The 142,703-nt window shown below is 49.6% G+C and overlaps 1 non-coding gene across 1 annotated transcript; it reads right to left on the bottom strand.

The window, feature by feature from the left end:
* Positions 1–3,886: 3,886 nt before the first annotated feature.
* TRNAK-UUU (transfer RNA lysine (anticodon UUU)) lies at positions 3,887–3,959 on the bottom strand. The gene has a single exon. It is a non-coding gene; the product is annotated as a tRNA-Lys (tRNA).
* Positions 3,960–142,703: the final 138,744 nt, after the last annotated feature.

Here is a 142,703-nt window from a genome sequence, read left to right as displayed (position 1 = left end):
TGTCAGGAACTCGCTCGTGTTGCCCCAGGGAAGTCAGGTCTCTTTTCCTGTTGGAAAGGTTACTTCAGGATTTCTCTCGAGGCGTAAAATGTGAATTGGGCCTCACCTGGAGATGAGTCCGTTAATTGTGTGCTCCTCTCCAGTGGGAACGGCTTCGTAAGGGTCGTTTTTGTGGCACAGAAATGGTATCAAGTACCTGTTCGAATTTAAAAGGCACTGTGGGATTTCTTGAGACTCTGCAAAGGAAATTTTCCTCATTTCACCTTGAGTGCAAAATCTTGTGGTTTTTCTCGAGTTGACCCGGGAAGCTTGGAGTCCTTCTCGAGTTGTGACAGGGACCTAGGAACTCGCTTGTGTTGTCCCTGGGAAGTCAGGTCTCCTTTCGTTTTGGTAGGGGAACATCTGGATTACTCACACGGCATGGAATGTGAATAGGGCCTCATCTAAAGTTGAGTCCATAATTTCTGTTCTTCTCTCAAGTGGGGAGAGCTATGTCAGGGAATGTCTTGAGTTGCATAAAGGGTGTCAAGTACCCGTTCGCGTTTCAAGCGGGAATGTGGGATTTCTCTTGAGACAATGAAGGGGAAATTTTCCTCATCTCACCTTCAGTGCGGAATCTTGTGGTTTTTCTCGAGTTTCGGCGAGAAGCTTGGGTCTTTCTCAAGTTGTGACAGGGACCTCAGGAACTTGCTCATGTTGTCCCAGGGAAGTCAGGTCTCCTTTCGTGTTGGAAAGGGTACTTCGGGATTTCTCTTGAAGCATGGAATATGAATTGGGCCTCATCTAGAGATGAGTCCGTTAACTGTGTGCTCCTCTCCAGTGGGGACAGCTTAATAAGGGTCATTTTTGTGTCACAGAGATGGTGTCAAGTACCCGTTCGAGTTTAAGCGGGAATGTGGGATTTCTCTTGAGACTCTGTAGGGGAAATTTTCCTCATCTCACCTTGAGTGCAGAATCTTGTGGTTTCTCTTCCGTTGCAGCAGGAAGCTTAGGGTCCTTCTCGAGTTGCGACGGGGACCTCAATGATTCGCTCTCATTGACACATAGAAGTCAGGTCTCCATTCATGTTAGAAGGAAACTTCGGTATTATTCTCGAAGCGGGGAATGGGAATAGGGCCTCATCTAAAGTTGAGTCCATAAATTGTGTTCTCCTCTCAAGTGGGGACACCTACGTCAAGGAATGTCTTCGGTCGCCTACAGTGTGTCAAGTCCCGGTTCTAGTTTCAAGTGGGAATGTGAGATTTCTCTTTAGACTCTGTATGGGAAATTTTCCTTATCACACCTTGAGTGCAGTATCTTGTGGTTTTTCTCGAGTTGCGGCGGTAAGCTTGGGCTCCAACTCGAGTTGCGACAGGGAGCTCAGGAACTCGCTGGTGTTGTCCCAGGGAACTCAGGTCTCAAATCGAGTGGAGAGGGGAACCGCGGGATTCTGCTTAAGGCATGGAATGTGAATTGGGACTCATCTAGAGATGAGTCCTTTAATTGTGTGCTCCTCTCCAGTGGGGACGGCTTAGTAAGGGTCCTTTTCTGTCGCAGAAATGGTGTCAAGTACCCGTTCCATTTTAAGAGGGAATGTGGGATTTCTCTTGAGACTCTGCAGGGGAAAGTTTCCTCATCTCACCTTGGGTGCTGAAAATTGTGGTTTTTCTCCAGTTGCGGCGGGAAGCTTGGGGTCCTTTTCGAGTTGCGATGGGGAACTCAGGAACTGGCTCGTGTTGTGTCTGGGAAGTCAGGTCTCCTTCGTTTTGATAGGGGAACTTCGGGATTACTATTGTGGCCTGGAATGGGAATAGGGCCTCTTCGAAAGTTGAGTCCATAAATGGTGTTCTCCTCTGAATTGTGGACAGCTATGTCAGGGAATATCTTGAGTCGCATAAAGGGTGTCAAGTACCCGTTCGAGTTTCAAGCTGGAATGTGGGATTTCTCTTGAGATTCTGCAGTTAAAATTTTCCTCATCTCGCCTTGAGTGCACAGTCTTGTGGTTTTTCTCGAGTTGTGGCGGGAAGCTTGGGCTCCTTCTCGAGTTGGGACCGGGACCTCCGGTATTTGCTCGTGTTGTCCCAGGGGCGTCAGGTCTCCAAATGTGTTGAAAGGGGAAATTAGGCATTCTGCTCGTGGCGAGGCATGTGATTTGGGTCTCATCTTTTGTTGAGTCCATTAATTGTTTGCTCCTCTCCTTGGGAACGGCTTAGTCAGGGAACTTTTATTGTTTCAGAAACGGTGTCAAGGACCCGTTCGAATTTCAAGTGGGAATGTGGTATTTCCCTTGAGACTCTGCAGCAGAAAATTCCTCATCTCGCGTTGATTGGGGAATCTTGTGGTTTTTATCGTGTTAAGGTGGGAACCCTGTAGTCCCTCTCTAGTTGCAACAGTGATTTCAGAACCGAGCTCTTTTTACGTAAGGGAGGTCATATCACATTTCTTTTTTCAAGGAGAGCTTTGGAATTATACTAGAGGAGTAGAATGGGAATAGGGCCTCATCTAATATTGAGTCCATAAATTGTGTTCTCCTGTCCAGTGGGAACAGCTATGTCAAGGAATGTCTTGGGTCGCATATAGTGTGTCAAGACCCGGTTTGAGTTTCAAGCGGTAATGTGTGATTTGTCTTGTGACTATGCACCAAAAATATTCCTCATCTCGCATTGACGGGAGAATCTTGTGGTTTTTCTTGAGTTGCGACTAGAAGCTTGGGGTCCTTCTCTAGTTTCAACGGGGACCTCAGGAACTCTCTGTGTAGCCCCAGGGAAGTCAGGTCTCCTTTACTCTTGGAAAGAGTACTTCTGAATTTCTCTCGAGGCGTGAAATGTGAATTGGGGATCATCTAGAGAAGAGTCCGTTAATTGTGTGCTCCTCTCCATTAGGGACGGCTTAGTAAGGGTCCTTTTTGTGTCGCACAAATCATGCCAAGGACCCGTTCGAGTTTAAGCGGGAATATGGGATTTCTGTTGAAACTCTGCAGGGAAAATTTTACTCATCTCAACTTGAGTGCAGAATCTTGTGGTGCTTCTCAAGTTGCGGCGGGAAGATTGGAGTCTTTCTCGAGTTGCCACGGTAACTTCAGGAACTCAATCGTGTAGTCCCTGGGTAGTCAGGTCTTCTTTCATTTTGGTAGGGAAACTTCGGGATTACTCTCAGGCATGGAATGGTAATAGGGCCTCATTTAAGTTGAGTACATAAATTGTGTTATACTCTCAAGTGGGGACAGCTATGTAGGGAATGTCTTCAGTGGCATAAAGGTTGTCAAATACCCGTTCGCGTTTCAAGCGGGAATGTGGGATTTCTCTTGAGACTCTCCAGGGGAAATTTTCCTCATCTCATCTTGAGGGCAGAATCTTATTTTTTTCTCGAGTTACGGCGGGAAGCTTTGGCTACTTCTCTACTGTCACGGGGATCTCTGAAATTCGCTCATGTTGCCGCAAGCACGTCAGGTCCCCAATCGTATTGGAAGGGGATCTTCGGGATTCCCCTTGTGGCGTGGAATGTGATTTGGGTCTCATCTTGTGTTGAGTCCGTTAATTGTGTGCTCCTCTCAAGTGGGGACGGCTTAGTCAGGGATCTTTTTGTGTTGCAGAAAGGGTTTCAAGGACCCTTTCGAGTTTCAAGCGGGAATGTGTGATTTCTCTTGAGACTCTGCAGCAGAAATATTCCTCATCTCGCATTGAGGGCAGAATCTTGTGGTTTTTCTCGAGTTGAGGCTGGAAACATGGGGTACATCTCGAGTTGTGATGGGGACCTCAGGAAATCGCTATCGTGGACACAGGGAGGTCAGGCATCCTTTTGTTTTGGAAGGGAAACTTCGGGATTATTCTCGAGGTGTGCAATGGCAATTGGAAGTCATCTAGAGATGAGTCCGTTAATTGTGTGCTCCTATCCACTGGGGACCACAGGCCTGAACAGGGACTTGAACCCTGGACCCTCAGATTAAAAGTCTGATGCTCTACCAACTGAACTATCCAGGCTTCTATGCGACGGCCCCAGTGGCGCAGACGCGACGCGAGAGACGCCGGCACCGGCGCAATCAACCACACAAAGAGGTGCGGCCGTGACGAGCTACCTCACGCCTGAGGCCAGGGCCGGCGGCCGAGAGGAACTACCCCACACCCAACAGGCGGTGGCTGCGCAGGCGCAGGAGGGCCGAGAGGAGCTACTCCACGTTCAAGGTCAGGAGGGGCAGCCTTGAGGAGATACCCCTCGTCCAAGGTAAGGTACAGCAGCTGCACTTTGCTGGGGCGGCTGTGAAGAGATTTTCCACGACCAAGGTAAGAGAAACCCAAATAAGACGGTAGGTATTGCTAGGGGGCACCAGAGGGCAGACAAACTGAAATCATAATCACAGGAAACTAGCCGATCTGATCACATGGACCACAGCCGAATGTGGTCCATTGGAGAAGGGAATGGCAAACCACTTCAGTGTACTTGCCTTGAGAACCCCATGAACAGTGACAAAGGGCAAAATGATAGGATAATGAATGAGGAATTCCCCAGGTCGGTAGGTGCCCAGTATGCTACTGGAGCTCAGTGGAGAAATAACTATAGAAGGAATAAAGGGATGGAGCAAAAGCAAAACCAATACCCAGTTGTGGATGTGACCAGTGATAGAAGCAAGATCCCGTGCTGTAAAGAGCAAGATTGCATAGGAACCTGGATTGTTAGGTCCATGAATCAAGGCAAATTGGAAGTGGTCAAACAGGAGATGGCAAGAGTGAACGTCGACATTCTAGGAATCAGTGAATTAAAATGGACTGGAATGGGTGAATTTAACTCAGATGACCATTATATCTACTACTGTGGCAGGAATCCCTTCGAAGAAATGGAGTAGCCATCATGGTCAACAAAAGAGTCCGAAATGCAGTACTTGGATGCAATCTTAAAAATGACAGGATGATTTCTGTTCGTTTCCAAGGCAAACCATTCAATATTACAGTAATCCAGGCCTATGTCCCAACCAGTAATGCTGAAGAAGCTGAAGTTAATCGGTTCTATGAAGACCTACAAGACCTTTTAGAACTAACACCCAAAAAAGATGTCCTTTTCATTCTAGGGGACTGGAATGCAAAAGTAGGAAGTCAAGAAACACCTGGAGTAACTGGCAAATTTGGCCTTGGAGCACGGAATGAAGCAGGGCAAAGGCTAATAGAGTTTTGTCAAGAGAATTCACTGGTCATAGCAAACACCCTCTTCCAACAACACAAGAGAAGACTCTACACATGGACATCACCAGATGGTCAACACCGAAATCAGATTGATTATATTCTTTGTAGCCAAAGATGGAGAAGCTCTATACAGTTAGCAAAAACAAGACCAGGAACTGACTGTGGCTCAGATCATGAACTCCTTATTGTGAAGTTCAGACTTAAATTGAAGAAAGTAGGGAAAACCACTAGACCATTCAGATATGACCTCAATCAAATCCCTTATGATTATACAGTGGAAGTGAGAAATAGATTTATGGGACTAGATCTGATTGATAGAGTGCCTGATGAACTCTGGACGGAGGTTCGTGACATTGTACAGGAGACAGGGACCAAGACCATCCCCATGGAAAAGAAATGCAAAATAGCAAAATGGCTGTCTGAGGAGGCCTTACAAATAGCTGTGAAAAGAAGAGAAGCGAAAAGCAAAGGAGAAAAGGTAAGATATAAGCATCTGAATGCAGAGTTCCAAAGAATAGCAAGGAGAGATAAGAAAGACTTCCTCAGTGATCAATGCAAAGAAATAGAAGAAAACAACAGAATAGGAAAAACAAGAGACCTCTTCAAGAAAATTAGAGATTCCAAGGGAACATTTCATGCAAAGATGGGCTCGATAAAGGACAGAAATGGTATGGACCTAACAGAAGCAGAAGAAATTAAGAAGAGGTGGCAAGAATACACAGAAGAACTGTACAAAAAAGATCTTCAAAACCAAGATAGTCACGATAACGTGATCACTGACCTAGAGCCAGACATCTTGGAATGTGAAGTCAAGTGGGCCTTAGAAAGCATCACTACTAACAAAGCTAGTGGAGGTGATGGAATTCCAGTTGAGCTATTACAAGTCTTGAAAGATGATGCTGTGAAAGTGCTGCACTCAATATGCCAGCAGATATGTAAAACTCAGCAGTGGCCACAGGACTGGAAGAGGTCAGTCTTCATTCCAATCCCAACGAAAGGCAATGCCAAAGAATGCTCAAACTACCGGACATTTGCCCTCATCTCACACGCTAGCAAAGTCATGCTCAAAGTTCTCCAAGCCAGGCTTCAGCAGTATGTAAACCGTGAACTCCCAGATGTTCAAGCAGGTTTTAGAAAAGGCAGAGGCACCAGAGATCAAATTGCCAACATCCGCTGGATCATGGAGAAAGCAAGAGAGTTTCAGAAAAACATCTATTTCTGCTTCATTGACTATGCCAAAGCCTTTGACTGTGTCGATCACAATAAACTGTGGAATATTCTGAAAGAGATGGGAATCCCAGACCACCTGACCTGCCTCTTGAGAAACCTGTATGCAGGTCAGGAAGCAACAGTTAGAACTGGACATGGAACAACAGACTGGTTCCAAATAGGAAAAGGTGTACGTCAAGGTTGTATATTGTCACCTTGCTTATTTAACTTATATGCAGAGTACATCATGAGGAACGCTGGGCTGGAAGAAGCACAAGCTGGAATCAAGATTGCTTGGAGAAATATCAATAACCTCAGATATGCAGATGACACTACCCTTATGGCAGAAAGTGAAGAGGAACTCAAAAGCCTCTTGATGAAAGTGAAAGAGGAGAGTGAAAAGGTTGGTTTGAACTCAACATTCAGAAAACAAAGTTCATGGCATCTGGTCCCATCACTTCATGGGAAATAGATGGAAAAACAGTGGAAACAGTGTCAGACTTTGTTTTTTTTGAGCTCCAAAATCACTGCAGATGCTGATTGCAGCCTTGAAATTAAAAGACGCTTGCTCCTTGGAAGGAAAGTTATGACCAACCTGATAGTATATTAAAAAGCAGAGACATTACTTTGCCAACCAAGGTCCATCTAGTCAAGGCAATGGTTTTTCCCGTGGTCATGTATGGATGTGAGAGTTGGACTGTGAAGAAGGCTGATCGCCGAAGAATCGATGCTTTTGAACTGTGGTGTTGGAGAAGACTCTTGAGAGTCCCTTATACTGCAAGGAGATCCAACCAGTCCATTCTAAAGGAGATCAATCCTGGATGTTCATTGGAGGGACTGATGCTAAAGCTGAAACTGCAATACTTTGGCCACCTCATGCGACGAGTTGACTCACTGGAAAAGACTCTCATGCTGGGAAAGGTTGGGGGCGGGAGGAGAAGGGGACGACGGAGAATGAGATGGCTGGATGGCATCACCGACTCTGTGGACATGAGTTTGAGTGTACTCCGGGAGTTGGTGATGGACAGGGAGGCCTGGCGTGCTGTGATTCATGGGGTCGCGGAGAGTCGGACACGACTGAGCGAAAGAACTGACTGACTGACTGATCCACTGGGGACGGCTTCCAAGGGTCGTTTTAATGTCCGAGAAGTGGTGTCAAGTACCCGTTCGAGATTCAAGTGGGAATGTGTGATTTCTCTTGAGACTCTGCAGCAGAAATATTCCTCATCTCGCATTGAGGGTAGAACTTGTGATTTTTCTCGAGTTGTGGCTGGAATCATGGGTTCCTTTTTGGGGTGCATCAGGGATCTCAAGAACTTGCTCCTGTTACCCCAGGGATGTCAGGTCTCCTTTCCTGTTGGATAGGGTATTTTGGGATTTTTCTCGAAGCGTTGAATGTGAATTGGGCCTAATCTAGAGATGAGTCCGTTAATTCTGTGCGGCTTTCCAGGGGGGATGGCTTGGTAAGGGTCATTTTTGGGTCGCAGAAATGGTGTCAAGTACCCATTCGAGTATAAGCTGAATATGTGATTTCTCTTGAGACTCTTCAGGGGAAATTTTCCTCATCTCACCTTGAGTGCAGAATCTTGTGGTTGTTCTCGAGTTGCGGCTGGAAATTGGGGTCCCTTTTGGGTTGCGCCAGGGACCTCAGGAACTCGCTCGTGTAGTCCCTGGGAAATCAGGTCTCATTTCATTTTGGTAAGGGAACTTTAGGATTACTCTCCAGGCTTGGAATGGGAATAGGGCTTCATCTATAGATGAGTCCATAAATTGTGTTTTCCTCTCCAGTGGGGACAGCTATGTCAGGGAATGTCTTGAGTCGCGTAAAGGGTGTCAAGTACCAGTTCGAGTTTCAAGCGGGAATGTGAGTTTTCTTTTGAGACTCTGCTGGGAATTTTACCTCATCTCGCCCTGAATGAAGAATCTTGTGGTTTTCCTCGATTTGCGGCGGAAAGCTTGGGGTCATTCTGGAGTTCCGATGGGAACCTAGTACCTCGCTCCTGTTGCCCCAGGGAAGTCATGTCGACTTTCTTGTTGGAAGGGAAACTTCGGGATTATTCTCGAGGTATGGAATCGGAATTGGAAGTCATCTAGAGATGAATCCGTAAAGTGTGTGCTCCTCTCCACGAGGGATGGCTTAGTCAGGGAACTTTTTTTGTTGCAGAAAGGGTGTCAAATACCCGTTCAAATTTCAAGCGGGAATGTGGGATTTCCCTTGAGATTCTGTAGCAGAAAATTCCTCATCTCGCATTGCAGGGGGAATCTCGTGATTATTATCGAGTTGCGGCGGGAAGCTTGTAGTCCCTCTCGAGTTGCAACAGTGACCTCAGAACCTAGATCTTTTTACTTCTGGGAGGTCATGTCACCTTTCTGGTTGCAAGGAGAGCTTCAGGATTGCACTCGAAGCGTAGCATGGGAACAGGGCCTCATCTAAAATTGAGTCCATAAATTGTGTTCTACTCTCCAGTGGGGACAGGTATGTCAAGGAATGTCTTGGGTGGTATATAGTGTGTCAAGTCCCGGTTCGTGATTCAAGCGGGTATGTGGAATTTCTCTTGAGACTCTGCAGGGGAAATTTTTCTCATCTCACCTTGAATGGAGAATCTTGTGGTTTTTCTCGAATTGCAGCGGGAAGATTGGGGTCCATCTCGAGTTGTGACGGTGACTTCAGGAACTCGCTCTTGTTACCCCAGGGAAGTAAGGTCTCCTTTCGTGTTGGAAGGGAAACTTTGTTATTATTCTTGAGGCGTGGAATGCCAATTGGAAGTCATCTAGAGATTAGTCCGTAATGTGTTTGCTCCTCTCCAGTAGGGAGAGCTTAGTCAGGGAACTTTTAGGGTTGCCAAAAGTGTTTCGAGTACCCGTTCAAATTTCAAGTGGGAATGTGGGATTTCCCTTGAGAATCTGAAGCAGAAAATTCCTCATCTCGCGTTGAAGGGGGAATCTCATGTTTTTTATCGAGTTGAGGCAGGTAGATTCTAGTCCCTCTCGAGTTGCGACAGTGACCTCAGAACCGACCTCTTTTTACTTCAGGGAGGTCAGGTCACCTTTCTTGTTGCAAGGAGAGCTTCGGGATTACACACTACGCATAGAATGGGATAGGGCCTCATCTAAATTTGAGTCCATAAATTGTTTTCTCCTCTCCAGTGGGGACAGCTATGTCAAGGAATGTCTTGGGTCGCATATAGTGTGTCAAGTCCCTGTTCGAGTTTCAAGTGGGATGTGGTATTTCTCTTGAGATTCGGTATGGGAAATTTTCGTCATCTCACCTTGATTGCAGAATCTTGTGGTTTATCTCGTGTTGTGGCGGGAAGCTTGGGCTCCTTCTCGAGTTGCGAGAGGGAACTCAGGAACTCGCTCGTTTTGTCCCAGGGACGTCAGTTCTCCAATCGTGTTGGAAAGGGAACCTCGGGATTCCACTCATGGAGTGGAATGGGATGGGTCTCATCTTGTGTTGAGTCTGTTTATTGCGTGCTCCTTTCCAGTGGGGACAACTTATTCAGGGATCTTTTTCTGTCTTAGAAAGGTTTTCAAGTACCCTTCCGAGTTTCAAGCAGGAATTTGTGATTTCCCTTGAGATTCTGCAGCAGAACTGTTCCTCATCTCGCATTGAGGGGGGAATCTTGTGATTTTTTTCGAGTTGCGGCTGGAAGCTTGGGGTCCCTTTCGGTTTGAGAAGGGGATCTCAGAAAGTCGCTTGTGTTGCCCCAGGTAAGTCAGGTCTCCTTTCCTGTTGGAAAGGGTAATTCGGGATATCTCTCGAGGCGTGAAATGTGAATTGGGCCTGATCTAGAGATTAGCCCGTTAATGGTGTGCTCCTTTCCAGTGGGGACGTCTTATTCAGGGATCTTTTTGTGTCGTAGAAAGGTTTAAAGTACCCTTCCGAGTTTAAAGCGGGAATGTGGGATTTCTCTTGAGATTCTGCAGGGGAAGTTTTCCTCATCTCACCTGGAGTGCGGAATCTTGTGGTTTTTTCCTCGAGTTGCGGCGGGCAACTTGGGGTCCTTCTCCTGTTGTGATGAGGACCTCAGTAATTCACTCGTGTACTCCCTGGGAAGTCATGTCTCCTTTCAATTTTGTAGGGGAACTTCGGGATTATTCTTGAGGCGTGGAATTGGAATTGGAAGTAATCTAGTGATGAGTCTGTGAATTGTGTGCTCCTCCAGTAGGGATGGCTTATTCAGGGAACTTCTATGCTTGCAGAAAGGTTTTCACGTACCCATTTGAATTTCAAGCGGGAATGTGGGATGTCCCTTGAATCTCTGCAGCAGAAAATTCCTCATCTCGCATTGATGGGGGAATCTCGTGGTTTTTCTCGATTGCGTCGGGCAGCATGTAGTCGCTCTCGCGTTGTTACAGTGACCTCAGAACCTAGCTCTTTTTACTTCTGGGAATTCAAATCACCTTTTTTGTTGCAAAGAGAGCTTCGGGATTACACTCGAGGCATAGAATGGGAATAGGGCCTGAACTAAATTGAGTCCAAAAATTGTTTCTCCCCTCCATTGGGGACAGATATGTCAAGGAATGTCTTGGTTCGCACATAATGTGCCAAGTCCCGTTTCAAGTTTCAAGCGGGAATGTGGGATTTCTCTCAAGATTCTGCATGGGAAACTTTCCTCATCTCACCTTGAGTGCAGAATCTTCTGGTTTTTCTCGAGTTGTATCGGGAAGCTTGGGCTCCTTCACGAGTTTCAATGGGGACCTCAAGAGCTCGCTCGTGTGGTCCCAGGGACGTCAGGTTTCCAAACTTCTTGGAAGGGGAACATCGGGATTCCGCTCGTGGAGTGGAATGGGATTTGGGTCTCATCTTGTGTTGTGTCCTTTAATTGTGTGCTGCTCTCCAGTGGGGACGGCTTATTCAGGGAACTTTTTGTTTTTCAGGAAGGTTTTCAAGTACCCTTCTGAGTTTCAAGCAGGAATGTGTGATTTACCTTGAGACCCTACAGCAGAAATATTCCTCATCTGGCTTTGTGGGGGGAATCTTTTAATTTTTTCGAGTTGCAGCTGGAAGCTTGGGGTCACTTTCGGGTTGTGACAGCGATCTCAGGAAGATGCTCGTGTTTCCCCAGGTAAGTCAGGTCTCCATTCCTGTAGGAATGGGTATTTCGGGATTTCTCTCGAGGCGTGGAAAATGAATAGGGCCTCATCTAGAGATGAGTCCGTTAATTGTGAGCTCCTTTGCATTGGGGATGGTTTAGTAAGGGTCCTTTTTGTCGCAGTAATGGTGTCAAGTACCCATTTGAGTTTCAAGCGGGAATATGAGATTTCTCTTGAGATTCTTCGGGGAATTTTACCTCATCTCGTCCTGAATGCAGAACCTTGTGGTTTTTCTCGATTTGCGGCAGAAAGCTTGGGGTCATTCTGGAGTTGAGATGGGAACCTCAGTACCTCACTCGTGTTGGCCCAAGGAAGTCAGGTCGCCTTTCGTGTTGGAAGGGAAACTTCTGGATTATTCTCGAGGCGTGAAATCGGAGTTGGAAGTCATCGAGAGATGAGTCAGGTAAGGGGTGTGCTCCTCTCCAGTAGGGATGGCTTAGTCAGGGAACCTTTTTTTTGTAGAAAGGGTTTCAAATACCCATTCAAATTTCAAGTGGGAATGTAGGATTTCCCTTGAAAATCTGAAGCAGAAAATTGCTCATCTCTCATTGCTGGGGGAATCTCGTGGTTTTGATTGAGTGGCGGCGGGAAGTTTGTAGTCCCTCTCGAGTTGCGACAGTGACCTCAGAACCTAGCTCTTTTTACTTCTGGGAGGTCATGTCACCTTTATTGTTGCAAGGACAGCTTCAGGATTGCACTCGAGGATTAGAATGGGTATAGGGCCTCATCTAAAATTGAGTCCATAAATTGTGTTCTCCTCTCCAGTGGGGACAGATATGTCAAGGAATGTCTTGGGCCTTATATAGGGTGTCAAGTTCCGGTTCGAGTTTCAAGTGGGAATGTGGGATTTCTCTTGAAACTCTACAGCAGAAAATTCCTCATCTCGCATTGAGGGGAGAAACTTGTGGTTATTCTCAAGTTGCGGCGGGAAACTTGGGTTCCTCCTCGGGTTGTGACGGGGATCTCAGTAACTCGCTCGTGTTGCCCCAGGGAAGTCAGGTCTCCTTTCGTGTTGGAAAGGAAACTTGGGGATTATTCTTGAGGCATGGAATGGCAATTGGAAGTCATCTAGAGTTGAGACTGAAAATTTTGTGCTCCTCTCCTGTAGGGAGGGCTTAGTCAGGGAACTTTTATGGTTGAAGAAAGGGCGTCAAGTACCCGTTTGAGTTTCAAGTGGGAATGTGGGATTTCCCTTGAGACTCTGCAGCAGAAAATTCCTCATGTCGCATTGCTGGGGAATCTCGTGATTTTTATCGAGTTGCGGCGGGAAGCTTGTAGTCCCTCTCGAGTTGCGACAGTGACCTCAGAATCTAGGTCTTTTTACTTCAGGGAGGTCAGATCACCTTTCTTGTTGCAAGGAGAGCTTCGGGATTACACTCAAGGTGCAGAATGGGAATTTGGCCTCATCTAAAATTGAGTCAATAATTTGTGTTCTCCTCAGGAACATGCTCGTGTTGTCCCAGGCACATCTGGTCTCCAATCATATTGGAAGGGGAACCTCGGGATTCCCCTGGCCTGGAATGTGATTTGGGTCTCAGCTTGTGTTGAGTCCGTTGATTGTGTGCTCCTCTCCAGTGGGGAGCATTTATCAGGGACCTTTTTGTGTTGCACAAAAGTTTTCAAGTACCCTTTCGAGTTTCAAGCGGGAATGTGTGATTTCTCTTGAGAGTCTGCAGCAAAAATGTTCCTCATCTCCCACTGAGGGGAAAATCTTGTGGTTTTTCTCAAGTTGTGGCTGGATGCTTGGGGTCCCTTTGGGTGGCGACGGGGATCTCAGGAATGCACTCGTGTTGCCCCAGGGATGCCAGGTCTCCTTTCCTCTTGGAAAGGGTACTTTGGGATTTCTGTCGAGATGTTGAATTTGAGTTGGGCCTCATCCAGAAATGAGTCCGTTCATTGTATGCTCCTCTCCAGTGGGGACGGCTTTGTAAGGGTCCTTTTTGTGTGGCAGAAATGGTGTCAATTACCCGTTTGAGTTTAAGGGGGAATGTGGGATTTCTAATGAGACTCTACAGGGGAAATTTTCCTCATCTCACCTTGAGGTCAGAATCTTGTGTTTTTTCTCGAGTTGCAGCGGGAAGCCTGGAATCCTTCTTGAGTTTCATAGGGGACATCAAGAACTCACTCTTGTAGTTCCTGGGAAGTCAGGTATCCTTTCCTTTTGGTAGGGGAACTTGGGGATTATTGTCGAGGCATGGAAAGGGAATAGGGCCTCATCAAATGTTGAGTCTATAAATTGTGTTCTCTCAAGTGGGGACAGCTATGTCAGGGAATGACTTATGTCAGGAAGGCTTATGACACCCTTGGCATAAAGGGTGTCAAGTACCCTTTCGAGTTTCAAGCGGGAATGTTGCATTTCTCTTGAGACTCTGCAGGGGAAATTTTCCTCATCTCTCCTTGAGTGCATAATCTTGTGGTTTTTCTCGAGTTGCGGCGGGAAGCTTGGAGTCCTTCTCGAGTTGTGACGGGGACCTCAATCCTTGCCCCAGGGAAGTCAGTTCTCCTTTTGTGTTGGAAGGGAAACTTTAGGGTTATTCTCGAGGCTTGGAATGGGAATTGGATTCTATCTAGAGACAATTCCGTAAATTGTGTGCTCCTCTCCAGTAGGGACGGTGTAGTAAGGGATATTTTGTGGTTTCAGAAAGGGTGTCAAATTCTCTTTCGAATTTCAAGTGGGAATGTGGGATTTCCCTTGAGACACTGTGGCAGAAAATTCTTCATCTGGCATTAATGGGGGTATTTCGTTGTTTTTCTCGAGTTGCAGCAGGAAGCTTGTATTCCATCTCGAGTTGCAACAGTGACCTCAGAACATAGCTCTTTTTACTTCAGGGAGGTCAGGTCACCTTTCTTGTTGCAAGGAGAGCTTCGGGATTACACTCGAGGCATAGAATGTCAATTGGGCCTCATCTAAAATTGAGCCCATAAAGTGTGTTCTCCTCTCCAGGGGGAAAGCTATGTCAAGGCATATCTTGGGTCGCATATATTGTGTCAAGTCCCGGTTCGAGGTTCAAGTGGGAATGTGGGATTTCTCTTGAGACTTTGCATGGGATTTTGCCTCATCTCACCTTGAGTGCATAATCTTGTGGTTTTTATCGATTTTCAGCGGGAAGCTTGTAGTCCCTCTTGAGTTGGGACAGTGACTTCAGAACCGAGCTCTTTTTACTTCAGGGAAATCAGGTCACCTTTCTTGTTGCAAGGAGAGCTTCGGGATTACACTCGATGAGTAGAATGGGAATAGGGCATCATCTAAAATTGAGTCCATAAATTGTATTCTCCTCAGGAACACGCTTGTGTTGTCCCAGGGACATCTGGTCTCCAATTGTGTTGGACTGGGAACCTCGGGATTCTGCTCGTGGCCTGGACTGTGATTTGGGTCTCATCTTGTGTTGAGTCCGTTAATTGTGTGCTCCTCTCCAGTGGGGACGGCTTAGTCAGGGACCTTTTTGTGTTACACAAAGGGTTTCAAGTACCCTTTCGAGTTTCAAGAGGGAATGTGTGATTTCTCTTGAGAGTCTGCAGCAGCAATGTTCCACATCTCACATTGAGGGGAGAATCTTTTGGTTTTTCTCAAGTTGTGGCTGGATGCTTGGGGTCTCTTTTGGGTGGCGACGGGGATCTCAGGAATGCACTCATGTTGCCCCAGGGATGTCATATCTCCTTTCCTGATGGAAAGGGTACTTCGGGATATCTCTCGAGGCGTGGAATGTGAATTGGGCCTCATCAAGAAATGAGTCCATTCATTGTGTCCTGTCTCCAGTGGGGACGGCTTAGTAAGGGTCATTTTTGTGTCGTAGAAATGGTGTTAAGAACCCATTCGAGTTTAAGCGGGAATATGTGATTTCTCTTGAGTTTCTGCAGGGGAAATTTTCCTCATCTCACCTTGAGTGCAGTATCTTGTGACTTTTCTCGAGTTGTGGCGGGAAGCTTTGGGTCCTCGAGTTGCTACAGGGATATCAGGAATTAATTCATGTAGTCCCTGCGAAATCAGGTCTCCTTTCGTATTTGAAGGGAAACTTCGAAATTATTCTCGAGTCAGTAATGGTAATTGGAAATCATCAAGAGATGAGTTGGTAAATTATGTGCTCCTCTCCAGTACGGATGGCTTAGTCAGGGAACTTTTATGATTGCAGAAAGGATGTCGAGTACCCGTTCGAATTTCAAGTGAGAATGTGGGATTTCCCTAGAGACTTGCAGAAGAAAATTCCTCATTGCGCATTGCTGGGGGAATCTCGCCGTTTTTATCGAGTCGCGGCGGGAAGCTTGTAGTCCCTCTCGAGATGCTACATTGAACTCACAACCAACTCTTCTTACTTCAGGGAGGTGAGGTCACCTTTCTTGTTGCAAGGAGAGCTTGGGTTTACACTCTAGGCGTAGAATGGGAATAGGGCCTCATCTAAAATTGAGTGTATGAATTGTGTTCTACTCTCCAGTGCGGACAGTTATGTCAAGGAATGTCTTGGGTCGCATATAGTTTCTCAAGTCCCGGTTCGAGTTTCAAGCGATAATGTTGGAATTCTCTTGAGACTCTGCTTGGGAAATTTTCCTCATCTCACCTTGAGTGCAGAATTTGTCTTTTTTCTCAATTTGCCACGGGAAGCTTGGGCTCCTTCTCGAGTTGCCACGGGCAACTCAGGAACTCACTCGTGTTGTCCCAGGGATGTCAGGTCTCCAATCGTTTTGGAAGGGGAACCTCGTGATTCCGCTCGTGGCGTGGAATGTGACTTGGGTCTCATCTTGTGTTGATTCCGTTAATTGTGTGTTCCTCTCCAGTGCGGACGGGTTAGTCAGGGATCTTTTGGTGGTGCAGAAAGGGTTTCAAGTACCCTTCCGAGTTTCAAGCCGGAATGTGTGATTTCTCTTGAGACTCTGCAGGAGAAATGCTCCTCATCTGGCATTGAGGGGAAAATCTTGTGGTTTTTCTCAAGTTGTGGCGGGAAGCTGGGTTTCCTCCTCAAGTTGCGACGGGGACCTCAGTAACTCGCTCGTGTTGCCCCAGGGAAGTCAGGTCTCCTTTCGTGTTGGAAAGGAAACTTCGGGATTATTCTCGAGGCATGGAATGGCAATTGGAAGTCATCTAGAGATGAGTACGAACATTGTGTGCTCCTCTCCAGTAGGCACGGCTTAGTCAGGAAACTTTTATGGTTGCAGAAAATGTTTCAATTACCCTTTCGAATTTCAAGCGGGAATGAGGGATTTCCCTAGAGACTCTGCAGCAGAAAATTCCTCATTACACATTGCTGGAGAAATCTCATCGTTTTTATCGAGTTGCGGCGGGAAGCTTGTAGTCCCTCTCGAGTTGGGACAGTGACCTCAACCTAGCTCTTTTTACTTCAGGGAGATCAGGTCACCTTTCTTGTTGCAAGGAGAGCTTCGGGATTACACTCGAGGCATAGAATGGGAATAGGGCCTCATCTAAAATTTAGTCAAACAATTGTGTTCTCCTCAGGAACATGCTCGTGTTGTCCCAGGGACGTCAGGTCTCCAAACGTTTTTGAAGGGGAACCTCGGGATTCCGCTCATGGCGTGGAATGTGATTTGGGACTCATCTTGTGTTGTATCATTAATTGTGTGTTCTGCTCCAGTGTGGACGGGTTAATCAGGGAACTTTTTGTGTTGCAGAAATGTTTTCAAGTACGCTTTCTAGTTTCAAGCGGGAATGTGTCTCTTGAGACTGCAACAGAAATGTTCCTCATCTCACATTGAGGGGAGAATCTTGTGGTTTTACTCGAGTTGCGGCTGGAAGCTTGGGGTCCATTTCGGGTTGCGACGGGGTTCTCAGGAACTCTCACGTGTTGCCCCAGAGAAGTCAGGTCTCCTTTCCTGTTGGAAAGGGTACTTCGGGATTTCACTCGAGGCGTGGAATGTGAATTGGGCCTCATCTAGTTGTTAGTCCATTAATTGTGTGCTCCTCTCCAGCGGGGATGGCTTAGTAAGGGTCGATTTTGTATGGCAGGAATGGTGTCAAGTACCCGTTGGAGTTTAAGCAGGAATGTGGGATTTTTCTTGAGACTCTGCAGGGGAAATTTTCCTCATCTCACCTTGAGTGCATAATCTTGTGGTTTTCCTCGAGTTGCAGCAGAAAGTTTGAGGTCGTTCTCCAGTTGCGACGGGGACCTCAGCACCTCCCTCTTGCAGTCCCTGGGAAGTCAGGGCTCCTTTCATTTTGGTAGGGGAACTTCATTATTACTCTCGAGGCATGGAATGGGAAGAGGGCCTCATCTAAAGTTGAATCCATAAATTGTGTTATCCTCTCAAGTGGGGACACCTATGTCTGGGAATGTCTTGAGTCTCATAAAGGGTGTCAAGTCCCCCTTCGAATTTCATGTGGGAATGTGGGATTTATCCTGAGACTCTGCAGGGTAAATTGTCCTCAACTCGCCTTGAGTGCTGAATCTTGTGTTTTTTTTCGAGTTGTGGTGGGAAGCTTGGGGTCCTTCTCGGGTTGCGACGGGGAACACAGTCCTTGCCTCTGGAAGTCAGTTCTCCTTTCGTGTTGGAAGGGAAAATTCGGGATTATTCTCGAGGTGTGGAATGGGAATTGGAAGTCATCTAGAAATGAGTCCATAAAGTGTGTGGTCCTATCCAGTAGGGAAGGCTTAATCAGAAAAATTTTTTTTGCAGAAAGGGTTTCATGTACCCATTCGAATTTAGACGGGAATATGGGATTTCCATTGAGACACTGCAGCAAAAAGTTCCTCATCTGGCATTGAGGGGGAATCTCGTGATTGTAAGTTGCGGTAGGAATATTGTAGTCCCTCTTGAGCTGCGACAGTGACCTCACAATCTAGCTCTTTTAACTTCAGGGAGTTCAGGTCACCTTTCTTTTTGCAAGGAGACCTTTGGGATTACACTCGAGGCGTAGAATGTTAATAGGGTCTCATCTAAAATTGAGTCCATAAAATGTGTTCTCCTCTCAAGTGAGGATAGCTATGTAATGGAATGTCTTGTGTCGCATAGAGTGTGTCAAATTCCAGTTCGAGTTTAAAGCGGGAATGTGGGATTTCTTTTGAGAGTCTGTAGCGAAAATTTTCCTCATCTCACCTTGAGTGCAGAATTTTGTGGTGTTTCTCGAGTTGTGGCGGGAAGCTTGAGCTCCTTCTCGAGTTGTGACGGGGACCTCAGGAACTCACCCGTGTTGTCCCAGGGACGTCAGGTCTCCAATCGTGTTGGAAGGGAAACCTTGGGATTCCGTTCGGGCGTGGAATGTGATTTGGGTCTCATCTTAAGTTGAGTCCATTAATTGTGTGCTCCTCTCCAGTGGGGGCGGCTTATTTAGGGATCTTTTTGTGTCGCAGAAAGGGTTTCAAGTAGCCTTTCGAGTTTCAAGTGGGAATGTGTGATTTCTCTTGAGACTCTGCAGCAGAAATGTTCCCCATCTCGCATTGAAGGGAGAATCTTGTTGTTTTTCTCGATTTGCGGCTGGAAGCTTGGGGTACCTTTCGGGTTGTGACGGGGATCGCAGGAACTCTCTCCGGTTGCCCCAGGGAAGTCAGATCTCCTTTCATGTTGGAAAGGGTACTTCGGGGTTTCTCTCGAGGCATGGAATGAAAATTGGGCCTCATCAGGAGATGAGTCCGTTAATTGTGTTCTCCTCTCCAGTGGGGACAGCTATGTTAAGGAAAGTCTTGGGTCGCATATAGTGTGACCAATCCCGGTTCGAGTTTCAAGTGGTAACGTGGAATTACTCTTGAGACTCTGCAGGGGATATTTTCCTCATCTCACCGTGAGTGCAGAATCTTGTGGTTTTTCTCGAGTTGCGGCACAAAACTTGGGGTCCTTTTCGAGTTGCAACGGGGAGCTCAAGAATGCGCTGATGTAGGACCTGGGAAGTAAAAGTCTCCTTTTGTTTTTGTAGGCAAATTCGGGATTACTCTCTTGGCGTGGAATGGGAATAGGGCCTCTTCAAATTTGAGTCCATAAATTGTGTTCTCCTCTCAAGTGGGGACAGCTATGTCAGGGAATGTCTTGAGTCGCATAAGAGTGTCAAGCACCTGTTCGAGTTTCAAGTGCGAATGTCGGATTTCTCTTGAGACTCTGCATGGGAAATATTCCTCATCTCACCTTGAGTGCAGAATCTTCTGGAATTTCTCGAGTTGCGGCGGGAAGCTTGGGCTCCTTCTTGAGTAGCGAAGGGGACCTCAGTAACTCGCTCGATTTTATCCAGGGAAGTCAGGTCTCCTTTCGAGTTGGAAGGCAAAAGTCGGTATTATTCTCAAGACGTGGAATGGGAATTGGAAGTCAACTAGAGATGAGTCCGTAAATTGTATGCTCCTCTCCAGTAGAGACGGCTTAGTCAGGGAACTTTTTTTGTTGCAGAAATGGTTTCAAGTTCCCATTCGAATTTCAAGCGGTAATGTGGGATTTCCTTTGAGTCTCTGCAGCAGAAAAGTCCTCATCTCGCATTGATAGAGGAATCTCTTGATTTTTATCGAATTCTGGCGGGAAGCTTGTTGTCCCTCGCGAGTTGCAACAGTGACTCAGAACCTAGCTCTTTTTACTTCAGGAAGGTCAGGTGACGTTTCTTGTTGCAAGTTGAGCTTCGGGATTATGCTCGAAGCGTAGAATGGGAATAGGGCCTCATCTAAAATGGAGTCCATAAATTGTGATCTCCTCTCCAGTGGTGACAGTTATGTCAAGGAATGTCTTGGGTCACATATACTGTGTCAAGTCCCGGTTCGAGTTTCAAGCGGGAATGTGGGATTTCTCTTGAGACTCTGCATGGTAAATTTTCCTCATCTCACCTTGAGTGCAGAATCTTGTGGTTTTTCTCAAGTTGCGGCGAGAAGATTGGGCTCCTTCTCGAGGTGCGACTTGGACCTCAGGAAGTCTCTCGTGTTGTTCCAGGGACATCAGGTCTCCAAACGTGTTGGATGGGGAACCTCAATAGTCCGCTCGTGGCATGGAATGTGATTTGGGACTCATCTTGTGTTGAGTCTGTTAATTGTGTGCTCCTCTCCTGTGTGGACCAATTTGTCAGGGAACATTTTGTGTCCCAGAAAGGGTTTCAAGTACCCTTTCGAGTTTAAGCGGAAAGTGGGATTTCTCTTGAGACTCTGCAGCAGAAATATTCCTCATCTCGCACTGAGGGGAGAATCATGTGGTTTTTCTCGACTTGCATCTGGAAGTTTCGTGTCCCTTTCGGGTTGAGACATGGATTGCAGGAACTCTCTCGTGTTTCCCAGGGAATTCAGTTCTTCTTTCCTGTTGGAAAGGGTACTTTGGGATTTCTCTCGAGGTGTGGAATGTGAATCGGGCCTCATCTAGTGATGAGTCCATTAATTGTGTACTCCTGGCAACCCACTCCAGTGTTCTTTCCTGGAGAATCCCAGGGATGAGGGAGCCTGGTGGGCTTCCGTCTATGGGGTCACACAGAATCCGACACGACTGACGTGACCTAGCAGCAACAGCAGCAAATCCAGTGGGGACGGCTTAGTAAGGGTCCTTTTTGTGTCCAGAAATGGTGTCAATTACCCATTCGAGTTTGAAACGGGAATATGGGATTTCTTTTGAGACTCTGTAGCAGAAATGTTCCTCATCTCACTTTGAGAGCAGAAAATTGTTGTTTTTCTCGATTTGCGGCTGGAAGTTTGGGGTCCTTCTCGAGTTGCATTGGGGATATCAGGAACTCGCTCATGTAGTCCCCGGGAAGTCAGGTCTCCTTTCGTTTTGGTAGGAGAACTTCGTGATTACTCTCGAGGCGTGGGATGGGAAGAGGGCCTCATCTAAAATTGAATCCATAAATTGTGTTCTCCTCTCAAGGGGGGGCAGCTATGTCAGGGAATGTTGAGTCGCATGAAAGGTGTCAAGCCCCTGTTCGAGTTTCAAGTGGGAATGTGGGATTTCTCTTGTGACTCTGCAGAGGAAATTTTCCCCATCTCACCTTGAGTGCATAATCTTGTGGTTTTTCTCGAGTTGCGACAGGAAGCTTGGGGTCCTTTTCGAGTTGCGACGGGGACCTGAGGACCTCGCTTGTGTTGTCCCAGTTTCGTCAATTCTCCTCTCTTGTTGGATGGGGAACCTTGGGATTCCGCTCGAAGGGCAGCAGAAGAATCGTGCCGCATCCAGCGTTATTTATGTAAATTTTGTGCTCTTCTTCAGTGTGGCCGGCAAGGATGGGGAATTTTTAGAGTCCCATAAAGATTGTCAAGTACCCATTCCAGTTTCAAGCGGGAATGTTGGATTTCTCTTGAGACTCTTCAGAGGAAATTTTCCTCATCTCACCTTGAGTGCAGAATCTTGTGTTTTTTTCTCGAGTTGCGGTAGGGAGCTTGTGGTCCTTCTCGAGTTGCTAAAGGGACCTCATGAACTCGGTCGTCTTGCCCCAGGGAAGTAAGGTCTCCTTTCGTGTTGGAAGGCAAACTTCAGGATTATTCTCGAGGCGTAGACTGGCAATTGGAAGTCATCTAGAGAGGAGTCCGTTAATTGTGTGTTCCTCTCCAGTGGGGATGGCTTAGTCACGGATCATTTTGTGTTGCAGAAAGGATTTCAAGTACCCTTTCGAGTTTCAACCTGCATTGTGTGATTTCTCTTGAGACTATGCAGCGGAAAATTTCCTTACCTTGCATTGAGGGGAAAATCTTGTGATTTTTCTCAAGATGTGGCTGGAAGTTTGGGGTCCTTTTCCGGTTGCAATGAGTACCTCAGAAACTGGTTCATGTTGCCCCAGGGAAATCAGGTCTCCTTTCCTGTTGGAAAGGGAACTTCGGGATTACTCTCGAGGAGTGGAATGTGAATTGGGCCTCATCTAGAGATGAATCTGTTAATTCTGTGCTCCTCTCCAGTGGGGACAGTTTAGTAAGGGACCTTTTTATGTCGGAGAAATGGTGTCAAGTACCCCTTCGAGTTTAAGGGGGAATGTGGGATTTCTCTTGAGACTCTGACAGGGAAAATTTCCTCATCTCACCTTTACTGCAGAATCTTGTGTTTTTTCTGGATTTGCAGCGGGAAGCTTCAGGTCCTGCTCGAGTTGCGATGGGGACCTCAGGAACTAGCTCGTGTAGTACCTGGGAAGTCAGTTCTCCTTTCGTTTTGGTAGGGGAACTTCGGGATTACTCTGGAGGCGTAGAATGGGAATCGAGCCTCATCTAATGATGAGTCTATAAATTGTGTTCTCCTCTCAAGTGTGAAAGCTTTGTCAGGGAATGTCTTGAGTCACATAAAGGGTGTAAAGTATCCATTCGAGTTTAAGCAGGAATGTGGGATTTCTCTTGAGACTCTGCATGGGAAATTTTCCTCATCTCACCTTGAGTGCAGCATCTTGTGGTTTTTCTCGAGTTACTGCGGGAAGTTTGGGCTCCTGCTCGAGTTGCGACTTGGACCTCAGGAACTCACTAGTTTTGTCCCAGGGATGTCAGGTCTCCAATCGTGTCGGAAGGAGAACCTCGAGTTTCGTCTCATGGCGTGGAATGTGATGTGGGTCTCATCTTGTGTTGAGTCTGTTAATTGTGTGCTCCTCTCCAGTGGGGACGGCTTAGTCACGGATCTTTTTGTATCACAGAAAGGATTTCAAGTACCCTTTCGAGTTTCAACAGGGATTGTGTGATTTCTCTTGAGACTATGCAGCGAAAATGATCCTTATCTCACACTGAGGGGAGAATCTTGTGGTTTTTCTCGAGTTACTGCTGGAGGCTTGTGGTCCTTTTCACATGGCAATGTGGACCTCAGAAAGTGGTTTGTGTTGCCCCAGGGAAATCAGGTCTCCTGTCCTGTTGGAAAGGGAACTTCGGGATTACTCTCAAGGAGTGGAATGTGAATTGGGCTTCATCTAGAGATGAGTCCGTTAATTGTGTGCTCCTCTCCAGGGTGGACGGCTTATTAAGGGACCTTTTTATGTCGCAGAAATTGTGTCAAGTACCCGTTTGAGTTTAAGGATGAATGTGGGATTTCTCTTGAGACTCGGCAGGGGAAATTTTCCTCATCTCACCCTGAGTGCAGAATCTTGTGGTTTTTCTCGATTTGCATCAGGAAGCTTCAGGTCCTCCTCAAGTTGCTACGGGGACCTCAGGAACTCGCTCGTGTAGTACCTGGGAAGTCAGGTCTCCTTTCGTTTTGGTAGGGGAACTTCGGGATTACTCTGGAGGCGTAGAATGGGAATAGGGCCTCATCTAATGATGAGTCCATAAATTGTGTTCTCCTCTAAAGTTGGACAGATTTGTCTGGGAATATCTTGAGTCGCATAAAGGGTGTCAGGTACCCATTCGAGTTTAAGCAGGAATGTGGGATTTCTCTTGAGACTCTGCATGGGAAATTTTCCTCATCTCACCTTGAGTGCAGCATCTTGTGGTTTTTCCCGAGATACGACGGGAAACTTGGGCTCCTGCTCGAGTTGCGACTTGGACCTCAGGAACTCGCTAGTTTTGTCCCAGGGACGTCCGGTCTCCAATCGTGTTGGAAGGAGAACCTCCAGTTTCGTCTTGTGGTGTGGAATGTGATGTCGGCCTCATCTTGTGTTGAGTCCATTAACTGTGTGCTCCTCTCCAGTGGGGACGGCTTATTCAGGGACGATTTGGTTTGTGGAAAGGGTTTGAAGTACCCGTTCGAGTTTCAAGCGGGAATGTGTGATTGCTCTTGAGACTCTCCAGCAGAAATGTTCCTTATCTCGCACTGACAGCAGAATCTAGTGTTTATTCTCGAGTTTTGGCGGGACACTTAGGGTCCTTCTCGAGTTGGACGGGGACCCCAGGAACTCGCTCGTTTAGTCCCTGGGAAGTCAGGTCTCTTTTCGTGTTTCAAGGAGAGCTTCGGGATTACAATCGAGGCGTAGAAAGGGAATTGGGCCTCATCTAATATTGAGTCCATAAATTGTGTTCTCCTCTCCATTGGGGACAGCTGAGTCAGGGAACTTTTTGTGTCACAGAAAGGGTTTCAAGTACTCTTTCGAGTTTCAAATGGGAAGGTGTGATTTCACTTGAACCTACGCAGCAGAAACGTGCCTCATCTCGCATTGAGGCGAGAATCTTGTGGTTTTTCTTGAGTTGTGGCGGGAAGCTTGGGTCCTTCTCGAGTTACAACGTGGACATCAGGAACTCACTCGTGATGTCCCAGTTTCGTCAATTCTCCTATTGTGCTGGATGGGGAACTGTTGGAGCTCGAGGGTCAGCAGAGGAATAGTGCCGCATCTAGAGCTATTTACGTAAATTTTGTGCTCTTCTTCAGTGGGGCCGGCTACGATGGTGAATTTTTAGAGTCCTGTAAAGTGTTTCCCTGGTGGCTCAGAGGTTAAAGCATCTGCCTCCAATGCGGGAGACCCAGGTTCGATCCCTGGGTCGGGAAGATCCCCTGGAGAAGGAAACGGTAACCCACTCCAGTATTCTTGCCTGGAGAATCCCATGGACGGAGAAGCCTAGTAGGCTACAGTCCACGGGGTCGCAAAGAGTCGGACACGACTGAGCGACGGAACGGAACGGAACGGATAAAGTGTTTCAAGTACCCGTTAGAGTTTCAAGCGGAAATGTGGGATTTCTCTTGATCCTCTGCAGCAGAAATGTTCCTCATCTCGCATTGTGGGGAGAATCTTGTGGTTTTTCTCGAGTTGTGGTGGGAAGGCTGGGGTCCTTCTCGAGTTGTGACCGGGATATCAGTAACTCGCTCGTGTTTTCCCTGTTTTGTCAATTCTCCTATTGTGTTGGAATGTGAACTTCGGGATCCGCTCGAGGGGCAGCAGTAGAACAGTGCCACATCTAGCGTTATTTACGTAAATTTTGTGTTCTTCTTTAGTGGTTTTGGCTAAGTTGGGGAATTTTTAGAGTCCCATAAAGGGTGTCAATTACCCGTTCGATTTTCAAGCAGGAATGTGGGATTTCTCTTGAGACTCTGCAGCAGAAAACTTCATCATCTCTCATTGGTGGGGAATCTTGTGGTTTTTCCCGAGTGTTGATGGGAAGCTTGGTGTCCTCTAGATTAGTGCCGGGTCCTCTGGATCACACTCATGTTGTCCCAGGGAAGTCAGGTCTCCTTTCCTGTTGGAAAGCGAACCTCGGTATTCCTCCGAGGCACACCAAAGGAATAGGGCCTCATCTAGCGTTGTGTACATAAATTTTCTGCTCTTCTTCAGTTAGGCTGGCTATTTTGGGGAATTTTTCGCATCGCATAAAGGTTGTCAAGTCCCCTTTCGGGTTTCATGAGGGAATGTGGGATTACTCTGAAACTCTGCATGGGAAAACTTCCTCAGTTCGCCATGAGTGCAGAATCTTGTAATTTTTCTTGAGTTGCGGTGGGAATCTTGAGATCCTTCTCCAAGTATGACGGGGACCTCAGGAACTTGTTTGTGTTCCTTCACCAAAGTCAGGTCTCCGTTCTTTTTGGAAGAGAAATTTCGGGATTGCTCTTGAGGCATGGAATGGGAATAGGGCCTCATCCATAATGATTCTTAAATTGTATACTCCTCTCCAGTGTGGACTGCTATGTCAGGGAACTGTTTGAGTTGCAGAAAGGGTGTCAAGTACCCATTCGTGTTTCAAGCCGGAATGTGGGATCTCTGAGACTCTTTAGGGGAAAATTTCCTCATATCGCCCTGAGTGCAGAATATTGTGGATTTTCTCGAGTTGCAGTGGGAATCTTGAGGTCATTCTCCAGTTGTGACAGCGACCTCAGGTACTGGTTCGTGATACTTCTGGGAAGTCAGGTCTCCTTTTGGTTTGGTAGCGGAAATTCGGGATTATGCTCAAGGCGTGGAATGGGAATAGGTCCACATCCATATTTTATTCATAAATTGAATGCTCCTCTCAAGTGCGGACGGCCATGTCAGTGAACTTTTTGAGTCACAGAAAGGGTGTCAAGTGTGCATTCAAAGTTCAAGCGGAAATGTGTGATTTCTCTTGACACTCTATAGGGTAAATTTTTCTCATCTCGCCTTGAGTGCAGAATCTTTTGGTTTTTCTCCAGTTGCAATGGGATGTTTGGGATCCTACCACAGTTTCAACGGGGACCTCAGTAAATCGATCGTGTTGCCCCAGGGAATTCAGGTCTCCTTTCGTGTTGGAAGGGAGACTTCGGGATTATTCTCAAGGCGTGGAATGGGAATTTGAAGTCATCTAAATATGAGTCCGTTAATTCTGTGCTCCTCTCCAGTTGGGAATGCTAGGTCAGGGAATTTTTGTGCTGCAGAAAGGGTGTCCAGTACCCATTCGAACTTCAAGCGAGAATGTGAGATTTCTCTTGAGACTCTGCAGCAGAAAATTCCTCATCTCGCATTGATGGGGGAATCTCGTGGATTTTCTCGAGTTGTGGCGGGATGCTTGTAGTCCCTCTCGAGTTGCGACAGTGACCTCAGAACCTTCACTCATGTTACTTCAGGGACGTTAGGTCTCCTTTCGTGTTGCAAGGGGATCTTCAGAATTACTCTCGAGGCGTGAAATGGGAATAGGGCCTCATCTAAATTTGAGTCCATAAATTGTGTTCTCCTCTCCTGTGGGGACAGCTATGTCATGGAATGTCTTGAGTCGCATCAAGTGTGCCAAGTACCCTTTCAAGTTTCAAGCGGGAATGTGGGATTGCTCTTGAGACTCTGCATGTAAATTTTCTTCATCTCACCTTTAGGGCAGAATCCTGTGGTTTTTCTCGAGTTGCGTCTGGAAGCTTGGGATCCCTTTTGGGTTGCGTCAGGGACCTCAGGAAGTCGCTCGTGTTGCCCAAGGCAAGTCAGGTTTTCTTTCCTATTGAAAAGGGAACTTCGGGATTATACTGGATATCTGGAATCGAAATTGGAAGTCATCTAGAGATGAGTCCGATAATTGTGTGCTGCTCTCCAGTGGGGACGGCTTAGTCAGGGTCCTTTTTGTGTCACAGAAATGGTGTCACGTACCCGTTCGAGTTTCAAGGGGGAATGTGGGATTTCCCTTGACACTTTTCAGCGGAAAACTTCATCATCTTTCATTGATGGCAGAATCTGGTGGATTTTCTCGAGTTCAGGCGGGAAGCTTGAGATACTTCCTCAGTTGAGACGGGGACCTCAAGAACTCACTCATGTTCCATCAGGGAAGTAAGGTCTCCTTTGATTTTGGTAGGGGAAATTCGGGACTACTGTCGAGGCATGGAATGGGAATAGGGCCTCATCCGTATTTGATCCGTATATTGTATGCTCCTCTCCAGTGGGGACGGCTATGTCAGGGAACTATTTGAGTCGCAGAAAGGAGGTCAAGTACCCATTCGAGGTTCAAGCGGGATTGTGGGATTTCTCTTGCGACTCTGCAGGGGAATTTTTCCTCATCTTGCCTTGAGTGCACAATCTTGTGGTTTTTCTCCAGTTGCGCTGGAAAGTTTGGGGTCCTGCTCAAGTTGCAACGGGGACCTCAGTAACTCCCCCGTGTTACCATAATGATGTCAGGCCTCCTTTCCTGTTGGAAAGGAAACTTCGGGATTATTCTTGAGGCGTGGAATGGGAATTGGAAATCGTCTAGAGATGAGTCCTTTAATTGTGTGCTCCTCTCCAGTAGGGACGGCTTAGTCAGGGAACTTTTATGGTTGCAGAAATGGTGTCAAGTACCCGTTCGAATTTCAAGCAGCAATGTGGGATTTCTCTTGAGACTCTGGGCAGAAAATTTCTCATCTCGCATTGATTGGGGAATCTCGTGGTTTTTCTCGAGTTGTGGCGGGAAGCTTGTAGTCCCTCTTGAGTTGCCACAGTGACCTCAGAACCTCGCTCATGTTACTTCAGGGAGGTCAGTTCTCCTTTCGTGTTGCAAGGAGAGCTTCGGAATTTCTCTCGAGGCATGGGATGGGAATAGGGCCTCATCTAAATTTGAGTCCATAAATTGTGTACTCCACTCAGGTGGGGACAGTTATGTATGGAAATGTGTTGAGTCGCATTAAGTGTGTCAAATACCCCTTCCAGTTTCAAGCGGGAATGTGGGATTTCTCTTGAGACTCTCCATCAGAAATATTCCTCATCTCGCATTGAGGGGAGAATCTTGAGGTTTTTCTCGAGTTGCGGCTGGAAGCTTGGGGTCCCTTTCAGGTTGCGACGGGGAAATCAGGAACTCACTCATGTTGCCTCAAGGAAGTCAGGTCTCCTATCATGTTGGAAGGGGAACCTCGGGATTCCTCTGGAGGCACAGCAGAGGAATAGGGCCGTATCTAGCGTTCAGTCGGACAAATGTGCGTTCCTTTTCAGTGGCGACAGGGATCTCGGCGTGGCTCTCATTATTCACCAGGGGAGTCAGGCCTCATCTCTTGTTCAGACATGGAACTACACATTCTTCTCGAGTTGTAAAACGGGTGTTAGGTGACATTAGAGTTGAATTTGTACCTGGAGTTTGTATAGAGTATGCTCGGGGAGTAAGGTCTCGACTCGTCTTAGGAGTTGATACTCGAGGATACATTTGAATCTGTGCAGTAGAATCAGAAAATATCTCGAGTGGGTGGTGACATTCGTACCTTTTCCATTTGTGCTTTGAAAACCTGGGGATCCTCCCGAGTATCAAGGTGGTACCCACCTCCTCGAACTGTGCGACCAGTACTTCCAGATTTCATTCCTGAGAAAGCAGAGGAATCGACTCTCATCTGGAAAAGAGGACTTGAAAATGGAGCAATTTGTCAGTGTGGCAGGAAACTCGATGTTCTTCTGGATTGGTGGTGTGTATATTGGTTTAATTTTTGAGTCGCATCAATCAGTTCAGTTCAGTCATTCTCAGTCGTGTCTGACTCTCCGTGACCCCATGAATCACAGCACGCCAGGCCTCCTTGTCCATCACCAACTCCCGGAGTTCACTCAAACTCATGTCCACAGAGTCAGTGATGCCATCCAGTCATCTCATTCTCTGTCGTCCCCTTCTCCTCCCGCCCCCAACCTTTCCCAGCATCAGAGTCTTTTCCAGTGAGTCAACTCGTCGCATGAGGTGGCAAAAATATTGCAGTTTCAGCTTTAGCATCAGTCCTTCCAATGAATACCCAGGATTGATCTCCTTGAGAAAGGACTGGTTGGATCTCCTTCCAGTGCAAGAGACTCTCAAGAGTCTCCTCCAACACCACAGTTCAAAAGCATCAATTCTTCGGCGATCAGCTTTCTTCACAGTCCAACATTCACATCCATACATGACCACGGGAAAAATCATAGCCTTGACTAGACGGACATTTGTTGGCAAAGTAATGTCTCTGCTTTTTAATATACTATCAAGGTTGGTCATAACTTTCCTTCCAAGGAGTAAGCCTCTTTTAATTTCATGGCTGCAATCAGCATCTGCAGTGATTTTGGAGTCCCAAAAAATAAAATCTGCACCGTTTCCACTGTTTTTCCATCTATTTCCCATGAAGTGATGGGACCAGATGCCATGATCTTTGCTTTCTGAATGTTGGGCTTCAAGCCAACCTTTTCACTCTCCTCTTTAACTTTCATCAAGAGGCTTTTTAGTTCCTCTTCACTTTCTGCCATAAAGGTAGTTTCATCTGCATATCTGAGGTTATTGATATTTCTCCCAGCAATCTTGATTCCAGCTTGTGCTTCTTCCAGCCCAGCGTCAATCATAATGTACACTGCATAAAAGTTAAATAAGCAAGGTGACAATATACAGCCTTGACCTACTCCTTTTACTATTTGCAACCAGTCTGTTGTTCCATGTCCAGTTCTGACTGTTGCTTCCTGACATGCATACAGGTTTCTCAAGAGGCAGGTCAGGTCGTCTGGTATTCACATCTCTTTCAGAATTTTCCACAGTTTATTGTGATCGACACAGTCAAAGGCTTTGGCATAGTCAATGAAGCAGAAACAGATATTTTCTGGAACTCTCTTGCTTTCTCCATGATCCAGCGGATGTTGGCAACTTGATCTCTGGTGCCTCTGCCTTTACTAAAACCTGCTTGAACATCTGGGAGTTCATGGTTCACATATTTCTGAAGCCTGGCTAGGAGAATTTTGAGCATGACTTTACTAGCGTGTGAGATGTGTGCAATTGTGCGGTAGTTGGAACAATTTTTGGTGTTGCGTTTCTTTGGCATTGGAATGAAGACTGACATTTTCCAGTCCTGTGGCCACTGCTGAGTTTTCCAAATTTGTTGGCATATTGAGTGCAGCACTTTCACAGCATCATCTTTCAAGATTTGAAATAGCTCAACTGGAATTCCATTACCTCCACTAGCTGTGTTCCTAGTGATGCTTTTTAAGGCCCACTTGACTTCACATTCCAAGATGTCTGGCACTAGGTGAGTGATCACACCATCGTGATTATCTTGGTCATGAGGCATCTTTTTTGTACAGTACTTTTGTGTATTCTTGCCACCTCTTCTTAATATCTTCTGCTTTTGTTAGGTCCATATCATTTCTGTCCTTTACCGAGCCCATCTTTGCATGAAATGTTCCCTTGGTATCTCTAATTTTCTTGAAGACATCCCTTGTTTTTCCTATTCTGTTGTTTTCCTCTATTTCTTTGCATTGATCACTGAGGAAGGCTTTCTTATCTCTCCTTGGTATTCTTTGGAACTCTGCATTCAGATGCTTATATCTTTCCTTTTCTCCTTTCCTTTTTGCTTCTCTTCTTTTCACAGCTATTTGTAAGGCCTCCACAGAGAGCCATTTTGCTTTTCTGCATTTCATTTCCATGGGGATAGTCTTGGTCCCTGTCTTCTGTACAATGTCACGAACCTCCGTCCAGAGTTCATCAGGCACTCTATCTATCAAATCTAGTCCCTTCAATCTATTTCTCACTTCTACTGTATAATCATAAGGGGTTTGATTTAGGTCATATCTGAATGGTCTAGTGGTTTTCTCCACTCTCTTCATTTCCGTCTGAATTTGGCAATAAGGAGCTCATGATCCAAGCCACAGTCAGCTCCCAGTCTTGTTTTTGCTAACTGTATACTTTTTTTCCATCTTTGGCTGCAAACAATGTAATCAGTATGATTTCGGAGTTGACCATCTGGTGATGTCCATGTGTAGAGTCTTCTGTTGTGTTGTTGGAAAAGGGTGTTTGCTATGACCAGTGCGTTCTCTTAACAAAACTCTATTAGCCTTGGCCCTGCTTCATTCCGTGCTCCAAGGACAAATTTGCCTGTTTTTCCAGGTGTTTCTTGACTGCCTACTTTTGCATTCCAGTCCCCTATAATGAAAAGTACATCTTATTTGTGTGTTAGTTCTAAAAGTTCTTGTAGGTCTTCATAGAACCGTTCAACTTCGGCTTCTTCAGCGTTACTGCTTGGGGCATAGGCCTGGATTAATGTAATATTGAATGGTTTGCCTTGGAAACGAACAGAAATCATTCTGTCGTTTTTAAGATTGCATCCAAGTACTGCATTTCGGAGTCTTTTGTTGACCATGATGGCTACTCCATTTCTTCTAAGGGATTCCTGCCTACAGTAGTAGATATAATGGTCATCTGAGTTAAACTCACACATTCCAGTCCATTTTAATTCACTGATTCCTAGAATGTATATGTTCATTCTTGCCATCTCCTGTTTGACCACTTCCAATTTGCCTTGATCATGGACCTAACATTCCAGGTTCCTACACAATATTGCTCTTTACAGCACCGGACCTTGCTTCTATCACCAGTCACATCCATAAATGGGTATTGGTTTTGCTTTTGCTCCATCCCTTCATTCCTTCTAGAGTTATTTCTCCACTGATCTCCAGTAGCATACTGGGCACCTACCGACCTGGGGAATTCCTCATTCAGTATCCTGTCATTTTGCCCTTTGATACTGTTCATGGGGTTTTCAAGGCAAGTATACTGAAGTGGTTTGCCATTCCCTTCTCCAGTGGACCACATTCGGCTGTGGTCCATGTGAACAGTTCGACCAGCTTTCTGTGATTATGATTTCATTGTGTCTGCTTTCTGATGCCCCCTGGCAATTTCTACCGTCTTATTTGGGTTTCTCTTACCTTAGACGTAGGATATCTCTTCACAGCTGCTCCAAGAAAGCGCAGCCGCTGCACCTTCCTTTGGATAAGGGGTATCTCCTCAAGGCTTCCCCTCCTGACCTTGAACGTAGAGTAGATCCTCTCGGCCCTCCTATGCCCACGCAGCCACCGCCTCTTGGACGTGGGGTAGCTCCTCTCGGCTGCCGGCCCTGGCGTCAGGCGTAGGGTAGCTCCTCTCCGTCGCACCTCTTTGCGTGGTCGGTTGCGCAGGGGCCAGCTTCTCTCGCAGCTGTGTCACCAGGGCCGGCGTCTCTTGCCAATCTGCAACGAAATTATTCCTCATCTTGCCTTGAGGGCAGAATCTTGTGGTTTTTCTCGAGTTGCAGCAGGCAATTTGGGCTCCCTCTCGAGTTGCTGTGGGACCTCAGGAACTCACTCGTGTTACTTCAGGGAAGTCAGGTCCCCTTTTGTGTTGGATGGGGAACTTCGGGATTACTCTCAACCGTTAAATGGTAATAGGGCCTCACCTCGAGTTGAGTCCATAAATTGTGTGCTCCTCTCCAGTGGGGCCGGCTATGTTAGGGAACTTTTTGAGTCGCATAAATGGTGTCAAGTACTGGTTCAAGTTTCAAGAAGGAATGTTGGATTTCTCTTGAGATTCTGCAACAGAAAAGTCCCTCATCTTGCATTGATGGGGGAACATTATGGTTTTCCTCAACTCGTGGTGGAAAGCTTGTGGTTCCTATCGAGCTGCGACGGGGACCTCAGGAACTCTCTTGCATTGTCCCAGGAAAGTTAGGTCTCCTTTCCTGTTGGAAGGGGAACCTCGGGATTCTTCTCGAGGCGCAGTAGAGGAATAGGGCCGCATCTAGTGTTGTGTACGTAAATTGTGTGCTCCTCTTCAATGTGGACGGCTATGTCGGGGAAGTTTTGGGGTCGCATAAAGTGTGTCAAGTACCAGTTCGAGTTTCAAGTGGGAATGTGGGATTTCTCTTGAGACACTGCATTAGAAAAATTTCTCATTTCGCATTGAGGGGATAATTTTGTGGTGTTTCTCGAGTTGCAGCAGGAAGCTTGAGGTTCTTCTCGAGTTGTATCGGGGACCTCAGGAAATCGCTCGCATTGCCCCAGGGAAGTCAGGTATCCTATCATGTTGGAAGGGGAACCTCGGGATTCCTCTCGAGGCGAGGCAGAGGAACAGGGCCGCATCTAGCGTTTAGTCGGTCAATTGTGTGTTCCTTGACAGGGACAACAGGGATCTCGGGGTTGCTCTCATTATTCACCTGGGGAGTCAGGAATGGTCTCTTGTTCAGACATGGAACTGCTCATTCTTCTCGAGTTGTAAAACGGGTGTTAGGCGACATTAGAGTTGAATTTGTACCTGGAGTTTGTATCGAGTATGCTCCAGGAGTCAGGTCTCCACTCGTCTTGTGAGTTGATACTCGAGGATACATTTGAATGTGTGCAGTAGAATCAGACAAAATCTCGAGTGGGTGGTTATATCCATACCTTTTCTACTTGTGTTTTGAAAATCTGCAGATCATCACTAGTTTCAAGGTGGTTCCCGCCTCCTAGTACTGTACGACCGGAACATCCGGATTCCATTCCAGAGTAAAGGGATGAATCGACTCTCATCTGGAAAAGAGGACTGGAAAATGGGGCAATTTGTCAGTGTGGCAGGAACATCGGTGTTCCTCTAAATTGGGGCTGTGTATGTCGGTTCAATTTTTGAGTCGCATAAAAGATGTTAAGTAACCTGTCGAGTTTTGAGCGGGAAGGTGGAATTTCTCTTGCGAATCTGCAAAGGAAATTTTACTCATCTCGCCTTGAGGGCAGAATCATTTTATTTTTCCCGAGTTTCAGCATGAAGCTTGTGCTCCCTCTCGAGTTGTGCTGGGGCCTTCAGAAAATCCTCGTGTTTCTTCAGGGAACTCGGGACCCCTTTTGTTTTGGAAGGGGAACTTGGGATTACTTTTGAGCCGTTAAATGGTAATAGGTCATCATCTGGTGTTCAGTCCCTAAATGGTGTGCTCCTCTCCAGTGGGGAAGGCTATGTTAGGGAACTTTTGGTGTCGCATAAAGGGTGTCAAGTACCCGTTCGAGTTTCAAGCAGGAATGTCGGATTTCTTTTGAGATTCTGCAGCAGTAAATTTCTTCATCTCGCATTGGTGGGGGAACGTTACCGTTTTTCTCCAGTAGTGGCGAAAGGATGGGGTTATATCGAGTTGCGATGGGGTCCTCTGGAACTCACTCGCGTTGTCCCAGGGAAGTTAGGTCTCCTTTCGCGTTGGAAGGGAAACCTCGGGATTCCTCTCGAGGCTCGGGAGAGGAATAGGGCCGCATCTAGTGTTGTGTACGTAAATTGTGTGCTCCTCTTCAATGTGGACATCTGTGTCGGGGAAGTTTTTGGGTCGCATAAAGGGTGTCAAGTACCCGTTCGAGTTTCAAGCGGGAATGTGGGATTTCTCTTGAGGCTCTGCAGCGGAAATATTTCTCATTTCACATTGAGAGGGTAATTATGTGGTGTTTCTCTACTTACGACGGGAAGCTTGGGGTTCTTCTCGAATTGTGACGGGGATGTCAGGAACTCGCTCGTGTTGTCCCAGGGACGTCAGGTCTCCTATACTGTTGGAAGGGGATCCTGGAAATTCCACTCGAGGAGCAGCAGAAAAATAGGGCCCATCTAGCATTGAATGGTCAACTGTGTTCCTTGCCAGTAGGGACAGCGATCATGTGGTTGCTCTCAAAATCACCTGGGGAGTCGGGATTCGTCTCTTGTTCAGACATGGAACTACTCTTTCTTCTCGAGTTGTAAAACGGGTGTTAGGCCACATCAGAGTTGAATTTTTACCTGGGGATTTTATCGAATATGCGGGGGAGTCAGGTCTCCACTGATCTTGTGAGTTGATATTCGAAGATACATTTGAATCTGTGCAGTATAATCAGACAATATCTCGAGTGGGCGGTGACCTCTGTGCTTTGTTCATTTGTGTATTGAAAACATGGGCATCCTCCCGAGTTTCAAGGTGGTACCATCCTCCTCGTACTGTGCGACCGGAACGTCAGGATTCCATTCCAGAGAAAGCAGAGGAATCGAATCTCATCTGGAAAAGAGGACTGGAAAATGGGGCAATTTGTCAGTGTGGCAGGAAACTCGGTGTTCATCTCCACTTGGGCTGTATATGTGTTTAATTTTTGAGTCGCCTAAATGGTGATGGACAGGGAGGCCTGGCGTGCTGTGATTCATGGGGTCACGGAGAGTCGGACACGACTGAGCGACTGAACTGAACTGAACTGAACTGAAAGGATGTTAATAAACTTGTCAAGTTACAAGCGGGAATGTGGAATTTCTCTTGCGAATCTGCAACGGAAATGTTCCTCATCTCACCTTGAGAGAAGAATCTTGTGGTTTTTCTCGAGTTGCAGTGTGAAGCTTGTGCTCCCTCTCGAGTTGCAACGGGGACTTCAGGAATTCGATCGTGTTGCTTCAGAGAAGTGAGGTCCCCTTTTTTGTTGGAAGGGGAATTCGGGATTGCTCTCCAGCCGTTAAATGGGAATAGGGCCTCATCTCGAGGTGAGTCTGTAAATTGTGTGCTCCTCTCCAGTGGGGATGGCTATGTTAGGGAACGTTTTGAGTCGTATAAAGGGTGTCAAGAACCTCTTCGAGTTTCAAGAGGGAGTGTGGGATTTCTCTTGAGATTCTGCAGCAGAAAAATTCCTCAGCTCGCATTGATGGGGGAACGTTATCATTTTACTTGTGTTGTGGCTGAAAGATTGGGGTTCCTCTCGAGTTCCGACGGGGACCTCAGGAACTCTCTTGCATTGTCCCAGGGAAGTCAGGTCTCCTTTCGTGTTGGAAGGGGAATCTAGGGATTCCACTCAAGGCACGGTAGAGGAATAGGACCGTATCTAGTGTTTGGTACCTATATTGTGAGCTCTTCTTCAATGTGGACGGCTGTGTTGGGGAAGTTTTTGGGTCGCTTGAAGTATGTCAAGTACCCGTTCGAGTTTCAAGCGCGAACGTGGGATTTTTCTTGAGACTCTGCAGCGGAAATATTCCTCATCTGGTGTTGAGGGCAGAATCTTGTGGTTTTTCTTGATTTGTGTCGGGAAGCTTGGGGTTCTTCTCCAGTTGCAACTATGACCTCAGGAAATCGCGCGTGTTGTTTCAGGGAAGTCAGGTCCCCTTTTGTATTGGAAGGGAACCTCAAGATTTCGTTCGAGGTGTGCTAGAGTAATAGGGCCCCATCTAGTGTTGTGTATGTAAATTGTGTGCTCCACTTCAATGTGGACAGTTATTTAAGGGAACTTTTTGGTCGTATTAATTGTGTCAGGTACACGTTCATTTTAAAAGCGGGAATGAGGTATTTCTCTTGCGAACCTGCAACGAAATTTTTCCTCATCTTGCCTTAAAGGCAGAATTTCGTGGGTTTTTTCGAGTTGCGGCGGGAAGCTTGGGCTCCCTCTTGAGTTGTGCCGCGTACCACAGGAACTCGCTCTTGTTGCTTCAGGGAAGTCAGGTCCCCTTTTGTGTTGCAAGGGGAATTTTAGGATTCCTCTCGAGGCACAAAAGAGTAATCAGGCCTCATCTAACACTGAGTCGGTCAAAAGTGTGTTCCTTGCTATTGGCGACAGAAATTTCGGGTTGCTCTCAAAATTCACCTGGGGTGTCAGGCCTCGTCTCTTGTTCAGACATGGAACTGCGCTTCCTTCTTGAGTTTGTAAAACGGGTGTTAGGCCACATTAGAGTTGAATTTGTACCTGGAGATTGTACCTAGTATGCTCGTGGAGACAGGTCTCCACTCGTCTGTGAGTTGATACTCGAGGATACATTTGAATCTGTGCAGTAGAATCAGACAATATCTCGAGTGGGTGCTGACATCCGTACCTTTTCCATTTGTGTTTTGAAAACCTGGGGATCCTCCCGAGTTTAACGGTGATAGGCACCTCCTTGTACTTTGTGACCAGAACGTCCATATTCCATTCCAGAGAAATCAGAGGAATCGACTCAAATCTGGGCAAGAGTACTGGAAAACGGGGCAATTTGTCAGTGTGGCAGGATACTCGGTGTTCCTCTCGATCTGGGATGTGTATATCAGTTTAGTTTTTGAGTCGATTAAAGGATGTTAAGTTACCTGTCTAGTTTCAAGCGGGAATATGGGATATCTCTTGTGAATCTGCAACGGAAATGTTCCTCATATCTCCTTGAGGGCAGAATCTTGTGGTTTTTCTCAAGTTGTGGCGGGAAGCTTGGGCTCCGTCTCGAGTTGTGACAGGGACCTCAGGAACTGGCTCGTGTTGCTTCAGGTAAGTCATATCCCCTTTTGTGTTGGTAGGGGATCGTCGGGATTACTTTGGAGCCGTTAAATTGGAATAGGATCTCATCTCGATTTGAGTCAGCAAATTGTATGCTCCTCTAGAGTGGGGATGGCTGTGTTAGGAAACATTTAGAGTCGCATAAAGGGTGTCAAGTATGCTTTCGAGTTTCAAGGGGAATGTGGGATTTCTCTTGAGATTCTGCAGCAGAAATATTCCTCTTCTCGCATTGATGGGGGAAACGTTTTCGTTTTTCTAGAGTTGCGGTGGAAGGCTTGCCGTTCCACAAGAGTTACGGTGGGGACCTCAGGAACTCGCTTGCGTTGTCCCAGAGAAGATAGATCTCCTTTCGTGTTGGAAGGGGAACTTCGAGATTCCTCTCGAGGCAAGGCAGAAGAATAGGGCCCCATTTATTGTTGTGTATGGAAACTGTGTGTTCCACTTCAATGTGGACAGCTATAAAGGGGAAGAATTTGGGTCGTATAAAGGGTGTCAAGTACCCATTCGAGTTTAAGTGGGAATGTGGGATTTCTCTTGAGACTCTGCAGGGGAAATTTTCCTCATCTCACCTTGAGTGCACAATCCTGTGGTTTTATTTGAGTTGCGGCAGGAAGGTTTGGCTCCATCTCGAGTTGCAAAGGGGACCTCAGGAACTCGCTCGTGTAGACCCTGGGAAGTCAGTTCTCTTTTCGTTTTGGTAGGGGAACTTGGGGATTACTCTCGAGGTGTGGAATGGGAGTAGGGCCTCATCAAAGTTGAGTATATAAATTGTGATCTCCTCTCCAGTGGTGACAGCTATGTCAAGGAATGTCTTCGGTCACATAGAGTGTTTCAAGTTCCGGTTCGTGTTTCAAGCGGGAATGTGAGATTTCTCTTGAGACTCTGCAGGGGAAATTTTCCACATCTTACCTTGAGTATAGAATCTTTTGATTTTTCTCAAATTGCAGAGGGAAGCTTGGTCTCCTTCTCGAGTTGCGACGGGGACCTCAGGAACTCGCTCGTGTTGTCCAAGAGACGTCAGATCTCCAATCATGTTGAAAGGGGAACCTCAAGATTCCTCTCGTGCCGTGGAATGTGATTTGGGTTTCATCTTGTTTTGAGTCCGTTAATTGTGTGCTCATCTCCAGTGCGGATGATTTAGTCAGGGACCTTTATGTGTCGCAGAAAGGGTTTCAAGTACCATTTCGAGTTTCAAGTGAGAATGTGTGATTTCTCTAGAGATTCTGCAGCAGAAATATTCCTCATCTCGCATTGAGGGGAGAATCTTGTGGTTTTCCTCTAGTTGTGGCTGGAAGCTTGGGGTCCATTTCGGGTTGTGACGGGGATCTCAGGAACTCGCGCGTGTTGCCTCAGGGAAGTCAGGTCTCCTTTCCTATTGGAAAGGGTAATTTCGGATTTCTCTCGAGGCATGGAAAGTGAATTCGGCCTCATCTAGAGATGAGTCCATTAATTGTGTGCTCCTCTCCAGTGGGGATGCCTTAGTAAGTGCCCTTTTTGTTTCACAGCAATGTGTCAAGTACCCGTTCGAATCTAACCAGGAATGTGAGATTTCTCTAGCAACTATGAAAGGGAAATTTTCCTCATCTCACTTTGAGTGCAGAATTTTGTGGTTTTTCAGGATTTGCCGGCTGGAAGCTTGGGATCCTTTTTGAGTTGCGAAGGGGACCTCAGGAACTCGCTAGTTTAGTCCTGGAAAGTCAGGTCTCCTTTCGATTTGCAATGGGAAATACGGGATTACCCTCGAGGCGTGCAATGGGAATTGGAAATCATCTAGAGATGAGTCGGTAAATTGTGTGCTCCTCTCCAGTAGGGACGGCTTAGTCAGGGATCTTTTATGATTGCAGAAAGGGTGTCAAGTACCCCTTCGAGTTTCAATCGGGATGAGGGATTTCTCCTGAGACTCTGCGGGTTAAATTTTCCTCATCTCACCTTGAGTGCAGAATCTTGTTGTTTTTCTCCAGTTGCAGTGGGAAGTTTGGGGTCCTTCTCGAGCTGCGACAGGGACCTCAGGAACTGACACATGTAGCCATGGGTAGTCACGTCTACTTTCGTTTTGGTAGGAGAATTTTCGGATTACTCTTGAGGCATGGAATGGGAATAGGGCCTCATTTAAAGATGAGTCCATAAATTGTGTTCTCCTCTCAATTGAGGACAGCTATGTCAGGGAATGTCTTGAGTCGCATTAAGGGTGTCAAGTACCCGTTCGCCTTTCAAGCGGGAATGTGGGTTTTGCCTTGAGACTCTGCATGGGAAATTTTCCTCATACCTGCTTGAGTGCAGAATCTTGTGGAATTATACGAGTTTTGGCGGGAAACTTGGGCTCCGTCTCGACATGCAAAAGGGACCCCAGGAACTCGCCAGTGTTGTCCCAAGGACGTGAGTTCTCCAATGATGTTGGAAGGGGAATCTCGGTATTCCACTCGTGGCGTGGAATGAGATTTGGTTCTCATCAAGTTTTGAGTCCATAAATTGTGTTCTCCTCTCAAGTGGGGACAGCTATGTCAAGGAATGTCTTGGGTCGCATATAGTGTGTCAAGTCCCGGTTCGAGTTTCAAGCAGAATGTGGGATTTCTCTTGAGACTATGCAGGGGAAATTTTCCTCATCTCACCTTGAGGGCAGAATCTTGTGGTTTTTCTCTAGGTGTGGCGGGAAGCTTGGGGTTATACTCGAGTTGCGACGGGGACATCCGTAACTCGCTCGTGTTGCCCCAGGGAAGTCAGATCTCCTTTCCTGTTGGAAGGGAAACTTCGGGATTATTCTTGAGGCATGGAATGGGAATTGGAAGTCATATAGAGATGAGCCTGTAAATTGTTTTCTCCTCTCCAGGAGGGACGGCTTATTCTGGGAAATTTTATGGTTGCAGAAAGGGTGTCAAGGACGCGTTCGAATTTTAAGCGGGAATGGGGTATTTCCCTTGAGACTCTGCAGCAGAAATTTCCTCCTCTCTCATTGATGGCATAATCTCGTGGTTTTTATCGAGTTGCGGCGGGAAGCTTGTAGTCCTTCTCGAGTTGCGACAAGGACCTCAGGAACTGCTCGTGCAATCCCTAGGAAGTCAGGTCTCCTTTCATTTTGTTAGGGAACATCGGGATTACTCTCAAGGCGTGGAATGGAAATAGGGCATCATCTAAATTTGAGTCCATAATTGTGTTCTCCTCTCAAGTGAGGACAGCTATGTCAGGGAATGTCTTGAGTCGCATAAAGGGTGTCACATACCCGTTCACCTTTCAAGCAGGGATGTGGGATTTCTCTTGAGACTATGCAGGGGAAATATTGCTCATCTCACCTTGATTGCAGAATCTTGTGGTTTTTCTCTAGGTGCGGCGGGAAGCTTGGGTTCCTTCTCGAGTTGCGACAGGGACCTCAGGAACTCACTCGTGTAGTCCCTGGGAAGTCAGTTCTCCTTTCGTTTTGGTAGGGGAACATCGGGATTACTCTCGAGGCGTGGAATGTGAATAGGACTTCATCTCAAGTGGAGACCATAAATTGGGTTCTCCTCTCAAGTGAGGACAGCTATGTCAGCGAAAGTCTTGAGTCGCATACAGTGTGTCAAGTACCCGTTCGCATTACAAGCGGGAATGTGGGATTTCTTTTAACACTCTCCTGGGGAAATTTTCCTCATCCCACCTTGAGTTCAGAATCTTCTGCTTTTTCTCGAGTTGCGGCTAGAAGCTTGGGGGTCCTTCTCAAGTTGCGACTGGTTCCTGAGGAACTCGCCCGTGTAGTCCCTGGGAAGTCATGTGTCCTTTCGTTTTGGTAGGGTAACATAGGATTACACTCAAGGCGTGAATGGCAATAGGGCCTCATCTAAAGTGAGTCCATCAAATGTGTTCTGCTCTCAAGTCGGGACATCTATGTAAGGGAATGTCTTGAGTCGCATAAAGGGTGTCAGTACACGTTCGCATTTCAAGTGGGAATGTGGGATTTCTCTTGAGACTCTGCAGGGGAAATTTTCTTCATCTCACCTTGAGTGCAGAAACTTGTGGTTTTTCTCGAGTTGCGGCAGGAAGCTTGGGGTCCTTCTCGAGTTGCGACAGGGACCTCAGGAACTCGCTCGTGTAGTCCCTGGGAAGTCAGGTCTACTTTCGTTTTGGTAGGGGCACATCGGGATTACTCTCGAGGTGTGGAATGGGAATAGGGCCTCATCTAAAGTTGAGCCCATAAATTGGATTCTCCTCTCAAGTCTGGACAGCTATGTTAGGGAATGTCTTGAGTCGCATAAAGGGTGTCAAGTGCCCATTTGCGTTTTAAGTAGCAATGTGGAATTTCTCTTGAGACTCTGCAGGGGAAATTTTCCTCATCTCCCCTTGAGTGCAGAATATTGTTGTTTGTCTCCATTTGCCGCGGGAAGCTTGGGGTCCTTCTCGAGTTGCGACAGGTACCTCAGGAACTCGCTCATGTAGTCCCTGGGAAGTCAGTCTCCTTTCGTTTTGGTAGGGGAATATGGGAATTACTCTCGAGGTGTGGAATGGAAATAGGTCCTCATGTAAAGTTGAGTCCATAAACTGTGTTTTCCTCTCAAGTGCGGAAAACTATGTCAGGGTAAGTCTTGAGTCGCATAAAGGGTGTCAAGTACCGGTTCGCTTGCCCAGCGGGAATGTGGGATTTCTCTTGAGACTCTGCAGGGGAAATTTTCCTCATCTCACCTTGAGTACAGAATCTTGTGGTTTTTCTCCAGTTGTGGAGGGAAAATGGGGGTCCATCTCGAGTTGCGACAGAGAACTCAGGAACTCGCTCGTGTAGTCCCTGGGAAGTCAGGTCTCTTTTCCTTTTGGTCGGGGAACATCGGTTTACTCTCGAGGTGTGGAATGGCAATAGGGCCTCAACTAAGTTGAGTCCATCAATTGTGTTCTCCTCTCAAGTGGGGATAGCTATGTCAGGGAATGGCTTGAGTCTCGTAAAGGGTGTCAAGCACCCGTTCGCATTTCAAGCGGGAATATGTGATTTCTCTTGAGACACTGCAGGGGAAATATTCCTCATCCCACCTGAGTGCAGAATCTTGTCGTTTTTCTCGTGTTGCGGCGGGAAGCTTGGGGTCCTTCTCGAGTTGCTTAAGGTACCTCAGGAACTCTCTTGTGTATTCGCAGGGAAGTCAGTTTCCCTTTCATTTTTGTAGGGGAGTATCAGAATTACCCTCGAGGCATGGAATGGGAATAGGGCCTCATCTAAAGTTGAGTCCATATAAGTGTTCTCCTCTCAACTGGGGACAGCTATGTCGGAGAATGTCTTGATTCGTGTAAAGGGTGTAAAGTACACATTCGCGTTTCAAGCGGGAATGTGGGATTTCTCTTGAGATTCTGCAGGAGAAATTTTCCTCATCTCACCTTGAGTTCAGAAACTTGTGGTTTTTCCCGAGTTACAGCAGGAAGCTTGGGGTCCTTCTCAAGTTGCGACATGGACCTCAGGAACTCGGTCGTGTAGCATCTGGGAAGTCAGGTCTCCTTTCGTTTTGGTAGGGGCACATCGGGATTACTCTCGAGGCATGGAATGGGAATAGGGACTCATCTAAAGTTGAGTCCATAATTTCTGTTCTCCTCTCTAGTGGGGATAGCTATGTCAGGGAATGTCTTGAGTCATATAAAGTGTGTCAAATTCTCGTTCGCGTTTCAAGTGGGAATGTGGGATTTCTCTTGAGACTCTGCAGGGGAAATTTTCCTCATCTCACCTTGCCTACAGAATCTTGTGGTTTTTCTCAAGTTGAGGCAGGAAGGTTGGAGTCCCTTTTGAGTTGCGACTGGCACCTCAGTAACTCGCTCCTGTAGTCCCTGGGAAGTCAGGTCTCCTTTCGCTTTGGTCTGGGAACATTGGGATGACTCTTGAGATGTGGAATTGGAATAGGGCCTCATCTAAATTTGAGTCCATCAATTGTGTTCTCTTCTCAAGTTAGGACAGCTATATCAGGGAATGTCTTGAGTCGAATAAAGGGTGTCAATGACCCATTGGTATTTCATGCGGCAATGTGGGATTTCTCTTGAGAATGTACAGGGGAAATTTTCCTCATCTCAACTTGAGTGCTTAATCTTGTGGTTTTTCTCGAGTTGCGAAAGGGACCTCAGGAACTCGCTCGTGCAGTCCCTGGGAAGTCAGGTCTTCTTTCATTTTTTTAGGGGAACATTGGGATTGCTCTCGAGGCGTGGAATGGGAATAGGGCCTCATCCAAAGTTGAGTCCATAAATTGTGTTCTCCTCTAAAGCAGGGACAGCTATGTCAGTGAATGTCTTGAGTCGCATAAAGGTTTTTAAGTACCCGTTGGCATTTCAACGGGAATATCGGATTTCTCTTGAGACTCTGCAGGGAAAATTTTCCTCATCTCACAATGAGTGCAGAATTTTGTGGTTTTTCTCGTGTTGCGGAGGGAAATTGGGGTCCTTCTCGAGTTGTGAAAGGGATCTCAGGAACTCGCTCGTGTATTCACAGGGAAGTCAGTTTTCCTTTCTTTTGGGTAGGGGAATATCGGAATTAACCACTAGGCGTGGAATCGGAATAGGGCTTCATCTAAAGTTGATTCCACATAATGTGTTATCCTGTCAAGTGGGGACATCTATGTCAAGAATGTCTTGATTTGCACAAAGGTTGTCAAGTACCCGTTCGCGTTTCAAGCTGTACTGAGGGATTTCTCTTGAGACTCTGCAGGGGAAATTTTCCTCATCGCACCTGGAGTGCAGAAACTTGTGCTTTTTCTAGAGTTGAAGCGAGAAGCTTGGTGTCCTTCTCGAGTTGCGACAGGGACCTCAGGAACCCGCTCGTGTAGTCCCTGGGGAGTCAGGTCTCCTTTCGTTTTGGTAGGGGAACATCAGCATTACTATCCAGGTGTGGAATGGGAATAAGGCCCCATCTAAAGTTGAGTCAATAAATTGTGTTCTCCTCTCAAGTGGGGACTGCTATGTCATGGAATGTCTTGAGTGGCATAAAGGGTGTCAAGTAACCGTTCCAGTTTCAAGCAGGAATGAGGGATTTCTCTTGTGATTCTGCAGTACAAAATTTCCTCATCTCGCATTGAGGGCATAATTTTGTGGTGTTTCTCGAGTTGCACCGGGAAGCTGGGGGTGCTTCTCGAGTTGCGAGGGCGACTTTAAGAACTCACTCGGGTTGCTTCAGGTAAGTCAGGTCCCCTTTTGTGTTGGAAGGGGAACTTCAGGATTTCTCTCGGGCGGTTAAATGGGAATAGGACCTCTTCTTGAGTTTAGTCCTTAAAGTGTGTTCTTCTCTCCAATGGGGACGGCTGTGTGAGGGTACATTCTGAGTCGCCTGAAGGGTGTCAACTACACTTCTGCCTTTCAAGTGGAAATGTGGGATTCCTCTTGAGATTATGCAGCAAAAAATTTCCTCATCTCGCATTGATGGGATAATTTTGTGGTGTTTCTCCAGTTACAGCGGAAAGCTGGGTATAGTTCTCGAGTTCCGACGGGAACATTGGGAACTCGCTCGGTCTGCTTCAGGGAAGTCAGGTCCACTTTTGTGTTGAAAGGGGAAATTCGGGATTACTCTCGAGTAAATAAATGGGAATAGGGCCTTTTCTCGAGTAGAGTCCATAAAGTGAGTTCTCCTCTCCATTTGGGACGGCTGTGTGAGGGACATTTCTGAGTCGCATAAAGGGTGTCAAGTATCCTCTTTCCTCAAGCAGGAATGTGGGATTTCTCTTGAAATTCTGCAGCGCAAATTTACCTCATCTCGCATTGAGGGGATAATTTTGTGGTGTTACTCTAGTTGCGGCGGGAGCAGGTGGTACTTCTCGAGTTACGACGGGGGCCTGAGGAACTCGCTCTGGTTGCTTCAGGGAAGTCAAGTCCCCTTTTGTGTTGGAAGGGGTACTTCCGGATTAATCTAGAGCAGTTAAATGGGAATATTGCCTCTTCTCGATTTGAGTGCTTAAAGTGAGTCTCCTCCAAACTGAGAACGGATGTTAGGGAAGATTCTGAGTCGCATAAAAGGAGTCAAGTACACTTTTGCCTTACAAGTGCGATTTCTCTAGAGAATCTGCAGCGCAAAATTATCTCATGGAGCATTAAGGGGATAATTTTCTGGTGTTTCTCGAGTTTCGGTGGGAAGCAGTGCGTACTTCTCGAGTTGGGACGGGTACCTCAGGAACTCACTCGAGTTACTTCAGGGAAGTCAGGTCTCCTTTTGTGCTGGAAGGTTAACTTCTGGATTACTCTCCAGGCTTTAATGGGAATAGGGCCTGTTCTCGAGTTGAGTCATAATAGTGTGTTCTCCTCTCCAATGGGGAAGGATGTTAGGGAACTTTCTGAGTGGCATAAAGTGTGTCAGGTACCCTTTTGCCTTTCAAGCAGGAATGTGGGAGTTCTCTAAAGATTCTGCAGCGCAAATTTACCTTATCTCGCATTGAGCGGTTTAATTTTGTGATATTTCTCTAGTTGGGCCGGAAAGGAGCGGGTATTTCTCGATTTGCAACGGGGACAACAGGAACTCTCTCAGGATGCTTCAGGGAAGTCAAATCCACTTTTGTTTTGGAAGGGGAACTTCCGGATTACTCTGGAGCCTTTAAGTGGGAAAATTGCCTCTTCTTGATTTGAGTCCATAAAGTGTGTTCTCCTCTCCACTGAGGACGGATGTTGGGAACATTCTGAGTCGCATAAAGGGAGTCAAGTACCCTTTTGCCTTTCCAGCGGGAATGTGGGTTTTCTCTTGAGATTTTGCAGCACAAAATGACCTCATCTCGCATTGAGAGGATAATTTTGTGGTGTTTCTCGATTTCCGGCGGGAAGCAGGGGGTACTACTCGAGTTGCGACTGGGACCTCAGGAACTCGCTCGATTTGCTACCGGGAAGTCATATCCCCTTTGTGTTTGATGGGAACCTTCCGGATTACTATGGAGCCGTTAAGTGGGAATATTGCCTCTTCTCGATTTGAGTCCATAAAGTATGTTCTCCTCTCCAATGAGGACGGATGTTAGGGAACATTCTGAGTCCCATAAAGGGAGTCAAGTACACTTTTGCCTTTCAAGCATGAATGTGGGATTTCTCTTGAGATTCTGCAGCGCAAAATTTCCTCATCTCGCATTGAGGGGATAATTTTGTGATGTTTCTTGAATTACGGCGGTAAGCTGGGGGTACTTCTCGAGTTGTGTCGGGGACCTCAGGAACTCACCCAAGTTACTTCACGGAAGTCAGGTCCCCTTCTGTGCTCGAAGAGGAACTTCCAGATTATTCATGAGCCCTTTAATGGGAATAGGGCCTCTTCTCGAGTTAAGTCAATAAAGTGTGTTCTTCTCTCCAATAGGGACAGTTGTTACAGAATTTTCTGAGTGGCATAAAGTGTGTCAAGTACCCTTTTGCCTTTCAAGCGGTAATGTGGGATTTCTCTTGAGATTCTGCAGCGCAAAATTATCTCATCTCGTATTGAGGGGATAATTTTGTGGTGTTTCTCGTGTTGCGGCGGGAAGCAGGGGGTATTTTACTTCTCAAATTGCGACGGGGACCTCGGGAAATTGCTCGGGTTGCTTCAGGGAAGTCAAGTCCCCTTTTGTGTTGGAAGGGGAACTTCCGGATTACTCTCTAGCCGTTAAATGAGAATATTGCCTCTTCTCGTTTTGAGTCCATAAAGTGTGTTTTCCTCTCCAATGGGGACGGATGTTAGGGAAATTTCTTAGTGGCATAAAGTGTGTCAAGTACCCATTTGTCTTTCTAGCGGGAATGTGGGATTTCTCTTGATATTCTACTACGCAAAATTACCTCATCTCGCATTGAGGGGATCCTTTTGTGGTGTTTCTCCAGTTGCGGCGGAAAGCAGGGGGTAGTTCTCCAGTTTCGACGGGGACATCAGGAGTCCCTTGGGTTGCTTCAGGGAAGTCAAGTCAACTTTTGGGTTGGAAGGGGAACTTCCGGATTACTCTCGAGCCCTTAAACGGGAATATTGCCTCTTCTTGATTTGAGTCCATAATGTGTGTTCTCCTCTCCAATGAGGACGGATATTAGGCAATATTATGAGTCGCCTGAATGGAGTCAAGTCCCTTTTGCCTTTCAAGCGGGAATGTGGGATTTCTCTTGAGATTCTGCTTCACAAATTTCCTCATCTCGCATTCTTGGATTAATTTTGTGTTGTTTCTCCAATTGCAGCGGGAAGCTGGGGGTACTTTTCGAGTTGCGACAGGGAACTAAAAATTCACTCGAGTTACTTCAGGGAAGTCGGGTCCCCTTTTGTACTAGAATGGGAACTTCCGGAATACTTTCTAGCAGTTCAATGGGAATAGGGCCTCTTCTCGAGTTGAGTCCGTAAAGTGTGTTCTCCTCTCTACTGAGGACGGATGTTAGGGAACATTCTGAGTCGCCCTAAGGGCATCAAGTACCCTTTTGCCTTTCAAGCGGGAATGTGGGATTTCTCTGGAGATTCTGCAGCGCAAAATTTCCTAATTTTTCATTCAGAGGATAATTTGTGTTGTTTCTCGAATTGCGGTGGGAAGCTGGGGGTATTTCTCGAGTTGCGACGGGGACCTCAGGAACTCACTCGAGTTACTTCAGGGAAGTCAGTTTCCCTTTTGTGCTGGAAGGGGAACTTCCGGATTTCTCTCGAGCCCTTTAATGGGAATAGGGCCTGTTCTCGAGTTAAGTCCATTAAGTGTGTTCTCCTCTCCAATGGAGACGGATGTTAGGGAAATTTCTGAGTGGCAAAAAGTGTGTCAAGTACACTTTTGCCTTTCAAGCGGGAATGTGGGATTTCTCCTGAGATTCTGCAGCGCAAAATTTCCTCATGTCGCATTGACGGATTAATTTTGTGGTATTTCCCGAATTGCGGCGGGAAGCTGGGGGTACATCTCGAGTTGCGATGGGGACCTCAGGAACTTACTCGAGTTACTACAGGGAATTCAAGTTCCCTTTTGTGTTGGAAGGGGAACTTCTGGATTACTCTCGAGCCACAAAATGGGACTGTTGCCTCTTCTCGATTTGAGTCCATAAAGTTTGTTCTCATCTCCACTGAGGACGGATGTTAGGGAACATTCTGAGTCGCATAAAGGGAGTCAGGTACCCTTTTGCCTTTCAAGTGGGAATGTGGAATATCGCTTGAGATTCTGCAGCGCAAAATTAACTCATCTCGCATTGAGGGGATAATTTTTTGGTGTTTCTCAAATTGCTCCGGGAAGCTGGGGGTACTTCTCGAGTTGCGACGGGGACATCAGGAACTCACTCAAGTTACTTCAAGGAAGTCAGTTCCCCTTTTCTGTTGGAAGGGGAACTTCAGGATTACTTTCGAGCCTTTAATGTGAATAGGTCTGCTTCTCGAGTTGAGTCAATAAAGTGTGTTCTCCTCTCCAATGAGGACGGATGTTAGGGAACATTCTGAGTCGCCTAAAAGGAGTCATGTACCCTTTGCCTTTCACGCGAGAATGTGGGATTTCTCTTGAGTCTGCCGCGCAAAATTTTCTCATCTCGCATTGAGGGGATAATTTTGTGTTGCTTCTCGATTTGCAGCGGGACACTGGGGGTACTTCTCGAGTTGCGACGGGTACCTCAGGAACTCACTCGAGTTACTTCAGGGAAGTTAGGTCCACTTTTGTGCTGGAAGGGGAACTTCCGGATTACTCTCGAAGCTTTAATGGGAATAGGGCCTCTTCTCGAGTTGAGTCCATACACTGTGTTCTCCTCTCCAATGGCGACGGATGTTAGAGAACTTTATGAGTGGCAAAAAGTGTGTCAAGTACCATTTTGCCTTTCAAGCAGGAATGTGCGAGTTCTCTAGAGATTCTGCAGCGCAAAATTTCCTCATCTTGCATTCAGGGGATAATTTTATGTAGTTTCTAGAATTGCGGTGGGAAGCTGGGGGTACTTCTCGAGTTGCTACGGAGACCTCAGGAACTCACTCGAGTTACGTCAGGGAAGTCAGGACCCGTTTTGTGCTGAATGGGGAACTTCCGGATTGCTCTCGAGCCCTTTAATGGAAATAGGGCCTCTTCCGGATTTGAGTCCATAAAGTGAGTTCTCCTCCTCAATGGGGAGGGATGATAGGGAAATTTCTGAATGGCATAGAGTGTTTCAAGTAAAATTTTGCCTTTCAAGCTGGAATGTGGGATTTCTCCTGAGATTCTGCAGCGCAAATTTACCTCATCTCACATTGAGGGGTTAATTTTGTGGTGTTTCTCGAGTTGCGGCCAGAAGCAGGGGGTAATTCTCTAATTGCGATGGGGACCTCAGGAACTCGCTAGGTTTGCTATGGGGAAGTCAAGTCCCCTTTTGTTTTGGAAGGGAAATTTCCGGATTACTCTCGAGCTGTTAAATGGGAATTATTGCCTCTTCTAGATTTGAGTCAATAAAGTGATTTCTACACTCCACTGAGGACAGATGTTAGGGAACATTCTGAGTCTCCTAAAGGGAGGCAAGTACCCTTTTGCTTTTCCAGTGGGAATGTGGGATTTCTCTTGAGATTCTGCAGCACAAAATTATCTCATCTCGCATTGAGGGGATAATTTTGTGGTGTTTCTCGTGTTGCGGCGGGAAGCAGGGGGTACTTCTCCAGTTGCGATGGCGACCTCAGGAACTCACTCGGGTTACTTCAGGGAAGTCAGGTTCCCTTTTGTGCTGAAAGGGGAACTTCCGGATTACTCTCGAGCCCTCTATAGGGAATACGGCCTCATTTCGAGTTGAGTCCATTAAGTGTGTTCTCCTCTCCAATGGGGACGGAAGTTAGGGAACTTTCTGAGTGGCCTAAAATGTGGAAAGTACCCTTTTGCCTTTCAAGTGGGAATGTGGGATTTTTCCTGAGATTCTGCAGCACAAAATTTCTTCATGTCGCTTTGAGGGATTAATTTTGTGGTGTTTCTCGAATGCCGGCGGGAAGCTGGGTGTACCTCTCGAGTAGCGATGGGGACCTCAGGAACTCACTCGAGTTACTTCAGGGAAGTCAAGTCCCCTTTCGTTTTGGAAGGGGGACTTCCGGATTACTCTCAAGCCATTAAATGGGAATAATGCCTCTTCTCGATTTGAGTCCATAAAGTGTGTTCTCCTCTCCACTGAGGACAGATGTAAGGGAACAATCTGAGTCGCATAAAGGGATTCAAGTACCTTTTTGCCTTTCAAGCGGGAATGTGGGATTTCTCTTGAGATTCTGCAGTGCAAAATTTCCTCATCTCGCATTGAGGGGATAATTTTGCGGTGTTTCTCGAATTGCGGCAGGAAGCTGGGGGTATTTCTCGAGTTGCTACAGGGACCTCAGGAACACACTCGAGTTACTTCAGGGAAGTCAGGTCCCCTTTTGTGCTGGAAGGGGAACTTCCAAATTACTCTCGAGCATTTTAATTAGAATAGGCCTCTTCTTGAGTTGAGTCCATGAAGTGTATTCTCATCTGCATTGAGGACGGATGTTAGGGAACTTTCTGAGTGGCATAAAGTGTATCAAGTACCCTTTTGCCTTTCAAGCGGGAATGTGGGATTTCTCTGGAGATTCTGCCTTGCAAAATTATCTTATCTCGCATTGAGTGGTTTAATTTTATGGTATTTCTCATGTTGCGGTGGGAATCAGCGGGTATTTCTCCAGTTTCGACGGGGACCACAGGAACTCGCTCAGGTTACATCAGGGAAGTCAAGTCCCCTTTTGTGTTGGAAGGGGAACTTCCGGATTACTCTGGAGCCATTAAGTAGGAATATTGCCTTTTCTCGTTTGAGTCCATAAAGTGTGTTCTCCTCTCCACTGAGGACGGATGTTAGGGAACATTCTGAGTCGCATAAATTGAGTCAAGTACCCTTTTGCCTTTCAAGCGGGAATGTGGGATTTCTCTTGAGATTCTGCAGCACAAAAGTACCTCATCTCGCATTGAGGGGATAATTTTGTGATGTTTCTCGAGTTGCGGCGGAAAGTAGCATGTACTACTGGAGTTGGGACTGGGACCTCAGGAACTGGCTAGATTTGCTTCAGGGTAGTCATGTCCCCTTTGTGTTTGAAGGGAGCCTACCGGTTTACTCTGGAGCCGTTAAGTGGGAATATTGCCTCTTCTCGATTTGAGTCCATAAATTGTGTTCTCCAGTCCACTGAGGACGGATGTTAGGGAACATTCTGAGTCGCATAAATAGAGTCAAGTACCCTTTTGCCTTTCAAGCGGGAATGTGGGATTTCTCTTGAGATTCTGCAGTGCAAAATTTCCTCATCTCGCATTCTTGGATTAAATTTGAGGTGTTTCTCAAATTGCGGCGGGAAGCTGGGGGTACTTCTCGAATTGCGACGGGGAACTAAAAATTCACTCAGGGAAATCAGGTCCCCTTTTGTGCTGGAAGGGGAAATTCCGGAATACTTTCGAGCCCTTTAATGGGAATAGGGCCTCGTCTCGAGTTGAGTCCATAAAGTGTGTTCTCCTCTCCACTGAGGACGGATGTTAGGGAACACTCTGAGTCGCCTAAAGGGCGTCAAGTACGCTTTTGCCTTTCAAGGGGGAATGTGGGATTTCTCTTGAGATTCTGCATCGCAAAATTTCCTCATCTCGCATTTAGGTGATAATTTTGTGATGGTTTTCGAGTTGCAGCCAGAAGGAGGGGGTAATTCTCCAATTGCAACGGGGACCTCAGGAACTGGCTAGGTTTGCTATAGGGAAGTCAAGTCTGCTTTTGTGTTGGAAGGGGAATTTCCAGATTACTCTCGAGCCGTTAAATGGGAATATTGCCTCTTCTCGATTTGAGTCCATAAAGTGATTTCTCCTCTCCACTGAGGACGGATGTCAGGGAAAATTCTGAGTTGCCTAAAGGGAGTCAAGTACCCTTTTCTCTTTCAAGCTGTAATGTGAGATTTCTCCTGAGATTCTGCAGCGCAAATTTCTTCATATTGCATTGAGGGGATAATTTTGTGGTATTTCTCTAATTGCAGCGGGAAGCTGGGGGACTTCTCGAGTTGCTACGTGGACCTCAGGAACTCACTCGAGTTACATCAGAGAAGTCAGGTGCTCTTTTCTGTTGGATGGGGACCTCCGGATTACTCTCAATCCATTTAATGGAAATAGGGCCTCTTCTCTAGTTGAGTCCATAAAGTGTGTTCTCATCTCCACTGAGGACGGATCTTAGGGACCAATCTGAGTCGCCTAAAGGGAGTCAGGTTCCCTTTTGCCTTTCAAGCGGGAATGTGGGATTTCTCTTGAGATTCTGCAGCGCAAAATTTCCTCATCTCGCATTGAGGGGATAATTTTTTGGTGTTTCTCGAATTACGGCGGGAACCTGGGGGTACTCTTCGAGTTGTGATGTGGACCTCAGGAATTCACTCGAGTTACTTCAGGGAAGTCAGGTACCCTTTTGTGCTGGAAGGGGAACTTCTGGATTACTCTCTAGCCCTTTAATGGGAATAGGGCCTCTTCTCGAGTTGAGTCCATAAAGTGTGTTCTCCTCTCCGATGGGGACGGAGGTTAGGGAACTTTCTGAATGGCATCAAGTGCGTCAAGTACCATTTTGAGTTTCAAGCGGGAATGTGGGATTTCTTTAGAGATTCTGCAGGGCAAAATTTCCTCATCTCGCATTGAGGGAATAATTTGGTGGTGTTTCTCGAGTTGTGGCTGGAAGCAGGGGGTACTACTCGAGTTGCTACGGGGACCTCAGGAACTCTCTCGGCTTGCTTCAAGGAAGTCAAGTCCCCTTTTGTGTTGGAAGGGCAACTTCCTGATTACTCTAGAGTCGTTTAATGGGATTATTGCCTCTCCTCGATTTGAGTCCATAAAGTGTGTTCTCCTCTTCACTGAGGACGGATGTTAGGGACCATTCTGAGTCGACTCAAGGATTTTAGTCCCCTTTTGCCTTTCAAGTGGGATTGGGGGATTTCACTTGAGATTCTGCAGCGCAAAATTTCCTCATCTCGCATTGAGGGGATAATTTTGTGGTGTTTCTCGAATTGCAGCGGGTAACTGGGGGTACTCCTCGAGTTGCGATGGGGACCTCAGGAACTCACTCGAGTTACTTCAGGGAAGTCAGGTCCCCTTTTGTGCTCGAAGGGGAACTTCCGGATTACGCTCGAGCCCTTTAATGGGAATAGGGCCTCTTCTCGAGTTGAGTCCATAAAGTGTGTTCTCCTCTCTAATGGGGACGGATGTTAGGGAACTTTATGTGTGGCATAATGTGTGTCAAATACCCTTTTGCCTTTCATGCGGCAATGTGGGATTTCTCTTGAGATTCTGCAGAGCAAAATTACCTCATCTCGCATTGAGGGGATAATTTTGTGGTATTTCCCTAGTTGCGGCGGGAAGCAGGGGGTATTTCTCGAGTTACGACGGGGACATCAGGACCTCGCTCGGATTGCTTCAGGGAAGTCAAGTCCCCTTTTGTGTTGGAAGGGAACTTCCGGATACTCTTGAGCCGTTAAATGGGAATATTGCCTCTTCTCTATTTAAGTCCATAAAGTGTGTTCTCCTCTCCACTGTGGACTGATTTTAATGAACATTCTAATTCACCTAAAGGGAGTCAAGTTCCCTTTCGTGTTTGAAGGGGAACTTCCGTATTACTCTCGAACTGTTAAATGGGAATATTTCCTCTTCTCGATTTGAGTCCATAAAGTGTGTTCCCTTCTCCACTGAACGGATGTTAGGGACCATTCTGAGTCGCCTCAAAGGAGTCAAGTACCCTTTTGCCTTTCTAGCGGGAATGTGAGATTTCTCTTGAGATTCTGCAGAGCAAAATTTCCACATCTCGCATTGAAGGGATAATTTTTTGGTGTTTCTCGTAATGCAGCTGGAAGCCGGGGGTACTTCTCGAGTTCCTACAGGGACCTCAGGAACTCACTCGAGTTTCTTCAGGGAAGTCAGGTCCCCTTTTTGCTGAAAGAGGACCTTCCAGGTTACTGTCGAGCCCTTTAATGGGAATATTTCCTCTTCTCGATTTGAGTCCATAAAGTGTGTTCCCCTCTCCACTGAACGGATGTTAGGGACCATTCTGAGTCGCCTCAAAGGAGTCAAGTACCCTTTTGCCTTTCTAGCGGGAATGTGAGATTTCTCTTGAGATTCTGCAGCGCAAAATTTCCTCATGTCGCATTGAGGGGTAATTTTGTGGTGTTTCTCGAATTGCGGCGAGAAGCTGGGGGTACCACTAGAGTTGCGACGGGGACCTCAGGAACTCACTCGAGTTACTTCAGGGAAGTCAGGTCCCCTTTTTTGTTGGAAGGGGAACTTCCGGATTACTCTGGAGACCTTTAATGGGAATAGGGCCTCTTCTCGAGTTGAGTCCATAAAGTGTGTTCTCCTCTCCTATGGTTACGGATTATAGGGAACTTTCTGAGTGGCATAAAGTTTGTCAAATACCCTTTTGCCTTTCAAGTGGGAATGTGGGATTTCTCTTGAGATTCTGCAGCGCAAAATAACCTCATCTCACATTGAGGGGATAATTTTGTGGTGTTTCTCGAGTTGCGGCGTGAAGCAGGGGGTACATCTCGAGTTGTTACGGGGACCTCAGGAACTCGCTCGGGTTGCTCCAGGGAAGTCAAATCCCCTTTTCTGTTGGAGGGGGAACTTCCAGAATACTCTCGAGCTGTTAAATGGGAATATTGCCTCTTCTCGATTTGAATCCATAAAGTGTGTTCTCCTCTCCACTGAGGACGGATGTTAGGGAGCATTCTGAGTCGCTTAATGTGATTCAAGTACCGTTTTGCCTTTCAAGCGGGATATTGGATTTCTCTTGAGATTCTGCAGTGCAAAATTTCCTCATCTCGCATTGAGGGGATAATTTTGTTGTGTATCTCGAAATGCGGCGGAAAGCTGGGGGTATTTCTCGAGTGGCTACGGGGACCTCAGGGAAACTCTCGAATTACTTCATGGAAATCAAGTCCCCTTTGTGCTGGAAGAGTAACATCCGGATTACTCTCGAGCCCTTTATTGGGAATAGGGCTTTTTCTCGAGTTGAGTCCATATGGTGTGTTTTCCTCTCCAATGCGGACGGAGGTTAGGGAACTTTCTGAGTGGCATAAAGTGTGTCTAGTACCCTTTTGCCTTTAAGGGGGAATGTTGGAATTCTCTTGAGATTCTGCAGCGCAAGATTACCTCATCTCCCATTGAGGGGATAATTTGGTGGTGTTTCTCGAGTTGCGGCGGGAAGGAGGGGGTACTTCTCCAGTTGCGCCGGGGACCTCAGGAACTCGCTCGGGTTTTTTCAGGGAAGTCAAGTCCCCTTTTGTGTTGGAATGGGAACTTCTGGATTACTCTCGAGCCGTTAAATGGGAATATTGCCTCTTCTCAATGTGAGTCCATATAATGTGTTCTCCTCTCCTCTGAGGACGGATGTTAGGGACCATTATGAGTATCCTAAAGGGAGTCAAGTACCCTTTTGCTTTCATGCGGGAATGTGGGATTTCTCTTGAGATTCTGCAGCGCAAAATTTCCTCATGTCGCATTGAGGGGATAATTTTTTGGTGTTTCTCGAGCTGAGGCAGGAAGCTCTGCGTACTTCTCAAGTTGCGACGGGGACCTCAGGAACTCACTCAGGTTGCTTCAGGGAAGTTAGGTCCCCTTTTGTCTTGGAAGGGGAACTTCGGGATTACTCTTTAGCCGTTAACTAGGAATTGGACTTCTTCTCCAGTTGAGTTTAAAAAATGTGTTCTACTTTCCCATGGGGAGGGCTGTGAGGGAAATGTCTGAGTCGAATAAAGGATGTCAAGTACCATTTTGTGTTTAAAGGGGAACTTCCGTATTACTCTCGAACTGTTAAATGGGAATATTACCTCTTCTCGATTTGAGCCCATAAAGTGTTTTCTCCTCTCAACTGAGGACGGAAGTGAGGGAACTCTCTTAGTGGCATAAAGTGTGTCAAGTACCCTTTTGCCTTTCAAGCGGGAATGAGGGATTTCTCTTGAGATTCTGCAGCGCAAATTTTCCTAGTCTCGAATTGAATGGTTAATTTTCTGGTGTTTCTCGAATTGCGGCGGGAAGCAGAGGGTACTACTCGAGTTGAGACAGGTACTCAGTAATTCGCTGGGGTTGCTTCAGGGAAGTCAAGTCCCCTTTTGTGTTGGACGGGGAAGTTCCGGATTATTCTGGAGCCCTTTAATGGGAATAGGGCCTCTTCTCGTGTTGAGTCCATAAAATGTGTTCTCCTCTCCAACGGTGACGGATGTTGGGGAACTTTCTGAGTGGCATAAAGTGTGTCAAGTACACTTTTGCCTTTCAAGAGGGAATGTGGGATTTCTCTAGAGATTCTGCCTCGCAAAATTACCTCATCTCGCATTGAGGGGATAATTTTGTGGTGTTTTTAGATTTGCGGCGGGAATCAGGAGGTATTCTTGAATTGCGACGGGGACGTCAGGAACTCACTCTAGTTACTTCAGTGAAGTCAGGTCCCCTTTTGTGCTGGAAGGGGAACTTTCAGATTACTCTCGATCCCGTTAATGGGAATAGGGCCTCTTCTCGAGTTGAATCCATAAAGTGTGTTCTCCTCTCCAATGGGGTCGGATGTTAGGGAAATTTCTGAGTGGCATAAAGTCTCTCAGGTACCCTTTTGCCTTTCAAGGGGGAATGTGGGCTTTCTCTTGAGATTCTGCAGCAAAAATTCTTCATCTCGCATTGAGGGAATAATTTTGTGGTGTTTCTCCAGTTGCCGTGGGAAGCTGGGCCTACATCTCGAGTTGCGACCTGGTCCACCCGAACTTGCTCGGGTTGCTTAAGAGAAGTCAGGTCCCCTTTTGTGTTCGAAGGGGCACTTCCGGATTACTCTCAAGCCATGAAATGGGAATAGGGAATCTTCTCGAGTTGAGTCCATAAAGTGTCTTCTCCTCTGCAATGGGGACGGCAGTGTGAGGGAACTTTCTGAGTCGCAGAACGGGTGTCAACTAAACTTTTGCCTTTCAAGCAGCAAATGTTGATTTCTTATGATATACTGCAGCGCAGAATTTCCTGATCTGACATTGAGGGGATAATTTTGTTGTGTTTCTCGACTTGCAGTGGGAAGCTGGGGGTTCTTCTCTTGTTGCGATGAGGACCTCAAGAACTCGCTCGGGTTGCTTCTGGGAAGTCAGGTCCCTCTTTGCGTTGGAAGGGGATACTCTGCATTACTCTCAAGCCGTTAAAAGCGAATAGGGCCTCTTCTCGAGTTGAGTCCTTAAATGTGTTCTCGTCTCCAATGGGGACATCAGTTTGAGGGAAGTTTCTGAGTCGCATAAAGGGAGTCAAGTACACTTTTCCCTTCCTAGTGGGAATGAGGATTTTCCCTTCAGATTCTGCAATGCATAATTTCCTCATCTCGCATTCAGGGAATAATTTTGTAGTGTTTCTCGAGTTGGAGCCGAAAGCTGGGGATACTTCTCGAGTTGCGATGGGGACATCAGGAACTCACTCATATTGCTTCAGGGAAGTCAAGTCCCCTTTTGTGTTGGAAGGGGAACTTCCGGATTGCTCTGGAGCCGTTAAATGGGAATATTGCCTCTTCTCGATTTGAGTCCATAAAGTGTGTTCTCCTCTCCACTGAGGACGGATGTTAGGGACCATTCTGAGTCGCCTAAAGGGAGTCAAGTTCCCTTTTGTGCTGGAAGGGTAAATTCCGGATTACTCTCGAGCCCTTTAATGGGAATAGGGCATCTTCTCGAGTTGAGTCCATAAAGTGTGTTCTCGTCTCCACTGAGGATGGATGTTAGGGACCATTCTGAGTCGACTAAAGGGAGTTAAGTACGCTTTTGCCTTTCAGGCGGTAATGTGGGATTTTTCATGAGATTCTACATCGCAAAATTTCCTCATGTCACTTTGAGGGGATAATTTTTTGGTCTTTCTTCAATTGCGGCGGGAAGCTGCGGGTAATTCTCGAGTTGCGAGGGGGAACTCAGGTACTCACTCGAGTTACTTCAGGGAAGTCAAGTCCCCTTTTTTACTGGAAGGGGAACTTCCGGATTACTCTCGAGGCCTTTAATGGGAATAGGGACTCTTCTCGAGTTGAGTTTGTAAAGTGTGTTCTCCTCTCCAATGGGGACGGATGTTAGGGAATTTTCTGAGTGGCATAAAATGTGTCAAGTACCCTTTTGCCTTTCAAGTGGGAATGTGGGATTTGTCTTGAGATTCTGCAGCGAAAATTAATTCATCTCGCATGGAGGGAATAATTCTGTGGTGTTTCTCGTGTTGTGGCGGGAAGTGGGGGTTACTTCTCGCGTTTCGACAGGGTCCTCAGGAAATCGCTCTGGTTGCTTCAGGGAAGTCAAGTCCCCTTTTGTGTTGGAAGGGGAACTTCTGGGTTACTCTCGAGCCGTAAAATGGGAATATTGCCTTTTCTCGATTTGAGTCCATATAGTGTATTCTCCTCTCCATTGAGGACGGATGTTAGGGATCATTCTGAGTCGCCACAAGGGAGTCAAGTACCCTTTTGCCTTTCAAGCGGTAATGTGGGATTTCTCTTGAGATTCTGCAGCGCAAAATTTCCTCATCTTGCATTGAGGTGATAATTTTGTGATGTTTCTCCAATTGCGGCGGGAAGCTGGGGGTACTTCTCGATTTGCGATGGGGACGTCAGGAACTAACTAGAGTTACTTCAGGGAGGTCAGGTCCCCTCTTGTGGTGAAAGCGGAACTTCCGGATTACTCTCGAGCCATTTAATGGGAATAGGGCCTCTTCTCGAGTTAAGTCCATAAAGTGTGTTCTCCTCTCCACTAAGGACGGATGTTAGGGAACACTCTGAGTCTCCTAACGGGAGTGAAGTGCCTTTTGCCTTTCAAGCGGGAATGTGGGATTTCTCTTGAGATTCTGCAGTGCAAAATTTCCTCATCTCACATTGAGGGGATAATTTTGAGGTGTTTCTCGAATTGCAGTGGGAAGCTGGGGGTACTTCTGAAGTTGCGACGGGGACCTCAGTAATTCACTCGAGTTACTTCAGGGAACTCAGATCCCTTTTGTGCTGGAAGGGGAGCTTCCAGATTACTCTTGAGCCCTTTAATGGGAATAGGGTCTCTTCTCGAGTTGAGTCCATAAAGTGTGTTCTCCTCTCCAATGGGGACAGATGTTAGGGAACTTTCAGAGTGGCATAAAGTGTGTCAAGTACACTTTTGCCTTTCAAGTTGGAATGTGTGGTTTCTGTTGAGAATCTGCAGCCCAAAATTGCCTCATCTCGCTTTGAGGGGATAATTTTGTGGTGTTTCTTGAGTTGCGGCAGGAAGCTGGTGGTACTTCTCGAGTTTCCTCGGGTATCACAGGAACTCACTAGAGTTACTTCAGGGAAGTCATGTCCCCTTTTGTGCTGGAAGGGGAATTCCGGATTACTCTCGAGCCCTTAAATGGGAATAGGGCCTCTTCTCGAGTTGAGTCCATAAAGTGTGTTCCCCCTCCACTGAGGATGCATGTTAGGGACCATTCTGAGTCGCCTCAAAGGAGTCAAATACGCTTTTGCCTTTCAAGCGGGAATGTGAGATTTCTCTTGAGATTCTGCAGTGCAAACTTTCCTCATCTCACATTGAAGGGATAATGTTGTGGTGTTTTTCGATTTGTGGCGGGAAGCAGGGGGTATTCTTCAATTGCAACGGGGACCTCAGGAGCTCACTCGAGTTACTTCAGGGAAGTCAGGTCCCTTTTTGTGCTGGAAGGGGAACTTTCAGATTACTCTCGATCCCGTTAATGGGAATAGGACCTCTTCTCGAGTTGAATCCATAAAGTGTGTTCTCTCCAATGTGGACGGATGTTACGGAAATTTCTGAGTGGCATAAAGTGTGTCAAGTACCCTTTTGCCTTTCAAGGGTGAATGTGTGCTTTCTCTTGAGATTCTGCAGCAAAAATTCCTCATCTCTCATTGAGGGGATAATTTTGTGGTGTTTCTCCAGTTGACGTGGGAACCTGGGCGTACATCTCGAGTTGCGACCTGTTCCACCCGAACTTGCTCGGGTTGCTTCAGTGCAGTCAGGTCCCCTTTTGAGTTCGAAGGGGCACTTCCGGATTACTCTCGAGCCATGAAATGGGAATAGGGAATCTTCTCGAGTTGAGTCCATCAAGTGTGTTCTCCTCTCCAATGGGGATGGCTGTGTGAGGGAACTTTCTGAGTCACATAACGGGTGTCAACGAACCTTTTGCCTTTCAAGCGGCAAAGTGGGATTTCTCATGATATACTGCAGCGCAGAATTTCCTCATCTGACATTGAGGGGATAATTTTGTGGTGTTTCTCGACTTGCAGTGGGAAGCTGGGGGTTCTTCTCCTGTTGTGATGGGGACCTCAAGAACTCGCTCGGGTTGCTTCTGGGAATTCAGGTCCCTCTTTGCGTTGGAAGGGGATATTCAGCATTACTCTCGAGCTGTTAAAAGCGAATAGGGCCTCTTCTCGAGTTGAGTCCTTAAATGTGTTCTCGTCTCCAATGGGGACATCAGTTTGAGGGAAGTTTCTGAGTCGCATAAAGGGAGTCAAGTACACTTTTCCCTTTCTAGTGGGAATGAGGGTTTTCCCTTCAGATTCTGCAATACATAATTTCCTCATCTTGCATTCAGGGAATAATTTTGTAGTGTTTCTCGAGTTGCGGCCGAAAACTCGGGGTACTTCTCGAGTTGCGATGGGGACATCAGGAACTCACTCAGGTTGCTTCAGGGAAGTCAAGTCCCCTTTTGTATTGGAAGGGAAACTTCTGGATTGCACTGGAGCCGTTAAATGGTTATATTGCCTCTTCTCGATTTGAGTCCATAAAGTGTGTTCTCCTCTCCACTGAGGACGGATGTTAGGGACCATTCTGAGTCGCCTAAAGGGAGTCAAGTTCCCTTTTGTGCTGGAAGGGGAAATTCCGGATTACTCTCGAAGCGTTAAATGGGAATATTGCCTCTTCTCGATTTGAGTGCATAAAGTGTGTTCTCCTCTTCACTGAGGACGAATGTTAGGGACCATTCTGAGTCACGTAAAGAGAGTCAAGTTCCCTTTTGTGCTGGAAGGAAAAATTCCGGATTACTCTCGAGCCCTTTAATGGGAATAAGACCTCTTCTCGAGTTTAGTCCATAAAGTGTTTTCTCCTCTCCAGTGAGGACGGATGTTAGGGACCATTCTGAGTCACCTCAAGTGAGTTAAGTACACTTTTGCCTTTCAAGCGGGAATGTGTTGTTTCTCTTGAGATTCTGCAGTGGAAAATTTCCTCATGTCGCATTGAGGAGATAATTTTTTGGTCTTTCTTCAATTGCGGCAGGAAGCTGCAGGTACTTCTCGAATTGCGAGGGGGAATTCAGGTACTCACTCGAGTTACTTCAAGGAAGTCAAGTCCCCTTTTTTGCTGGAAGGGGAACTTCCGCATTATTTTCGAGCCATTAAATGGGAAAAGGGACTCTTCTCGAGTTGAATCCAAAAAGTGTTTTTTCCTCTTCAATGGTTACGGCTGGGAAAGGGAACTTTCTGAGTTGCATAAAGGGTGTGAAGTACACTTTTGACTTTCAAGCGGCAAAGTGGGATTTCTCTTGAGAGTCTGCTGGGCAAAAATTCCTCATCTTGCACTGAGGAGATAATTCTGTGGTGTTTCTCTTGTTGCTGCCGGAAGCTGGGGGTAATTCTCGAGTTGCAACGGGGACCTCAGGAAATTGCTCGGGTTGCTTCATGGAAGTCAGTTCCCCATTTGTGCTGGAAGGGAAATGTCGGGAATACTCTCGAGCCTTTAAATGGCAATAGGGTCTCTTCTCGAGATGAATCCATAAAATGTGTTCTCCACTCCAATGGGGAGAGCTGTTAGGAAACTTTCTGAGTCGCCTAAAGGGTGTCAAGTACGCTTTTGCCTTTCAAGCGGGAATGTGGTATTTCTCTTGGGATTCTGCCATGCACAATTTCCTCATATCGCTTTGAGGGGATTTATTAGTGGTGTTTCACGAGTTTCGGTGGGAAACTGGGAATACATCTTGAGTTGCGACGGGGACAACAGGAACTTGCTGGTTTAGCTTCAGGGGAGTCAGGTCCCCTTTTGTGTTGGAAGGGGAACTTCCTGTTTACTCTCGAGTCTTTAAATGGAAATAGGGCCTCATCTCGAATTGAATCCATAAAGTGTGTTCTCCTCTCCATTTGGGACGGCTGTGTGAGGGAACTTGCTGAATCGCATAAAAGGTGTCAAGAAACTTTTTGCATTTCAAGAGGTAATGTGGTTTTTCTCTTGAGATTCTGTGGCGAAAAATTTCCTCATCTCGCATTGAGGTGATAATTTTGTTGTGTTTGTCGATTTGTGGCGGGAAGCTGGGGGTAATTCTCAAGTTGCGATGGGGACCTCAATAAGTCTGTCGGATTGCTTCAGGGAAGTCAGGTCCCCTTCTGTGTTGGAAGGGGAACTTCTGGTTTTTTCTCGAGGCTTTAAATGAAAATAGGTCCTCCTCTCGAATTGAGTCCATAAAGTGTGTTCTCCTCACCAATGGGGACGTCTGTGTGAGGGAACTTCCTGAATCTCAAAAGGATGTCAAGTACCCTTTTGCCATTCAAGAGGGAATGTGGTATTTCTCTTGAGATTCTGCGGCGCAAAATTTCCTCATCTCGCATTGAGGGGTTAATTTTGTCATGTTTCTCGAGTTGTGGCGGGAAGCTGGGTGGACTTCTCGAGTTGCGACGGGCACCTCAGGAACTCTCTCGGGGTGCTTCAGGCAAGTCAGGTCCCCTTTTGTGTTGGAAGGCGTACTTCCGGTTTACTTTCGACCCGTTAAACGGGAATATGCCCTCCTTTTGTATTGAGACCAAAAAGTGTGTTCTCCTCTCCAATGGGGACTGACCTAGGTGAAATTTCTGAGTCGCATATTGGGTGTCAAGTACCCTTATGCCTTTCAAGAGGGAAAGTTGTATTTCTCTTGAGATTCTTCAGCGCAAAATTTCCTCATCTCGCATTGAGGGGATAATTTTGTGGTTTTTCTCGAGTTGTGGTGTGAAGCTGGGTGTACTTTTCGAGTTTTGATGGGACCTCAGGAACTCACTCGGGTGGCTTCAGGGAAGTCAGGTTCCCTTTTGTGTTGGAAGGGGCAATTCCGGTTTACTCTCGAGCCGTTAAATGGGAATAGGGCCTCATCTAAAATTTAGTCCTTAAAATGTGTTCTCATCTCCAAAGGGGACTGATGTTAGTGAAATTTCTGAATCACATAAAGGATGTCAAGTAATCTTTTGCCTTTCAAGAGGGAATGTGGTATTTCTCTGGAGATTCTGCAGCGCAAAATTTCCTCATCTCGCATTGAGGGGATAATTTTGTGGTGTTTCTCGAGTTGCGAAGAGAAGCTGGGGGTAATTCTCGAGTTGTGACGGGGACCTCAGGAACACGGTCAGGTTGCTTCAGGGAAGTCAGTTTCCCTTTTGTGTTGGAAGGGGAACTTCTGATTTACTCTCGAGCCCTTAAATGGGAATAGAGCCTCAACTCGAATTGAGTCCATAAAGTGTGTTCTCCTCTACAATGTGGACGGTTGTGTGAGGGAACTTTCTGAGTCGCATAAAGGGTGTCAAGTACCATTTTGCCTTTCAAGTGGGAATGTGGTATTTCTCTGGAGATTCTGCAGCGCAAAATTTCCTCACATTGCATTGAGGGGATAATTTTGTGGTGTTTCTCGAGTTGCAGCGGGAAGCTGGGGGTACTTCTGGAGTTGCGACGGGGACCTCAGGAACTCGCTCGTGTTGCTTCAGGTAAGTCAGGTCCCCTTTTGTGCTGGAAGGGAAACCTCGGGATTACTCTCGAGCCTTTAAATGTGAATAGGGCCTCTTCTCGAGATGCGTCCATAAAATGTGTTCTCCACTCCAATGGGGACAGCTGTTAGGAAACTTTCTGAGTCGCCTAAATAGTGTCAAGTACGCTTTTGCCTTTCAAGCTGGAATGTGGGATTTCTCTTGGGATTATACCACGCACAATTCCTCATATCGCTTTGAGGGGATTGATTAGTGGTGTTTCACGAGTTTCGGTGGGAAACTGGGAATACATCTCGAGTTGCGACGGGGACGAAAGGAACTCGCTGGGGTAGCTTCAGGGAAGTCAGGTCCCCTTTTGTGTTGGATGGGGAACTTCCTGTTTACTCTCGAGTTTTTACATGGAAACAGGGCCCCTTCTCGAATTGAGTCCATAAAGTGTGTTCTCCTCTCCATTGGGGACGGCTGTGTGAGGGAACTTTCTGAATCGCATAAAGGGTGTCAAGTAACTTTTTGCCTTTCAAGAGAAAATGTGGTATTTCTCTTGAGATTCTGTGGCGCAAAATTTCCTCATCTCGCATTGAGGGGATAATTTTGTGGTATTTCTCGAGTTGCGGTGGGAAGCTGGGGGGACTTCTCGAGTTGTGATGGGGACCTCACCAACTCGCTCGGCTTGCTTCAGAGAAGTCAGGTTCTCTTTTGTGTTGGAAGGGGAAAATCCAATTTACTCTCGAGCCGTTAAATGGGAATAGGGCCTCATCTAAAATTGAGTCCTTAAAATGTGTTCTCATCTCCAATGGGGACTGATGTTAGTGAAATTTCTGAGTCACATAAAGGGTGTCAAGTAATCTTTTGCCTTTCAAGAGGGAATGGTGGTGTTTCTCTGGAGATTCTGCAGCGCAAAATTTCCTCATCTCGCATTGAGGGGATAATTTTCTGGTGTTTCTCGAGTGGCGGCGGGAAGCTGGAGGTACATCTCGAGTTGCGACGGGGACCTCAGGAAATTTCTCGGGTTGCTTCTGGGAAGTCAGGTCCCCATTTGTGCTGGAAGGGAAACCTCGGGATTACTCTCGAGCCTTTAAATGTGAATAGGGCCTCTTCTCGAGATGAGTTCATAAAATGTGTTCTCCACTCCAATAGGGACAGCTGTTAGGAAACTTTCTGAGCCGCCTATAGGGTGTCAAGTACGCTTTTGCCTTTCAAGCGGGAATGTGGGATTTCTCTTGGGATTATGCCAAGCACAATTTCCTCATATCGCTTTGAGGGGATTGATTAGTGGTGTTTCACGAGTTTCGGTGGGAAACTGGGAATACATCTCGAGTTGCGACGGGGACAACACGAACTCGCTGGGGTAGCTTCAGGGAAGTCAGGTCACCTTTTGTGTTGGAAGGGGAACTTCCTGTTTACTCTCGAGTTTTTAAATGGAAATAGGGCCTCATCTCAAATTGAGTCCATAAAGTGTGTTCTCCTCTCCATTGGGGCTGTGTGAGGGAACTTTCTGAATTGCATAAAGGGTGTCAAGTAACTTTTTGCCTTTCTAGAGAAAATGTGGTATTTTTCTTGACATTCTGCGACGCAAAATTTCATCTCTCATTGAGGGGATAATTTTGTGGTGTTTCTCGAGTTGCGAAGGGAAGCTGGGGGTAATTCTCGAGTTGCGACGGGGACCTCAGGAACACGGTCAGGTTGCTTCAGGGAAGTCAGGTTCCCTTTTGTGTTGGAAGGGGAACTTCTGATTTACTCTCGAGCCTTAAATGGGAATAGAGCCTCAACTCGAATTGAATCCATAAAATGTGTTCTCCTCTACAATGTGGACGGTTGTGTGAGGGAACTTTCTGAGTCGCCTAAAGGGTGTCAAGTACCCTTGTTCCTTTCAAGAGTGAATTAGGGATTTCTCTTGAGATTCTGCAGCACAAAATTTCCTAATCTCTCATTGAGGGGATAATTTTGTGGTGCTTCTCGAGTTGCGGCGGGAAGCTGGGGGTACTTCTCGAGTTGCGATGGGGACCTCAGGAACTCGCTCGGGTTGCTTCACGGAAGTCAGGTCCCCTTTTGTGTTGGAAGGAGAACTTCCGGTTTACTCTCGAGCCGTTAAATGGGAGTAGAGCCTCATCTCGAATTGAGTCCAAAAATTGTGTTCTCCTCTCCAATGAGGACTGATATTTTTGAAATTTCTGGGTAACATAAAGGGTGTCAAGTGCCTTTTACCTTTCAAGAGGGAATGTTGTATTTCTCTTGAGATTCTGCAGTGCATAATTTTCTCATCTCCCATTAAGGGGATAATTTTTTGGTGTTTCTCGAGTTGCATCGAGAAACTGGGGGTAATTCTCGAGTTGAGACGGGGACCTCAGGAACTCGCTCATGTCGCTTCAGGGAAGAAACCTCCCCTTTTGTGTTGGAAGGGCAACTTCCGGTTTACTCTCGTGCCGTTAAATGGGAATAGGGCCTCATTTCGTATTGAATCCCTAATGTGTGTTGTCCTCTCAAATGGGGACTGACGTTAGTGAAATTTATGGGTCGCATAAAGGATGTCAAGTAATCTTTTGCCTTTCAAGAGGGAATGTGGTATTTCTCTTGAGATTCTAAAGCGCAAAATTTCCTCATTTCGCATTGAGGGGATAATTTTGTGGTGCTTCTCGAGTTGCGGCCGGAAGCTGGGGGAACTTCTCGAGTTGTGACGGGGTCCTCAGGAACTTGCTCGGTTTTCTTCAGGGAAGTCAGGTCCCCTTTTTTGTTGGAAGTTGTACTTCAGGATTACTCTCGAGCTGTTAAATGGGAATAGGGCCGCTACTCGAGTTGAGTCCATAAAGTGTGTTCTCCTCTCTAATGGGGATGGAGGTTAGGGAACTTTCTTCGTCGCCTAATGGGTGTCAAGTACCCTTGTTCCTTTCAAGAGTGAATTAGGGATTTCTCTTGAGATTCTGCAGCGCAAAATTTCCACATCTCGCATTGAGGGCATAATTTTGTGGTGTTCCTGGAGTTGCAGCGGGTAGCTGGGGTACTTCTTGAGTTGCGATGGGGACCTTAGGAACGCGCTCGGGTTGCTTCTTGGAAATCAGGTCCCCATTTTGTTGGAAGGGAAATTTCAAGATTACTCTCGAGCCGTTAAATGGGAATAGGGCCTCTTCTCGAGCTGAGTCCATAACGTGTGTTTTCCTCTCCAGTGGGGACTGTTGCGTGAGAGAACTTTCTGAGTGGCATAAACGTTGTCAAGTACCATTTTGCCATTCAAGTGGGAATATGAGATTTCTCCTGAGAATCTGCAGCACAAAATTTCCTCATCTTGCATGAGGGGATAATTTTGTGTTTTTGCTCGAGTTTCTGCGGGAACCTGGTTGTACTTCTCGAGTTGCGACGGGTACCTCAGGATCTCGCTCTGGTTTCTTCATGGAAGTCAGGTCCCCTTTTTTGTTGGAAGGGAAAATTCAGGATTACTCTCGAGCCCTTTAATGGGAATAGGGCCTCTTCTCGAATTGAGTCCATAAAGTGTGTTTTCCTCTCCAATGTGGACGGCTGTGTGAGGCAACTTTCTGAGTCGCATAAAGGGTGTCAAGTACCCTTTTGCCTTTCAAGAGGGAATGTGGGTTTCCTTTTGAGATTCTGCACCACACAATTTCCTCATATCGCATGAGGGGATAATTTTGTTGTGTTTCTTGAGTTGGGGCTGTAAGCCGGGGTTCCTTCTCGATTTGCAACGGGGAGCTTAGGAATTCGCTCGGGTTGCTTCAGGGAAATCGGGTCCCCTTTTGTGAAGTAAGGGGAATTCGGGATTATTTTCGAGCCTTTAAATCGGAATTTTCCTCTTCTCGATTTGAGTCCATAAAGTGTGTTCTCCTCTTCAAAGGGGATGGCTGTGTGAGAGAACTCTCTGAGTAGAATAAAGGATATCAAGTACCCTTTTGCCTTTCAAGCGGGAATGTGGGATTTCTCCTGAGATTCTGCACCACACAATTTCCTCATCTCGCATGAGGGGATAATTTTGTTGTGTTTCTTGAGTTGGGGCTTTAAGCCGGGGTTCCTTCTGTATTTGCAACGGGGAGCTTAGGAATTCGCTCGGGTTGCTTCAGGGAAATCGGGTCCCCTTTTGTGAAGTAAGGGGAATTCGGGATTACTTTCGAGCCTTTAAATCGGAATTTTCCTCTTCTTGATTTGAGTCCATAAAGTGTGTTCTCCTCTTCAAAGGGGACGGCACTGTGAGGGAACTCTCTGAGTAGAATAAAGGATATCAAGTACCCTTTTGCTTTTCAAGCGGGAATGTGGGATTTCTCCTGAGATACTGCAGCGCAAAATTTCCTAGACTCGCTTTGAGGGGATATTTAAGTGGTGTTTCTCGAGTTTCTGCGGGAAGCTTGGAGTAGTTCTCGAGTTGCGACGGGGATCTCAGGAACTCGCTTGAGTTGCTTCAAGGAAGTAAGGTCCCCTTTTTTATTGGAAGGGGAACTTCTGCATTATTTTCGAGCCGTTAAATGGGAAAAGGGCCTCTTCTCGAGTTGAGTCCAAAAAGTGTTTTTTCCTCTTCAATGGTTACGGCTGGGAAAGGGAACTTTCTGAGTTGCATAAAGGGTGTGAAGGACACTTTTGACTTTCAAGCGGCAAAGTGGGATTTCTCTTGAGAGTCTGCTGGGCAAAAATTCCTCATCTTGCACTGAGGAGATAATTCTGTGGTGTTTCTCTTGTTGCTGCCGGAAGCAGGGAGTAATTCTCGAGTTGCGACGGTGACCTCAGGAAATTGCTCGGGTTGCTTCATGGAAGTCATGTCCCCTTTTATACTGGAAGGGAAACGTCGGGAATACTCGGGAGCCTTTAAATGGCAATAGGGCCTCTTCTCGAGATGAATCCATAAAATGTGTTCCCCTCTCCAATGGGGACTGATATTAGTGAAATTTCAGAGTTGCATAAAGGGTGTCAAGTACCCTTTTGCCTTTCAAGAGGGAATGTGGTATTTCTCTAGAGATTCTAAAGCGCAAAATTTCCTCATCGAGAACTGATGGGATAATTGTGTGGTTTTCTCGAGTTGTGGTGAGAAGATGGGGGCACTTCTCAAGTTGCGACGGGGACCTCAAGAACTCACTCGCGTTGCCTCAGGGAAGACACATCCCCTTTTGTGTAGGAAGGGCAACTTCCGGTTTACTCTCCAGCCTTTTAATGGGAATAGGGCCTCATCTCGAATTGAGTCCGAATTTGATTTCTCCTCTCCAAAGGGGACTGATGTTAGTGAAATTTCTGAGTCACATAAAGGGTGTCAAGTAATCTTTTGCCCTTCAAGAGGGAATGTGGTATCTTTCTGGAGATTCTGCAGCGCAAAATTTCCTCATCTCTCAATGAGGGGATAATTTTGGGGTGTTTCTCGAGTTGCGGCGGGAAGCTGGAGGTACATCTCGAGTTGCAAAGGGGACCTCAGGAACTCGGTCGGGTTGCTTCAGGGAAGTCAGGTCCACTTTTTTGTTGGAAGGGGAACTTCTGATTTACTCTCAAGCTTTTAAATGAAAATAGGGCCTCATCTCGAATTGAGTCCTTAAAGTGTGTTCTCCTCTACAATGGGGACGGTGGTTTGAGGGACTTTTCTGAGTTGCATAAAGGGTGTCAAGTATCCTTTTGCCTTTCAAGAGGGAATGTGGTATTTCTATGGAGATTCTGCACCGCAAAATTTCCTCACATTGCAATGAGGGGATGATTTTGTTGCGTTTCTCGAGTTGCGGCGGGAAGCTGGGGGTACTTCTCGAGTTGCGATGGGGACCTCAGGAACTCGCTCGGGTTGCTTCACAGAAGTCAGGTCCCCTTCGGTGTTGGAAGGGGAACTTCCGGTTTACTCTCGAGGCTTTAAATGGAAATAGGTCCTCATCTCGAATTGAGTCCATAAAGTGTGTTCTCCTCTCCAATGGGGACGGCTTTGTGAGGAAACTTTCTGAATCGCATAAAGGGTTTCAAGTACCTTTTTTCCATTCAAGAGGGAATTTGAATTTCTCTTGAGAATCTGCAGCACAAAATGTCCTAATCTCGCATTGAGGGGATAATTTTGTTGTGCTTCTCGAGTTGCGGCGGGAAACTGGGGGTACTTCTGGAGTTGTGACGGGGACCTCAGGAACTCACTCGTGTTGCTTCAGGTAAGTCAGTTCCCCTTTTGTGTTGGAAGGGGAACTTCCGGTTTACTCTGGAGGCTTTAAAAGGGAATATGGCCTCATCTCGATTTGAGTCCATAAGGTGTGTTCTCCTCTCCAATGGAGACTGTTGTTAGTGAAAATTCTGAGTCGCATAAAGGGTGTCAAGTACCCTTTTGCCCTTCAAGAGGGAATTAGGGATTTCTCTGGACATTCTGCACAGCAAAATTTCCTCATCTGGCATTGAGGGGATAATTTTGTGGTGTTTCTCGAGTTGCGGCGGGAAGCTGGAAGTACATCTCCAGTTGCGACGGGGACCTCAGGAACTCGCTCGGGTTACTTCAGGGAAGTCACGTCCCCTTTTGTGTTGGAAGGAGACCTTCTGGTTTACTCTCGAGCCGTTAAATGGGAGTAGAGCCTCATCTCGAATTGAGTCCAAAAATTGTGTTCTCCTCTCCAATGAGGACTGATATTTTTGAAATTTCTGGGTAACATAAAGGGTGTCAAGTGCCTTTTACCTTTCAAGAGGGAATGTTGTATTTCTCTTGAGATTCTGCGGTGCATAATTTTCTCATCTCCCATTAAGGGGATAATTTTTTGGTGTTTCTCGAGTTGCATCGAGAAACTGGGGGTAATTCTCGTGTTGCGACGGGGACCTCAGGATCTCGCTCCGGTTTCTTCATGGAAGTCAGGTCCCCTTTTTTGTTGGAAGGGAAAATTCAGGATTACTCTCGAGCCCTTTAATGGGAATTGGGCCTCTTGTCGCATGAGTCCATAAAGTGTGTTTTCCTCTCCAATGTGCACGGCTGTGTGAGGCATCTTTCTGAGTCGCATAAAGGGTGTCAAGTACCCTTTTGCTTTTCAGGAGGGAATGTGGGTTTCCTTTTGAGATTCTGCACCACACAATTTCCTCATCTCGCATGAGGGGATAATTTTGTTGTGTTTCTTGTGTTGGGGCTGTAAGCCGGGGTTCCTTCTCGATTTGCAACGGGGAGCTTAGGAATTCGCTCGGGTTGCTTCAGGGAAATCGGGTCCCCTTTTGTGAAGTAAGGGGAATTCGGGATTACTTTCGAGCCTTTAAATCGGAATTTTCCTCTTCTTGATTTGAGTCCATAAAGTGTGTTCTCCTCTTCAAAGGGGACGGCAGTGTGAGGGAACTCTCTGAGTAGAATAAAGGATATCAAGAACCCTTTTGCCTTTAAAGCGGGAATGTGGGATTTCTCCTGAGATTCTGCAGAGCAAAATTTCCTAAACTCGCTTTGAGGGAATATTTAAGTGGTGTTTCTCGAGTTTCTGCGGGAAGCTGAGTGTAGTTCTCAAGTTGCGACGGGGATCTCAGGAACTCGCTTGGGTTGCTTCAAGGAAGTCAGGTCCCCTTTTTTATTGGAAGGGGAACTTCCACATTATTTTCGAGCCGTTAAATGGGAAAAGGGCCTCTTCTCGAGTTGAGTCCAAAAAGTGTTTTTTCCTCTTCAATGGTTACGGCTGGGAAAGGGAACTTTCTGAGTTGCATAAAGGGTGTGAAGGACACTTTTGACTTTCAAGCGGCAAAGTGGGATTTCTCTTGAGAGTCTGCTGGGAAAAATTCCTCATCTTGCACTGAGGAGATAATTCTGTGGTGTTTCTCTTGTTGCTGCTGGAAGCTTAGAGTAATTCTCGAGTTGCCACGGGTACCACAGGAAATTGCTCGGGTTGCTTCATGGAAGTCAGGTCCCCTTTTGTACTGGAAGGGAAACGTCAGGAATACTCTCGAGCCTTTAAATGGCAATAGGGTCTCTTCTCGAGATGAGTCCATAAAATGTGTTTTACACTCCAATGGGGACAGCTGTTAGGAAACTTTCTGAGTCGCCTAAAGAGTCTCAAGTACGCTTTTGCCTTTCAAGCGGGAATGTGGGATTTCTCTTGGGATTCTGTCACGCACAATTTCTTCATATCACTGAGGGGATTTATTAGTGGTGTTTCACGAGTTTGGTGGGAAACTGGGAATACATCTCGAGTTGTGACGGGGACAAGAAGAACTCGCTGGTGTAGCTTCAGGGAAGTCAGGTCCCCTTTTGTGTTGGAAGGGGAACTTCTGGTTTACTCTCGAGGCTTTAAATGGAAATAGGTCCTCATCTCGAATTGAGTCCATAAAGTGTGTTCTCCTCTCCAATGGGGACGGCAATGTGAGTGAACTTTCTTAGTCGCATAAAGGGTGTCAAGTACCCTTTTGCCTTTCAAGAGGGAATGTGGTATTTCTCTTGAGATTCTGCAGGGCAAAATTTGCTCATCTCGCATTGAGGGGATAATTTTTTGGTGTTTCTCGTGTTGTGGCGGGAAACTGGGGGTACTTCTTGAGTTGCGATCGGGACCTCAGGAACTCGCTTGGGTTGCTTCGGGGAAGTCAGATCCCCTTTGGTTTTGAAATGGGAACTTCCGGTTTACTCTCGAGCTGTTAAATGGGAATAGGGGCTCATCTCGAATTGAGTCCATAAAGTGTGTTCTCCTCTCCAAAGGGGACTGATGTTAGTGAAATTTCTGAGTTGCATAAAGGGTGTCAAGTATCCTTTTGCCTTTCAAGAGGGAATGTGGTATTTAACTTGAGATTCTGCAGCGCAAAATTTCCTCATCTCGCATTGAGGGAATAATTCTGTGGTGTTTCACGAGTTACGGAGTGAAGCTGGGTTACTTCTCGAGTTGGAACGGGGACCGCAGGAACTCGCTCGGGTTGCTCCAGGGAAGTCAGGTCAACTTTTGTATTGAAGGGGAACATCCGTTTTTCTCTCGAGCCGTTGAATGGAAATAAGGGCTCATCTCGAATTGAATCCATAAAGGGTGTTCTCGTGTCCAATATGAATGGCTGTCCATGGGATTCTCAGGGCAAGAACACTGGAGTGGTTTGCCGTTGCCTTCTCCAGGTCAGGGAGGATTCTTGTCTTGTCTCCTTGGCGACAGTGATTTCCACACGTTCCTTAGGGGCCCAGAGGATGTTTCTGGGAAACGGGATATACGCTTTTGGGATCGGAGAGTCCTGTGCTACTACGTGTGTCTGTTCCTTTGCGTGTGGTTCCTCACCCGAAAGGGGGACTGGATGCTGACGTTTTGCAACTTGCCTGAGATCCCTGGGGACAGCCCTCTCTGAGGGGAAAGTGTCTCACGTTCTCTTGAACTGCAGATGGAAGCTACAGGACTTGGGGGAACATTTCTGACAGAGCTTCCCTGGTGGCTCACACCGTCAAGAGTCTGCCTGCGATGCAGGAGACCCGGGTCCCATCCCCGGGCCAGGACGGTCTGCTGGAGAAGGACATGGCGACCCGATCCAGGACCCGACCCTGACGTCTAGAAATCTCCGGGACTGACACCCCCTCCACCGACTGGTTTCGAATCCGCTCCAGGGATGAACCTGTGTGTTTCCTTGGTTCCCCTGCAAGTGCCTCTAGGAGAGAATAAGTACCTGATTGCTTGCACCCATACCTGCTTTCCCGAACACGTCCCTCGACATCACAGCCTCCTGAGAGGAGATACGACAGATAACTCTTTCACTGAACGGAGGATCTGTGCTCAGAAAGTCTTTCCACGACATGGAGGCCCATACTACCTAACCTATTTGGTCCCTCCCTCCCTCCTTGCTCGTCCCTTCCTTCTTTCCATCTGGGTGGGTCCCGCCTTCCTTTCCTTTTTCTTCTTTTTCTCTCACGTCCAGGCAGGCACAGACACACACACACATGCGTGCGCGCCGTCTCTCACGTACGCGCATACATGCATGCACTCACACACAGTAGTCACCAGCTCAGCGTTTCATGGGTTCCAGCCAAGTGTCAGAGGAGGGAACTGCTGGGGTCCAGAATAGGCCACCGTCCCCACCCCACCCCACGTGAACCTCCGTGCCCTATGGAGTGTTTTGGATTCAAGTGACTTTAAGAACCGGCCAGCGCCAGAGTAACGCTCTGCCCCTCCTTCCTTTTCTGTCCCTCTGAAGGCAGGCAGAAATGAAAAGCTCCTCCCACGGAGGGGAAAGATGTCAAGTGATGATGGCCGCTTCGACCCACGTCCGTGATCCTCAAAGGCATGAGCGCGGTGTCCCCGGTCCAAAAAGAAGGCGACGCCTTTGGCCCGACACAAGGCGATTTTGTCCCTCAGCCTCCCTCCCCACCGCCCAGCCCCCTTCCTCCACGCGGTGCCAAAGCGGGCAGCCTCAAGGTGGAGACATGGAGACGTGGGGGGATAGGGGGGTGGGTGGGGCGGATCACCATTCAATACAGAGCAGCTCGAGGCAAAGTCGAAGGCTCTGACTTGACTCGAAAGCTTTCTGCATTTGAATGAAGCTATCGGACCAGGCTCTGCAGAGGGGAGGGGCCCACAGACAATAGAGCCTGCCTGCCTGCCAGCCTGCCAGCCTGCCAGCCTGCAGGGTGGCCTGCCAGCCTGCAGGGCGGCCTGCCAGGCTGAGGAGGCCCTCTGGCAGTGGCGGTGCCACGCCCCCGACTCCTGCAACTCAATCCCTTCAAGAAAACTTCTGCTGTGACTCCTTTCCAGGGAATCATGCAAATTGGCCTGTTTCTCAAAAAGGCCCGAGTCACAGCTGTGACAGATTGTCTGCATCTCTTGACACCTGGATTGACCTGCAACGTCCCATCCTATCAGATCCTTTGGACACGCTTGAAGAGGTCTTTAGCCTCGGCCAGAAAACAAGCCCCAAGAGAGACAAATACGTTTTGTCTGTTTTGGGGAGTGGGGCAAAAATGATGCATGGCCGTGGGTTGGAGAGAAACTTGCTCGTCTCACACGTCTGATGCCAGGAAATTCTCAGTGGGACAGAACCTGCCTTCACTTCTTAGGGGGACTGGGAATGTCCCCTCGCCTCGCGCGCCCCCAACCCCTAGCCCCAGCTCCACACACACAAACACACACACCGCCCCGGCCACCATGACAGAACCCCCGCCGTCCGCCCCCCCGCTCCCCCCCAGTGTTCCCAACCTCACACCACCACCACCCCCAACCCCGGCCACCGACGGGGGCCCGGGGAGAGGGATGGCTGTCTCAGCACCGGTTCTGAGATGTCACTAGTGAAACCGCTCTAGGCCGAGATGCCAGATTGCTGTCCTGATGCTTGGTGTCCGTCTCCATCAGCCATGCGCGAAAGGTACGGGAAATAATGGACAGCAAATAGCAAATGGACAGAAAACACAAAATGATCCTCCTGAACTCAAAATGGCCATTTTTATGGATCGACGTAGTGGTCGTTGGTATCCCCACTTGATGCATGAGTCGAGCAGCATTGGTAGGGATTCTTTTTCATGAATGACATCAATAAACATATTGTACGAAGTCAGTATCCTCATAGATATATACACATACAGATACGGATGTATTCTACTTGACTGTATGGCTGACATAAGCATGGCTTGCCATGCAAAACCCCGAATCTGTGTCACCGTGAAATCAGTGGGGACATTTCGCTGACAGTGATCCAGAAACCATCTTGGGACCTAATCAGGTATAGAGATCTGTGTCTGTCAAGATGGGAGAAGAGAACACAAGCGAGTTCACAGAGGTGAACTAGCGTCACGGTTCAGACGCGGGGCCGTGGACATGTCTTCACGATCCTGCCCAGGTCCTGGATCCCCTCTTGACCTTTTTAGTGTCGCTCAGTGCACTAAGATCTAAGGGCACATAGTCCTCGATCTAAATCCACGCTCCGAGGACTGCTCTTCCCGCTTGCCGCTCCATTTCAAATCCTCGTCTAGGCACGTGTGCATGCCATGACATCCCTGGCAGGTGGGATAAGGAGCAAGCACTGGGCCTGTGTGGGGCGAGATCGTTTAGGGAAGGGACGCTCCGTCTCTTCCCTCCCCCAAGAATGAAGGCATCCTTCCTGTATCTTTCTACACTGCCTGTGCCGTCATCCACGTTCACGAACACCGAACGGCCACTGATGTGGATCCACTTAGAGATCGTCGATATCCCCACTGGATGCATGCATGGGATTCACACAGACTCGATTTAGTTTAGCTTTAATGGGGTACCCTATCAGGAGAGATCACGTGGGTGGGTCAGAAAGCTAACCCAGAAGGGAACCAAACCCGAACCCCACAGCCACGTCGAGGGAGTGCTGAACCAGAGGCACTCGCTCATCCTATGAGGTGACCCAGATGGTGAAGGAGCGTTTTTTCTCACGTATGGACGTGGAGGTTTGAAGGGTCAATTGCCAGTGACGCAGATGCCACGCGAGTGGCCGCAGATGTTTCTCCATAGGATCTCTCGGGATGTCTCAGGGTGCCGGGTGCAGGGGCACCCCGGGAGGTCCGATCCACCGAAAGGTCCGGCGTGCGGGGCAGGCACAGAAAGTTTTCTTGCAGGGCCGAGCGAGGAGAATTAAGGGGTGCATTCCTCCAAGCCCCACACTTCTTGAAAGGGGTTCCAGGTAGCATTCTGTAAGGCCAGGTGATGGAGGGACAGGGCATGTGGTTGCAAACGTCTGGCTGTAGGAATTCGTTGTCTCTGGCGACTGCTCACCATGTAGGTCAGGGATGGATACACACAAAGGTTGGTTTCTTTTGCACTATGAGCCCACCTCTGTTCGTGTGTGTGTGTGAGAGAGAGAGAGAGAGAGAGAAAGAGAGAGGCCTTTGTGGTTATAAAGCAAGAAGCACCGAAGACTTCCTTTAACTCACATGTTTCCTTTCATTTCAGTCATGATGGTCCCATGATTTGGAGGACGACATTGAATGTTGCAGGGTAGATGATTTTAGAAGGTCGTGCAGGGGCTTCCCTGCCTGGTGGTCCAGTGGTTTAGAATCCACCTGCCGATGAGGTAAGGGACAGGGTGTTTTCGATCTATCCCTGATCCGGGAAGATGCCCCTGGGCTCCGGGCAGGTTCAAGGCAAACTTACAGAAGGGACCATGCCAGGCGTGAAGGCGAGGGCAGACGGGGGACTCTGGGCGAGGAGGACTGACACGGACTGGCACTGCTGTCTCCGTCCGTGTGGGTGGGTAGGTGAGTGGTGGCCAGCACGCTCCTCTGGGGCAGGATGTTCCTAGGACCGTTGGGAGCGCGCGGGAGGAGCAAGGGACCAAAGGGAACTCTCTGTCCTATCTGCTCCATTTTACCGCCAGAACCCTCATCTGCTCAAAGAGGGGCTTCATCCTATGGAAAGACGAACCCACACGTGAGTGCACCTCCTTTCTGGTTCACTTGGAATCTGAAAGCGTGACGGTCAGATTCACTCAACGCTCTGGATCTCTGTTCTTCCTGAGATCCCGGCCTGCGACTCACTGGAAGAACACACGGAGCCGGATGAGATCTCCCTCTGCACGGCGGCTCCAGTGAGCGCACATGTCGATGGCGACGGCCTGTGGACATCGCACCGAGAGCCTAACCCCGGTGTTTCAGACCCCTGTGTCCACAGTGGGTGAACGGTTCTAAGTGCGGCAAGCCCAAACCTTGACACGGCCTGTTCGATCTGCAGGGCCTCTGCAAAGAGAACGAACGTGCCGGGTCTCATGATCGATCGATCCCCTCTTGGGAGCCACCCTGCTGCCTGATCTGTTTTACAGGCCACAGGCACACACTGGCTCTGGGGAGTTGTTTTCCTCCTCCTCCTCTCTGCCCCCACCCATCCCCCCACGTGCACGCTGCTCCCCCACCCCGCCTGGCCCCGGCCCATGCCTGTCTCCCGCACCCGTGGAAAAGCCCAGGAAAAAAGGGTCCCAGAACGACACAGCCGAGAAATAGCGAAAGTCCACTCGGATGCGACGAGGAGACACCTGAGCATACCTGGGCCGACACCGCCACCGTGTGGGGTGGTGAGAGGCCAGTGCGAGGAGCGCTCCAGAGTTCAGAGGAGGAGGAAGAGGAGCAGGAGGGAGAGAGGGAGGCGGGGGGTGGGGGTGGGTTGGGGGGGATGGGGGGGCAGGCCGACCCTGTCTCAGGGCGCTGACGTGGGGGAAAACGTTCCCCTTCGGAAGGGCGCTCTGAAGAGAGAGTTCCGGCGGGCGGGACCTTAAGAGCACAAAGGGCTTCGTTGTGGAGGCTGATCTTAAAGCTGGGAGTGGGAACCATCCAGACATATGAAAGACACCAGGCCGAGAAGGCAAGACAGATTCTCTACAAAAGGGAGTCGGATGCCTTTCTGTCAAGGTTTTCCGTAATCAGACTATCATGGAAATCCATCCATCCATCCGTCCCTCCGTCCAGCCACCATCGTTTCGCTCCTTTTCTCTTCTCTACATTTTTAACGGCGAGTGAGTGAGAGAGTCTGTGAGGTTTGAAAGGATTTTTTTTTTAATTTTATTTATTTATTTATTTTTTTGCATTACAATAGTTTAATATGAACAATCAGAACTAATTAACAGTATAACAATATTTTACAACTGAAATAATTAAAATAAACTATAAAATTACTACATAAAACAGGTCTGATCTAGCTTATTTACTTTCTATAATCTCTTCAGTGCTGCAAAACCATTTATTTCTTTTTTTTTTCATGTTTTAATAAACACTTCGTCTTTTTGTATTGCTTTTTTTTTCATCACAATAATAGAAATATAACATCATATATCACTGTAAAACACATTTCCACATAAATGCTGATAAGCACAAAATATTTTTCATCATTTACATTTTAACTGTAATAATATATGGCAGAATTAAAGCTGCATCCATCATGTGTCTAACTCACCTTGCTGTAATGAATTTTTAAATGTAATGGTTTCTGTCGCAAAGTAAAATCGTACATAATGTCTAGTGACACAGTACGCTGGTGGATGGGTGGATTTGGAAAATGGAAATGCAACTTCATTTTTAATTAGATTTATAAACTTCACCACCTCTACCTCCAGCCAGCTTCCCAACCCTCCCTCCCACCACCATTATTTATTTATTTTAAATGAGGCTTTTAATTAATGTTTGACAGAGCTGATTCAGGTTGAATAGATTAAATTTCTTTAAACAAACTTACTTATACTCCTGAGTCCTTTAAAAACTTAATAGCATTTATACATTGAAGGTATTTGACTTTCTTGTAACTAGCACTTCAAATGCAACAAGCATTTGAAGCAACAAGCATTTGACCCAACAAGTAAAACTTTCTACAGTTCATAACTTTTATAAATAAAATAAATTAAATGTACAGTGAATAAGTTCTCTGAAATATTTCAATATTTCTGCAGGTTTAGTAACATCGTAAAATACATTTCAACTAAAATTCACAAATCTAAAAACCTGTTAGGCATTTTTAGGCGTTTTAAGTTGGAAATGAAGACCAATGTTACATCGTAATATGCCAATTACAAATAGTACTTCAAATAGCAAATACTACAGTTTTTCCCAAACTTTAAAAACTATTCATTAACTCAACACTGAACTATTGATGGCTATGAGAATTGTTTCCTAGCCTTTTTGAAAATTTCAACCCATTTACGTTTAAGGTAATTATTGATAAGTACAATCCCGTAGCCATTTTCTTTATTACTTTGGGTTCAAGTTTATACACTCTTTCTGTGTTTCCTGTCTAGAGAAGATCCTTTAGCATTTGTTGGAGAGCTGGTTTGGTGATGCTGAATTCCCTCAGCTTTTGCTTGTCTGTAAAGCTTTTGATTTCTCCTTCATATTTGAATGAGATCCTTGCTGGGTATAATAATCTGGGCTGTAGGGTATTTTCTTTCTTCACTTTAAGTATGTCTTGCCACTCCCTTCTGGCCTGAAGAGTTTCTGTTGAAAGATCAGCTGTTATCCTTATGGGAATCCCCTTATGTGTTATTTGCTGCTTTTTCCTTGCTGCTTTTAATATTTGTTCTTTGTGTTTGATCTTTGTTAATTTGATTAATATGTGTCTTGGAGTATTTCGCCTTGGGTTTATCCTGTTGGGGACTATCTGGGTTTCTTGGACATGGGTGATTATTTCTTTCCCTATTTTAGGGAAGTTTTCAACTATTATCTCCTCAAGTATTCTCTCATGGTCTTTCTTTTTGTCTTCTTCTTCTGGGACCCCTATGATTAGAATGTTGGAGCGTTTAACATTGTCCCAGAAGTCTCTAATATTGTCCTCATTTCTTTTAATTCGTTTTTCTTTTTTCCTCTCTGTTTCATTTATTTCTACAATTTTATCTTCTAGTTCGCTAATCCTGTCTTCTGCCTCTGTTATTCTATTGTTTGTTCCCTCCAGAGTGTTTCTGATCTCATCTATTGCATTATTCATTGTATATTGACTCTTTTTTATTTCTTCTAAGTCCTTATTAAATCTTTCTTCCATCTTCTCAATCCTTTTCTCCAGGTTATTTATCTGTAACTCCATTTTGCTTTCAAGATTTTGAATCATTTTCACCATCAAAATTTGAAATTCTTTATCAGGTAGATTCCCTATATCTTCTTCTTTTGTTTGTGTTGGTGGGCAATTATCTTGTTCCTTTACTTGCTGGGTATTTCTCTGCCTCTTCATCTTGCTTATATTGCTTTGCTTGGGGTGGCCTTTCCCTCTTCTTGTTGCAGTTTGTGGAGTTCTCTTTATTATATAGTTTCTTCGCTGTGTGTGGGGTTGGACGGGTGACTTGTCCGGGTTCCCTGGTTAGGGAGGCAGGTGTCAGTGTTCTGGTGGGTGGAGCTTGATTTCTTCTCTTTCCTTTAGAAGACACAGGCTGCTTTTCTGGGAGCCTGATGTCCTCTGCCAGTATTCAGAAGTTGTTTTGTGGACTTTACTCCGCATTCAAATGTTCTTTTGATGAATTTGTGGGGAAGAAAGTGGTCTCGCCGTCTTATCCCTCCGCCATCTTGTTCCTTCCTCCCCAGAACACTGGATTCTTATATTCCACTTGATCGTGGAGTACCTCTTCCCAGCTGCTCCAGAAAGGCGCAGCCGCTGTACCTTACCTTGGACGAGGGGTATCTCCTCAAGGCCGCCCCTCCTGCTTTGAATGTGGATCAGCTCCTCTCGGCCCTCCGGTGCCCAAGCAGCCACCGCCTCCTGGACGTGGTACGGCACCTCTCGGCCACCGCCCTAACCCTGGGTGCGGGGCAGCTCCTCTCAGCCACGATTCTGCACGTGGTCGGTTGCGCCGGCAGCCCGGCTTCTCTCGCGTCTGCGCCGCCGGGAGCCGGGCGTCTCTCGCGTCTGCGCCGCCGGGAGCCAAGCGTCTCTCGCGTCTGCGCCGCCGGGAGCCGGGCGTCTCTCGCGTCTGCGCCGCCGGGAGCCGGGTGTCTCTCGCGTCTGCGCCGCCGGGAGCCGGGCTTCTCTCGCGTCTGCGCCGCCGGGAGCCGGGCGTCTCTCGCGTCTGCCTGAAAGGATTTTTGAATGTCGCGGGACCATGGTACTTTTCAGTCGTGGATGAACATGAACGTGACGGCTTCTTTGGTCAGCTTCAGCTTTCAGGGTTATCCGGATCTCCCCCACCAAGTGAGGCCTGTGTGTCGCAGTGTGCTGGAGTACACCGTGCTCTCCACATCTTGATCTTGGACTGAACAAGACCACCGTTGGGAGTGTGTTCCTTGGCTTCATTTCCTTTCCCTACGGCACTCACTTGACCGTCCTGTCCACTCTTTGGATCCTTTAACTCCCCCTCCCCTCAAGGCAATGGGTCATTTTCTTTCTCCTCGTTCTCACCATAGTTTCTCCTCCTCCCTGCACCCCCCCCAAGACAAGTCCCACTCGTCTCAAATTGACGTCTAACTGACTGACAAGGTTTTCTTTGGCCTGGCTGCCTGCCTTCTTTTATTCTTTCCCTTTTTTTTCATGTTTATTTTTTGTTCCCCCATGAATGTTCAGCTGTACAGGCGATTGTTTAGTGCAGTGCATGACACGGCGATCCCCAGGATACCTCTAGTTCGTGATGGCCCATCACCGCTTGGTGTCCCGGCAAATGACCTTTGTTGTCATGACGTGCCGGTGACTCATTCGTCTGGTAAGTGGACGGATGTGCCGCTTCGTCTCTCTCCCTAACCAGTTGCACTCACTCATTCTCTCCCCCACCCCACTCCCACCACCGTCCCCCCCCGCCCCCACCCACGTCCCTCCTCTGACCACCACCCGTGTGTTCCTTTGTGATATCTGTGAGCCTGCTTCTGTTTTGTTCTGTTCTGTCCACGGTGTATCGTTTGGTAGATTCTGCATGGAAACGAGGGATCTGAGGTATTTCATTTAGCATCATAACCTCTGAAGGTCTCTCCAAGTTCCTGCAGACTGTGAGTTTTCATTCCCTTCTGGTGGTTGAGTCCCATTCCTGTGTGGGGCTGGGGTGGGGTGGGGGTGGGGGTGTCTGCCTGCTCGTGCGCACTGTGCGCGCACATGAACAGATACAGGCGTAGGCACACAGACAGAGAGTTCGATCATTATGTGTGTACGGATGTCTACCTAGGTATAGGTGTGGATCCCACACATACACACGTATGTGTTTATGTTGGGTTGGGTCAAATGGGGAATCTATGGTGGAGTGTTCCGAAGGATCACAGGACTCTTTTCCCTGGTGCTGTGGTTTCTCTCTGTGTGAGGGGCCAGGTGATGAGAGCTGATATCTCTGAGTCCACCCACATATGAGCGTGTGTATTCATGCCTGTGTCTATCCGTATACGTATGTGAATATATGCCTGTGTATATGGATATACACCCAAGCATACACGCCCACTCTAAACGCCTAGGCATACACGTGCACGCACTGACACATGCGTGTACGTGAGCATGCCCTTCTTTCGTATTTGTTTATACGCATGTATGCATGCATATATAGATGCGAATATGTGTGCGTATACATATGTACACGCGTATACGCACATGTGTATGCATTCTCTCTCTCTCTCTCTTGCTCGCTCTCTCTCTATGACTTTTAAGGTGCCAGAGCAGTTCTATGACTTGACTTTCCTGCCTGCCCGGTGGTTTTGTTTCATATCGTTTCTGTTCAACTTCCAAAAGTTATTTATTCATTTAATTGGCTGTTGTCATGGAACCCAGGGTTTATTCAGTGGATCCCTATGGACTCGGTCCTCCTTAACACCACGCCCCTCCCCTCCCCTCCCGCCCCCACCCCCGCAGCCCTGGCACCCTAGACCCGCCTTTCCGGTGATTGTGGCCAGCAATTTTGAAATCCATGTTCTCTTGACCTCAAGTGCACTTTCCCCACCCACCCGTGCATGCTTGTGTTGGTCGTCTTTGGACTTTGTCAGGGTCTGTACCCAGGTTGAGTTTTGTTTTTCTCTTGTTGGGGGTCCGAGTGTCTCCTCCCTTTCCTTTCTTGCTCCTGGGCTTGCGTGTCTGTGTCTGTGTCTGCTCTGGAAAGTCTTGCTTTGGTCTCTGAGCAGTGCTTGCCTGGTTTCGTTTGCCGGTCGGTTCGGTGCCTCCCTCCGTCCCTCCCTCCCTCTTTCGGGGGAGTGGGGCCGGGGCAGCCCGGGATGTCACTGGTGCCCCTCTCTCTGCCGACCCCACCCCGAGACCCCGCCGCCGGGTCTCCGTGGAATGTCCCCACACCACCCGGGTCTCTGGGCGACCCGAGCGCGGTGGGGTGAGGTGGCGTTGGCTCTACTACCCTGTGTGCTTCTCCGCTGCGGGCACCTGGTGGTGGCTGGGACGACCCCTGCCCCGTAGGCTCCGTGCCACGTGTCAGGCTTTCTCCTCCAGGGGGGGTCGTTGGCTGCTCTCGCCTGAGGCGAGGTGGGGAAGGGGAGGTGGCCAGTGAGGCTGAAAGCGGGCCCCTCTGGTGACGGTCCTCATCGTGCCGGCCCCCGCTCCGCCTTGGTTCACCTGGGATCGATGTGGTGTGGTCGTGCTCTCCCGGGCCGAGCCTAAGCCGTGCCGGACGAGGGACGGGCGTTCCCGGTGGGCTTGCCTGCTCTTCTCGGTCTGTCCGCGGGATCCCTCGCCTGTCATTCCCCCCTGCATGCCCGTCGGGGAGGGTGAGGAAGGCAGGGGTTGGGTGCAGTCTCTGGCCCTGACCTTCTGTCTCCTGACGCCCCCTCCCGCCTCGGGGGGTCAGTCGGGGTCCCGTTGATCTACTTGACACAGCAGATGCTCTCGCTTCACGTCCCCTGCGGTGGGGAGGGCTGTGCCGCTGCCGCGCTCGCATGCCCCGCATGAGGGTGTGTGCGTGCCTCGTTTTGCCCCTCGGTGGTGCCCCTGGAGCGCTCCAGGTTGTCCCTCAGGTGCCTGAGGCCGAGCTGTGGTGTGGTTTCCCTTAACCCCGTGTCGACCTTGGGTCCCCGCCGCGGTGGCGAGTGTGTGTCCCGTGAGTTGGCTCTCTTTGGGGGGGGGGTCGAGACTGTAAGAGAGGGGGCGTCCCTGTTCTCTCTCGTTGTGAAGGCTGACAGAGGAGGGGCATTGCAGGGGGTCGGGGCGCTGACTCCACTCCTGCCGTGCCCGGGCACACACCTCCCGTGTGGGTCGTCAGCTTGCCTGTCCCACAGACCCTTCCCGCCCAGCTGAGTGCTTTGGCGGCTCATGGAGTGCCTCCGCGAACCTGAAGGAGAGAGGCTCGTGTGAGGGGCGGCGCGCCCTCAGTGAGAAAGCCTTCTCTAGCGATCTGAGAGGGAGCCTTGGGTTTCGGACCCCCTATCCGCTGGCCCTCCCGAGTGCACAGTGGGCCACCGTGGTGACTGCCACAGCACGTGGGCGCGGAACCGCCTCCGTGTGTGGGTGGCGGTTGTATCTTGTGCTGGTTTTCCTGGTGGCCCGGCCGCGTTCCTGGTGTTTTCTGGTCCCTGGGTGGCACCCCCGACCCTGTCCTGCGGCCTCCGCCGTGTGTGCTTGCCATGCCCTCCCCGCCGCTGCCTGTCTTCCCTCCTCGTCCGGCGCTCGCCACCGCCTGCGCTCCCTTTCCTTGTCTGGGACGGAGCCGACTTGCTCACATGGGTGTTGTCCATCGGCCGGTGGCGTTCCCGGGCGGAGCAGTGCCCTTGGATCCATGCGAAAGGGAGGCGGGGAGCCCTGGCGCACCATCAAGCAGGGTTGCGCGCTCGAGTCCCTTCCCTCTGTCCCTGCCTGCGGGGAGATGGGGGATGGCACGTGGCGTCTGTGGAGCCCTTGCGCTGTCCCTTTCTCCTTCGGCGGTGCGGGTCGACCAGCCGAACCGCCGCCCTCGGCCTCACTGTGAAAAGACCGGCAGGTCGACCAGCGGGCCCCACCGCACTTGGCCTCTTGGTGCTGCACCTGGCCGCTTGACAAGCCGCCCCGCCGCCCTCGGGCTAGCTGTGCAAGACCGGTAGGTGGAGCACGCGGCCCCGCCGCCCTCAGCCTAGCTTTGCAAGTCTCTCAGGTTGCCCAGCCGGACCCTCGGCCCTCGTCCTCCCTTTGCAGAGCCCGTCCGGTCGACCAGTGGGCCCCACCGCACTCGGACTCCCGGTTCAGCAGCCAGCTGGTCTCCTCCGGCGCCCTCGGCTTCCCGGTGCAGAACCCGGCCAGTCGCCTCCACTGCCCTCGGCCTCCCGGTGTAGCTCCCGGCCGATCGACCTGCGGGCCCCGCCGCCCTCGGCCTCCCTTTGCAGCGCTTGTCCTGTCAACCAGCGGGCTCCACCACACTCGGACTCTCGGTGCTGTGCCCGGTCGGTCGACCAGTCGCCCAGCCGCCCTCGGCCTTGCTGTGTGAAGACCGGCAGGTCGACCAGCGGGCCCCGCCGCACTTGGCCTCTTGGTGCTGCACCCGGCCGGTCAACAAGCCGCCCGCCGCCCCCAGACTAGCTGTGAAAGACCGGCAGGTGGAGCACGTGGCCCCGCCGCCCTCGGCCTCCCGGTGCAGCGCCTGTCCGGTAGACCAGCCGCACCACCGCCCTCGGCCTAGCTATGAATGTCTGGCAGGTCACCCAGCTGGACCCTCTGCCCTCGCCCTCCATTTGCAGTGCCCGTCCGGTCGACCAGCGGGCCCAACTGCACTCGGACTCCCGGTTCAGCACCTGGCCGATCTCCGGTGCCCTTGGCCTCCTGGTGCAGCGCCCGGCCGGTCACCTCCACCGCCCTCAGCCTCCCGTTGTAGCTCCCGGCGATCGACCTGCTGGCCCCGCCGCCCTCGGCCTCCCTTTGCAGCGCCTGTCCTGTCGACCAGCGGGCCCCACCACACTTGGCCTCTTGGTGTTGCACCCGGCCGCTCGACAAGCCGCACCTCCGCCCTGGGGTTAGCTGTGCAAGACCGGCAGGTGGAGCACGTGGCCCCGCCACACTCGGATTCCCAGTGCAGCGCCTGTCCGGTCGACCAGCCGCCCCACCTCCCTCGGCCTAGCTATTCTCGTCTTGCTGGTCTCCCAGCCGGACTCTCAGCCCTCGCCTTCCATTTGCAGTACCTGTCTGATCAACCAGCTGGCCTCACCCCACTCGGCTTCTCAGTGCTGCGTCCAGACAGTCGACCAGCCACACCGCCGCCCTCGGCCTCCCGGAGGGTTCTAACGTCCACTTGCCTTCTGTGGTCGTGTGTGCCTCAGCGGGCCCACCCACCAGATCCACCCACTCTTTGACGTTTCCGTTTTCTTGTTCAGATGTGTCAAGTTTGTTCCTTGCGGTTATGTGTGTGACGAGTACCTGCTTCTGCTTTTCGTTGCATGGCCACAATACGAGTGCGTATTGCCAACCTTGAGGCCTGTTTATTTGTGCCATTGTTGAAGGTTGCTTTTGCTGACAGCCGTCGTCGGGGGTCACCCGAGGTGTTTCTCCTGGCACGCCCAAAGTGTGGTAACAGGGACAGGGATGATGGCGAGTTATTTCTTCAGGGCGGGTTCTCGTGCCGCCTGACGTTGGCCTGCGGTCCTCCTCGGATGGGTGTGCATTCCGCTGCCCCCCTGCCCGAGTAGGGCTTGAAAAATCCTTCCGTCCCTTCCCTGTCATATGTCTGTCATACCTCACCCAGGGACATTGTTGTGTCCCCGTCGTGACTGTGCGGAGAAACTGCGCCCTAGGAGGAGCCCTGTCTGGCAAGGAACACGTCGCCCCCGAAGCTCTTACACTGCGGCCAGCTCTCTGGACAGCGTGCTGGGTGTCGGGCGCCACCTGCCGGTCGGTCGCTTTTTTAGATGGTCCTGCGGAGTAGGGGGCGGGGGGACCGCGGAAGGAGCAGGCCGGGCCGGCTATCTCTGGAATGCCCTGGGGCAGTGGAAGGAGGCTGTGTGGGAGGGGCCCCTTGGGCCAGAGGTCAAGAGGGAGGGCGTGGCGGTGGGGGATGGGTAGCCACTTCGGCTTTTTGGTTTGGATTGGAAATGTCGTTTTGGAAAGTTGACTTCCATCCCTTTGGCCTCGTCCCTGGGCATGGGGGGGGAAATCGTCCTGCTCCCGCCAAGGATTCCGAACAAAGCCACGACAGATCACGCGCATCCACTCGCTCCAGTCAGGTTCAGGTGCAGGATGCAAGGATCGAAAGTCTTCTGGTTGACACGATGTGGCGCGTCGCCGCCCACCCCCCACGATTTCAGGGGAGTGGTCTTGATCACGGAGGTGATTGAATGAGCTCAGAAAACACAAGCAAATTATGTGGAACACCCATGCATATACACGTTGCCCTTTGCCTGACTGTGTCTCTCTGTCTCTGCCCGCTACCCCTCACACCCCCACACACCACACGCATAACACACACACCCCCCACATCCCCACACACACACAACACACACGGCCTTGCACACCGGCCACATGCCACCGCCCCCTAAACCGCCCACACACAAACTGCTTTGTGGTGTGAGTGGGGGTATGGTGTGTACAGGTGGGCGGGTGGGAATGTGCGCGTGCTGGTGGGTGTGTGGGTCGAGGGGTGTGGCGGTGGCGGGGCTGGTGGGGCGAGGGCGGGGCGGGTGGGGGCCTGGTGGGGCGGATGCGGAGGTGGCGTGGCCTGGAGGGCGGGGGATGAGGCGGGGATCCGGTTGGGTCTGGTCGGGTGGGTGGGGGCAGAGACAGAGACACAGCCAGGGAACGGACAACGCTCTCCTACACACACACACACACACACACACACACACACACACACACGGCCCCACACACCACCCAAGCGGCACCTGCGTGTGCCACAGACAGGACACACACAGACACACCATGTGTGGCCCTTTCCCTCTCTTTCTCCTTCCCCTCCTCATCATCCCTCTGCCCTCCCTCCCCTCCCTCCACCTTCACCAGACAGGGTGCCTTTCAGATGAGTCTGCCTGTTGTGAATACACCCTCCCATGACGTGAAGATTTCTATCTACATTCTGACCTGTCGCGCCTGTAACCTGGGGCAGGCGGGCGTGCGTGGGGTGGTCAGACATCCTTGGAATACGCTAGGCATAGAGCTTTCTCTGTGGAAGGTGGAAGGAAGCCTTCATTCCGTCCCTCGCTGCAAGAAAGCAAACCGACCACAACTAAAAGCAACGGTGTTTGTCACTTGGGGCATACTTTCCACAGTCTCTACTGATTGACACGCCACCCACTTCGCCTTGCAACTCCTAGGAGCCTTCCACAAAGCTCTTGCAAAATTCTTCAGAACTGTCGGTCTTCCCGTCACCCGCCATCATCGGGCGAGGTGTAGAGAACCGATGGCAAAACTGGAGGAACGGCTTCTTCCATGGGGTTGGATGAACTGAGGAGGAGGATGCTCAAGTGGATGCCTGACTTCTTGTGGAAAAGTGGATTGGGGGCGGGACGGTCCACTCAGGAGGTCGGGTTGAACACGGACATGTAAACTGTACATCGAAACAATCAACAAGCGCCTTCCTATGACAGCCCAGGAAAACAGACTTATGACCTTGCATGAACCTCCTCTAAGGGAAAATAATCTGAAAACCTGAATCGAACACGACTTTGTAAACCCAATCTAGACTTCAATTCTGCCATAACGGTGGTGTCATGTGCATATCTGAGGTGATCGATATTTCTCCCGGCAACCTTGATTCCCGCTTGGGCTTGCTCTAGCCCCGCGTATCTCATGATGTGTACTCAGCATATAAGTAAAATAAGCAGGGTGACAATATACAGCCCTGATGGACTCCTTTCCCTGTTTGGAACCAGCCTGTTGTGTTCCATGCCTAGTTCTAACTGTGACTTCCTTAACTGCAGAACTACAGATGTCTCCTTTTTTTTTTTTTATTTTTAATTCCCGAACATGAGTGAAAAGCGAGAGAGACCGAGAGAAGATGGAGGGGCGGGCAGGTAGGGAAAAAGACATACAATCATAAAAGTACCCACCGTTCAAATCTGTTGCACTCCAGATACGGAGAGGAAACAAAGGACAGGAAGGACACAGCGTTTCATATGTGGGTTTTGACAGATGGACACATCTGTCACTCGGGCACTGCATACGCCACCCCTGTCAGCAGAATGGAATCGTTTCTCTTTTTCTCTCTACCTGGTCCTTTCAGACTTCAGAAACTCTCAGGGAGGATTCTTTTGTTCTTTCTTTCCCCTTTTTTAAAAGACTTTATTAAGAAACGGGGTGGGGGGGAGATTTAAAGTGCACAATCAAAGGAATGAAAGAGTTTACCAGATAGCTAATTCAGGCCGGTGGCAACTAAGAAACATTTGCTGGGCCGACACCAAGCAGCACAGAGGCCCCGATGCCATTTTCAATCCCATTTCTCTTGGCTGCTAACCCAACCAGCTGGAAACTTCCTCGGAAGAGAAGGCAGATTGCCTTCCGAAACCCCTCCCCAAACTGCCTTTATGGCCCTTCCCTGCCTGGTCCCAGATTCCTCACCTAGGCTTTGGGTGAGGTTAGCCAGACCCTGCTGAGCCTTCTCCACTCTTTCAGTCACTCTACATCTATTTCTGTTGGGCTGGCTTGATCTGCTTCCTTTGGTCACGTTCCTGTTAGGGTCCGGAGTCGTCCTTCCCTTCAAGGAACAGAGGACACTCACGATAATGCTAGACACACGGCGATGTTTATTTCCAGCTAGCTGGGGTCCAAGAGTCTGCCCGACGCAGCGGGTTTCAACAAGGACCCCGAGCATTCTAAGCCAAGGGTTTATGTAGCATTTTTACACCACAGTAGTTTCAAAGCATCCACACATAGTCATCTTTTTCAGTTCAGTTCAGTTGCTCAGTCATGTCCAACTGTCCGCGACCCCATGAATCACAGCACGCCAGGCCTCCCTGTCCATCACCAATTCCTGGAGTACACTCAAACTCATGTCCACAGAGTCGGTGATGCCATCCAGCCATCTCATTCTCTGTCGTCCCCTTCTGCTCCCGCCCCCAACCTTTGCCAGCCTCTGAGTCTTTTCCAGTGAGTCAGCTCGTCGCATGAGCTGGCCAAAATATTGCAGTTTCAGCTTAAGCATCAGTCCTTACGATGAACACTCAGGACTGATCTCCTTTAGAATGGACTGCTTGGATCTCCTTGCAGTCCAAAGGACTCTCAAGAGTCTTCTCCAACACAACAGTTCAAAAGCATCCATTCTTCGGCGATCAGCTTTCTTCACAGTCCAACTCTCACATCCATACATGACCACGGGAAAAACCATAGCCTAGGTCGGTAGGTGCCCAGTATGCTACTGGAGATCAGTGGAGATATAACTCTAGAAGGAATAAAGGGACGGATCAAAAGCAAAACCAATACCCAGTTGTGGATGTGACCGTTGATAGAAGCAAGGTCCGGTGCTGTAAAGAGCAAGAATGCATAGGAACCTGGAATGTTAGGTCCATGAATCAAGGCAAATTGGAAGACGTCAAACAGGAGATGGCAAGAGTGAACATAGACAGTCTAGGAATCAGTGAATTAAAGTGGACTGGAATGGGTGAATTTAACTCAGATGACCATTATATCTACTCCTGTGGGCAGGAATCCCTTAGAAGAAATGGAGTAGCCATCATGGTCAATGAAAGAGTCCGAAATGCAGCCCTTGGATGCAATCTTAAAACCGACAGAATGATTTCTGCTCGTTTCCAAGGCAAACCATTCGATATTACAGCAATCCAGGCCTATGCCCCAACCAGTAACGCTGAAGAAGCCGAAGTCGAACGGTTCTATGAAGACCTCCAAGACCTTTTAGAACGAACACCCAAAAAAGATGTCCTTTTCATTATAGGGGACTGGAAGGCAAAAGTACGAAGTCAAGAAACACCTGGAGTAACAAGCAAATGTGGCCTTGGAGCAGGTCAAAGGCTAATAGAGTTTGCTCAAGAGAACGCACTGGTCATAGGAAACAACCTCTTCCAACAACACAAGAGAAGACTCTACACTTGGACATCACCAGATGGTCAACACCGAAATCAGATTGATTATATTCTTTGCAGCCAAAATGGAGAAGCTATATACAGTTAGAAAAAACAAGAGCAGGAGCTGACTGTGGCTCAGATCATGAACTCCTTATTGCCAAAATCAGACTTCAATTGAAGAAAGTAGGGAAAAACCACTAGACCATTCAGACAAGACCTAGATCAAATCCCTTATGATTATACCGTGGAAGTGAGAAAGAGATGTAAGGGACTAGGTCTGAGAGATAGAATGCCTGATGAACTCTGGACGGAGGTTCGTGACGTTCTACAGGAGACAGGGACCAAGACCATCCCCATGGAAAAGAGATGCAAACAAGCAACATGGCTGTCTGAGGAGGCCTTGCAAATAGCTGTGAAAAGAAGAGAAGCGAAAAGCAAAGGAGAAAAGGAAAGATATACGCATCTGAATGCAGAGTTCCAAAGAATAGCAAGGAGAGATAAGAAAGCCTTCCTCAGTGATCCATGTAAAGAAATAGAGGAAAACAACAGAATAGGAAAAACAAGAGATCTCTTCAAGAAAATGAGAGATTCCAAGGGAACATTTCATGCAAAGATGGGCTCGATAAAGGCCAGAAAGTGTACGGACCTAACAGAAGCAGAAGATATTAAGAAGAGGTGGCAAGAATACACAGAAGAACTGTACACAAATGATCTTCACGGCCAAGATAGTCACGGTAACGTGATCACTGACCTAGAGCCAGACATCTTGGAATGGGAAGTCAAGTGGGCCTTAGAAAGCATCAGTACGAACAAAGCTGCTGGAGGTGTTGGAATTCCAGTTGAGCTACTTCAAATCTTGAAAGATGATGCTGTGAAAGTGCTGCCCTCCATATGCCAGCAAATTTGGAAAACTCAGCAGTGGCCACAGGACTGGAAAAGGTCAGTCTTCATTCCAATCCCAAAGAAAGGCAATGCCAAAGAATGCTCAAACGACCGCACAGTTGCACTCATCTCACACGCGAGTAAAGTCATGCTCAAAATTCTCCAAGCCAGGCTTCAGCAATATGTGAACCGTGAACTCCCAAATGTTCAAGCAGCTTTTGGGAAAGGCAGAGGCACCAGAGATCAAATTGCCAGCATCCGCTGGATCATGGAGAAAGCAAGAGAGTTCCAGAAAACCATCTATTTCGGCTTCATTGACCATGCCAAAGGCTTTGACTGTGTGGATCACCATAAACTGTGGAAAATTCTGAAAGAGATGGGAATCCCAGACCACCTGACCTGCCTCTTGAGCAACCTGTATGCCAGTCAGGAAGCAGCAGTCAGAACTGGACATGGAACAACAGACTGGTTTCAAATAGGAAGAGGAGTAGTTCAAGGCTGTATAGCGTCACGTTGCTTAGTTAACTTATATGCAGAGTACAGCATGAGGGTCGCTGGGCTGGAAGAAGCACAAGCTGGAATCAAGTTTGCTGGGAGAAATATCAATCACCTCAGATATGCAGATGACACTACCCTTATGGCAGAAAGCGAAGAGGAACTCAAAAGCCTCTTGATGAAAGTGAAAGAGGAGAGGGAAAAGGTTGGCTTGAAGCTTGAAGCTCAACATTCAGCAGACAAAGATCGTGGCATCTGGTCCCATCACTTCATGGGAAATAGATGGAAACACAGTGGGAACAGTGTCAGACTTTATTTTCTTGGGCTCTGAAATCACTGCAGATGCTGATCGCAGCCATGAAGTTAAAAGTAATCATTTTACATACAGTAATTTTCCACACTCTACACACAGCTGCATATCTCTGGATGCGTCACCTCCCGGTGGTTTCACGAGATAAGCCCACCCTGGCCCTTTGACCTATTTGCCTGATCTCTGTGTCACAACCGCCCACATTCTGTTGTTTCAGATTCACTTGTTTTTCAGGTTGCTGTCTTCCTAGGTCTCCTCACTCATCCTTACCCAACAAACAATTCCAGGGATCTTTACACAGCCTTACTCAAAAACAATTCGAGGAATCTTTACTTAAAACAACCTTATCTCACATGGAGTCACTTTGGTTCTACAAGCAGCAAGCGGCAAACAAAGTACAGAAACAAAAATGCATTGCAGGAGCGTTGAGTTCTATATGAGGTTCTACATTCCCTCTTTTTCTAAGCCTACATCTGATCTTGATCCTTCTGTTGGGAACAACTTCTTGAGCAGTGTCTCTGGCCGCTCCCTGCCCCAGTGAGTCCAAGGCTACTTTCTCCCCCAGACAGAACTCTGCACCCCCGTCCAGTCCAACCTCCCACTTAACTTCCAGGTGGCTCTAGTTCTCAGCGAACCCATCTGGATGGTGGTTTAGTCGCTACGTTGTGTCCTGACTCTTGAGGCCTCATGGGCTGTAGCCCACCAGGCTCCTCTGTCCATGGGATTCTCCGGGCAAGAACACTGGAGTGGGTTGCCATTGCCTTCTCCAGGTCAGGGAGGATTCTTGTCTCCTTGGCGACAGTGATTTCCACACGTCCCTTAGGGGTCTAGAGAATGTTTCCGGGAAACGGGGATACACGCTTCTGGGATCGGAGAGGCCTGTGCTACTACGTGTGTCTGTTCCTTTGCGTGTGGTTCCTCACCCGAAAGGGGGACTGGATCCTGACGTTTTGCAACTTGCCTCCTATCCCTGGGGACAACCCTCTCTGGGGGGAACGTGTCCTACGTTCTCTTGCCCTGCGGATGGAAGCTAGAGGCCTTGCGGGAACATTTCTGACAGAGCTTCCCTGGTGGCTCACACCGTCAAGAGTCTGCCTGCGATGCAGGAGACCCGGGTCCCATCCCCGGGCCAGGACGGTCTGCTGGAGAAGGATATGGCAACCCGCTCCAGGACCCGACCCTGACGTCTAGAAATCTCCGGGACTAACTCCCCCTCCACCGACTGGTTTCGAATCCGCTCCAGGGATGAACCTGTGTGTTTCCTTGGTTCCCCTACACGTGCCTCTGAGGAAAGAATAAGTACCTGATTGCTTGCACCCAGGCCTGCTTTCCCGAACACGTCCCTCGACATCACAGCCTCCTGAGAGGAGATACGACAAATAACTCTTTCACTGAACGGAGGATCTGTGCTCAGAAACTCTTTCCACGACATGGAGGCCCGTACTAACTAAACGATTTGGTCCCTCCCTCCCTCCTTCCCTCGTCCCTTCCTTCTTTCCTTCTGGGTGGGTCCCCCCTTCCTTTCCTTTCTCTTCTTTTTCTCTCACGTCCAGGCCTGCACACACACACACACACACACACACACAAACACACACACACACACACATGTGCGCGTGCTGTCTCTCACGTACGCGCGTACATGCATGCACTCACACACACAGTAGTCACCAGCTCAGCGTTTCATGGGCTCCAGGCAAGTGTCAGAGGAGGGAACTGCTGGGGTCCGGAGTAGGCCACCGTCCCCACCCCACCCCACGTGGTCCTCCGTGCCCTATGGAGTGTTTTGGATTCAAGTGACTTTAAGAACCAGCCAGCGCCAGAGGAAAGCTCTGCCCGTCCTTCCTTTTCTGTCCCTCTGAAGGCAGACAGAAATGAAAACCTCCTCCCACGGAGGGGAAAGATGTCAAGTGATGATGGCCGCTTCGACCCACGTCCGTGATGCTCAAAGGCATGAGCGGGATGTCCCGGGTTCCAAAAAGGAGGCGACTCCTTTGGCCTGACACAAGGCGACTTTGTCCCTCAGCCTCCCTCCTCACCCTCCAGCCCCCTTCCTCCGCGCGGGACCGAAGCGGGCAGCCTCAAGTTGGAGACATGGAAACTTGGGGGGATACGGGGGTGGGTGGGGTGGATAACCATTCAATACAGAGCAGCTCGAGGCAAAGTCGAAGGCTCTGACTTGACTCCAAAGCATTCTGCATTTGAATGAAGCTCTCCGATGAGGCCCTACAGAGGGGAGGGGCCCGCAGACAATAGCGCCTGCCTGTCTGTCTGCCTGCCTGCCTGCCTGCCTGCTAGACTGAGGAGGCCCTCTGGCGGCGGCGGGACCACGCCGCCGATTCCTGCAACTCGATCCCTTCAAGAAAACTTCTGTGGTGACTCCTGTTCAGGGAATCATGCAAATTGACCTGTTTCTGAAAAAGGCCCCAGTCAGAGCTGTGACAGATTCTCTGCATCTCTTGACACCTGGATTGACCTGCACCCTCCCATCCTGTCAGATCCTTTGGACTCGCTTGAAGAGGTCTTCGGCCTCGGCATGAAAACAAGCCCCAAGATAAACAAATACGTTTTGCCTGTTTTTGGGAGCGGGGCGAAAATGATGCATGGCCGTGGGTTGGAGAGAAACCAGCTCGTCTCACACATCTGAAGGCAGGAAGTTCTCAGTGGGGCAGAACCTGCCTTCATTTCTCAGGGGGACTGGGAGTGTCCCCTCGCCTCGCGTGCCCCCAACCCCTAGCCACAGCTCCACACACACAAACACACACAAACACTGCCCCCGCCACCACGACAGATCCCCCGCCGTCCGTACCCCCGCTCCCTCCCCCAGTCTTCCCAACCTCACACCACCCCCACCCCCAACCCCAGCCACCGAGGGGGGCCCGGGGTGAGGGATGGCGGTCTCAGCCCAGGTTCCGAGATGTCACTTGGGAAACCGCCTTGGGTCGAGATGCCAGATTGCTGTCCTGATGCTTGGTGTCCGTCTCCATCAGCCATGCCCGAAAGGCACGGGAAATAATGGACAGCAAATAGAAAATGGACAGAAAACACAAAAGGATCGTCCTAAACACAAAACGGCCATTTTTATGGATCCCCGTAGTGGTCATTGGTATCCCCACTTGATGCATGAGTCGAGCAGCATTGGTAGGTATTCTTTTTCATGAATGACATCAATAAACATAATGTACAAAGTCAGTATCCTCATAGATATATACACATCAAGATACGGATGTATTCTACTTGACTGTATGGCTGACATAAGCATGGCTTGCCATGCAAAACCCCGAATCTGTGTCACCGTGAAATCAGTGGGGACGTTTCACTGACAGTGATCCAGAAACCATCTTGGGACCTAGACAGGTATAGAGATCTGTGTCTGTCAAGATGGGAGAAGAGAACACAAGCGAGTTCACAGAGGTGAACTAGCGTCACGGTTCAGACGCGGGGCCGTGGACATGTCTTCACAATCCTGCCCAGGTCCTGGATCCCCCCTTGACCTTTTTAGGGTCGCTCAGTGCACCGAGTTCTAAGGGCACATAGTCCTCGATCTAAATCCACGCTCCGAGGACTGCTCTTCCCGCTTGCCGCTCCATTCCAAATCCTCGTCTAGGCACGTGTGCATGCCATGACATCCCTGGCAGGTGGGATAAGGAGCAAGCACTGGGCCTGTGTGGGGGGAGAGCGTTTAGGGAAGGGACGCTCCGTCTCTTCCCTTCCCCAAGAATGAAGGCATCCTTCCTGTATCTTTCTACACTGCCTGTGCCGTCATCCACGTTCACGAACACGGAACGGCCACAGATGTGGATCCACGTAGAGATCGTCGATATCCCCACTGGATGCATGCATGGGATTCACACAGACTCGATTTAGTTTAGCTTTGATCGGGTACCCTATCCGGAGAGATCACGTGGGTGGGTCAGAAAGCTAACCCAGAAGGGAACCAAACCCGAACCCCACAGCCACGTCGAGGGAGTGCTGAACCAGAGGCACTCGCTCATCCTATGAGGTGACCCAGATGGTGAAGGAGCGTTTGTTCTCACGTATGGACGTGGAGGTTTGAAGGGTCACTTGCCAGTGTCGCAGATGCCACGCGAGTGGCCGCAGATGTTTCTCCATAGGATCTCTCGGGATGTCTCAGGGTGCCGGGTGCAGGGGCACCCCGGGAGGTCCGATCCACCGAAAGGTCCGGCGTGCGGGGCAGGCACAGAAAGTTTTCTTGCAGGGCCGAGCGAGGAGAATTAAGGGGTGCATTCCTCCAAGCCCCACACTTCTTGAAAGGGGTTCCACGTAGCATTCTGTAAGGCCAGGCGATGGAGGGACAGGGCATGTGGTTGCAAACGTCTGGCTGTAGGAATTCGTTGTCTTTGGCGACTGTTCACCATGTAGGTCAAGGATGGATACACACAAAGGTTAGTTTCTTTTGCACTATGAGCCCACCTCTGTTCATGTGTGTGTGTGTGAGAGAGAGAGAGACAGAGAGAGAGAGAGAGACAGAGAGAGGCCTTTGTGGTTATAAAGCAAGAAGCACCGAAGACTTTCTTGAACTCATATGTTTCCCTTCATTTCAATCATGATGGTCCCATGATTTGGAGGATGACATTGAATGTTGCAGGGTAGATGATTTTAGAAGGTCGTGCAGGGGCTTCCCTGCCTGGTGGTCCAGTGGTTAAGAATCCACCTGCCGATGAGGTAAGGGACAGGGTGTTTTCGATCGATCCCTGATCCGGGAAGATGCCCCTGGGCTCCGGGCAGGTTCAAGGCAAACTTACAGAAGGGACTATGCCAGGCGTGAAGGCGAGGGCAGACGGGGGACTCTGGGCGAGGAGGACTGACACGGACTGGCACTGCTGTCTCCGTCCGTGTGGGTGGGTAGGTGAGTGGTGGCCAGCATGCTCCTCTGGGGCAGGATGTTCCTAGGACCGTTGGGAGCGCGTGGGAGGAGCAAGGGACCGAAGGGAACTCTCTGTCCTATCTGCTCCATTTTGCCGCCGGAACCCTCATCTGCTCAAAGAGGGGCTTCATCCTATGGAAAGAAGAACCCACACGTGAGTGCACCTCCTTTCTGGTTCACTTGGAATCTGAAAGCGTGACGGTCAGATTCACTCAACTCTTTGGATCTCTGTTCTTCCTGAGATCCCGGCCTACGACTCAGTGGAAGAACACACGGAGTGGGATGACATCTCCCTCTGCAAAGCTGCTCCATTGTGTGCACATGTCGATGGCGACGGCCTGTGGACATCGCACCGAGAGCCTAACCCCGGTGTTTCAGATGTCTGTGTCCAAAGTGGGTGAACGGTTCTAAGTGCGGGAAGCCCAAAACTTGCCACGGCCTGTTCGATCTGCGGGGACTCTGCAGAGAGAACGAACGTGCCGGGTCTCATGACCAATCAATCCCCTCTTCGGAGCCACCCTGGTGCCTGATCTGTTTTACAGGCCATAGGCACACACTGCTTCTGGGGAGTTGTGTTCCTCCTCCTCCTCTCTGCCCCCACCCATCCCCCCACGTGCACCCTGCTCCCCGACCCCGCCTGGCCCCGGCCCATCCGGGTCTCCCCCACCCGTGGAAAAGCCCAGGAAAAAAGGGCCCCAGAACGATGCAGCCGAGAAACAGCGGAAATCCACTTGGATGCGGTGAGGAGACACCTGAGCATACCTGGGCCGACACTGCCACAGTGTGGGGTGGTGAGAGGCCAGTGCGAGGTGAGCTCCAGAGTTCAGAGGAGGAGGAAGAGGAGCAGGAGGGAGAGAAGGAGGCGGGAAGTGGGGGTGGGTTGGGGGGGATGTGGGGGGCAGGCCGACGCTGTCTCAGGGCGCTGACGTGGAGGAAAACGTTCCCCTTCGGAAGGGCGCTCCGAAGAGAGAGTTCCAGCGGGAGGGACCTTGAGAGCAGAAAGGGCTGCGTTGTGTAGGCTAATCTTAAAGCTGGGAGTGGGAACCATTCAGACGTAGGAAAGACACCAGGCCGAGAAGGCAAGACAGATTCTCTTCAATAGGGGGTCCGATGCCTTTCTGTCAAGGTTTTCCGTAATCAGACTATCATGGAAATCCATCCATCCATCCATCCGTCACTGTCCATCCAGCATCGTTTCGCTCCTTTTCTGTTCTCTACATTTTTAACGGCGAGTGAGTGAGAGAGTCTGTGAGGTTTAAAAGGATTTTTGCAAGTCGCGGGACCATGGTACTTTTCAGTCGTGGATGAACATGAACGTGACGGCTTCTTTGGTCAGCTTCAGCTTTCAGGGTTATCCTGATCTCCCCCGTCAAGTGAGGCCTGTGTGTCGCTGTGTGCTGGAGGACACTGTGCTCTCCACATCTTGATCTTGGACTGAACAAAACCACCGTTGGGAGTGTGTTCCTTGGCTTCATTTCCTTTCCCTATGGCACTCACCTGAGCGTCCTGTCCACTCTTTGGATCCTTTATCTCCCCCTCCCCCTCAAGGCTATCGGTCCTTTACTTTCTCCTCATTCTCACCCTAGTTTCTTTTCCCCTGCCCCCCCAAGACAAGTCCCACTCGTCTCAAATTGACGTCTAACTGACTGACAACGTTTTCTTTGGCCTGCCTGCCTGCCTTCTTTCTTTCCCTTTTTTTTTTTCATCTTTATTTTTTGTTTCCCCATGAATGTTCAGCTGTACCGGCGACTGCTTAGTGTAGTGCATGACACGGCGATCCCCAGGATACCTCTAGTTCGTGATGGCCCGTCACAGCTTGGTGTCCTAGCAAATGACCTTTGGTGTCATGACGTGCCGGTGACTCATTCGTCTGGTAAGTGGACGGTTGTGCCGCTTCGTCTGTCTCCCTCACCAGTGGCACTCACTCATTCTCTCCCCAACCCCACTCCCGTCACCGTACACCCCCCGCCCCCACCCATGTCCCTCCTCTGGCCAACAACCGTGTGTTCCTTTGTGGTATCTGTGAGCCTGCTTCTGTTTTGTTCTGTTCTGTCCACACTGTTTCGTTTGGTACATGCTGCTTGGAAACGACAAATCTGAGGTATTTCATTTAGCATCATAACCTCTGAAGGTCTCTCCAAGTTCCTGCAGACTGTGAGATTTCATTCCCTTCTGGTGGTTGAGTCCCATTCCTGTGTGGGGCTGGGGTGAGATGGGGGTGGGTGTGTCTGCCTGCGCTTGCGCACTGTGCGCGCACATGAATAGATACAGTTGTAGGCACACAGACAGATAGTTCGATCATTATGTGTGTACGGATGTCTACCTAGGTATAGGTGTGGATCCCACACATACACACGTATGTGTTTATGTTGGGTTGGATCGAATGGGGAATCTTTGGTGGAGTGTTCCGAAGGATCACAGGACTCTTTTACCTGGTGCTGTGGTTTCTCTCTATTTGAGGGGCCAGGTGATGAGAGCTGATATCTCTGAATCCACCCACACATGAGCGTGTGTATTCATGCCTGTGTCTATCCGTATACGTATGTGTATATATGCCTGTGTATCGGGATATACACTCAAGTGTACACGCCCACTATAAACGCCTAGGCATACACGTGCACACACAGACACATGCGTGTACGTGAGCATGCCCTTCTTTCGTATTTGTTTATATGCATGTGTGCACGCATATATAGATGCGAATATGCGTGCGTATACATATGTACACGCGTATACGTACATGTGTATGCATTCTCTCTCTCTCTCTCTCGCTCTCTCGCTCGCTCGCTCTCTCTCTCTCTCTCTCTGACTTTTAAGGTGCCAGAGCAGTTCTACGACTTGACTTGCTTGCCTGCCCGGTGGTTTTGTTTCCTATCGTTTCTGTTCGACTTCCAAAAGGTATTTATTCATTTAATTGGCTGTTGTCATGGAACCCGGGGTTTATTTAATGGATCCCTATGGACTCGGTCCTCCTCAACACCACCTCCCTCCCCTCCCCTCCCCCCCCAACCCCTGCAGCTCTGGAACCCTCGACCCACCTTTCCGGTGTTTGTGGGCAGCTATTTTGAAATCCATGTTCTCTTGACCTCAAGTGCACTTTCCGCACCCACCCGCGCATGCTTGTGTTTGTCGTCTTTGGACTTTGTCAGGGTCTCTACCCAGGTTGAGTTTTGTTTTTCTCTTGTGGGGGGTCCGAGTGTCTCCTCCCTTTCCTTTCTTGCTCCTGGGCTTGCGTGTCTGTGTCTGTGTCTGCTCTGGAAAGTCTTGCTTTGGTCTCTGAGGAGCGCTTGCCTGGTTTCGCTTTGCTGGTCGGTTTGGTCCCTCCCTCCCTCTTTCGGGGGAGTGGGGCCGGGGAAGCCCGGGATGTCACTGGTGCCCCTCTCTCTGCCGAGCCCCCCCGAGACCCCGCCGCCATCCTCTCCGTGGAATGTCCCCCCAGCACCCTGGTATCACGTGGGTTAGTGCGTCTCCTTTGGGGCAGCCTCCTGAGGAGATATTTCCAAGCTCGTCTCCCTTCTTCTGCGGCCGGGGTCGCGTCACATCGCGTCGCTCGGCGGCCGAGGCTTCGGGGCTGAGTTCTGGCGTTTGGGCGGCCGGCACTGTGGCATCCTCGGCGGCCAGCGACAGCGACCCGTCCTCGGGACGTGCAAGCCGGTTGTCGGAAGCCACCTGGCGTCCACTTTTATATTGTCCCTCCCCTCCGGAGCTTCGGCGCGGCCTTCAGGAGGATTGTGACTCAGCCCCTGAGCTCGAGGCAGAGCTCTCAGAGGCCGGCTACGCTGGCGGCGACAGTCCCCGTGGCGCCGAGGACTAGGGACGTCCTGATGTCACACGAGATTGGTTCTCTAGGCTTCTGAGGAGGGTGACTTGCCGTGGCGCTGTGGATCCGGGCTCTGGGGCGGCCTGACTGGGTCGACCAGCATCTCCCCGTGCCCCTCTGGCCGCGGAGACGGACGGGGCGGACCCTACCTGGGCCGGGCCCCCGCGGTGGGCAGGGAGAGGGTCTTCCCTGCCTGGAGCACCTGCACTAGGACTCGGCGGTCTGGCCTCCTCCTGGGCCACCCTCAGGAGCGTTCGCTTCGCCCTCGTCCCCGCTCCGGCGGTTTGGGACCCGCCCGCCGGAGTCGTGAGAGGTGACCCGGAGAGGCCGGCTGGCGCGGGCGCGTGTGCGGTCCACCTCTCCACCCCCACCGTCACCCGAGGCGTCTCCCGGCACACGTGCTTTTTCTTTGTCAAAGTCCCGATAGGTCCGCAGACGTGGATGGACCGGACCCTGTTTCCGCGGGTGGCCGGGGAGGGCGCGCTCGACCCTTCAGCGTGCCCTCATGGGTCTCGGTCGTCGGACGCGACATTTTCTCACCCCGCCCCAACTCCCTGAATCCCGGTCAGGAGGTGGGGACTGGCTCCAGCCGTCCTGGGTGCCGAGTCTAGGACGGTCTGGGCCCCGGGCACGGTCCCTGGTCAGGGCCCGCTCGTCTCATTGGGGGTGCCTCGCCAACTGTTCTTTTGTCATTTTGCCCATCAAAGCCAAATCCCCGTTCGGAGACACGGACGGACCGGTAGACCTACCCGTGTGGGTGAAGCGGGGAGAGCGTCTCCCCAGCCAGCTCTCTCTCCTTGGGTGTTGGCGCCCCCAATTTGCCACCATGCGCCCCCCTCCCCGAACCCCCCCACTCCGGTCGACCAGATGTCCCCCAGCCCAGAGCGCCGGGTCTGGTGTTGATGGGATAGTGCTGGGAACAGATGGCCGGGTCAGGGTTCCAGGGCCCCTCCCTGCGGGTCGTAGGTGGGCCCCGCTGTCGCCTGCTGTCATTTTGTCGCCCTTAATGGGCCTTTTTTACCACCAGGTTAGTGCTGACATGCTCGTCTCTGTTTGGTGTCTGCCACTGAGGACTTTGTGTCTCTGGATGCACGTGGGGCTCTGGGCCATTTGGGCTGCCTGCTGGAGCCCGATTCGGCCCTTGTCGCTGGAGCCGCCAGCCTGGGCCTGTGCACCGGCTCCTAGGTGGCGTGCCTGGCTGACCCAACGGGGTGGAGCCACCTCCGGTCTCTGGGCGACCCGAGGGAGGTGGGGTGAGGTGGCGTTGGGTCTTCTACCCTTTGCGCTTCCCCGTTGCGGGCACCTGGTGGTGGCTGGGAAGACCCCTGCCCCGTAGGATCCGTGCCGCGTGTCAGGCGTTCTCGTCCTGGAGGGGTCGTTTGCCGCTCTCGCCTAAGGTGAGGTGGGGAAGGGGAGGTGGCTGGTGAGGCTGAAAGCGGGCCCCTCTGGTGACGGTCCCTATCGTGCCTGCCCCCGCTCCGCCTTGGTTCACCTGGGATCGATGTGGTGTGGTCGTGCTCTCCCGGGCCGCGCCTTAGCCGTGCCGCACGAGGGACGGGCATTCCCGGTGTTTGTGCCCGCTCTTCTCGGTCTGTCCGCAGGACCCCTCGCCTGTCTTTCCCCTCTTCCTGCCCGTCGGGGAGGGTGAGGAAGGCAGGGGTTGGGTGCAGTCTCTGGCCCTGACCTTCTGTCTCCTGTCGCCCCCTGCTGCCTCGGGGTGTCAGTCGGGGGCCCGTTGGTCTTCTTGACACAACAGATGCTCTCGCTTCGCCTCCCCTGTGGTGGGGAAGGCTGTGCTGCTGCCAAGCTCGCGTGCCCCGATGGGTGTGTGTGCGTGCCTCGTTGTGCCCCTCTGTGGTGCCCCTGGAGCGCTCTTGGTTGTCCCTCAGGGGCCTGAGGCCGAGCGTTGGTGTCGTTTCCCTTAACCCGGTGTCCTCCTCGGGTCCCCGCTGCACTGGCGAGTGTGTCCCGTGAGTTGGCTCTCTTTGGGGGGGGTCGAGACGGGAAGAGAGGGGGCGTCCCTGTTCTCTCTCGTCGTGGAGGCTGACGGAGGAGGGGCATTGCAGGGGGTGGGGCGCGGGCTCTGCTCCGGCCCTGACCGTGCACACGCCTCCCGTGTGGGTCGTCAGCTTGCCTGTACCGCAGACCCCTCCTGCCCAGCTGAGGGCTTTGGTGGCTCGTGGAGCGCCTCCCCGGGCCTGAAGGGGAGACGTTCGGATGAGGGGCGGCGCGCCTTGAGTGAGAAAGCCTTCTCTAGCGATCCGAGAGGTAGCCTTGGGGTATCGGACCCCCCATCTGCTGCCCCTCCCGAGTGTGCAGTGGGGCCACCGTGGCGACTGCCAGAGCACATGGGTGCAGAACCACCCCCGTGTGTGGGTGGCGGTGGGATCCTGTGCTGGTTTTCCTGGTGGCCCGGCCGCATTCCCGGTGTTTCCTGGTCCCTGGGTGGCACCCGTGCCCCTGTCCTGCGGCCTCCGCCGTGTGTGCTTGCTGGGCCCTCCCCGCCGCTGCCGGTCTTCCCTCCTCGTCCGGCACTCGCCACCGCCTGCGCTCCCTTTCCTTGTCTGGGACGGAGCCGACCTCCCCTCACGTGGGTGTCATCTGTCGGCTGGTGGCGTCCCCGGGCGGAGCAGTGCCCTCGGATCCATGAGAAAGGGGGGCGGGGAGCCCTGGCGCACAAGCATGCAGGGTTGCACGCGCGAGTCCCTTCCCTCTGTCCCTGCCGGTGGCGAGAGGGGGGATGGCACGTGGGCGTCTGTGGAGCCCTTGTGCTGTCCCTTTCTCCTTCAGCGGTGCGGGTCGACCAGCCGTCCCGCCTCACTCGGTCTCTCGGTGCTGCACACGTCCGGTCGACCAGCCACCCTGCCGTCCGCGACCTAGCTGTTCAAAGACCGGCAGGTCGACCAGCGGGCCCCACCGCCCTGGGCCTAGCTGGGCAAGACCGGCAGGTCGCCCAGCCGACCCTGCCCCCCTCGGCCTCCCGGTGTAGCGCCCGTCAGGTCGACCAGCGGGCCGCACCGCACTTGGCCTCTTGGTGCTGCACCCTGCCGGTCGACCAGCCGCCCCGCCGCCCTCGGGCTAGCTGTGCAAAGACCGGCAGGTCAACCTGCTGGTCCCACCGCCCTCGGCCTCTCGGTGCTGAGCCCGGCCGGCCGACCATGCGCCCCGCGGCCCTCTGCCTCGCTGTACAAAGTCCGACAGGTCGACCAGCGGGCCCCATCGCCCTCGACCTCTCGGTGCTGCGTCCGTCCGGTCGACCAGTTACCCCGCCGCCCTCGGCCTAGCTGTGCAAGACCGGCAAGTCACCCAGCCAGCCTCGGCGCCCTCGGCCTCCCTTTGCAGCGCCTGTCCGGTCGACCAGCAGGCCCCACCGAACTCGTTCTTGCTGGGCAAGACCGGCAGGTCCACCAGAGGGCCCCACCGCCCTCGGATTCTCTGTGCTGCGCCCGGCCGGACGACCAGTCGCCCCACCGCCCTCGGCCTAGCTATGCAAGTCTGGCAGGTCGCCCAGCCAGCCCCTCCGCCTTCGTCCTCCATTTGCAGCGCCCATCCATTCGACCAGCAGGCCCCACCGCACTCACACTCCCGGTTCAGCAATGGGGCCTGCTGGTCGACCTGCCGGACTTTGCACAGCCAGGCTGAGGGTGGTGGGTTCTCATGTCGACTTGCCTTCTGTGGTCATGTGTGCCTCAGCGGGCCCACCCACCAGATCCACCCACTCTTTGACGTTTCCGTTTTCTTGTTCAGATGTGTCGAGTTTCTTCCTTGCGGTTATGTGTGTGACGAGTACATGCTTCTGCTTTTCGTTGCATGGCCACAATACGAGTGCCTATTGCCAACCTTGAGGCCTGTTTATTCGTGCCATTGTTGAAGGTTGCTTTTGCTGACAGCCGTCGTCGCAGGTCACCCGAGGTGTTTCTCTTGACACGCCAAAGTGTGGTAACATGGACAGGGATGATGGCGAGTAATTTCTTCGGGGCGTGTTCTCGTGCCGCATGACGTGGCCTGCGGTCGCCCTCGGATGGGTGTGCATTCCACTGCCCCCACCCGGGTAGGGCTTGAAGAATCCTTCCCATCCCCTCCCGTTCATACGTCCGTCGTACCTCACCCAGGGACATTGTCCTGTCCTCGTCGTGACTGAGCGGAGAAACTGCGCCCTAGGAGGAGCCCCGTCTGGCAACGAACGCATCGCCCCCGAAGCTCCTAGGCTGCGGCCGGCTCTCTGGACAGTGTGCTGGGTGTCGGGCGCCACCTGCCGGTCGGTCGCTTTTTCAGATGGTCCTGCGGAAAAGGGGGCGGGGGGAACACGGATGGAGCAGGCCGGGCCGGCTATCTCTGGAATGCCCTGGGGCAGTGGAAGGAGGCTGTGTGGGAGGGGCCCCTTGGGCCAGAGGTCAAGAGGGAGGGCGTGGCGGTGGGGGATGGGTAGCCACTTCGGCTTTTTGGTTTGGATTGGAAATGTCGTTTTGGAAAGTTGACTTCCATCTTTTTGGCCTCGTCCCTGGGCATGGGGGGGAGGGAATCGTCCTTCTCCCGCCAAGGATTCCATAGCCACGGCAGATCACGGGCATCCACTCGCTCCAGTCAGGTTCAGGGGCAGGATGCAAGGATCGAAGGTCGCCTGGTTGACAGGATGTGGCGCTCCGCTGCCCAACCCCCACGATTTCAGGGGAGTGGTCTTGATCACGGAGGTGATTGAATGAGCTCAGAAAACACAAGCAAATGATGCGGAACCCCCATGAATATATACGTTGTCCTTTGCCTGACTGTGTCTCTCAGTCTCTGCCCGCTCCCCCTCACACCCCCACACACCACAGGCATACCGCACACACCCCCCGCCCCCCAACACACACACAACACACACGGCCCTGCACACTGGCCACATGCCACCGCCCCCTCCACCGCCCACACACAAACTACGTTGTGGTGTGAGTGGGGGGTATGGTGTTTACAGGTGGGCGGGTGGAAATGTGTGCGTGAGGGTGGGTGTTTGGGGCTGGCTTTTGGCGGTGGCGGGGCTGGTGGGGCGGGGGCGGGGCGGGTAGGGGCGTGGCGGGGCGTGGCATGGAGGGCGGGGTTCGGGTCGGGTCGGGTTGGGTTGGGTCGGGTGGGGGCGGACACAGAGACACAGCCAGGGAATGGACAACGCCTTCCTACACACACACACACACACACACACACGGACCCACACACCACCCACGTGACACCTGCGTTTGCCACAGACACGACACACACAGACACACCGTGTGTGGCCCTTTCCCTCTCTTTCTCCTTCTCCTCCTCATCATCCCTCTGCCCTCCCTCCCCTCCCTCCACCTTCACCGGAAAGGGTGCCTTACAGATGAGTCTGCCTGTTGTGAATACACCCTCCCTTGACGTGAAGATTTCTATCTACATTCTGACCTGTCGCGCCTGTAACCTGGGACGGGCGGGCGTGCGTGGGGTGGTCAGACATCCTTGGTATACGCTAGGCATATAGCTTTCTCTGTGGAAGGTGGAAGGAAGGCTTCCTTCAGTCCCTCGCTGCAAGAAAGCAAACCGACCACAAATAAAAGCAACGGTGTTTGCCACTTGGGGCATACCTTCCACAGTCTCTACTGATTGACACGCCACCCACTTCACCGAACAAATCCTAGGAGCCTTCCTCAAAGCTCTTGAAAAATTCTTCAGAACTGTCAGTCTTCCCGTCACCCGCCATCATCGGGCAAGGTGTAGAGAACCGATGGCAAAACTGGAGGAACGGCTTCTTCCATGGGGTTGGATGAACTGAGGAGGAGTATGCTCAAGTGGATGCCTGACTTCTTGTCGAAAAGAGGATTGGGGGTGGGACGGTCCACTCAGGAGGTCGGGTTGAACATGGACACGTAACCTGTACATCGAAACAATCAACAAGCGCCTTCCTATGCCATCTCAGGAAAACAGACTTATGACCTTGCATGAACCTCCTCTAAAGGAAAAGAATCTGAAAACCTGAAATAAACACGACTTTGCAAACCCACTCTAGACTTCATTTCTGCCATAACGGTGGTGTCATGTGCATATCTGAGGTGATCGATATTTCTCCCGGCAACCTTGATTCCCGCTTGTGCTTGCTCTAGCCCCGCGTATCTCATGATGTGTACTCAGCATATAAGTTAAATAAGCAGGGTGACAATATACAGCCCCGATGGACTCCTTTCCCTGTTTGGAACCAGCCTGTTGTGTTCCATGCCTAGTTCTAACTGTGACTTCCTGACCAGCAGAACTACAGATGTCTCCTTTTTTTTTTTTTTTAAATTCGCTAACCTGAGTGAAAAGCGAGAGAGACCGAGAGAAGATGGAGGGGCAGGCGGGTAGGAAAAACGACATACAATCATAAAAGGACCTACCGTTCAAATCTGTTGCGCTCCAGATACAGAGAGGAAACAAAGGACAGGAAGGACACAGCGTTTCACATGTGGGTTTTGACAGATGGACACATCTGTCACTCGGGCACTGCATACGCCACCCCTGTCAGCAGAATGGAATCGTTTCTCTTTTTCTCTCTACCTGGTCCTTTCAGACTTCAGAAACACTCAGGGAGGATTCTTTTGTTCTTTCTTCCACATTTTTCAAAAGAATTTATTAAGAAACGGGGTGGGGGGGGGGAAGATTTAAAGTGCACAATCAAAGGAATGAAAGAGTTTACCAGATAGCTTCTTCAGGCCGGTGGCAACTGAGAAACATTTGCTGGGCCGACACCAAGCGGCACGGAGGCCCCGATGCCATTTTCAATCCCATTTCTATTGGCTGCTTACACAACCAGCTCGAAACTTCCTCCGAAGAGAAGTCAGATTGACTTCCGAAACCCCTCCCCAAACTGCCTTTACGGCCCTTACCTGCCTGGTCCCAGATTCCTCACCTAGGCTTTGGGTGAGGTCAGCCAGAACCTGCTGAGCCTTCTCCACTCTTTCAGTCCCTCGACATCTATTTCTGTTGGGCTGGCTTGATCTGCTTCCTTTGGTCAAGTTCCTATTAGGGTCCGGAGGTGCCCTTCCTTCCAAGGAACAGAGGACACTCACGATAATGCAAGACAAACAGCGAGTTTAATTTCCAGCTAGATGGGGTCCAAGGGTCTGCCCGATGCAGCGGGTTTCAACAAGGACCCCGAGCACTCTAAGCCAAGGGTTTATATAGCATTTTTAAACCATAGGAGTTTCAAAGCATCCACACATAGTCATCTTTTTCAGTTCCGTTCAGTCGCTCAGTAATGTCCGACTCTCCGCGACCCCACGAATCACAGCGCGCCAGGCCTCCCTGTCCATCACCAACTCCCGGAGTTCACTCAAACTCATATCCACAGAGTCGGTGATGCCATCCAGCCATCTCATTCTCTGTCGTCCCAATCTCCTCCCGCCCCCAACCTTTGCCAGCATCAGAGTCTTTTCCAGTGAGTCAGCTCGTCGCATGAGCTGGCCAAAATATTGCCGTTTCAGCTTTAGCATCAGTCCTTCCGATGAACACTCAGGACTGATCTCCTTTAGAATGGACTGCTTGGATCTCCTTGCAGCCAAAGGGACTCTCAAGAGTCTTCTCCAACACCACAGTTCAAAAGCATCCATCCTTCGGCGATCAGCTTTCTTCACAGTCCAACTCTCACATCCATACATGACCACGGGAAAAACCATAGCCTAGGTCGGTAGGTGCCCAGTATGCTACTGGAGATCAGTGGAGAAATAACTCTAGAAGGAATAAAGGGATGGAGCAAAAGCAAAGCCAATACCCCGTTGTGGATGTGGCCGTTGATAGAAACAAGGTCCGGTGCTGTAATGAGCAAGATTGCATAGGAACCTGGAATGTTAGGTCCATGAATCAAGGCAAATTGGAAGTGGTCAAACAGGAGATGGCAAGAGTGACCATAGACATTCTAGGAATCATTGAATTAAAGTGGACTGGAATGGGTGAATTTAACTCAGATGACCATTATATCTACTCCTGTGGGCAGGGATCCCTTAGAAGACGTGGAGTAGCCATCATGGTCAACGAGAGAGTCCGAAATGCAGTCCTTGGATGCAATCTTAAAAGCGACAGCATGATTTCTGTTCGTTTCCAAGGCAAACCATTCGATATTACAGCAATCCAGGCCTATGCCCCAACCAGTAACGCTGAAGAAGCCGAAGTCAAACGGTTCTATGAAGACCTCCAAGACCTTTTAGAAAGAACACCCAAAAAAGATGTCCTTTTCATTCTAGGGGACTGGAAGGCAAAAGTAGGAAGTCAAGAAAAACCTGGAGTAACAGGCAAATGTGGCCTTGGAGCAGGGCAAAGGCTAAGAGAGTTTTCTCAAGAGAACGCACTGGTCATAGGAAACACTCTCTTCCAACAACACAAGAGAAGACTCTACACTTGGACATCACCAGATGGTCAACACCGAAATCAGATTGATTATATTCTTTGCAGCCAAAGATGGAGAAGCTGTATACAGTTAGCAAAAACAAGAGCAGGAGCTGACTGTGGCTCAGATCATGAACATGTTATTGCCAAATTCAGACTTCAATTGAAGAAAGTAGGGAAAACCACTAGACCATTCAGATATGACCTAGATCAAATCCCTTATGATTATACAGTGGAAGTGAGAAATAGATGTAAGGAACTAGATCTGAGAGATAGAGTGCCTGATGAACTCTGGACGGAGGTTCGTGACGTTGTAGAGGAGACAGGGACCAAGACCATCCCTATGGAAAAGAGATGCAAAAAAGCAACATGGCTGTCTGAGGAGGCCTTGCAAATAGCTGTGAAAAGAAGAGAAGCGAAAAGCAAAGGAGAAAAGGAAAGATATAAGCATCTGAATGCAGAGTTCCAAAGAATAGCAAGGAGAGATAAGAAAGCCTTTGTCAGTGATCAACGTAAAGAAATCGAGGAAAACAACATTATAGGAAAAACAAGAGATCTCTTCAAGAAAATGAGAGATTCCAAGGGAACATTTCATGCAAAGATGGGCTCGATAAAGGCCAGAAAGGGTATGGACCTAACAGAAGCAGAAGATATTAAGAAGAGGTGGCAAGAATACACAGAAAAACTGTACACAAATGATCTTCACTGCCAAGATAGTCACGGTAACGTGATCACTGACCTAGAGCCAGACATCTTGGAATGGGAAGTCAAGTGGGCCTTAGAAAGCATCACTACGAACAAAGCTGGTGGAGATGATGGAATTCCAGTTGAGCTACTTCAAAACTTGAAAGAGGATGATGTGAAAGTGCTGCCCTCCATATGCCAGCAAAATTTGGAAAACTCAGCAGTGGCCACAGGCCTGGAAAAGGTCACTCTTCATTCCAATCCCAAAGAAAGTCAATGCCAAAGAATGCTCAAACGACCGCACAGTTGCACTCATCTCACACGCGAGTAAAGTCATGCTCAAAATTCTCCAAGCCAGGCTTCAGCAATATGTGAACCGTGAACTCCCAGATGTTCAAGCAGCTTTTGGGAAAGGCAGAGGCACCAGAGATCAAATTGCCAGCATCCGCTGGATCATGGAGAAAGCAAGAGAGTTCCAGAAAACCATCTATTTCGGCTTCATTGACTATGCCAAAGCCTTTGACCGTGTGGATCACCATAAACTGTGGAACATTCTGAAGGAGATGGGAATCCCAGACCACCTGACCTGCCTCGTGAGCAACCTGTATGCCGGTCAGGAAGCAGCAGTCAGAACTGGACATGGAACAACAGACTGGTTCAAAATAGGAAAAGGAGTACGTCAAGGCTGTATACTGTCACCTTGCTTATTTAACTTATATGCAGAGTACATCATGAGGAACGCTGGGCTGGAGGAAGCACAAGCTGGAATCAAGTTTGCTGGGAGAAATATCAATCACCTCAGATATGCAGATGACACCACCCTTGTGGCAGAAAGTGAAGAGGAACTCGAAAGCCTCTTGATGAAAGTGAAAGAGGAGAGTGAAAAGGTTGGCTTGAAGCTTGAATCTCAACATTCAGCAGACAAAGATCGTGGCATCTGGTCCCATCACTTCATGGGAAATAGATGGAAACACAGTGGGAACAGTTTCAGGCTTTATTTTCTTGGGCTCCGAAATCACTGCAGATGCTGATCGCAGCCATGAAATCAAAAGTAATCTTTTTACATACAGTAATTTTCCACACTCTACACACAGCTGTATATCTCTGGTTTGCGTCACCTCCCGGTGGTTTCATGAGATCAGCCCACCCTGGCCCTTTGACCTATTTGCCTGATCTCTGTGTCACAACCGCCCACATTCTGGTGTTTCAGATTCACTTGTTTTTCAGGTTGCTGTCTTCCTAGGACTCCTCACTCATCCTCACCCAACAGACAACTCCAGGGATCTTTACACAGCCTTACTCAAAAACAATTCTAGGAATCTTTACTGAAAACAACCTTATCTCACATGGATTCACTTTGGTTCTACAAGCAGCAAGCGGCAAGCAAAGTACAGAAGCAAAAATGCATTGCAGGAGCATTGAGTTCTACATGAGGTTCTACATTCCCTCTTTTTCTAAGCCTGCATCTGAACTTGATCCTTCTCCTGTTGGGAACAACTTCTTGAGCAGTGTCTCTGGCCGCTCCCTGCCCCCGTTAGTCTAAGGCTACATTCTCCCCCAGACAGAACTCTGCACCCCCGTCCAGTCCAACCTCCCACTGAATTTCCAGGTGGCTCTAGTTCTCAGTGAACCCATCTAGATTGTGGTTCAGTCGCTAAGTTGTGTCTTGACTCTTGAGGCCTCATGGACTGTAGCCCACCACGCTCCTCTGTCCATGGGATTCTCCGGGCAAGAACACTGCAGTGGGTTGCCGTTGCCTTCTCCAGGTCAGGGAGGATTCTTGTCTCCTTGGCGACAGTGATTTCCCCACGTTCCTTAGGGGCCCAGAGGATGTTTCTGGGAAACGGTGATACACGCTTCTGGGATCGGAGAGTCCTGTGCTAGCTACTACGTGTGTCTGTTCCTTTGCGTGTGGTTTCTCACCCGAAAGGGAGACTGGGTCCTGACGTTTTCCAACTTGCCTCCGAACCCTGGGGACAACCCTCTCTGGGGGAAACGTGTCTCACGTTCATTGCCCTGCGGATGTAAGCTAGAGGACTTGGGGAACATTTCTGACAGAGCTTCCCTGGTGGCTCACACCGTCAAGAGTCTGCCTGCGATGCAGGAGACCCGGGTCCCATCCCCGGGCCGGGACGGTCTGCTGGAGAAGGACATGGCAACCCGCTCCAGGACCCGACCCGGACGTCTAGCAATCTCCTGGACTGACTCGCCCTCCACCGTCTGGTTTCCAATCCGCTCCAGTGATGAACCTGTGTGTTTCCTTGGTTCCCCTACAAGTGCCTCTGAGGAGAATATAAGAACCTAATTTCTTGCACCCCAGGCCTGCTTTCCCGAACACATCCCTCGACATCACAGCCTCCTGAGAGGAGATACGACAGATAACTATTTCACTGAACGGAGGATCTGTGCTCCGAAACTCTTTCCATGACATGGAGGCCCGTATTAACTAACCTATTTGGTCCCTCCCTCCCTCCTTGCCTCATCCCTTCCTTCTTTCCTTCTGGGTGGTTCTCCCCATTCCTTTCCTTTTTCTTCTTTTTCTCTCGTCCAGGCATGCACACACACACACACACACACACACACACACACACACACACACACATGCGTGCGCGTGTGCCATCTCTCACGTACGCACGTACATGCACGCACTCACACACACAGTCACCAGCTCAGCGTTTCATGGGTTCCAGGCAAGTGTCAGAGGAGGGAACTGCTGGGGTCCGGAGTAGGCCGCCGTCCCCACCCCACCCCACGTGAACCTCCGTGCCCTATGGAGTGTTTTGGATTCAAGTGACTTTAAGAACCGGCCTGCGCCAGAGGAACGCTCTGGCCCTCCTTCCTTTTCTGTCCCTCTGATGGCAGGCAGAAATGAAAACCTCCTCCCACGGAGGGGAAAGATGTTAAGTGATGATGCCCGCTTCGACCCACGTCCGTGATCCTCAAAGGCATGAGCGGGGTTTCCCGGGTTCCAAAAAGGAGGCGACTCCTTTGGCCTGACACAAGGCAACTTGGTCCCCCAACCTCCCTCCCCACCCCCCAGCCCCCTTCCTCCACGTGGTGCCGTGCCGAAGCGGGCAGCTTCAAAGTGGAGAAATGGAGACGTGGGGGGGATGGGGGTGGGTGGGGCGGATCACCATTTAATACAGAGAAGCTCGAGGCAAATTCGAAGGCTCTGACTTGACTGGAATGCTTTCTGCATTTGAATGAAGCTCTCCGATGAGGCCCTACAAAGGGAAGAGGCCTGCAGACAATAGCGCCTGCCTGCCTGCCTGCCTGCCAGCCTGCCAGCCTGCCAGGCTGCAGGCCGGCCAGCCAGGCTGAGGAGGCCCTCTGGCGGCAGCGGGACCATGCCCCCGACTCCTGCAACTCGATCCCTCAAGAAAACTTCTGGGATGACTCCTGTCCAGGGAATCATGCAAATTGGCCTGCTTCTGAAAAATACCCGAGTCACAGCTGTGACAGATTCTCTGCATCTCTTGACACCTGGATTGACCTGCACCCTCCCATCCTGTCAGATCCTTTGTAAACGCTTGAAGAGGTCTTTGGCCTCGGCCAGAAAACAAGCCCCAAGATAAACAAATACGTTTTGTCTGTTTTTGGGAGTGGGGCGAAAACAAAGCATGGCCGTGGGTTGGAGAGAAACCTGCTTGTCTCACACGCATGAAGGCAGGAAGTTCTCAGTGGGACACAACCTGCCTTCACTTCTCAGGGGGACTGGGAGCGTCCCCTCCCCTCGCGTGCCCCCAACCCCTAGCCCCAAATCCACACACACACACACACACACACACACCGCCCCCGCCACCACCACAGACCCCACCGCTGTCCACCCCTCACGCTCCCACTCCCAGTCGTCCCAACCTCACACCCCCCACCCCCAACCCCGGCCACCGAGGGGGGCCCGGGGAGAGGGATGGCTGTCTCAGCCCCGGTTCTGAGATGTCACTTGTGAAACCGCTCTAGGCCGAGATGCCAGATTGCTGTCCTGAAGCTTGGTTTCCGTCTCCATCAGCCATGCCCGAAAGGCACGGAAAATAATGGACAGCAGATAGCGAATGGACAGAAAACACAAAATGATCCTCCTGAAAAAAAAACGGCCATTTCTATGGATCCACGTAGTGGTCGTTGGTATCCCCACTTGATGCATGAGTCGAGCAGCATTGGTAGGGATTCTTTTTCATGAATGACATCAATAAACATATTGTACTAAGTCAGTATCCTCATAGATATATACACATCAAGATACGGATGTATTCTACTTGACTGTACGGCTGACATAAGCATGGCTTGCCATGCAAAACCCCAAATCTGTGTCACCGTGAAATCAGTGGGGACGTTTCGCTGACAGTGATCCAGAAACCATCTTGGGACCTAGACAGGTATAGAGATCTGTGTCTGTCAAGATGGGAGAAGAGAACACAAGCGAGTTCACAGAGGTGAACTAGCGTCACGGTTCAGACGCGGGGCCGTGGACATGTCTTCACGATCCTGCCCAGGTCCTGGATCCCCCCTTGACCTTTTTAGGGTCGCTCAGTGCACCGAGTTCTAAGGGCACATAGTCCTCGATCTAAATCCACGCTCCGAGGACTGCTCTTCCCGCTTGCCGCTCCATTCCAAATCCTCGTCTAGGCACGTGTGCATGCCATGACATCCCTGGCAGGTGGGATAAGGAGCAAGCACTGGGCCTGTGTGGGGGGAGAGCGTTTAGGGAAGGGACGCTCCGTTTCTTCCCTCCCCCAAGAATGAAGGCATCCTTCCTGTATCTTTCTACACTGCCTGTGCCGTCATCCACGTTCACGAACACCGAACGGCCACTGATGTGGATCCACTTAGAGATCGTCGATATCCCCACTGGATGCATGCATGGGATTCACACAGACTCGATTTAGTTAAGCTTTGATCGGGTACCCTATCAGGAGAGATCACGTGGGTGGGTCAGAAAGCTAACCCAGAAGGGAACCAAATCCGAACCCCACAGCCACGTTGAGGGAGTGCTGAACCAGTGGCACTCGCCCATCCAATGAGGTGACCCAGATGGTGAAGGAGCGTTTGTTCTCATGTATGGACGTGGACGTTTGAAGGGTCACTTGCCAGTGACGCAGATGCCACGCAAGTGTCCGCAGATGTTTCTCCATAGGATCTCTCGGGATGTCTCAGGGTGCCGGGTGCAGGGGCACCCCGGGAGGTCCGATCCACCGAAAGGTCCGGCGTGCGCGGCAGGCACAGAACGTTTTCGTGCAGGGTCGAGCGAGGAGAATTCAGGGGTGCATTCCTCCAAGCCCCACACTTCTTGAAAGGGTTTCCACGTAGCATTCTGTAAGGCCAGGCGATGTAGTGACTGGGCACGTGATTGCAAACGTCTGGCTGTAGGAATTCGTTGTCTTTGGCGACTGCTCACCACGCAGGTCAGGGATAGATACACATAAAGTTTAGTTTCTTTTGGACTATGAGCCCACCTCTGTTCGTGTGTGTGTGTGTGAGAGAGAGACAGACAGAGAGAGGCCTTTGTGGTTCTAAAGCAAGAAGCTCTGAAGACTTTCTTCAACTCACATATTTCCCTTCATTTCAGTCATGATGGTCCCATGATTTGCAGGACGACATTGAATGTTGCAGGGTAGATGATTTTAGAAGGGCGTGAATGGGCTTCGCTTCCTGGTGGTCCAGTGGTTAAGAATCCACCTGCCGATGAGGCAAGGGACAGGGTGTTTTCGATCGATCCCTGATCCGGGAAGATGCCCCTGGGCTCCAGGCAGGTTCAAGACAAACACAGAACGGACCATGCCAGGCGTGAAGGCGAGGGCAGACGGGGGACTCTGGGCAAGGAGGACTGACACGGACTGGCACTGCCGTCTCCGTCCGTGTGGGTGGGTAGGTGGGTGGTGGCCAGCACGCTCCTCTGGGGCAGGATGTTCCTAGGACCGTTGGGAGCATGCGGGAGGAGAAAGGGAGCGAAGGGAACTCTCTGTCCTCTCTGCTCCATTTTGCCCCCGGAACCCTCATCTGCTCAAAGAGGGGCTTCATCCTATGGAAAGAAGAACCCACACGTGAGTGCACCTCCTTTTTGGATCACTTGGAATCTGAAAGCGTGACGGTCAGATTCACACAACTCTCTGGATCTCTGTTCTTCCTGAGATCCCGGCCTACGACTCAGTGGAAGAACACACGGAGCCGGATGACATCTCCCTCTGCACGGCGGCTCCAGTGTGTGCACATGTCGATGGCGACGGCCTGTGGACATCGCACCGAGAGCCTAACCCCGGTGTTTCAGATGCCTGTGTCCACAGTGGGTGAACGGTTCTAAGTGCGGGAAGCCCAAACCTTGCCACGGCCTGTTCGATCTGCAGGGCCTCTGCAAAGAGAACGAATGTGCCGGGTCTCATGACCAATCCATCCCCTCTTCAGAGCCAGCCTGGTGCCTGATCTGTTTTACAGGCCACAGGCACACACTGACTCTGGAGAGTTGTGTTCCTCCTCCTCCTCTCTGACACACCCTTCCCCCCACGTGCACCCTGCTCCCCCAGCCCGCCTGGCCCCGGCCCATCCGGGTCTCCCCTACCCGTGGAAAAGCCCAGGAAAAAAGGGCCCCAGAACGACGCAGCCGAGAAACAGCGGAAGTCTACTCGGATGCGGTGAGGAGACACCTGAGCATACCTGGGCCGACACCGCCACCGTGTGGGGTGGTGAGAGGCCAGTGCGCGGAGCGCTCCAGAGTTCAGAGGAGGAGGAAGAGGAGCAGGAGGGAGAGAGGGAGGCGGGGGTTGGGGGTGGGTTGGGGGGCATGTGGGGGGCAGGCCGACGCTGTCTCAGGGCGCTGACGTGGGGGAAAACGTTCCCCTTCGGAAGGGCCCTACGAAGAGAGAGTTCCGGCTAGCGGGACCTTGAGAGCAGAAAGGGCTGCGTTGTGGAGGCTGATCTTAAAGCTGGGAGTCGGAACCATCCAGACGTAGGAAAGACACCAGGCCGAGAAGGCAAGACAGATTCTCTACAAAAGGGAGTCGGATGCCTTTCTGTCAAGGTTTTCCGTAATCAGACTATCATGGAAATCCATCCATCCATCCATCCGTCGCTCCGTCCATCCAGCATCGTTTCGCTCCTTTTATCTTCTCTACATTTTTAACGGCGAGTGAGTGAGAGAGTCTGTGAGGTTTGAAAGGATTTTTGAATGTCGCGGGACCATGGTACTTTTCAGTCGTGGATGAACATGAACGTGACGGCTTCTTTGGTCAGCTTCAGCTTTCAGGGTTATCCTGATCTCCCCCGTCAAGTGAGGCCTGTGTGTCGTTGTGTGCTGGAGGACACTGTGCTCTCCACATCTTGATCTTGGACTGAACAAAACCACCGTTGGGAGTGTGTTCCTTGGCTTCATTTCCTTTCCCTATGGCACTCACCTGAGCGTCCTGTCCACTCTTTGGATCTTTTATCTCCCCCTCCCCCTCAAGGCAATCGGTCCTTTACTTTCTCCTCATTCTCACCCTAGTTTCTCTTCCCCCCTGCCCCCCCAAGACAAGTCCCACTCGTCTCAAATTGACGTCTAACTGACTGACAACGTTTTCTTTGGCCTGCCTGCATGCCTTCTTTCTTTCCCTTTATTTTTCATGTTTATTTTTTGTTCCCCCATGAATGTTCAGCTGTACAGGCGACTGCTTAGTGTAGTGCATGACACGGCGATCCCCAGGATACCTCTAGTTCGTGATGGCCCGTCACTGCATGGTGTCCCAGCAAATGACCTTTGGTGTCATGACGTGCCGGTGACTCATTCGTCTGGTAAGTGGACGGTTGCACCGCTTCGTCTGTCTCCCTCACCAGTGGCACTCACTCATTCTCTCCCCCACCCCACTCCCGCCACCGTACCCCCCCCGCCCCCACCCACGTCCCTCCTCTGGCCAACAACCGTGTGTTCCTTTGTGGTATCTGTGAGCCTGCTTCTGTTTTGTTCTGTTCTGTCCACAGTGTATCGTTTGGTAGATTCTGCATGGAAACGACGGATCTGAGGTATTTCATTTAGCATCGTGGCCTCTGAAGTTCTCTTCAAGTTCCAGCAGACTGTGAGATTTCATTCCCTTCTGGTGGTTGAGTCCCATTCCTGTGTGGGGCTGGGGTGGGGTGGGGGTGGGGGTGTCTGCCTGCGCGTGCGCACTGTGCGGGCACATGTATAGATACAGGCGTAGGCACACAGACAGAAAGTTCGATCATTATGTGTGTACGGATGTCTACCTAGGTATAGGTGTGGATCCCACACATACACACGTATGTGTTTATGTTGGGTTGGGTCAAATGGGGAATCTTTGGTGGAGTGTTCCGAAGGATCACAGGACTCTTTTCCCTGGTGCTGTGGTTTCTCTCTGTTTGAGGGGCCAGGTGATGAGAGCTGATATCTCTGAGTCCACCCACATATGAGCGTGTGTATTCATGCTTGTGTCTATCCGTATACGTATGTGTATATATGCCTGTGTATAGGGATATACACTCAAGTGTACACGCCCACTATAAACGCCTAGGCATACACGTGCACACACAGACACATGCGTGTACGTGAGCATGTCCTTCTTTCGTATTTGTTTATACGCATGTGTGCACGCATATATAGATGCGAATATGTGTGCATATACATATGTACACGCGTATATGCACATGTGTATGCATTCTCTCTCTCTCTCGCTCTCTCTCTCGCTCACTCGCTCTCTCTCTCTCTCTCTGACTTTTAAGGTGCCAGAGCAGTTCTACAACTTGACTTTCCTGCCTGCCCGGTGGTTTTGTTTCCTATCGTTTCTGTTCGACTTCCAAAAGGTATTTATTCATTTATTTGGCTGTTGTCATGGAACCCGGGGTTTATTTAGTGGATCCCTATGGACTCGGTCCTCCTCACCACCACGCCCCTCCCCTCCCCTCCCCCCCAACCCCCGCAGCTCTGGCACCCTCGACCCGCCTTTCCGGTGTTTATGGCCAGCTATTTTGAAATCCATGTTCTCTTGACCTCAAGTGCACTTTCCGCACCCACCCGCGCAGGCTTGTGTTTGTCGTCTTTGGACTTTGTCAGGGTCTCTACCCAGGTTGAGTTTTGTTTTTCTCTTGTTGGGGGTCCGAATGTCTCTTCCCTTTCCTTTCTTGCTCCTGGGCTTGCGTGTCTGTGTCTGTGTCTGCTCTGGAAAGTCTTGCTTTGGTCTCTGAGGAGCGCTTGCCTGGTTTCGCTTTGCCGGTCGGTTTGGTCCCTCCCTCCCTCTTTCGGGGGAGGGAGGCTGGGGCAGCCTGGGATGTCACTGGTGCCCCTCTCTCTGCCGACCCCGCCCTGAGACCCCGCCGCCGGCGTCTCCATGGAATATCCCCCCAGCACCCTGGTATCGCGTGGGTGAGTGCGTCTCCTTCGGGGCAGCCTCCTGAGGAGATATTTCCAAGCTCGTCTCCCTTCTTCTGCGGCCGGGGTCGCGTCGCATCGCGTCGCTCGGGGGCCGAGGCTTCGGTGCCGAGCTCGGGCATTTGGGTGGCCGGCGCTGTGGCGTCCTGGGCGGCCGGCGACAGCGACCTGTCCTCGGGACGTGCGAGCCAGTTGTCGGGAGCCACCTGGCCTCCGCTTTTATATTGTCCCTCCCCTCCGGAGCTTCGGTGCGGCCTTCAGGAGGATTGTTACTCAGCCCCTGAGCTCGAGGAAGAGTTCTCAGAGGCCAGCTACGCTGGCGGTTACAGTCCCCATGGCGCCGAGGCCTAGGGACGTCCTGAGTCACCCGAGATTGGTTCTCTAGGCTTCTGAGGAGGGTGACTTGTAGCGGCGCTGTGGATCCGGGCTCTGGGGCGGCCTGACTGGGTCGACCAGCATCTCCCCGTGCCCCTCTGGCCGCGGAGACGGACGGGGCGGACCCTACCTGGGCCGGGCCCCCGCGGTGGGCAGGGAGAGGGTCTTCCCTGCCTGGAGCACCTGCACTAGGACTCGGCGGTCTGGCCTCCTCCTGGGCCACCCTCAGGAGCGTTCGCTTCGCCCTCGTCCCCGCTCCGGCGGTTTGGGACCCGCCCGCCGGAGTCGTGAGAGGTGACCCGGAGAGGCCGGCTGGCGCGGGCGCGTGTGCGGTCCACCTCTCCACCCCCACCGTCACCCGAGGCGTCTCCCGGCACACGTGCTTTTTCTTTGTCAAAGTCCCGATAGGTCCGCAGACGTGGATGGACCGGACCCTGTTTCCGCGGGTGGCCGGGGAGGGCGCGCTCGACCCTTCAGCGTGCCCTCATGGGTCTCGGTCGTCGGACGCGACATTTTCTCACCCCGCCCCAACTCCCTGAATCCCGGTCAGGAGGTGGGGACTGGCTCCAGCCGTCCTGGGTGCCGAGTCTAGGACGGTCTGGGCCCCGGGCACGGTCCCTGGTCAGGGCCCGCTCGTCTCATTGGGGGTGCCTCGCCAACTGTTCTTTTGTCATTTTGCCCATCAAAGCCAAATCCCCGTTCGGAGACACGGACGGACCGGTAGACCTACCCGTGTGGGTGAAGCGGGGAGAGCGTCTCCCCAGCCAGCTCTCTCTCCTTGGGTGTTGGCGCCCCCAATTTGCCACCATGCGCCCCCCTCCCCGAACCCCCCCACTCCGGTCGACCAGATGTCCCCCAGCCCAGAGCGCCGGGTCTGGTGTTGATGGGATAGTGCTGGGAACAGATGGCCGGGTCAGGGTTCCAGGGCCCCTCCCTGCGGGTCGTAGGTGGGCCCCGCTGTCGCCTGCTGTCATTTTGTCGCCCTTAATGGGCCTTTTTTACCACCAGGTTAGTGCTGACACGTGCGTCTCTGTTTGGTGTCTGCCACTGAGGACTTTGGGTCTCTGGATGCACGCGGGGCTCTGGGCCCTTTGGGCCGCCGGCTGGCGCCCGATTCAGCCCTTGCCACTGGAGCCACCCGCCTGGGCCTGTGTGTCGGCTCCTAGGTGGCGTGCCTGGCTGACCCAACGGGGTGGTGCCACCTCCGTTCTCTGGGCGACCCAAGGGCGGCGGGGTGAGCTGGCGTTGGGTCTTCTACCCTGTGCACTTCCCCGCTGCGGGCACCTGGTGGTGGCTGGGACGACCCCTGCCCCGTCGGCTCCGTGCCGCGTGTCAGGCGTTCTCCTCCTGGGGATGTCGTTGTCCGTTCTCGCCTGAGGCGAGGTGGGGAAGGGGAGGTGGCCGGTGAGGCTGAAAGCGGGCCTCTCTGGTGACGGTCCTCATCATGCCTGCCCCCGCTCCGCCTTGGTTCACCTGGGATCAATGTGGTGTGGTCGTGCTCTCCCAGGCCGAGCCTTAGCCGTGCCGGACGAGGGACGGGCCTTCCCGTTGGATGTGCCCGCTCTTCTTGGTCTGTCCGCGGGACCCCTCGCCTGTCTTTCCCCTCTTCCTGCCAGTCGGGGAGGGTGAGGAAGGCAGGGGTTGGGTGCAGTCTCTGGCCCTGACCTTCTGTCTCCTGTCGCCCCCTGCTGCCTCGGGGTGTCAGTCGGGGGCCCGTTGGTCTTCTTGACAAAGCAGATGCTCTCGCTTCGCCTCCCCTGCGGTGGGGAGGGCTGTGCCGCTGCCGCGCTCGCGTTCCCCGATGGGTGTGTGTGCGTGCCTCGTTGTGCACCTTGGTGGTGCCCCTGGAGCGCTCTAGGTTGTCCCTCAGGGTCCTGAGGCTTAGTGTTGGTGTCGTTTCCCTTAACCCGGTGTCCTCCTCGGGTCCCCGCCGCAGTGGCGTGTGTGTCCCGTGAGTTGGCTCTTATTGGGAGGGGTCGTGATGGAAGAGAAGGTGCGTCCCTGTTCTCTCTCGTCGTGCAGGCTGACAGAGGAGGGGCATTGCAGGGGGCGGGGTGCGGGCTCCGCTCCGGCCCTGACCGTGCACACGCCTCCCATGTGGGTCGTCAGCTTGCCTGTACCGCAGACCCCTCCCGCCCAGCTGAGGGCTTTGGTGGCTCGTGGAGTGCCTCCCCGGGCCTGAAGGGGAGACGCTCGGATGAGGGGCGGCCCGCCCTCAGTGAGAAAGCCTTCTCTAGCGATCCGAGAGGGAGCCTTGGGGTATTGGACCCCCCATCTGCTGCCCCTCCCGAGTGTGCAGTGGGGCCACCGTGGCGACTGCCAGAGCACGTGGGTGCGGAACCGCCCCCGTGTGTGGGTGGCGGTGGGATCCCGTGCTGGTTTTCCTGGTGGCCCGGCCGCATTCCCGGTGTTTTCTGGTCCCTGGGTGGCACCCGCGCCCCTGTCCTGCGGCCTCCGCCGTGTGTGCTTGCTGGGCCCTCCCCGCTGCTGCTGGTCTTCCCTCCTCATCCGGCGCTTACCACCGCCTGTGCTCCCTTTCCTTGTCTGGGATGGAGCCGACCTCGCCTCACGTGGGTGTCGTCCATCGGCCGGTGGCGTCCCCGGGTGGAGCAGTGCCCTCGGATCCATGCGAAATGGGGGCGGGGAGCCCTGGCGCACAAGCATGCAGGATTGCGTGCTCGAGTCCCTTCCCTCTGTCCCTGCCGGTGGGGAGAGGGGGGATGGCACGTGGGCGTCTGTGGAGCCCTTGCGCTGTCCCTTTCTCCTTCGGCGGTGCGGGTGAACCAGCTGTCCCGCCGCACTCAGTCTCTCGGTGCTGCGCAAGTCCGGTCGACCAGCCGCCCCGCCGCCCTTGGCCTCGCTGTTCAAAGACCGGCAGGTCGACCAGCGGGCCCCACCGCCCTGGGCTTAGCTGGGCAAGACCGGCACGTCGCCCAGCCGGCTCTGCCGCCCTCGGCCTCCCGGTGTAGCGCCCGTCAGGTCGACCAGCGGGCCGCATCGCACTTGGCCTCTTGGTGCTGCACCCGGCCGGTCAACCAGCCACCCCGTCACTCTCGGGCTAGCTGTGCAAAACCGGTAGGTGGAGCACCCGGCCCCGCCGCCCTCGGCCTCCCGTTGCAGCGCCTGTCCGGTAGACCAGCGGGCCCCACCGCACTCGGACTTGCTGGGAAAGACCGGCAGGTCGACCAGCGGGCCGCACCGCACTTGGCCTCTTGGTGCTGCACCCGGCCAGTCGACCAGCCGCCCCGTCGCCCTCGGGCTACCTGTGCATAGACTGGCAGGTCGACCCGCGGGCCCCACCACACTCGGCCTCTTGGTGCTGCGCCCGTCCGGTCAATCAGTCGCCCCGCCGCCCACAGCCTAGCTCTGCAAGACCGGCAAGTCGCCCAGCCAGCCTCGGCGCCCTCGGCCCCCCTTTGCAGCGCCTGTCCGGTCGACCAGCGGGCCCCACCGCACTCGTTCTTGCTGGGAAAGACTGGCAGTTCGACCAGAGGGCCCCAACGCACTTAGCCTCTGGGTGCTGCACCCGCCGGTCTAGCAGCCACCCCGCCGCCCTCGGGCTAGCTGTGCAAGACCGGCATGTGGAGCACCCGGCCCCACCGCCCTCTGCTTCCCGGTGTAGCGCCCGTCCGGTCGACTAACGGGCCCCGCTGCCATCGGCCTCTCGGTGCTGCTCCCGGCCGGTCGACCAGTCGACCCGCCACCCTCGGCCTCGCTGTGCAAAGACCGGCAGGTCGACCAGCGGGCCCCACCGCCCTCGGATTCTCGGTGCTGCGCCCGGCCGGACGACCAGTCACCCCACCGCCCTCGGCCTAGCTATGCAAGTCTGGCAGGTCGCCCAGCCGGCCCCTCCGCCCTCGCCCTCCCTTTGCAACGCCCGTCCGATCGACCAGCAGGCCCCACTGCACTCAGACTCTCGGTTCAGCGATGGGGCCCGCTGGTAGACCTGCCGGACTTTGCACAGGGAGGCCGAGGGCGGCGGGTTCTCATGTCGACTTGCCTTCTGTGGTCGTGTGTGCCTCAGCGGGCCCACCCACCAGATCCACCCACTCTTTGACGTTTCCGTTTTCTTGTTCAGATGTGTCGAGTTTCTTCCTTGCGGTTATGTGTGTGACGAGTACATGCTTCTGCTTTTCATTGCATGGCCACAATACGAGTGCCTATTGCCAACCTTGAGGCCTGTTTATTCGTGCCATTGTTGAAGGTTGCTTTTGCTGACAGCCGTCGTCGCAGGTCACCCGAGGTGTTTCTCCTGGCACGCCCAAAGTGTGGTGACAGGGACGGGGATGATGGTGAGTTATTTCTTTGGGGCAGGTTCTCGTGCCGCATGACGTTGGCCTGCGGTCGCCCTCGGATGGGTGTGCATTCCGCTGCCCCCACCCGGGTAGGGCTTAAAGAATCCTTCCCATCCCATCCTGTTCATACGTCCGTCGTACCTCACCCAGGGACGTTGTCCTGTCCTCGTCGTGACTGAGCGGAGAAACTGCGCTCTAGGAGGAGCCCCGTCTGGCAATGAACGCGTCGCCCCCGAAGCTCCTACGCTGCGGCCAGCTCTCTGGACAGCGTGCTGGGTGTCAGGCGCCACCTGCTGGTCGGTCGCTTTTTCAGATGGTCCTGCGGAAATGGGGTCGGGGGGACCACGGATGGAGCAGGCCGGGCCGGCTAACTCTGGAATGCCCTGGGGCTGTGGAAGGCGGCTGTGTGGGAGGGTCCCCTTGGGCCAGAGGTCAAGAGGGAGGGCGTGGGGGTGGAGGATGTGTAGCCACTTCGGCTTTATGGTTTGGATTGGAAATGTCGTTTTGGAAAGTTGACTTCCATCTCTTTGGCCTCGTCCCTGGGCATGGGGGGGTGGAATCGTCCTTCTCCCGCCAAGGATTCCAAACAAAGCCATGACAGATCATGCGCATCCACTCGCTCCAGTCAGGTTCAGGGGCAGGATGCAAGGATTGAAGGTCGTCTGGTTGACAGGATGTGGTGCGCCGCTGCCCACCCCCCACGATTTCAGGGTAGTGGTCTTGATCACGGAAGTGATTGAATGAGCTCAGAAAACACAAGCAAATGATGCGGAACACCCATGCATATACACGTTGTCCTTTGCCTGACTGTGTCTCTCTGTCTCTGCCTGCTCCCCCTCACACCCCCACACACCACAGGCATACCGCACACATCCCCAGCCCCCCACACACACACAACACACACGGCCCTACACACCGGCCACACACCACCGCCCCCCCCCCCACCGCCCACACACAAACTGCATTGTGGTGTGAGTGTGGGGTATGGTGTTTTTACAGGTGGGCGGGTGGGAATGTGCACACGCGGGTGGGTGTTTGGGGCGGGCGTGTGGCGGTGGCAGGGCTGGTGGGGCGGTGGCGGGGCGGGTGGGGGCGTGGTGGAAGTTCTCATTGGGACAGAACCTGCCTTCACTTCTCAGGGGGACTGGGAGGGTCCCCTCGCCTCGTGCGCCCCCAACCCCTAGCCCCAGCTCCACACACACACACACACACCGCCCCTGCCACCACGACAGAACCCCCGCCGTCCGCCCCCCCACTCCCCCCCATTCGTCCCAACCTCACACCCCCCTACCCCCAACCCCGGCCACCGAGGGGGGCCCGGGGAGAGGGATGGCTGTCTCAGCCCCGGTTCTGAGATGTCACTTGTAAAACCGCTCTAGGCCGAGATGCCAGATTGCTGTCCTGAAGCTCGGTGTCCGTCTCCATCAGCCATGCCCGAAAGGCACGGGAAATAATGGACAGCAGATAGCGAATGGACAGAAAACACAAAATGATCCTCCTGAACACAAAACGTCCATTTCTATGGATCCACGTAGTGGTCGTTGGTATCCCCACTTGATGCATGAGTCGAGCAGCATTGGTAGGGATTCTTTTTCATGAATGACATCAATAAACATATTGTACGAAGTCAGTATCCTCATAGATATATACACATCGAGATACGGATGTATTCTACTTGACTGTACGGCTGACATAAGCATGGCTTGCCATGCAAAACCCAGAATCTGTGTCACCGTGAAATCCGTGGGGACGTTTCGCTGACAGTGTTCCAGAAACCATCTTGGGACCTAGACAGGTATAGAGATCTGTGTCTGTCAAGATGGGAGAAGAGAACACAAGCGAGTTCACAGAGGTGAACTAGCGTCACGGTTCAGACGCAGGGCTGTGGACATGTCTTAACGATCCTGCCCAGGTCCTGGATCCTGTTTTCAATCGATCCCTGATTCGGGAAGATGCTCCTGGGCTCCGGGCAGGTTCAAGACAAACCTACAGAACGGACCATGACAGGCGTGAAGGCGAGGGCAGACGGGGGACTCTGGGCAAGGAGGACTGACACGGACTGGCAATGCCGTCTCCGTCCGTGTGGGTGGGTGGGTGGGTGGTGGCCAACTCGCTCCTCTGGGGCAGGATGTTCCTAGGACCGTTTTGAGCACGTGGGCGGAGCAAGGGAGCGAAGGGAACTCTCTGTCCTCTCTGCTCCATTTTGCCCCCGGAACCCTCATCTGCTCAAAGAGGGGCTTCATCCTATGGGAAGAGGAACCCACACGTGAGTGCACCTCCTTCTGGTTCACTTGGAATCTGAAAGCGTGACGGTCAGATTCACACAACTCTCTGGATCTCTGTTCTTCCTGAGATCCCGGCCTACGACTCAGTGGAAGAACACACGGAGCCGGATGAGATCTCCCGCTGCCACGGCGGCTCTAGTGTGCGCACATGTCGATGGCGACGGCCTGTGGACATCGCACCGAGAGCCTAACCCCGGTGTTTCAGATGCCTGTGTCCACAGTGGGTGAACGGTTCTAAGTGCAGGAAGCCCAAACCTTGCCACGGCCTGTTCGATCTGCAGGGCCTCTGCAAAGAGAACGAACGTGCCGGGTCTCATGACCGATCAATCCCCTCTTCGGAGCCAGCCTGGTGCCTGATCTGTTTTACAGGCCACAGGCGCACACTGCCTCTGGGGAGTTGTGTTCCTCCTCCATCTCTCTGCCCCCACCCATCCCCACACGTGCACACTGCTCCCCCAGCCCGCCTGGCCCCAGCCCATCCGGGTCTCCCCTACCCATGGAAAAGCCCAGGAAAAAAGGGTCCCAGAACGACGCAGCCGAGAAACAGCGGAAGTCCACTCGGATGCATTGAGGAGACACCTGAGCATACCTGGGCCGACACCGCCACCGTGTGGGGTGGTGAGAGGCCAGTGCGAGGAGCGCTCCAGAGTTCAGAGGAGGAGGAAGAGGAGCAGGAGGGAGAGAGGGAGGCGTGGGGTGGGGGTGGGTTGGGGGGGATGTCGGGGGCAGGCCGACGCTGTCTCAGGGCGCTGACGTGGGGGAAAACGTTCCCCTTCGGAACGGAGCTCCGAAGATAGAGTTCCGGCGGGGGGGACCTTGAGAGCAGAAAGGGCTGCGTTGTGGAGGCTGATCTTAAAGCTGGGAGTCGGAACCATCCAGACGTAGGAAAGACACCAGGCCGAGAAGGCAAGACAGATTCTCTACAAAAGGGAATCGGATGCCTTTCTGTCAAGGTTTTCCGTAATCAGACTATCATGGAAATCCATCCATCCATCCATCCATCGCTCCGTCCATCCAGCATCGTTTCGCTCCTTCTCTGTTCTCTACATTTTTAACGGCGAGTGAGTGAGAGAGTCTGTGAGGTTTGAAAGGATTTTTTTGAGCTACATCTTTTATTTCTACCTCTTAACTTTTATTTTAATACCCTGTTAAGTGTTATTCCTTTTCCCGAATTCAAGAAACTTAAACTTGTTCCAAGTTTCTTCATTTATCTAGGAGGTATTATGTGGAAGACAACATTATAAGGAGGTGCCATATGAACATAACTCCGATTGAGAAGCAGACCTTCTAGGACAGTCAGGTCTCATCCTTCATCTCCGGAGTGGCACTGGACATGGTGGTTTGCTCCCTCCTCGAGATGCATTCTTTACTTCCCCTGGGACCCTGGCTTCCTGGGATGCTGCCCACCCCCTTGGTGGCCTCATCTTTTTTGCTGAACTCTCCCAGACTGCACGGTGGAGCCCAGTGCTCAGTCCCTGTCTGCTCTTGGATGAGGGCATTGTGTTTGTGCCATTGGAAGCCAGGGGAATTTCATATCATTTTTTTCATTGAAGTGTAGGTGGTTCACAATTTTGTGTTAGTTTCAGGTGTACAGTAAAGTGATTCAGATAAATATATTCTTGTTAAGATTCTTTTCCATTATAAGTTATTATAAGGTATTGAATATTGTTCCTTATGCCATATAGTAAGTCTTCATTGTTTATCTATTTTATGCATATCTGTTAATTCCAAACTTCTAACTTATCCCTTCCTCTGCACCCCATTTCCCCTTCGGAAATCCTAGTTTGTTTTCTGTGTCTGTGAGTCTATTTCTGTTTAGTAAATAAGTTCATCTGCATCATATTTTAGTTTCCATGTATAAGTGATATCATATGTTTGTCTTTCTCTGACTTATTTCACTCAGTATAATAATTACTAGATCCATCCATGTTGCCACAAATGGCATTATTTCGTTCTTTTTAATGACTGACTAGTATTCCATTAGAGAAGGAAATGGCAACCCACTCCAGTGTTCTTGCCTGGAGAATCCCAGGGATGGAGAAGCCTGGTGGGCTGCCGTCTGTGGGGTTGCACAGAGTCGGACACAACTGGAGTGGCTTAGCAGCAGCAGCATTCCATTGTATATATGTATCACATCTTTCTCCATTCCTCCATCAGTGAACATGTAGGTTGCTTCCATGTCTTGTCTGTTGTAAACAGTGCTGCAGTGAACATTGAGGTGGATGTACCTTTTCGAACCATGTTTTTCCTCCAGATATATGCCCAGGAATGGGATTGTTGGATCATATGGTAATTGTCTTTATTTTTTTAAATAAACTTTCATACTGTTTCCCATAGTGGCTGCACCAATTTACATTACCACCAACAGTGTGGGAGGGTTCCCTTTTCTCCACACCCTCTGCAGCATTATTTGTAAACTTTTTGATGATGGCTATTCTGACTGGTATGAGGCAATACTTCATTATAAGTTTGATTTGCATTTCTCCAATTAGTGATGCTCAGTATCTTTTCATGTCTGTTGATCATTTTGATGTCTTCTTGAAGACATGTCTATTTAGAAATTTTGCCCATTTTTGTTTGGGTTGTTTGTTTTTTTGATACTGAACTGTATGAACTGTTTTTATATCTTGGAAATTAATCCCTTGTTGGTGTCAAGGTTTGGTTTGGAAATGTTTTCTCCCATTCTTTAGGTTTTCTTTTTGTTTTGTTTATCATTTCCTTTGCTGTGCAAAAGTTTTTAAGTTTAATTATGTTTCATTTGTTTATTTTTGCTTTTATTTCCATTACTGTAAGAGATAGATCCAAAAAAATTTGCTGTGATTTATGTCAGAGTGTACTACCTATGTTTTCCTCTAGGAGTTTTATAGTCTCCAGCCTTACATTTAGATCTTTAATCCATTTTGAGCTTATTTTTGCATATGGCATTAGAGAATGTTCTAATTTTACTTTTTACATGTAGCTGTCCAGTTTTCCCAGCCCCTCTTGTTGAAGTTCAGATTTTCTTTTCTCCCTTGTATTCTCCTGCCTCCTTTGTCGTAGAGTATTTGACTGTAAGTGTGTAGGTTTATTTCGGGGCTCTCTATCCTGCTGCATTGATCTTTGTGTCTGTTTTTGTGTGAGGGGCTTCTCATTTCTAATTCTCTTGACCATCTCCTGAAAGTCGAGGGCATCTCGTTCCATTCCCTCGCTTCGTTCTTTTGGCATCTCACTTCCTTCTGGTCCTTTCTGGTGAGCCCTCTGCATGTCTGCTAACCTGCCCGCATTTCTCTTTATTTGATCAAGCTTCTTTTGCCTTGTTCTTAGCTGAGAGTCAAATGAAAATCATCTGTGGGTCCTGGTGGTTCCATGACAGATTGAACATAGGACTCAGCACATGCACTTCTGGGTATCTGCCTACTTCTACACTCTGTGTTCCAAGTGGCGTTATTTATAGTATGGATTGGGAAGATCCCTTGGAGAAGGGAATGGCAACCCACTCCAGTATTCTTGCCTGGAGAATTCGATGGGCAGAAGAACCTGGCAGGCTACAGCCCCTGGGGTCGCAAAGAGTCAGGTACCACTGAGCAACTAACACACACACACACACACCACACACACACACACACACACACACACACACACACACACCACACACACCACACACACACACACACCACATACACACACACACACCACACGCACACACACACACACGTAGAAATGAAGCACTGACATGTACAGTGTGAATGAACCTTGAAAGCATTATGCCCACAGGGAAAAACAGTCATAAGTATTATATGATTCTGTAATACTTGAAATGACCAGAACACGCACATCTATAGAGAAAGAGAATTTTTAAGTGTTGCCTAGTTCTAGAGGCTGGGCCATATGAAGAATGACTCCTCAAGGAACCCAGGCTTCTTTTTGGGGTGGTAAGATGTTCTAAAATTGATTGTGGAGATAGTTGCACAACTCTTTGAATGTATTGAACCATTGAATTGTACACATTAAAGGAATTACATGTGAACTGCATCATATGTAAATTATATCTCAAGGGTTATTACAGAAAAGGAGAGAATTCTGTGGAGTTTATAAAAATTGTGCCAGGGCCTAACTCACCTCCTCTTCCCTCCACACATGTTGAATACTCCACCCCTCTCAAGCTGCAGAAATAATTCTCAAGGGCAGTCACTGCCTATCACAGAGACCTGACTCAGCCAGAGTGCTAATTCCAGCCATATCCCGGGGTTGTTATACAGTTGGAGTAGGTGCCTGGACAGTGGCTGTTATTCAGACATGCAGGTGTGTAGACAGATGTGAGGTTGGGAGCAGCAGCCTTGTCTTTCTGCTGACTTCTGCCAGTGGCATTAGTCTTCTGGGGCTTCCAGAACTGGATGACTAAGACACACAAACTTAGTTTCTCCCAGTTCTGGAGACTGGACATCTGAGATTAGGGTGTGGCAGGGATGACTTTCCTGAGGCCTCTCCCGTGGGATGTAGGTGGCTGCCTTCTCACTGTGTTCTCATATGGCCTTGGCTCTGTGTAAGTGCATCCCTGGTGTCTCTTCATGTATCAGGTCAGCAGTCCCATTTGTTTTTACCTTGATTACTTCACCAAAGGTACTGTCTCCAAGGACAGTCATGTTGGGATTAGCGCTTCAAGTTCATCGGTGGCCTCCAAGTCACCAAACTCTCTGGCTCCTCACCAATGGCTGTTTCCTGATTCTACTCCTGTCTCTCTACATCAGCATTTCCATTCCATTTTACTCTATTTTTCCCATTTTTGTTTATTCACTTTATGAAGTGCTCTTCTTTTACATTTTATTTGAAAAGAATAGGCAATTCCTAATGTAATTTGAATAGATGGAATTAGAAAATTTTTTGTGATTGGATAACCTGACAATAATGACTTTCTTATTTTAGTGAAAACTCAAAAATTTAATAAAGCCAAGCCACAGCCTGATGTACTTGAAGAAGAAACAATCTATGCTTACTCCAACAATATTACCTCGGAAACTGGATTCAGGTATGTGCAGAGTAAAAATTAGAGGAAGAGAATTAAAAGTGTTTTCATCTAAAAATCTAGAGACCATTCTGATTGCTTGGAGTTTAGGACTCTGCATAAGTTAGAATATGTTTACAACTGTGTTTGATTTGTTTCTTTCCTCTCAGCTGTGGTGAAACTAAGTCTAAAGAAAGAGTCTCATTTGGGGATATTGCTTTGGCTTCTGATGTCTAAGAAAAATGACAAATGTAATATGATTTACTGAAAAGTAGTAGGGCTCCATTAACAATGAGACTGTTGGTGAACATATGTAACCATGGCCACCTTGGTTCTGCAGGCCTCTCTCGAGCCTGGAGGAGCTTGTGGAGAAGCAGGGAGACATCATAGTGTACTTGAAGCGGCACAACGCACTCCTCAGCCAGCGGCTGCTGGCCTTCTCATCCTCTGACCTCGGCTCTCAGCCAAGTGGGATTTGACAGCAATTCCAGAGGAACCAGAGTCACTTAAGAATGATCAACTCCCCGACAAGGTGTCACAGGAGATTGCAGCTTTGCCAAGTAACATTCTACAGTTTCTGTTGGAAACCTGAATCTGGTTCTCAACCTGTGTGACTGTTTAATAAGTAGGACTCATGGATCATTTGAAAGGCACTTTGAAGAGCCTTGATAACTCATGGAAAATATAACTTTTGCACATTTTGAAATTATTTAACCATTTGGTTTATCCTAGGTCAAAGTGTAGTTTAAACATCTCCTTGGTCAATACTTCTTCCATACTCTTTGAAACATGGTGATAATTTGTCTTTTTGTAAAGAAAGTCTGACATGACAACCTACTTAAAATGGGGTTTTGATCAAATGAGTTTTTTCCACTTTTATACAGGTGAGAGAAGTCATCATTTCTCATGGTTAGTGGTTTTTTCCATGGAGTCTATGTATTTTATATGCTTCTGTGGTATTGGATATCCTTGGCCCTTATAGTTTTTATAAAGAATTTCCCACTAGGTGATTTACCTTCCAAACCCCACAGTTTTCCATGCTCCAGAAGTAAGATTTGAAGTTGACTTGGACCAGTATTAGGCCAACCAGTGTTGCCTGTGGCAGCAGCAGGGCCTGCAATTGGCAGCAGCTGAAATGGAGAAGACTTTAGCCTTTCTCTTTCTTTAGTTTGACCCTTCTTTGAGAGATTGCTGTTTCAGTGTTGACCAATCGTCATTGAATCAATAAGTTCACTGATTTAAAAGGAGTCTTCTGTGGTTTTAAGTTTGCCTGAAAGAAAAAAAAAAAGAACTTGTTTTTAGTCTTGGATTATCCTTAAAAATTATGGTAGGAAAAAGTGTTGTATCAACTGTTTATATACAGATATTAAACATATCTAATTCTTCAGAATTTTTATGTAAATGGCATTTTTTCTCCATTTTTCCTACTTTGCCCTTTTCATTTATCAGTTTGCTTTTGGCACCTTTCCATGCTGCCTCAGAGGAGAGAGGAGATATTTGTGATTAGGTATGCTGCTAAAAATCTTTTTTGCATTTAGCTGAATAATGAATATTTGATTTAAAAATCTTTGAGCTATACATAACTGTTTGACAAGGAATGTCTTCAGTGGATCATACCATACTTATGACATGGCAAATGTCTGTTTCTTTCAGATATAGCCCTTTCAGAGCGCAATCAGGATTTTCTGCTGAGGACAGGTGATTGATTGCTTGTCACCTGCAGTCAGCCACATTGAATCCCCCAAAATGGCAGCATTTACAAACGAAAGCCAAAATTGTATTTTTAAAGTTAAAATTGTATCCGAGTTTCCTCACTTTCTCTTCCTCCCTTTTTTCCTTTTCCCCTTCCTTTTAGCGTGTCTCAAAGCCATTGCATTATGTGGAAATTTGTCTCTGTGCCCTGGAGAGCTTTTGCCTTTAGCTGTTTTCCTTAAGGAAAGCACTGGTTTTCCTTAAGAAAGGTGATTAATGCTCATTTATTTTTAAAATTCAATTTGTACTATTGTCAGTTTCTAAGGTTATGAGATGAACTTTGGTTTACAGAGAAAAGTATAGTTTAAAAGTTAGAAGACTGAAGTTCTGATGGGATGTCTGTATAATCACCAACACACTTTTCCAAACAGAATTCTGAACATTTCAAACAATAAAAGAAATTTTAAAAAGAATGAACAAAACCATTTAAATGTTAATCATTCTATGCACCAGAGACACTGTGCTAGCACCATGGATACAAAAATTGGTGACAGTCCTAGTTTAAAACTTACACTCTAAGGAGAGGATTAGGATTTCCAGGCTCTGCGCTATGTGAGATGATGGCAGCAAACCCAAGATACCGTAGAGGCTCCAGGTCAGAGAGTTCTCTGGCGGGGAGGGGGGCGGAGAACGTTTTAGGAATTCCAGGGAAATTCATGAGTAAATAAGAAGTTCGACAGCTACTGATGATCATACGTGCTGTGTATAACTTGAGCCCAAAGTGTTAGGCAAGACTGGGAGGAGGAACAACCAAGATTCTGGGGACCCTGACCCTGTAGGCCAAGAGGCCTGCACTGGAATGGGTCCCACTGAAGAGTTCTAGGCAAGGAAGTGGCAGTTGGTTTTAGTTTCAGGAGGATCAGACTGTCAGGATGGAATAGGAAAATGGGTGGCAGGGTACATGGTGCTGAATGAACAAAGGCAGGTGGAGTAACATTTTATCATGCGCATGTATGTTTATATCTGTGATGTATTTCTATATTGTTAATTTGAAAATTGTATTTCAAATAACAGTAGCATCATGACTTACTGCATTTCTTTGAATATTAATGAGGTTGACCTTTTTTTTTTCATTCTTTGTCCTTTTACAAATCTTTTGTGATGTCCATGTGTACGTCTTTTGCTTATCATTCTCCTAGGATAGTCTTTTTCTTAACAAACATGGTCTTCCTTTCTGTATCAGGATAGTTTGCAGTTTGTATTTGTTGGGAATGTTTTCTAATTTGTTTGGGGTTGTTTGCCATGTACTTTTCAGCTACTGTCTCGATTCTGTCCCTGCATTCTTGGTCAGACTGACACAAATAGATCCCTAAACTACATTGGGTGAAAGCCAGGAGTATCTTGAGGGAATTTTAATGTACCCAGACTTGGGAATTTCCTGAAGGTCCAATGATTAGGGCTCTGCACTTTCACTACTAAGGTCCCAGGTTTAATCCCTGATCAGGGAACGAAGATCCCACAAGCTGCACAGCAAGGCCAAATGTATATGTATACACACACACAAACAAAGGCTTCTGCTGGAGGCCTTTGTCTTCATCCAGAGATTCAAACAGAGGTCTTACATGAATTGAGTTAATTCTTTTTCCTTTTTTCTCTAAAACAGGGTTCTCCATCCTTGGTGCTATGGACGTTTTGAGTTGTATAATCTTTGTTTCAGGGACTGTCCTGTGCATCATAGGATGTTTAGCAGTATGACTACTGGGATGCCTGTAGCAACGTCTAGTTGTGACAACCAAAAATGTCTCCATTTAACAGCAGGATAAGCACAATCCTTAGCAGGCAGCCATTGCTGTGCCTTATTATTCTGCACCCTGTTACTAGGCAACAGGTCTTGCTCAGCTGTTGGTTGGTACCTCAGTAGGCCCTGCCCACAAGCAAGCATCAATGAGCAGCAGTTAGTTGCCCTGCCCAGCTATTGGTCAGCACCACAGTGGGCCCTGCCCACAAGAAACTGTCAATGAGGGACCATTAGGGAAGCGATTCAGCCAAGGGTCAGTGATGTGGTGGTCATCAGGTGGAGAGTGAGGTAAGAGGCCTTCTCCTGGAGGCCCTCCAGCTTACCCAGCCTTGGGCCAACGGGTGAACTGGTGGGTCCAGGGAGCAGGCTGGACACTGTCCTGCAGGGCTCCAGAACCTTCACTCAGGCCCTCCTCGCCAAGGCTCAGGCCTTGAGGTAACAGTGAACCAGGCTGTGACCTAATAGCAGTGTCCGTTTGTCTTGGTCACAGTCTGTGAGACCTGGTCTCCCCTACTTGGGCAGCCTGAGGAGATTGAGGGCCAATTGGGTTGGATGCCTGGCTCCCTCAGGGGTGACAAGTGGGCAGAGAGAGGGGAACCTGGCCCTGAGGAGCTGTATCTGAGCTCTGCCTCCTCTTAGCCAGGACTGGGACCTTGGAGGGTGAAAGTTGTGCCTTGGGACTTTGCCCTTTCTTGTCAGGACAGAGTAACATTATTCTGTTAATAATAAATATCATTCATTTGGTAGAGATATACAGGAAAATCATTATGGAACCATGACCTGACCACAAATATTCTGACACCAAGAAGTTTGCAACAACTCACCACAACATTCCCTCACCTTTTGCTTTTAAAGGGGCTTGCTAAAAGCTTTCAGTAACTTTGGGGTTCTTAGGACATGAGCCACCCATTTCCTTGTATGAATGTGTAATAAACCTTTCTCTGTTCCAAACTCTAATGTTTTAGTATTGATGGTCCTGCCTGTGTACCGGGCACAAGGACTTGCGATTCTGTAACATCTGTATACAGGCGTTTCATTTAATACTTACATTTTGTGGGAGCTAATGTGCACCAGGAAGTGTTGTAGGTGTTCGCAACAGGAATCAATCAGACAGAGATGGTTTCTGTTGTCATGGAACCTACATTCTGGGGTGGGGTTTGGAGGAGTAAGATAGAGGGAGGGTGGAAATGAACACATAGACAAACAAGCCAGTATCTGATTTGAAGAATACAATTCTTTTTCTGTAAATCAGGCCCCATGGAGATTTTAATGTTAATATGACTTATGGAAAAAATTTAGCTTCAGTATCCTATAAACTTTCAGAAAACTGAATGCAGAGAAAATGAACTTTATGTCTGCTTCATACTTTTTACAGAAGACACCAGTATTTAGTGGTCTTACAGCCTGATCAGAAATGCTCTTGTGAGTCTTGTATACAAAATTCCCATCTGGCAGCCTCTTGAATTCTTGAGGAAACAAACCTCAAATATATGACAATCACAGATCACAGAATTCTCAAGACATTTCCTAGGTTTCCTAAAGAAAGTAAACATGTCTCAAAATTGTCCCTTCCCATTCTTTCTGTTCTGACCCAGATTTTCTACCCAGGTACCCTACTGGAACTTCTTATCAAGGCAAAGGGTAGGATATCTCTTACCTGGGACTGAGTGCACCTCCTCCGCCTGCCTGCCGTGGTCCTCTCAGTTCCCCACTCTCTCCTCACTTGATTTTTACTCTGGTTTCCAGGACACTGCAACCTCTTAATTTTCCTTTTCACTGTCCTCCTGTCCTATCTCCTTTGCAAGCTGCTTTTCTTGATGTTAGTGTCTCCTGGTCCTCTTTCTCCATCAGTTCTTGCTCTTGCTGACCTCATGGTTATAGCAAAGTGTAGAAGCTGGCCGCTTCCAGATGTGTCCTCCCTGACCTCCAGATGCATATACCCAGCTGCTCCTCTAGATCCCAACTGCAATGCCTGAAAGACATTTTGCAAAACTAAGCCCTCCAACACAGCCTTTTCTATCTCCACCAAGGTAGCTCCTCTTCCTCTCACATGCCCACAGAATCTATCAGCAAACCTTGCTGGCTTTTCCTTTAAAATAGATCCAGAATCCATCACCTTCGCATGGATTGTTGAAATAGTCTCTTTACATGGCCTTTCAGCTTCTAACCAATGCTATTCCCCCGCATATCCCCACCCCAAACATCAATGTTTAGTGCAGCAGCCAAAGAGGTCATGCTAAAGCACACATATACCACCCTGCTGCTCAGTCGCTTCATTCCTGTCTGACTCTTTGTGACCCTATGGACTGTAGCCTGCCAGGCTCCTCTGTCCAGGGAATTCTCCAGGCAAGAATACTAGAGTGGGTTGCTATGCCCTTCTCCAGGGGATCTTCCTGACCCACGGATTGAACCCAGGTCTCTTGCATTGCAGGCAGATTCTTTACTGCTGAACCACCAGGGGAGTCTTAAATGTTCAATGACAATTGAACATCCAGGCAGTGACATCCAGGGCTCTAGAAAATCAGCTCCCACCCACCTCAGCCTTTCCTTCACTTTCTCTGCTCTAGTCATGTTGTTTCTGGACCGTGAGACATCCCTTACTCAGGACTTTGCAACCCTGGAATCCTTTGCCTGGAAAGATCAACTCCTATGGAACTTTACCTCCCTCAAGTCTGTGTTCACATGTCTCTTGCTTATTGAGGCCTCCCGCTCACACTCAGCCCCTCTATCTCCCTTATGTTGTAGGGGTTCCAAATATATGTCCCCTCAAAATATGTCAGTTTGGCATATTTGTTATTCTGAACTAAAGTTATTGAGAAACAACCACTTACAAAAAAGTAAACTCTTGGGACTGACCAGGTGGTCAGTTAAATAGTTTATACACTGCCTTCCACTACAGGGGGCATGGGTTTGAACCCTGGTTGGGGAACTAAGATCCCACATGCTGCATGGCCCAGCAAAAAAAGAACCCCTGCAGAAAGGAACCCACAGGAGAAAACCCACCACTCATAAAAGAGTCACTTAAAAAAAAGAAGTAAGGTCTTATTCTTCTTTGTCCCTGTGAAAGCAGAAGGTAAAACTGCCATGTGAAAAGTACCGTCCCCTCAGCAGTGAAACAGTAGGACCCTGTATGGCCCTCCTGGATTCAAAAGACCCTCTGTGTCCCCTGTTTCTTGTTTATATAGAAAAAAGGCTTTAGTCTCCTAGGCCTTCCCTGAGTTCCAAAGAGCAGGCACAAGAAGTTACTAATTAGTGGAGAGAGGGGATACAGACACAAAGGAAAAGCAGTCAAGAAACAATCATCATCATTAGTGTTAGTCACTCAGTTGTGTCTGACTGTGACCCCATGGACTGTAGCCCAACAGGTTCCTCTGTCCATGGGATTTCCCAGGCAAGAGTACTGGAGAGAGTTGCCATTTCCTTCTCCAGAGGATCTTTCCAACCCAGGGATGAAACCAGGGTCTCCTGCATTGCAGGCAGATTGTTGGCTGGCTGAGCTACCAAGGAAACCCCAAGAAATAATAGTGCATAGATAAAAAGAGTCCTGGTTCCTCCCCAAGTGACATACATAGCAATCTGATACATATCTGAGTTTTTCTGCAAAAACTAAGACCTCACCTACATGTAGGATGGTAACTACAAACTAAGGATGAGCATGTAGCTCAAGACTGGAAATTAAGGTTCTTGAAACCACCTGGTTACCTGACCACCAAACAATCAGAAGAAACCCATGTTCCCTGCCCTGCAACCCTCATCCCAGTTGTTGCCTTTTAACACCCTTCCCTGAAAGCCATCTGGGGGTCTTTTGAGCATGAGCCGCCTATTCTTCTTACTATAAATGCTATACTTTCTTCACCACAACCTGGTGTCATTAGATTGGCTTTGCAGCATGGTGGGCAAGCAGACACAGGATTGATCTGGTAACACCAGGAGAGTAGAAGTCATGCTTATCAACAGATGGAATTTAGAGCCAAGAAGGCTCTAAATAAGTAAACCTTGTTTAGGGAAGGAAAAATAGTTTTCCCTCTGCCCTATTAGGTTCTTTCCTGGGACCCCACTGTAATAAAGATAGTAAACAGGAGACCAAACAAACCCAAACTGTCAGCATGTATATCTTCTGTGCACATGGGAGATACCCAGGAATACTGAGTAATATACCCAAACGGCCCAAGAGTGACACAGAGCGAAGGTCACTCAGTTGTGTCCGACTCTTTGTAACCCCATGGACTCCATGGAATTCTCCAGGACAGAATACTGGCGTGGGTAGCTTTTCCCTTTTCCAGGGGATCTTCCCAACCCAGAGATCGAACCCAGGTCTCCGCATGCAGGCAGATGCTAAGCTGAGCCACAAGGGAAACCCCAAGCCACCACCTTAAATACCTCCAGCAAAGGACCAACGAACATGTTGAAGGGTGGGGAAGCCAGTTATTGGAGGCTACAGGAAAGGCACAGCTAATGAGAATATGATTGTTATATAGATTTAGGTCTTTGTCTTCTCCATTGGTCAGATTATAAGATGTAGAACTATCTGCCTCATCCTGGCACAGAGAGGGAGATACCCTTACAAATAGAGATTTTATTTATAAATATAAATGTTTCTTTAAAAAGAGTAGCTAACTGCTTGGTCGCTTCTTTACAAGTCATGTTTTTATGGGGCACCCATGTGTACAAAATTAAATTTTTTTCCTGTTAATCTAATGGTCTTATAGCCATTACATTATTAAACCAGTCAAAGAAACAAGGAGGGAAGGAAAGAAGATTTTTCTGCCCCTACATCTTGTTTGTTTTTCTCCCATTGCACTTTCCACCTTCCGTAATATGTAATTTACTTACTTAGTTTTTCTCTCCCCTGACTGGAATGTAACGTATTAATTTAAGATGTAACAAAGATTTAAAAGTAAAAATATACAACCATTTTCCTACATTATTCACAAGTGCACAAATACATGCAAAATCATGGCAGTAATGATTATAAGAGTGAAAAATTTCATAATACACTGAAATAGTTTCAGGGGATTAAGTATATATATACACGTAATGTTATGTGTGTATACACACACACACACACACACATATACACTGATATAGAAGATGTCTGGTGACATATATAAAATTAAGAATATGTGGGGAAAATAAACAATGTAAAAGTCAAACACGCTTATTTAACATTTTCATTTTGAAAAGAATGCAACAGAAAACAGACAAGGGTAGTAGAAAACATCAGATGTGTTCCCATTAACATTAGAATTAAGACAAAAATGTCCACACATTATCATTCTGGAGGTTCCAACAAAATATTCAGATGAGAAAAAGTATATGGATCTTTATAGATGGAAAAGTAATGAAAATTACCATTACTTCCAGGTTATATGATTCAGTTCAGTTCAGTTGCTCAGTCGTGTCTGACTCTTTGCAACCCCATCAAGTGCAGCATGCCAGTCTTCCCCGTCCATCACAAACTCCTGGATCTTGCTCAGACTCATGTCTATTGAGTCAGTGATGCCATCCAACCATCTCATCCTCTGTTGTCCCCTTCTCCTCTGCCTTCATTCTTTTGCAGCTTCATGGTCTTTTCCAGTGAGTCAGTTCTTCACATCAAGTGGCCAAAATATTGGAGTTTCAGCTTCAGCATCAGTTATTCCAATGAATATTCAGGACTGATTTCCTTTAGGATTGACTGGTTTGATCTCCTTGTAGTCCAAGGGACTCTCAAGAGTCTTCTCCAACTCCAAATGTCAAAAGCATCAATTATTTGATGCTCAACTTTATTTATGGTTCAACTCTCACATCCATGAATGACTACTGGAAAAACCATAGCTTTGACTAGATGGATCTTCATAAGCAAAGTAATGTCTCTGCTTTTTAATACGCTGTCTAGGTTGGTCGTAGCTTTTCTTCCAAGGAGCAAGCATCTTTTAATCTCATGGCTGCAGTCACCATCTTCAGTGATTGTGGAGCCCTGTAAATTAAATTTTCTCACTGTTTCCCCATCTATTTGTCATGAAGTGATGTAACCGGACACCATGATCTTAGTTTTTTGAATGTTGAGTTTTAATTTTTTCACTCTCCTCTTTCATCTTCATCAAGAGGCTTTTTAGTTCCTCTTCACTTTCTACCATAAGGATGGTGTCATCTGTATATCTGAGGTTATTGATATTTCTCCCTGCAGTCTTGATTCTATCTTGCGCCTCATCCAGTCTGGCATTTTGCATGATGTACTCTGAATATAAGTTAAATAAGTGAGGTGACAATATACAGCCTTGATGTACTCCTTTCCCAATTTGGAACCAATCAATTGTTCCATGTCCAGTTCTACCTGTTGCTTCTTGACCTGCATATAGATTTCTCAGGAGGCAGGTCAGGTGGTCTGGTATTCCCATCTCTTTAAGAATTTTCCAGTTTGTTGTGATCCACACAGTAAAAGTCTTTGGCAGAAATAGATGGTTTTCTGAAACTCTTTTGCTTTTTCTATGATCCAGTGGATGTTGGCAATTTGATCTCTGGTTACACTGTCTTTTCTAAATCCAGCTTGAACATCTGGAAGTTTTTGGTTCACGCCCTGTTGAAACCTAGCTTTTGAGCATTAGTTTGCTAGCGTTTTAGATGAGTGCAATTGTGCAGTAGTTTGAACATTCTGTGGCATTGCCTTTCTTTGGTTTTGGAGTGAAAACTGACCTTTTTTAGTCCTGTGGCCACTGCTGAGTTTTCCAAATTTGCTGGCATATTGAGTGCAGCTGTTTAACAAAATCATCTTTTAGGACTGAATAATATGATTGAATACCAGGAAAACTCCAAAAATCTTACTAGAAAAACTATTAAAAATATAGATAAAAATAAACAAAGGAAGGACATTTTCACAGGATCATAATAGGTACTTGGTTCATGCATCTTGCCTAGTTCAGACCCTCTCTTTGAATGGTTGTCTTTTTTTCCCCCATAATAATTTACAATAAATATTCACTTTAATGAAATAGAAAAGAATAACAGTGACTGGACAACCACAAAAAGAATTTTATAAAGTTTTTGCTACCTGTGAGTATATAAATATGCTTTGGGAATTCCTGGAAAACAATAGAAATAGGAGCATTCAGTAAGATAGCTGAAAACTTAATACATAAAAATTCATTGCTTTATACAGATAAGTACCAGTTAGAAGATACAATTCAAGAAAAGGCCTCATCTGTAATAATAATGAAAAAATATTAAATAATCCAAATCTTTTTGAAGAAAACTTAAGAACATTACTAAAATTTACAAAAGAAGATTTGAAAAGGCATGGAATGTCCTCAGAGTTTTGACACCATAAACATGTCTATTTTTGTCCAG

The sequence above is a fragment of the Moschus berezovskii genome, chromosome 14 (assembly GCF_049115385.1).
Source record: "Moschus berezovskii isolate FMDL1 chromosome 14, NW_MosBer_1.0, whole genome shotgun sequence".
In the NCBI taxonomy this organism is placed as follows: domain Eukaryota; kingdom Metazoa; phylum Chordata; class Mammalia; order Artiodactyla; family Moschidae; genus Moschus; species Moschus berezovskii.
This window is presented reverse-complemented; position numbering and strand designations above follow the sequence as displayed.